Source organism: Balaenoptera acutorostrata, chromosome 6, assembly GCF_949987535.1.
Source record: "Balaenoptera acutorostrata chromosome 6, mBalAcu1.1, whole genome shotgun sequence".
Taxonomy (NCBI): Eukaryota; Metazoa; Chordata; class Mammalia; order Artiodactyla; family Balaenopteridae; genus Balaenoptera; species Balaenoptera acutorostrata.
Window position 1 is genome coordinate 41,874,422 of NC_080069.1, and position 110,390 is coordinate 41,984,811.

The window sequence follows — 110,390 nt, forward strand, 5'->3', positions numbered from 1 at the left end:
GAGCTTCCTCCATCTTTCTCATTCCTTCTCAAGAGCAGTCAAATAATTCTCCTGGTTCATATGCGCAACACCGTCTTCTTCTCTGAAGCCTGGGTACCTACCAAAGGTCAAACCCAGGAGACTTAACTTCCACCTGGGTGTAGGCTGGCAAAGCATCTTCTCAGCAAAAGAAGTCTCTCTCTCTACATGGATTTCTCATTCTAGCTGCTAAGTAGTAATATTCTCCACGACGTCACAGAAATGGTATAGGCAAAGGGCAGATTTGTGGTCAAGTTTGTGTCCTGCATAGATCACTATAGCAGGTGTGCAGGAAGGATTTGTGAGGGCAAGATGGGAAACAAAGGAAAATCACAGGTTCTTGCCCTGCCAAATGGTGGGAGTGCAGGCTGCTACACTCCAGCGCCTTCCCTGCACTGCTATCCAATTGCTCTGCTTCAGTCTAGAGAGGCACATGCAGCCGCTTCCCCTAGCCCTGTCCAACCAGAAGGCCAGTTTCCCCTTGGTGCCGCTCCCCCAGGCTCTCCAGGTCACTCTTAGAGCCTCCTTTGACTTAAGAGAGATGCCTCTTACTTGTGAACCCTCTATTCCCCACTCCACAAGGACCAAGACCCCATGACTCTCCTTCAACACCCCAAGTCCCTCTTTATAAGGGCTATAAAAGGAGATAGGATTGGAGTTGGAATGGAATTAGTTTTGTTCTGCTGTAAATCCTGGGGGTGAAGGGGGTGATAATGACTGGTGTCTACTTTACAATGTGGGGAACTTAAGTGACCCCTTCTCTTCAACTTTGGACTCAAGACACCAATTTGGGGGCAACAGGACATGTCCCATTCCAATCCTGTTAGGCATTTGCTGACCTCGTCTGCAGACATGTGGCCTCCTGAAACCTGCTGCCTAGTCTTCCCGGGATTTCCCAAACCTAAATTGTTACTGTTATTCATTGCAGTTTTGTCAGCAGACCAGTCATGATGGGCAACTTTTAAAAAAAAAATTCTAAAAGTGCAACATAATTAACAAATTCACATCTTTGGATTTTAAAAATTCAAAATAATTCAATTTAATAATTTAAGCAGCTTTTTTTCCCACTTTCACTTTTAAGTTTTATGAGAGAAGGACTGCTTTTTGAAGATGCTTAGATGGTGCTATTAAAAATGGGAGGCAAAAAAAAAAAAAAAAGGGAGGCATTGAGGCATTTAAAAGTAAATTGGAAAAGTTAAACATAGAATTACCATATGATCCAGCAATTTCATGCCTAGGTCTATACCCAGAAGAACTGAAAAAAACAAAACAAAACATTAAACAGATACTTGTACATGATGTTAATAGCAGCATTATTCATATTATCCCCAAAGTGGAAACAACCCACATATCCCTCAGCTGATGAATGGATAAATAAAATGTGGTATGTCCACATAACGTAATATTATTCATCCATAAAAAGGAATTAAAGTTCTGATATATGCTACAACATGGGTAAACCTGGGAAACGTTTAGCAAAAGAAGCCAGACACAAGGCCACAAATTGTATGATTCTATGACTATGAAATGCCCAGAACAGGTAAATCCATAGAAACAGAAAGCAGATTAGTGGTCGCCAGTGGCTGGGGAAGAGAGGAACGGGAGTGACTGCTAACTGGTATGAGGCTTTCCTTTTGGGGTGATTAAAATGTTTTGGAAAAAGACAGAGGTGCTGGTTGCACAACATTGTGAATGTCTAAAACGCCATTGAATTGTACACTTTAAAACGGTTCATGTTATGTTATGCGAACTTAACTTCAATGAAAATAAACGGAATTGGTAGCTAAAATATTGAAAGCAATGTGAATCTTTCTCATATTCATCTTACAAACTCCTGGAGAGTTCTCTGGCTCAGCACTATGAGGGGGGTCCCTGGGTAGTATTTACTTTGTCGCTAATATGGGAGGCGGGGCCTCCAGGTGGCCGGCTCTAGGCTCCTCCCCGACGGGGCGGGGGGCATGGGCGTGGCTTGGCTGGCTGGGGCGGGGTCTGGGGAGCTTCCGGCCGCCCTGAGGGGCGGAGGCGCGTCAGCGCGGATTTTGCTGGTTGCCGGGAGAACCCACGACAACAAAAGGCGCGGGCTGCGGCAGTAGCTGCGGCGCGGCGGTGCGAAGTGAAGGCGAAGAGTACTGCGCTGCGCTAGCCGCGGGAGACTGGGGTTTCTCGAACCGGTCAGTGAGTGGCAGGCGGGCCGGGCCGGGCTGGCGGGGTCGGGCCTGGTGCGGCGCTGGCCTGCTCTCTGAGCTGGTGTCCCCGGCCGGCCGTTGGGAGGAGAGGGGGCCGGCCGGGGGATTGGGAGCCGCCGCGGCTCGGCTGGCGGGGAGGGCGGTTGGGGCGCCCGCAAGGCGGAGCAGTGCCCCCGAGGGGCCTGGGCCTATGCTGGGACTCCCAGGCGAGCGGCCGGGGAAGTTGGGTGCCCCTTGAGGTAGAAGGGCTTGGGGAAGACGGACGCGCGGGAACCCCGGGAACCCCGGACCGAGCCTCACGGAATCGGATCCTGTGTATTTCTTGTTTTCATGCTTCCAGCTGCGGTATCTGAAGAGGGGTGGAAAGGCCCACCTTCCTTGGGGATTTCGTTTTGTCACAGGCGTCCTTTTTCCATTGCGGATGTTGAAACTTCGGTGCATTCTAAGCTCTGCGGAAGTCTGAAAGACCCCTCCCTTAGAGCAGGTGATAATTGAGAAAGAAAGGGTGCCCAGATTCTTTCTTTGAAACACTTTAAAAATAAAACTTCGCCCACTCCAACTTTAAAAATCTTTGTTGTTTCCCCTGTTCGCTTCCTGTCTTCTCCATCTGTTCTTTATGCATTTGGGGCCTTTTCTGAGATCCTTATGAGATTCACTATCCATTTGCCAGAAAGTTTCTTACGAAAATATTACTTACAAACTACAATTTTTAGACAGTCACTACTTCTGAAAAGCCAAGGGCACGGGGTGGCCACGGTGTTTGGAGACACTTTTCTGATCAACGACATGGCATCAGTGATCAAATATTTCTTCCTTTGCTCAGATTTCAAAACTCCATTGAGTATGCCAGCCAGTCGGATTTCACCTTTCTTTACATTGATTGGTGAGATTAATACGTACGCTTCTGATGGCTGTAATTGATCAGAATCTGAAGAAGTATAAGTGCTATGGATTTTTTTTTTTTTTTAAAGTTTTACTTGATTTTATTTATTTATTTATTTATTTATTTATTTATTTATTTTTGGCTGTGTTGGGTCTTCGGTTCGTGCGAGGGCTCTCTCCAGTTGCGGCAAGCGGGGGCCGCTCTTCATCGCGGTGCGGGGACCGCTCTTCATCGCGGTGCGCGGGGCTTTCTCCATCGCGGCCCCTCCCGTCGCGGGGCACAGGCTCCAGACGCGCAGGCTCAGCAATTGTGGCTCACGGGCCCAGCTGCTCCGTGGCATGTGGGATCCTCCCAGACCAGGGCTCGAACCCGTGTCCCCTGCATTAGCAGGCAGATTCCCAACCACTGCGCCACCAGGGAAGCCCCAGTGCTATGGATTTTTTAAAAGACATGTAAATTCTTTTTAAAATTTTTTAAATTTACTTTTTATTTATTTTTTGGCCGTGCCGCAGGGCTTGTGGGATATTAGTTCCCCCACCAGGGGTTGAATCCCCGCCCACAGCAGTGAAAACCCAGAGTCCTAACCACTGGACCGCCAGAGAACTCCCTAAATGTAAATTCTTGTATATTAATTTTTTGCAAGCTATATGTTTATGGGCCCTTATCGGTTTTTTACTGATTAGAGTAGGTGAATTTCTATTGCCTTTGTAGCCAGATTGTTTATAGATGTTTCTATTAAAAAAAAAACCAAGAAAGTGAAAACATCTCAATTACACTTGGCACCTTTTATTAACAATTTCACTGGAAGTAGTTAGGTTTAGCTTAACATAGACCATGACTTTTGTTTTAATGTGATGGTATAAAAAAAAAGAAATAGGGGCTTCCCTGATGGCGCAGTGGTTAGGAATCTGCCTGCCAATGCAGGGGACACGGGCTCAAGCCCTGGTCCAGGAAGATCCCACATGCCTGCAGATCAACTAAGCCCTTGCGCCACAACTATTGAGCCTGCACTCTAGAGCCCTTGAGCTGCAACTGCTGAGCCTGTGTGCCACAACTACTGAAGCCCACATGCCTAGAGCCCATGCTCCACAACAAGAGAAGCCACTGCGATGAGAAGCCCGTGTACTGCAACAAAGAGTAGCTCCCACTCGCTGCAACTAGAGAAAGCCCACGTGCAGCAACAAAGACCCAATGCAGCCAAAAATAAATAAATAAATAAAATTTATATATAAAAAAATAAACTAATTTGTATGATAAAAACTCCTAATATAGGTGTTCAGAGACATTTGGAAGAATCAAGTCATACTACATCCCTGTAGTTTCTTTGGAAAAGTTTGCAGTACCAAATGATTGTAGAGTCCTTTATTGTCCAGGAAAAGATTTATCATATTTATGAATATTTATTTTTTCAGTGCAGAATTTCACTAGAATGATTAAAACTGCCAAGGTTAGGTGCATCCCTTTGGCCATTAAAGATAGTTTGTTGACTCTGTTTTGGGATTTTACAGCACAGGGGAGCTGATATTTTTTTACTCTCTTTGGACTCTTAGTAGAGTGATGTAAATGTTTTTCTGTTATTGTGATCTTTTTCAGACTGTCCACTCACAAAATTATAAATGCACAGTATTGCTGCAGAGTTTTTTTAAAAGGCTAGTGAGTATTAGATATGTCTTAATTAACATTCCATTGCATGTAGTGCTGAAAATGTTATTTTAGTCCATTAGTCTGCTAGGTTACTTAATGATAGTGTTCAAGACTCTTCTCCAAAGAGCCCAGTCCTATCCTAAACTGATTATTTTTCATCTGCATTTAGATGTAGATTACATGTCACTTTTCAAAAAACTTTTATATGGTGTAAGCATAATGCTACCAAGACTGTGAGCATTCATGTACAGGTTTTTATGTGAACATATATTTTCATTTCTTTAGGGTATATACCTAAGAGCGGAGTTGCTGGGTCAAATGGTAACTCTGTGTTTAACTTTTTGAGGAATTGCCAGACTGTTCCAAAGTGGCTGCATCATTTTACATTCCCATCAGGTTTCCATATTCTCTACCTTCTTGCCAACACTTACTATGATCTGTCTTTTTTATTATAGTTGTGTTAGTGGGAGTGGAGTGGTATCTCATTGTGGTTTTGATTGCATTTCCCCCATAGCTAATGATGTTGAGCGTCTTTGCATTTGCTTATTGATCATTTTTATATCATCTTTGAAGAACTGTCTTTTCCGATCATTTGCCCACTTTTTTTTTTTTTTTAGTTTATTTATTTTATTTATTTATTTTTGGCTGCAATGGGTCTTCGTTGCGGTGCATGGGCTTCTCATTGCGGTGGCTTCTCTTCTTGTGGAGCATGGGCTCAGTAGCTGTGGCGCACGGGCTTAGTTACTCTGCGGCATGCAGGATCTTCCCGGACCAGGGCTCAAACCCATGTCCCCTGCATTGGTAGGCGGATTCTTAACCACTGCGCCACGAGGGAAGCCCACCTTTGCCCACTTTTAAATTTGGTTGTCTTTTTACTATTTAGTTGTAATAGTTCTTTGTATATTCTGGATACAAATCCTTATTAGATATATGACTTGCAAATATTTTGTCCTATTCAGTGAATAATCTTCATTTTCTTTTTTTTAATGTTACAATATTGTATTTCTTTTTAAAAAAATTTTATTGGAGTATAGTTGATTTACAATGTTGTGTTAATTTCTGCTCTACAGCAAATTCAGTTATTTATATATATATATACACACACACACACACACATTCTTTTTTATATTCTTTTCCATTATGGTTTATCACAGGATATTAAATATAGTTCCCTGTGCTATACGGTAATACCTTGTTGTTTATCCATCCTATACATAATAGTTTGCATCTACTAACCCCACACTCCCACTCTGTCCCTCCCCCACCCTCCCTCCACCTTGGCAATCACAGGTCTGTTCTCTATGTCTCTGAGTCTGTTTCTGTTTCATAGATAAGTTCATTTGTGTCATATTTTATTTTATTTTTAAAATTTATTTATTTATTTTTGGCTGTGTTGGGTCTTCGCTGCTGCATGCGGGCTTTCTCTAGTTGCGGCGAGTGGGGGCCACTCTTCCTTGAGGTGCGCGGGCTTCTCATTGCAGTGGCTTCTCTTGTTGTGGAGCACGGGCTCCAGGCACGCGGGCTTCAGTAGTTGTGGCACGTGGGCTCAGTAGTTGTGGCTCGTGGGCTCTAGAGTGCAGGCTCAGTAGTTGTGGCACATGGGCTTAATTGCTCCACGGCATGTGGGATCCTCCCGGGCCAGGGCTCGAACCCGTGTCTCCTGCATTGGCAGGTGGACTCTCAACCACTGTGCCACCAGGGAAGCCCTCATATTTTAGATTCCACATATAAGTGATATCATATGGTATTTGTTTTTCTCTGTGTGACTTACTTAGTATGATAATCTGTAGGTCCATCCATGTTGCTGCAAATGGCCTTATTTCATTCTTTTTTATGGCTGAGCAGTAGTCCATTGTGTATACGTACCACATCTTCTTTATCTATTCATCTGTTGATGGACATTTAGGTTGTTTCCATGTCTTGGCTATTGTGAATAGTGCTGCTATTCACAGCACTAGTCTTTTCACTTTCTTGGTGGTATCCTTTGAGGCACAAAACTTTTAAATTTGATTAAGTTCATTTTATCTACTTTTCCTTTTACTGCTCATTGCTATTGCTTTTGCTTTTGGTGTCATAAATGAGAAACCATTGCCAAATACAAGATTACAAAGAGTTACCCCTGTGTTTTCTTTTAAGACTTTTATAGTTTCAACTCTTACGTTTAGGTCTATGAACGATTTTTTTTTGTTTTGTTTTTTTAAACATTCTTGAGTATCTTTTTTTTAAAGTTTTATTTATTTTTTGGCTGCATTGGGTCTTCATTGCTGTGCGCGGGCTTTCTCTAGTTGCGGCAAGCGGGGGCTACTCTTCGTTGCAGTGAGAAGGCTTCTCATTGTGGTGGCTTCTCTTGTTGTGGAGCATGGGCTCTAGGCGAGTAGGCTTCAGTAGTTGCAGCACGCAGGCTCAGTAGTTGCGGCATGCGGGCCCTAGAGCATGTGGGCTTCGGTAGTTGCGGTGCACGGGCTCTGTAGTTGTGGCTTGCAGGCTCAGTAGTTGTGGTGCACGGGCTTAGTTGCTCTGCAGCATATGGGATCTTCCCAGACCAGGGATCAAACCCGCGTCCCCTGCATTGGCAGGCTGATTCTTAACCACTGCGCCACCAGGGAAGTCCTATGAACCGTTCTGAATTAACTTTTGTATACGATGTGAGGTAGAAGTCCAACTTCATTCTTATGCATGTGGATATCCAGTTGTCCCATGACCACTTGTTGAAAAGACTATCTTTTCCCCATTGAATTGTGTTGACACTGTTGTTGAAAATCAGTTGCCCATAAATGTGAGGATTTATTTCTGTATTCTCAGTTCTTTTCCATTGATCTTTAAGTCTGTCGTATGCCAGTACCACACTGTCTTGTTTACTGTTGCCTGGTTTTAAAATTGGGGAAGTATGTCCTCTAACTTTGTTCTTTTTCATTATTGTATTGGCTATTTTATGTCCCTTGAATTTCCATATGAATTTTAGGATCAGCTTGTCAGTTTCTACAAAGAAGTCAGCTGGGATTTTGGTAGGCATTCTGTTGACTCTTTAGATCAATTTGGGGAATATTGCCATTTTAATATGTTAAGTCTTCCAATCCATGAACATATGTTTTTCCATTTATTTAAATTTTCTTTACTTTCAACAATATTTTGTAGTTTTCAGAGTGTAAGTTTTACACATCTTTTGTTAAATTTATTCCTAAATTTATTTGATTCTTTGTAATGCTATTGTAAATGGAATTGTTTTCTTAATTTATTTTTCAGGTTGTTCATTGTAAGTATAGCTACCAATTTAATTTTTTTAAAACATTGTCCCTGCAATTTTTAAAAAATATTTATTTATTTTACTTTTGGCGGCACTGGTTCTTAATTGTGGCACATGGCATTGTTCGTTGGGACGCACAGGTTCAGTAGTTGTGACGCGCAGGCTCTAGAGTGCATGGGCTCTGTAGTTGTGGTGCACGGGCTTAGTTGCCCATGGTGTGTGGGATCTTAATTCCCCAACCAGGGATCGAACCCTCATCCCCTGCATTGGAAGGCGGATTCTTTTTTGCTTGTTTTTAAAAATAATTTATTTTATTTATTTATTTTTGGCTGTACTGGGTCTTTGTTGCTGCACACGGGCTTTCTCTAGTTATGGTGAGTGGGGGCTACTCTTTGTTGCCGTGTGCGGGCTTCTCATTGCAGTGGCTTCTCGTGTTTCAGAGCACGGACTCTAGGTTCACAGGCTCAGTAGTTGTGGCGCATGGGCTTAGTTACTCCGCGGCATGTGGGATCTTCATGGACCAGGGCTCAAACACGTGTCCCCTGCATTGGCAGGCGGATTCTTAACCACTGTGCCACCAGGGAAGCCCAGAAGGCGGATTCTTAACCACTGGACACCAGGGAAGTCCCCCAATATAATTTTTAATGTATTAATTCCACCAGAGATCTTCAGAAATAAGTACCATGTAATTTAGGAGTGGAACAGCAGTTTTTCTGTTAGTTTTGGTTATTTTTGAATAGAAAATTTAGTTTTAAATTTACATTGACTTATAGAAATCCGTAAAACTATTTTCATGGATTGATTTCTAACATTTGCGACGAAGAGGAGATGTTATTTTTCAGTACATAGCTGTAAAAATCTAAGGGTTTGCTTTGTACTACTTGTGTACGTGTACAATTACCCAGTTATTTCCTTGCCTTATGTTTCTTTTTAATTTATTTATTTATTTATGGCTGAGTTGGGTCTTCGTTGCTACATGGGCTTTCTATAGTTGCTGAGAGCGGGGGCTACTCTTCGTTGCGGTGCGCAGGCTTCTCATTGTGGTGGCTTCTCTTGTTGCAGAGCACAGGCTTTAGGCACACGAGCTTCAGTAGTTGTGACACATGGGCTCAATAGTTGTGGTGCACAGGCTTAGTTGCTCCGTGGCATGTAGAGTCTTCCCAGACCAGGGCTCAAACCCGTGTCCTCTCCATTGGCAGGCCGGTTCTTAACCACTGCGCCACCAGGGAAGTCCTTGCCTTATGTTTCTAATTCCCCAATTATTCAATATTTAGATTAATGAGCTGGGAAACATATTACCACTATAGAAAGAATAGCATAATGGAATCCCATGCACTTATCACTTTGCTTCATCATTTACCAACTCAAGGCTCCCATCCCCTAGATTATTTTGCAGCAAATCCAGACATCATATCATTTCATCTATAAATTATAGGTATACTTTTTCAAGACAGATTTACTCTTTGTAGCTATCTTATATTAGAACAAAACCTGCTTTAATTGACTTTGCTTTAGAAGTTGCTTAGTTTATTAGGATAGAGAAGTCAATAACTAAATTTTGTTTTTATTTTGATACACAGGGGTCCAGATCTTACGTAAAATGGATGTTTCTCACACTAGATACTGCATATTAAGTAGAAAATCTATTTAGTAAAATCTAAGCTGCCATGGAAGAAATACCAGTAAAAGTTGCTGTAAGAATTAGACCTCTGCTGTGCAAAGAAGTTCTTCATAATCATCAAGCTTGTGTGAGAGTTATTCCAAACACCCAACAAGTTATCATTGGGAAAGATAGAGTCTTTACTTTTGATTTTGTTTTTGGCAAAAATTCCACTCAAGATGAAGTTTATAATACCTGTATAAAGCCACTAGTGTTGTCACTCATTGAGGGCTATAACGCAACCATTTTTGCCTATGGACAGACTGGATCTGGGAAGACATACACCATTGGAGGAGGCCATGTTGGTAAGATTCTCATACTCTTTGACTTTTATTTGAGACAGTAGAAAGAAGCTGAAATACCACAGTGCCTGACACATAGTAGGTGCTCAGCATATTAACTGAATGAAATAATCAATAGGATAACAGATGTGTTCATAAGATCATCATCTTTGAAAGATTTGTTTTAAATATTGAAGTTTCATTAAACAATTTATGATTATATTTGCTTGAGGAAAGATGTTTAAGACAATGTTCAGTATTCAGCCCTTTGCTGTTTTTCCCCAGTTTTGAGATATAATTGACATGTAACTTGTATTAGTCCAAAGTATATAGCATAATAGTTTGATATATCTATATATTGCAAAATGATTACCACAGTAAGTTCAGTTAACATCAATCACCTCAGTTACATTTTTCTTCTTGTGATGAGAACTTTTAAGTTCTACTCCCTTAACAATTTTCACAGCTTGGTCACATACTTACAGCTATATGGTTTTTTTTTAAGAGGCCATGAATACAATTTTAATTCCTTAAGGGAAAAGGTTATTAAAGTTATCTATTGTCCTAAAATATTTTAGCTGCTCTAAAATACTTCATACCAAAAGAAATAGATCACCATTAGGAAGAGTTTTTGATGTTTTTTTCTGCTAGTTTAAAAAAAATTAATGTTCATTGTAAAAAGAATTGCAAGTGATGCTTAAGAAATCTAATTAAGCAAATGAAAGCTCCTCTCATTCCCAGGAAATAACAGTTTGATGTATACATTCAGAGTCCTCTAGACATTTTTCTAGGTATATTACAAGTACTCACACATGTAGTTTTTTGTTTTTTTTTGTTGTTAGTTTATTTGTTTGATGAGGTATTTCATACCTGTGATTCTGTAACTTTCTTTTTGCATTTAACGATATAAAATATCATTTCATTTCTTTCCATTTGGGTCATAGAGTTTCACCTCATTTTTTTGGGCTGTACATATAATGTTCCATAGTTTGAATGGATCATAGTTCATCCATTCCAGTATTAATGGACAGGATTAGTGGTTGGTTTTGATTTTTACTGTTATAAAAAGTTACAGTGTATATATCTTTATACATTTAACTTTGCATCCGTTTGTTAGTGTTTCTGTAGAATAGATTCCTAGAAGTAGATTTGTTGAGTAATGGGTATGCACATTTAAAATGTGGATAGATACTGACAAATTATCCAAAAGGGTGTACCAGTTTATATCCTGCCACCAATATGTGAAAGCCATTTATTTGCTCATATCCTTGCCAGTTACTGGAAATCATAAATCCAAAATTTTTTTTTCACTATCTGATAAGTGAAGAATTGCACTTTGTTGTTTGAAGTTACATTTCTTGGTGTATTTGTGAAAATAGCATTTTTGATTTCCCAGCCTATCTGTAAGACACCAATTCTGGGTCAGTCATCTGCTGTTTGATTATTGACCATGCAAATAATGTAGTTTTTTTCTCCAATAAATAATTTACTGAGCTTTTGCAGTGGCTAGAGTACCATGCTAGGCACTGTGGTAGATGAAAATCTCTTATTTTTCAATATGATGCTTATTTAAACTACTATTCATTTCCCTGCTTTTCAGAACCTTGGATTTACCAACTTTTACCAGGCGTAATCTTCTCTAAAAACTTTCATTTGCATACTCTTTAAATAGTGTATAAGAGCTAAATGATGGCTATTAAAGTATAAAACTTTACAGTTTTTCTCTCTGAAATAGTCTTTCAGGAATATAAGAGTGACAGTGAAAATGTGATCTTTAGGTTACCAGAATACATTTTGAAGCTTCATTTGTAAATATTATTTGTAATTCAGCTTTTTTTTTTTTTTTTTAAGTCTTTTGAGTTACTGTGCTTTGTTATCTGTTGAAGTGGGAAATGAATGAGCTATTTCTGATCAGCCTCATATTCTGGCTAATCTAGAATGCATATATTCAATATATGCTGGAGTTTATAGATAGTACTATTGGCTAGTTCCTGGAAGCTCTCCAAAAGGAATTTTCACTTTCCCTTGTACTGGAAAAACCTGCAGCTTCCCATATTTGCTACATGATGGCAATCAAAGGCGGTCCAAGTTAGTAAGGTTCAGATTTTCAGGATGTTTGTTGCCAAAAATCTGAACATTGGTAATCTTCAACTTGGAAGCAAGTTGTTTTTAAGGTTCATTTGTAAGCCACCTTTTTGTAGCTTGGAATATATTTTCCATGGAACAATGCTAAAAATGGTGGGCAGGTTTCTAAATTGGCCTACAGAAACTTATTTAACTTTAAGTCCAATTTATTCTTTTACTTATTCTAAATTTTATCTTGTACATTTTTTTACTATTTTAAAAATTGTGGTTAAAAAAATAAATGTAAAACAAAATTTACCATTTTAACCATTTTTAAGAGTACAGTTTTATGACATTAAGTATATTCACAGTGTTTTGTAACCATCACTGCTCTTTCCAAAATTTTTCATCTCCCCAAATAGAAGCTTTGTACCCATTAAGCAATAACTGTCCTCCCCCGCCATCCCCTGGTAACCTCGAATTTACTTTCTTTGACTGTAAGTTTGCCTCTTCTAGATATTTCATAGAAGTGGAATCATACAGTATTTGTCCTCCTATGTCTGGCTTCTGTACTTAGCATAATGTATCTAAGGATATCCTACATGTTGTAGCATGTATTGGAACTTCATTCCTTTTTATGACTGAATGATTTTCCGTTGTATGTATAAGTCATCTTTTGTTTATCCATTCATCTGTTGATGGACACTTGAATTGTGTTCCCCTTTAGGCTGTTGTGACTAATGCTGCTGTGAACATTGGTGTACAAATATCTGAGTCTCTTGTATGCATTTCTATTCATTCATGTTATTGTGTTAATCTGTGTTCTGCGTTGCGGAAGTGATGGAGGAGAAGAGGCAGTGATGGAGGAGAAGAGGTGTAGAGATGTTCCCTCCCTCATTCCTGGATTGAGGTCTTGGCTTGGGCAGAACTGGTCTTTCTGTACCTCTCTTCTGCATACGTCCTTTGTTGCCGTTAGACCCTGGCTTGCTCCCCTGTCCCTTTCTTATGCCTGTTTACCCTCAAACTACCTGTACCTTTCCATCCCAGAAATCTCAAAACATGCTTTTTGGCTAAATGTGAAGAAATATGACACAAATAATTTTTTTTAAAGGGTTCTTGCTAACATAAATGAGTTGCATTCCAATGATAGGGATTCTCCCCAGACCATAATAAATGATCTAAAGAGAGATATTTTAGATATTTTAGGTACTACCTGTACCTATTTTGAACTTCACTGGTGCCACTTATGCCTATTGCATTCCTGGGGTTTTCAATAAATATTTTCTTATTAAATCTTTTATTTTTGCCTTAAACTGTTATATAAATATCATTTAGTTTTTTTAATTGTCATGTCATTTGATTGTAAGCTTTTTTTTATGCTGCTTCCAATTCTATACAGTATATTTAGTTTATTTTTAAGTTATTTATATTTAAAACTTTTATTTTTAGACTATATATGTTTATTTCTTTTTTTTTTTTTTTTTTTTTTTAAATTTTATTTATTTATTTATTTATTTATTTATTTATTTATTTTTGGCTGTGCTGGGTCTTCGGTTCGTGCGAGGGCTTTCTCTAGTTGCGGCAAGTGGGGGCCACTCTTCATCGCGGTGCGGGGACCGCTCTTCATCGCGGTGCGCGGGCCTTTCACTATCGCGGCCCCTCCCGTTGCGGGGCACAGGCTCCAGACGCGCAGGCTCAGCAGCTGTGGCTCACGGGCCCAGCCGCTCCGCGGCATGTGGGATCCTCCCAGACCAGGGCTCGAACCCGTGTCTCCTGCATTAGCAGGCAGATTCTCAACCACTGCGCCACCAGGGAAGCCCCTATATGTTTATTTCTAAAGGTAAAAATTCAGATATTACAACCATAAGATAAAAGTAAAAGTTTTCCTTTCTTTTCTCTCCCTGTTCTAACTCCCCAGATGTAACCACCATTTTTTGTGAATTTTTTCAAAAATATTCTTTGCATAGATATGTATGTTTTCTTTTATGCAAATGAATTTGCTCTGCAGTTGCTTCTTTTAACTTTATGGATCTTAGACATCTGTTTAACAATAGGTGCATGGTATACCATTGTTAACCATTCTCCTACTAATGGATTTATTAGTGTTTGGAATTTTTTTATCAATTACAAGAAATTTTTACTGATCCTTATACAACACCTTTGGGTATGTGTACATGTATTTCTTTAAGACTATATCTGAGTCAAAGGGTGATCACGTTTCAACTTTTGATACTATTGATACTAATGTTTCTCCAAAAAAGCTGTGCTGGTTAACATTGTCATAGTATTCTAGAGGACCAATTTGCTCACCTTGAGGAAATGGGGCATTATCAAATTTAAAAATCATTGCTCACATGACATTTTAAACAGTGAATAATCATAAACAGTGATCACAGTTTTTCATTAATTACATTGATGTTCACAATTACATTGTGAATACAGTTTTTCATCAATTACAATGATGTGATTTTTAATAGTATTTTAGTGTTAATAATTGAGAGAATGCTGGGTAAATCAGTCTTTATTGTATCTTAAAATAATGGTTACATTTCTCACTTCCCCTCTGTTTTATCCACTCTCGCTGCCATCCACCACCCCACTTCTCTCTGCTCCTCTTTGCAGCAGAACCTTGAAGGTATTATCTGTGACTAGTGGTGTCAGTTCTCCTCTCGGTCTTTCTTACACTCACTCCATTCAGACTTTCATCTCCACTACCACTGACACTGCAATTGTCAGAATATCACAAATGACCTTCACTTTACTAAATTTAGTGGTCAATTCTCATCAAACCGGCCTTTCAGCAAATTTGATGCATGCTCTCCACTTGGTTTCCAGGCCACCACATTCTTGGTTTCCTCCTACTTAACTGGTCACTCCTCATGCTCTTTTGCTGGTTCCTGATAAGTGAACCAACAAATGATGAAGTGCCCAGGGCTCAATCTTTGGTGTTCTTCTCTTCTGACTCTCAGCTTTTCCCCTTGGTCTCATCCAGCCCTGTGACATTAAATACCATCTATATATACCTTCCAGTTTTTTACCTCCAGTCCAGACGACTGTCTTGTACTCTAGTCTCATATATCCAACTGCCTATTCAACCTTCCCAATTGTATCCCTAATAGATACCTCAAACTTAATAGGTCAAAAAATGAACTTCTGCCATTTTCCCCTTAAACCAACTCAACACACACTCTTCCCTATATCAGTTGATGGCAACTCCACTGGCTCAAGACAAAATCTTGGAGTCATCCTTGACTCATCACTTTCTGTCACATTCCATATCCAATCTGTCAGGGAATCTTAATGGCTCTCCCTTCAACATAAATCCAGAATCTGGTCACTTCTCACCTTTCTCTGCTGCCAACCTTATGCCACCGTCATGTCCACCTCTCCCCCGAACCCTCTAGACTCCTGGATTAGTGCACTGGTCTCCTAAGTGGTCTCCCCACTTCTGCCCCTACCCTTCTATGATTGAGGCAAAACGCAGCAGAGTGGTCTCTTTTAAATCCCAAGTTACTGCTCTGCTTCAGTGGCTCTCATCTCACCCAGAATAAGACCTAAAGTCTATCGTGGTCTACAAGGACCTACATGGTCTTGTTTCTGTCACCTCTCTGACCTCATGCCCTGCCACTCTCCCCTTGCTCCCTCTGCTCCAGCTACAATGGCCTCCTTGTTTATGGATCACACCATTTTAGCACCTTTGCGCTTGCTGTTCTGGGACATTCAGATACCTACATGGCTCCTCTGCCACCTCTTTCAAGTTTCTGCTCAAATGTCAGCTTCTCCGTGATGCCCACCCATCATGACTTTCCTATTGAAAGTTACAAGCACCTCCCATCAAAGGCACTTACACTTCCAGTCCCCCTTACCTTGCCCTATTTTCTTCTCCAGGCATACTTAATGCCTTTTAATATACTATATAATTCACTTATTCTTTTTTGCTGTTGTCAGTCTCTCCTAGTACAGTTCCTTAAGGGCAGGGATCTTTTCCTTGTTTTGTTCACTGATGGTTCCCAGGGTCCTAGAATACTGCCTGGCACATAGTAGGTACTATATAAATATTGAATGAATGCATGAATGAAGTTTGAGTAAGAGCATGCATGTGAAAACTTTCACTTCTGAACTTTATAGAAAAAAATGTTCTATTTTTCTATTTTAAAAATTTATAATAGAAATTTGAGAAAATAAATTTATTGATTGTAGCTTTTCTTATATCTTAAATTTCAGATGTGCTTTCTTTCTCTAAATTTTCAGCTTCAGTTGTGGAGGGTCAAAAAGGTATCATTCCTCGTGCTATCCAAGAAATATTTCAAAACATCTCTGAAAATCTTAGCATTGACTCTAAGATAAAAGTGTCTTATATAGAAGTATACAAGGAAGACCTAAGAGATCTTCTAGAATTGGAGACATCTATGAAGGATCTTCACATCAGAGAAGATGAAAAGGGAAACACAGGTAAAGTAGCCTACTTAAATGATAGTCTTCATTAAGAAATGAATATGATTTAATTCAGTTTCTGAATATTTTCCAAGGATTCTTTAAAAACAGACATAGAAACAAAATGCATTTGTTTTTGCTTTTAAATTGAATAACTTATTGATTACCAGTAGCAGTTAATGCACCCAGGTGAAAAGTAGAAGTTCAAGGTGGTTGGTAAGATGAAGTTATTAAGGTGTAATTCCAAATACAAATGACCCTTGAACAATGTGGCGGGGAGGGTGGCGATTAGGGGTGCCGACCCTCTGTGCAGTCAAAAACCCAAGTATAATTTACAGTCGTCCTTCTGTATCCATAGTACTGCCTCAGCGGATTCAACTAACCTCAGATTGCATAGTACTGTAGTATTTACTATTGAAAAAAATCCACATGTAAGTGGACCTGCACAGTTCAAACCTGTGTTGTTCAAGGATCAACTGTAATTATTTCCTATAATTGCCACCTCCCCCGCCCCTGGGCTGATCTTAAGAAAGTGTGACATAGGCTAAATTAATTTTTGTACTTTTTTTTCTCCCAGAGTTACCCTGAGCTTGGGGATGGCTTCTCCCTTTGGTGTTTTGGTGTTCATCCAAGTTGATCCAAGAACTCTCCTTTCTTCCTTTCTGATTTTTGTCCCAGCACTCCTATTGCTTCCTCTTTTTTTTAATTTTTTAATTTAGAGTTTATGTGTTTGCTCCTTCATATTTTTTTTTTTTTTTTTTTTTTTTTTTAAAGGATTTTCTTTTTTATTTATTTATTTATTTATTTATTTATTTTTGGCTGTGTTGGGTCTTCGGTTCGTGCGAGGGCTTTCTCCAGTTGCGGCAAGCGGGGGCCACTCTTCATCGCGGTGCGGGGACCGCTCTTCATCGCGGTGCGCGGGCCTTTCTCTATCGCGGCCCCTCCCGTTGAGGGGCACAGGCTCCAGACGCGCAGGCTCAGCAATTGTGGCTCACGGGCCCAGCTGCTCCGTGGCATGTGGGATCCTCCCAGACCAGGGCTCGAACCCGTGTCCCCTGCATTAGCAGGCAGATTCTCAACCACTGCGCCACCAGGGAAGCCTTGCTCCTTCATATTGACATTTACTTGTCCTTTGTTGTGCTTCTCAAGGTCTGACGTTCTGTGCTGTCAACCTGTTAATCTCGTTAAATATCTGTTTGTTTGGAAATGGGAGAACGTTAGAATGGGAAGGTCAAAATACAAGTATTTTAAAGAATAACACTTTCTGATTTTCTGACTTAACAAAAGGTAATATGTTCAACGTAGAACATTTTGAAAACATAGCAAAGTATAAGGAAGAAGGTTAAAGATCATCTTTAATCTCAGAACTCAGAAATAGCAACTTCCAACTTTGGTGTGTTTCCTTACAGATTTCTTTTTCTACACACATCTGATTAAAAAAAAAAAATACACTCACAACCCCACATATTGTATTGCATCTTATTTTTTCACTTAATATTTATATTGTAAGAATTTTCATGTCATTAAATATTTTTCAAATTTATGACTTCATGTGGTCATGTAATTTTGTCTTCTGAATATATTATAATAATCGATTTGACTAATAGTCCATTATTGGACATTTTGGTTGTTTCCAGATTTTCATGATTATTAATAACAATGACTGTTCTTAGATGTCTTCTTCTCCTAGAAAACACATTTAGTGGAACCTTCCTCCTTCCTGGAGATAAAGGATCCTGCCACGGGAGTGATTCCCTGGGGGAATTTCCTGGCAGTTAGGAAAATAAGATGGCTCGCTCCTTCAGCAGCAGCCTGCAGGGGGCAGTAAAGCTCGTCTCTGTAGGCCCTGTCCTGGCAGCTCTGGCATTGCTGGATGTTTGAAGAAATAGGTTATTGTTTTGTTTTTTAGAAAAAAAGCATACATAGTACTTTGTGACCTTATTAGATAATTTTGTATAGTTTATCTTTTCTGGATGAAATCCAGACTGATGTTTTGAGCTTCTGTAAAATGTAATTATTGAATGTTTTTATCTTTTATTAAAAGTTACAAAAAAAAATACATGTTTATTGTAAAATAGACAGTACGGAAGTATACACTATCACGCCTCATAAACTTAGTGATGGAAATACTCCACACCTGATAGCAATCCTGCAAAAATTTTGGTAGGATGTAACAGTCTTAAGACAAATAACCACATATCTTATAAAATGTCCCAATCACAACCAAAATGCATTTGTTTGACATATTTATAGAGTTTCTCTGTATCAGGTGGTAGTTGGTATCTAACCTGGATGCTGCACAATTAGCATCACCTTGGAAGCTTTTTAAGAAATACTGATTTCTGGGCCCCACTTTTCACAGATTCTGATGAATTAGTTAAAGATGGGGCATGGGTGTTGGTACTTTCCCTTTTATAAAGCTCCCAGGTGATTTTCAGCTGGGATTGAGGACCATAGATAGTGCTAAGCTATAGCCTAACATTAGAAAACTTTTAGAAAAGTTATACTATGCTTTATGGTTAAATTGTTATATTTTATATTCACTGATAGTTTAGCACTCCCTGTTGTAGTACAGGTACATTAGAACTTTAAATGAACTGGGCTGTTAAAAAAGGTGTCATGATGGAAACAATGCAAGAAAAATGAATATTTTTTAAAGAAACAGTGACATGACAAGATCTGATTAAAGAGGGAGCTTGGTGCTGTAATTCAAGCACAGACTTGGGAGGTTTACTGCTGTGATTCAAATCCCAAATCCACCTACTCCTTTTTGAAATATTTTTGGATATAAACAAATAACACATGTAGTAAGCTTAGGTTATTTTGGGTTCTATTCTGCCGTTAAAATAGAAACTTTTTTGCCTTTTTTGAATTGCCTTGCACTCTTATATTATGTAGGGGAAACCTGTTTTTAAAATGAATAAACAACTTTATTTATATTGAAATTTTCATTTATCATTGGTTATTTACCAAAAACTTTAAACCTTAGGATGGCTTGAATATTAATGAAACTCAAAAGAAACTAATTTAATTTAATTTTAATTAATCTACTACTGATTAATTCTTTTGAGTTATATATATAATTAATCTATTATCTTTCAATCAGTATATTAGACTCTACAAATCAAAATACTGGAATAAAAAATTTTTCTTTTGTCATGTGTTTTAAAGAATTGAGTGTGATGTGTGATTCCAAAAAAACCCCACAGATTGTTTAAAACATACATATATATATGACATCTTTTAGAATTTAAACATCAAAATGAATGCCATCTATTGAAATAGTCCTGTTAGAAGATTATCTAAAATTATTTAATGATGTTGCTGATGTTACTTTTATTTTGAAATGCTATGAATTTTTTTAAAGGGACTGTCTTAGCTGGGCAGTATAAGCAAACGATAATTGTTGTGTGGTTAATTTAACTCTACTGGATTTTTACTAAAACTTGCTGTTGCTATTTTAAGTGATTGTTGGGGCCAAGGAATGCCAGGTGGAAAGTGCAGATGAAGTGATGAGTCTCCTGGAGATGGGGAATGCAGCCAGGCATACGGGTACCACCCAAATGAACGAGCACTCCAGTAGGTCACACGCGATTTTCACAATCAGCCTTCGTCAAGTGGCGAAAAATAAAGAGACAGCTGAAGATGGATCGTGGTATTCCCATCAGCATATTGTCTCAAAGTTCCACTTTGTGGATTTGGCTGGATCAGAAAGAGTAACCAAAACAGGGAATACTGGTGAACGGTTCAAAGAATCCATTCAAATCAACAGTGGCTTGCTGGCTTTAGGAAACGTAATAAGCGCTCTTGGGGACCCACGCAGGAAGAGTTCACATATTCCATACAGGGATGCTAAAATTACCCGGCTTCTGAAAGATTCCCTGGGAGGCAGTGCCAAGACTGTCATGATCACCTGTGTCAGCCCATCCTCCTCGGATTTTGACGAGTCCTTAAATTCTCTCAAATATGCCAACAGAGCACACAACATTAGAAACAAACCCACCTTAAACTTCAGCCCAGAGTCAGACCGTATGGGCGAAATGGAATTTGAGATTAAGTTGCTTCGAGAAGCTTTGCAAAGCCAGCAGGCTAGTAGCAGCCAAACTAGCCAGATCCATCGGGAGGGGACTCCTGATAAAAATAGGATCCATTCTCTTGAGGAGCAAGTTGCTCAGCTACAGGGAGAATGTTTGGGTTACCAAAATTGTTTAGAGGAAGCCTTTACCTTCCTGGTGGACTTAAAAGATTCTGTCAGACTAAACCAAAATCAGCAACACAAACTGCAGGAGTGGTTTAACGTGACCCAGGAGGTCACCTCATTCAGAGGACACCAAGGCATTGGAAACCTGGAAGAAGGACCACAGCATATTACAGTTCTCCAGCTGAAGCGAGAGCTTAAGAAATGCCAGGTACTTAGACACTACCTTTGTAAGTAACTTGTTTAAAGACTAAATTTATCTGGGCAAGTAAGAGTCGTTCTGGAATTTCAGAAGTTTTTTTGGAAAGGATTATATATAAAATCTCATTTGCCTTTACTCTGTTTCTTTTTCCCTTTTCCTATTGCTTTCTCCTCATAATTCATCTCTTTCTTGGCTCCTCCTCCTTTCTCCTTCAAATGTATTCTAATTTGTTGTATTTATTAAGTAGGCTCTTGTGGGACTGGTCATTAATTTAGAGGATGAAAAGAAACACAGTTTCAGAACAAAATTAGGTTAAATTTTATTGAGTTTTTAATCCCTCTTTAGGTCAGTGCTTCTTAAAAGAAAAAAAGTACTTCATCCCTTGAGTTTGGTGTTTTGATTTTTTAGACAAACAAATAAATCATCATATTTGATAATATTTAAGGAATGTAGCTATGTACATGTATACATATTGTATATATGTATATTGAGTTGAAAATTACATTTTCCCACTTTTCATTTGAAAAACATTTGTTATTTAAAGATTATGTGTCACTGGGGAAATAATGGAGAATAGACATACCTAGTTCTGCTTATGTGGAGTTTGCAATCTGGTGGGCAAATGGATATTCCACCATTTTTTTAAAAATAGGAAAAAATACGTAATGACGGCTTTCTAGTTAGAAATCTTTCCTCAATATCTATTTGTATGTATTAGAAAGAAACCTCTATTACAGCAATTCTCAAACTTTTTGCTCACAAGGTTTCTTTACTTTCTTCAAATTGAGGTTCCCTAAAGAGCTTTTGTTTATGTGGGTTGTTATCTATTGATATTTACCATATTAGAATTAAAACAACAAATTTAAACTATTAATTCATTCAGAACTAACAATAATAACCCGATTACATGTTAATATAAAGAACATTTTTTCATTAAAAATAACTATTTTCCAAAACAAAAAAATTTAATAACAGTGGAATTGCTTTATATTTTTGCAAATCTCTTTTCGTGTCTGATTTAATAGAAGACAGGTGGATTTTCATATCTGTCAGCATGCAATTTGTTGCAATATGTTGTTTTAGTTGAAGTATATGAAGAAAATCCAGCCTCATCTAGATTTGTAGTTGGAAGAGAGGAATATTTTAATGACTTTTTCAGATAATTGTGGATATTGTTTCACATTACATCAAAACTCAACAAGCGGAAATTTCCTAAAGTTTACCTGCAATGTGGGATTTGAAACCATTTTGTTACATTAACATTCACTGATTTTTATCTTGTACTTTGAATGGATATTTTATCCACACATGATTTTGAATCAACATGCATTGGACACTTGAAAAATATTTGTTTACTAAGTTATGCAGATCTTTCAATGCTGACACATTTTGCTATACAGTATCAAAAAAAATCACATTCCTTAATATCACCACTGACCTCACCTGCAAAGTCTTTAATTACTGAAAGCTGTCAAGTTTACAGTAGCAGAAGTGTTTTCTAAAATTCTAATTTTTGCATGAAACTTGAATTTTATCATTTGCAACAAATACTATTAGTTGTTTTCCTTGAAATGATGGTTCTGTCACACATACAAGTGTGAATAGTTTGTCTGTTGTTCTTTAGAGTAAAAATAGCACCCTATGAAAAATGTGGCTAGTTCAGCTTGCAACTCAAACAATTGCACAAGATTTGTTGCCCCAGATAACTATCACCCTTCAGTATACAGCAGAACTACTTTATGCATACCTCCCATTTGACACATAGAATACTAAAAAAGTACTCATGTGTTGAGATTTAATAAAATCATGTTTATTTCTTCATCAAGATATTCTTAAGTGAAACTGACATTTGTTGGTTTGTTTGTATTGTTAGTGCACAGCAGTGAAGAATACAGTGACTACCACTACAGTTTGGTGACACTTTCTTTATTCATACTAGGAGCCAGCAGTTTTACATATCATTGTTTTTGCACCATCAGTACAAATGACAACATGGTGAAAAAGGCAAATATCATTTTAGTATAACTAGGAAAATGGTTTTAACCTCATGGATACCCTGAAAGGATCTAAGGTTAATGCTAAAAGATTCACTACTGAATACACTATGAGAACTGCTGCTCTTTTACAAAGCTTTGATCTTTAAATATAAGCATATAAAGTACTACTTTTTATTAAGGTTTTTTTTTTTTAAATAATTCTTTATTTATTATTTTATTTATTTATTTATTTATTTGGCTGTGTTGGGTCTTCGTTTCTGTGCGAAGGCTTTTTCCAGTTGCGGCAAGCGGGGGCCACTCTTCATCGCGGTGCGCCGGCCTCTCATTATCGCGGCCTCTCTTGTTGCGGAGCACAGGCTCCAGACGCGCAGGCTCAGTAGCTGTGGCTCACGGGCCTAGTTGCTCCGCGGCATGTGGGATCTTCCCGGTCCAGGGCTCGAACCCATGTCCCCTGCATTGGCAGGCAGACTCTCAACCACTGCGCCACCAGGGAAGCCCTAAAGTACTACTTTTAAAATCATGGATTTTTTTTTTTTTTAAGGCAGTAACTCTGCTCTGCCTTTTTCTTAAATAGAGCAGGCCTGGCCCTTCCTCTTTGGTGTAAGAAACTGGCAGAACATTAAGTACAGGTAATAGGAAGCTTGAACTTTGTGGTACACTATAGGAGTTGGTGGTAGAAAGCATGCTTCTAAGATGACTGATTTTGGAAGCCCACAAAACCCATCTGCTTGCGGGTGAGATGGGTAGTAACCTCCTCTCTCCATCTGTTGGAAACTCTAAATTTAAACTTGCTCTAGATTATGTACTCTAGATTATGATATTCCAAAGATATTAACAGTCTTGATGAAAAATGGTACCATGATCAGATTGTTTTGGGAAATGCTAGATTGCAAAAAACAAACAGGTTTCTTAATCCAAAGACTTCCCAGAACTTTGAAAAGTACAGATGTATATTATGAGTCTCCAGGTGAGAGATATAGCATTCAGTGTTTCCCAATTTAAAAAAATTGATTCCCTTTTTTGGTCTGCAATCTTCTAGGCGTAGTAATCTATGGATACCACTGAACAGCAAATAGACAAATGATTGGTGTCATTCCTTACCCCATATGTCTCTTTAAAAAATTGTTTTTTAAACTTCATTTTCTGTTCTTTTTTTTCTGTGAGAGAACATAGTAGTTAAGAACATGGGTAACAAACTTCCAAGGTTTGAATCCCAGCTCCTCTGTTTACTAGCTTTCTGACCTTGGACAAATACTTAACCCCTCTGTGCTTCAGTTTCCCTACCTGTAAAATGGAAACACTAATAATAAGCTCTGTTTAGGGTTGCTTTGAAAGCTATTAGAGCATTATTAGTTCCCATAAAGTGATGAGAAAGATGCCTGAGCTATAGTAAGGCTTAATACACATTAGCCTATTATGATCTCCTCTCATTTATTCTTCATCTACCTGGGCCTAGGTTATACATCTGTGGCAGCTAAGGGATTGAACTCAGTAGTTGTAGGTAGGGCCACGTGCCAGGGGTTCTGTGAAGGCAGCTCGTCCCCTCATAAATACCTCTTAAGGCTCTTTGTTACTTTTTTATTCCATAATTTGAACACAAGAACAGTATGTGAACACAAATATACTCAACAGATAAACACTTTTAAATAAATAATAAACAATAAAACTGTAGTTTATAAAGTATATGTAAAAATATTTAAATATGCAGCACTGGGAGAGCAGTTACATTTTAAGCTTCTCGGATGGGCAATTAATTGCCCATAGCAGAGGGTATTAACTAATGAGAATTATAGTTATATTTTATTTTAAAAAGAGAAAAGTCATAAAGGTCATATAAATATATAGGGTTATGAGGACCATCAGGGTCATGCGTCCCCTCCTTATTTGGTCATTCAAAGATCCCAAGCAGAGAAAAGAGGGGACTTGCCCGAAGTCCCAAGGGAAGGCTGTAGCAAATTCAAGGCTGGCCTCAGTCCGTGGGTTCCCAGTTCAGAGGCCCATCCACCTCCACGCCACCACCTGAGGGGTCACGCACATGCTCTGGTTTTGTGAATTAAATCTTGTTTGTAAAGAGAGCACCATTTTGTAAATAGCTACTCATTCTTCTCTTTTCCTGTGGCTTAGCGGAAAGAGCATAGGCTTTGGATCTAGAAAGGCCCTGGAGCTGACTGTCAGGAATTTGGTTTATCCAGTGTGTTGTCTTGGGAAGAGGTGTTAACTCACTGAGCTTTAGTTTCTTCATGAAAAAGGAATCATGTCTATTCAGTGAGATGTTTTTAAAATGCCAAGTTACAATCTAGCATAAAGTAGACCCTTGACCAATGTTAATTTTCTGTTTATTCAGTTCAAAATTTGTTTTAAAAGTATTATTTGCATATCCCGAGTTTATTTGGAGACAGGCAAACTAAGAAAACTATATGTTTAACCATATTTCCAGACATCTTCAAAATATATCTCTTTTTAGTGAAAGGGTGCAAAATTAGCAAATGTTCTTTATTTAAACATCCAAATGCATTGTTATACTCTATAGGCCAGTTTGGGAAATGTGACCTCTCTGATTTTTAAAAACCCACATTAAAATCTCATGGCAATTCTAGAAAACTTATAAGAATCTCATTGAATGTACTCTAGAACTTGAATAACTGGCTTCAATCTTAAAATGCAGGAAATAAAAATAAGGAAAATATTCCTATCTTTGTGGTGATTAATTCTTACATTATAGCAGTAATAGGTCCTCTCAGCTGTTTCGGCCTTTCTTATAAAGAAACCAGAAACAAAGGATAAGACAATTTTAAGAGACATCTTCAAGGTGTCATTAAACCACAGTTTTTGTGGTATTATGTGGGCTCTCTCGAGTATTTTCCACATTGAATCTCTCTTGTGCTTTCTTTCCCTCCTCCCAGTGTGCTCTTGCTGCTGATGAAGTAGTATTTAATCAGAAGGACCTGGAAGTGAAGGAACTAAAGAATCAAATGCAAATGATGATGCAGGAAAACAAAGGACATGTTATATCTTTGAAAGAAGCGCAGAAAGTGAATAGGTTGCAGGTAGAGTTTTTTAATGTACCTTGCTCTGTATATTTCATTGGAATAGTACATGACTAAATAAAATAGCATTGTAAATGATAAGTGGGAATGTTTGCAAAAATAGGTTTCAGATGAAGAGTTCTGAACACAAGCACCTGAAAAAGTTATTACAGTTTTCCTCCTAAATTGGTGTGAAGGGAAAACATTTTTATTGTTAGCTTGACTTGTATTTCAAAAATACAAAACCTTATACCCAGGAGCTTAAGTTGCAAATCATGTTATGGTTATCCTTTCTTTATACTTTCCCTTCCGTTGTTTGCCAAGTAATAGGCAATGTGATATTGTCAAGTGTTGGAAGGTAAACACATAATTTAAACTTTTTGATTTGTTAGATTATCGTTTTATCCATCAGTGATTTGCTCTTTAATTTTGGCTAAATCTTTCAATTTCTCTATCTTAGCTTTTCTGTATTAACATGGATGTGCCTGCAGAGTAACATGGTATGTCCCTAAATATTATACTCCCTGGCTATGAACTCTACCACCCCCCAAACAGTTAATTTCATTTAAAGCCTTTAGCTTCCTATCAAGGAGTAACTACTGCCCTGAGTAATAATCTGATTCAGGACAAATTAGACTTTGATTTTGACATTATTTTTGTTTTCTTTTTTAATCCTTCTAATTCTGTAATAATTTTTTTTTTTTTAAATATTTATTTATTTATTTTTTATCTATGGCTGTGTTGGGTCTTCGTTTCTGTGCGAGGGCTTTCTTTAGTTGCGGCGAGCGGGGTCCACTCTTCATCGCGGTGCGCGGGCCTCTCACCATCGCGGCCTCTCTTGTTGCAGAGCACAGGCTCCAGACGCACAGGCTCAGTGGTTGTGGCTCGCGGGCCTAGTTGCTCCGCGGCATGTGGGATCATTCCCAGACCCGGGCTCGAACCCGTGTGGCCTGCATTGGCAGGCAGATTCTCAACCACTGCGCCACCAGGGAAGCCCCTGTAATAATTTTAAAACATAAAACATATATAAAATACAATGTGTTGTTCAGTGATTTATGACAAAGAGAACAGCTGGGTAACCACCACCAGTTCGGGAAATAGCACACTGCCAGCCCCTCGGAAGCCCTTAGTCTCTCCTCCTCGGAGAGAGCTGCTCTCCTAATTTTCATAATGATAATTTCCTTGCTTTGCTTTGTGGTTTTACTATGTATCCTTGAACACTACAGTTTAGTTTTTGTAATTTTTATAAATTTAATCATTCAATATATATTCTTTAGTATGTGGTTGCTTTTATTGAACATTTTATCTGTTCTGATTCATCCACGTTGTTGTGTGTAGCTGTAGCTTGATTAGTTTATAGCTGTACAGGATTTCATTGTATGAATATACCACAATTTATTTTTCTGTTCTACTGTTGATAGACATTTTTTTCTATGAATTTTCTTAAACATGTCTCCTGGTGCACACGCACACACATTTCTTTTGGATTTGTGCCTAGTAGTTGAATTGCTAGGTCATAGGGTAGGCGAATCTTCAACTTTAGTAAATGATACCAAACTTGTTTTCCAGTTTAAACTTGCACCAGCACTGTATGAGCAATCCTGCTGCTCCACTTGCTTGCCAGCATTTGTTATTGTAAATTTTTAAATCTTAGGCAATCTGGTAGGTATGTAATATTATTTTATTGTGGTTTTAATTTGCACTTCCCCGATGACTAGTGAAGTTGAGCACTTCTTCATGTTTTTTTGCTATTTGGATACCTTCTTTTGTGAAATGCTCATTCAATTTCTTGCTTGCTTTCCTATTGGACTGAGTCTTTCTATATTATCTTCTAGGAGCTTTATTCTTTTGCCTTTTACATTTTGCTGTACAGTTCTCCTGAAATTGATTTTTGTGTATGGGGTAAAGTAAAGGTCAAATTTCAGTTTTTTTCCATATAGATATCCATTTGTTCCAGCGTCACTTTTTGAAAAGGCCATCTTTTCACCACTGTTCTGAGTACTGTCTTTGTCATAAGTCAAGGTTCATTCATGCATGCATCTATTGTATATTTCTGGGACTTCTGTTGTATCCCATTGGTTTTTCTGTCTTTGGACCAATGTCACATTTCTTATTTATTGCAGGTTCCTAATAAGTTTAGATATTCTGTAGAGCAAGGCCTCTGCTCTGTTTCCCTCCTCCCCAAGAATGTCTTGGTTGCTCCATATAAATTTTAGAATCAACTTTTCAAGGACCCCCCCAAAAAAACAAAACAAAACAAAAAACTTTTTTGTGATTTTGGCTGGGATTGCATTAAATCTATAAGATACATTTGGAAAGAGTTAACATCTTTTGATCATGAGTCTTTTCACTAACCCATGAACATGGTATATTCCTCCATTTACTCATGCTTTCTTTGGTTTTTCTCAATAATGACTCTTTTGTGTGTATGTAGAAGTATTGCACATCTTTTGTTAGGTTCATTCCCAGGTACTTAATTTTTTTATGTGATTATAAATGGAATCTTTTCAGATTTTCATTTTCTTAATTGTTTGTTGGTATGTGTAACTGTATTGATTTGTTTATGTTGATAGCTTATACCCAGCAACCTGATTGAATTCATTTTTTAATTCTGATATTTTATGTAAATTCTTTATGATTTTCATTTATAATTATGTCATCTGCAAATGATGACATTTTTATTTCTTCCTTTATGATCCTTATACCTTTTTTTTTTTTACTTCATTGACTGACATCTTTAATACAGTGTTGAATACAAGTGTTGATACCAAGCATCCTTGTCTTGTTTCCAACTGCAGAGGAAAAGCTTTCACTATTTCACTATTAAGTATCATGTTTGCTGTAGATTTTTTTTTTTTTTTTTTACTTTTTGGCTGCATTGTGCGGTACGCAGAACTTCCCCGACCAGGATCAACCCATGCCCCCTGCAGTGGAAGTGTGGAGTCTTAACTGCTGGACCACCAGGGAAGTCCCGATATATATATATTTTAATGTATCCTTTATCAAACCAAGGAAAATTTCTTTGCTGAGAATTTTTATTATGAATGGATATTAAATTTTATCAAATGATTTTTATCATGATTTCCTCCCTTTATTCTGTTAATGTGGTGAATTATATTGATTTTTCTAATTTTTAAACCAATCTTGTATTCCTGGAATAAACCTTTCTTTGGGTCATGATGTATTGTGTTGGGGGTCCCCAAGACCACCTCAGGTTGGATGATGCACCAGGAGGACTCAGCATATAGTTGTGCTCATGGCTAAGATTTATTACTGTGAAAGGAGAGCAAAGGGAACGGGGACATAGAGTGAAGTCCCGGAGAAACCAGGCACAAGCTTCCAAGAGTTGTCTCCCGGTGGAGTCACCCACATGTACTTAATTCCCCCAGCAAAGACTGTGACAACTCACGTGAAATGTTGTCTACCAAGGAAACTCAGTAGAGACTCAGGTTTTATTGAGGGCTGGTAATGAAAGCATTCTCTGCCCAGCATGTACCAAAATTCCAGACTACCAGAAGGAAAGCAGGTGTTCAACATAAACCACCTTGTCTGCACAAACACTTTGAGCACAGTGAGCCACTCTTACCAGTTAGGGTGTTGGGAACCCTCTTAAGATCCAAGTTCCCAGACACCAGCCAATGGACAACCTCTTAAGCAGGTCTTTCAAAGGATAGCAGTCAGGTCTGCTGTGTTAACTGTTTTCTACAAGTGTCCTTGATTTGGTTTGTGATTATTTTGTTTAGGATTTTAGCATCTCTATTCATGTGTGAGATTAGCCTATATTTTCCTTTCTCAAAATATTCTTGTTAGATATTGTAACAAATTAGGTTAGCCTAATAATATAGGTTAAGTAGCATTCCTTCTCTTTCTATACTTTGGAAGAGTGTGTGAAAAATTAGTGTTATTTCTTCCTTAAGTGTTTGGTTGAATTCACCTGAAAAACATTTGGGACTGGAACATTTCTTTGTGGAATGTTTTGTTATGAATTCAATCATATTTTCTTTTTGCCCTCCTTTTGATAAGGTATATTTGTCTAAGAATCTGACAACTGTGTCTAAGTTTTCATATTTATTGGCATAAGTTTATAATAGTCTCTTATCTCTTTAATGTTTTTAGACATGTGATGATATCCCCCTTTTCATTCCTGGTTATTTGTGCCTTCTCTCTTTTTTTTTTTCCTTGATCAGCTTCACCAGGGGTTTAATCAATTTTATTAGTCTCTTCAGAGAAGAAATTCTTGACTTTGTTGATCTTCTCTAGTATATGTTTATTTATTATTTAATTAATTTCTACCCTTATCTTTATTATTTAATTTTTTCTGCTTTTTTGGGGGATAGGATCCTATGCTATCTTTCTAAATTCTTTAGATGGATGCTTAGTTCCATTGATTTTTAGCCTTTCTATATATTTTTAGCCTTCTATAATATATGCATTTAAATTTATGTTTCCTCCTAAGCTTATTTTTACCTGCATTCCACATTTGCCTCAAAATATTTCCTAATTTTTATTGTGACTTTTTTCTTTGACCTATGGGTTATATAGTTATTTTATTTCCAACACATGGAGGATTTCTTTTTATTAAGTTTTAGCTTAGTTGCATTTAGTAATTTTTAGCTTAATTGTATGATTTCAGTTCTTTGTGTTGAAACTTGCTTTATGGCTTAGCATAAGGCCAGTTTTTGTAGATACTACAGAAGTGTTTGAAAAGAATGTGTATTCTGCAATCATTGGGTTCTCTTAATCCTGTTTATCCTGTTATTCAAATCTACATTTTTACTCACTTTTTTGGGGTCTTTTTGTCATATCAGTGATTTAGAGTGATGTTAAAATCTCCCACTATAATTTTGGATTTGTCTTGAGAATAGTGACCATTTTTGCATTATATATATTTAAGCTCGGTTATTAAGTACATAGAAATGTAGAATTGTTACATCATCCTGGTGAATTGACCTTTTTTTTTTAATCACTTTTTACTTCATTTTATCTCTTCTAATGTTTTTTGCCTTAAAGTCTATTTTATATTAATATAGCTATACCAGCTTTCTTTTGATTAATATTTTCATGGTATCTGTTTTTCCATCTTCTTTTTAATCTTTCTATGTCTATTTTAGTTGTGTTTCTTGTAACTAGCAGGTTAGATAATTTTACAATTCTTTCTGACAGTCCTTATCCTTTAATTGGATTACTTAGTTCATTTCTGAATTTAACATAATTACTATTACATTCTGGTCATAATCCCACCATTGTGATTTTTACTTATCCTATCTGCTCTATGTTCCTTTTTCTCTCCTTCTTACCTTCTTTTGGATTAATTGTGTATTTTTAAATTTACTTCATTACCTTAGAAGTTGTACTTTCACTTTTTTTAGTGGTTATTCTGGAGAGTATACCATGCACCCTTGACTTAGTACAGTCTAATATTAATTGGTATTTTTACCCTTTTCCTAGAGAGTATAAGGACTCCATTTAATATTCCCCATCAACTTATATGCTATTGATATTTTATATTTTAATTATCTGAATACATGACTTTTAAAATAAAGTTACATTTTATAGCTCAGCATTAACACAGTGAAAGTTTAGGGGGTTTTTTTCTCCTATTTAAACATTTTAATACATGTGAAATATTAAGATGAATGACATTTCTTGTTTACATAATTTTGTGCTTATAAAACAAAGATTGATGTTAGAGCTTTCTAGATTGGATATACTTCAAAATTTTTCTTTAGAGGATATGTAAGAAGCTAAACCACACACGGTGTCTCTCTCCCCACCCCCCACCCCATAATTTGTTCTGCCTTTGATTTCCAAGTTCTTTCTCCCACGACTCTCAATTGCCTATCTTCTATCTCTTTGTGTTTCTGGCTTTATTTTTCACTGAGTAAAGGCTTTCACTTCACTGCACCTGTTACCACTTTCTGTCACCTTTGCTGTCACCTCAGCTATTTGCAATTTTCTACACTTTTCAACTTTCTAGTCTCTTGTTACTTCTTGGATTTCACTCTGAAGGTTCAAACTTTTATAAAGATCAGCTAATCATAGTGCTTCAGGTTGGTAAGCTAGCCAATCACAGTGTGTGGGGCACTGTCTTGCACACTGTTTAGGCTGTATTTATTGGTGCTTACTATTCAAAAGTTTTTACCACTCAGGACAATCCTAAATTCTTGTGAACACCAGAAGGCTAGTCTTTGTCTTTTTGTTTTTTGGGTTTTTTTTTTTTTTTTTAGAAAAAACAATTTTTTTTTTTTTTTGGCTGCACCACGCACCCTGCAGGATCTTAGTTCCCCGGCCAGGGATGGAACCTGCGCCCCCTGCTGTGGAAGTGCGGAGTCTTAACCACTGGACCGCCAGGGAAGTCCCAGAAGGCTAGTCTTTGGATAAATGAGGTTTTACTGTTTTGTTAAGGTAGTTGTAATTTTGGTCGATGTACAGTTATTTTTAATCATTACACACATACTGAGGTTCTCTGTTTTTAAAATTCTTATCTCTCTTCTACGAAGAATGAAAAAATAATAGAACAACAACTTCTTGTGGATCAACTGAGTGAAGAACTAACAAAACTTAACCCGTCAGTGACTTCGTCAGTTAAGGAAACTTGTGGAGATGGGCCAGATGCCAGGATACCTGAAAAGAGACCATATACTGTACCATTTGATACCCGTTTGGGGCATTATATTTATATTCCAGCAAGATCAGATTCCAGGAAGGTAAAGTCTAAGCATTAATTTCTTTCTTATTATGAGATTTAAAAAATATTGTATATAATATAATATCACAGTGTATTTGTATAGTCTTAGCAGGGTTTTTTTCCATTTGGTTTCACACACTTTTGTTTATACTCTTCTTTTTTGTTTGTTATGTATACTCTTTTTTAAATCATGCTTCTTTTTAATAAAAAAATTAATAGGTAGGAGAATGTATAGATATATTTGGAAGGAATAGTTGAAGATAATGCTTACATTTATCAAGGAGAAAAAAGCTACCCTTTGCCATTGTAGTTTTAGACATGACTAAGTCTGATATCTTCATGAATTTTTTCTATCTTTAATTATACCAAGTTGATGAGGTTGGAGGTATTTATTTTGACTTATTTGGTCTAATTATTTTCAAAATGACATTTATGTGTTATTCAGTCTTGCCAAGTCTGACATAATCAAGACTATATAAAAGTGAGAATGAAGTTTCATCTTAATTTTTATTTATTTATAAAAATATGTGTGTGGGTGGTAAATATGTGCACACACTGATTTCTCTTGAAAAATCAAGGAATCTCCACCATGGAAAAGACTAATTAGCAGATTCATGAATTTTGGTTTCCATTTATTGATTTTAGGACTGGAAATGATTTGTTTGAGATCTATACATTGGTTACAGTCAAAGGGATAAGAAATATGAGAGGTGTCATAGACTTTGCAGTCAGGCTGGCTTGGGTGTAAATACCATCTCTACGGTGTAGGCCTGGATGGATGACTAAAACCGTGTGAACCCCAGGCTCCTTATCTGTCAGAATGGGGGACCTGTGGGAGTGTATGAGATTTACATGAGATGGTGACTCCAGAAGTGCCTGGCACACTGCATCCTAACACATGTTCATGGGGTGCCTCTACTGTGTCCCAGGCTCCATGCCTCAGAGCGAGTGGGAGAGATGCTACTGTTACCTCTATAGTTTTCAATTTTGAGTGGTTGGATTTAAAATTTAAACCATCGTTACTATTAATTTCAGTTAAACTTTTTAGAGTTATTGACATTTTCTTCTTGGTTGAATACATGATAAATTTTCATAGAACATTTGAGAAGAAAGATAAGATCTTTGTAGGATTCAAATTAGATATCTATTAATTCAACTTAATTATATATCAAGTCTTCTATATTAAAAAAAATTTTTTTTTACTATTGGCTAGTAATGTGAAAGAATTTCCTGTTTCTGTTCATTCTTTGTTTTTTAAAAAAAAATTTTTTTTGGCTACGTTGGGTCTTCATTGCTGCATGTGGGCTTTCTCTAGTTGCGGCGAGTGGGGGCTACTCTTCGTTGCAGTGCGCAGGCTTCTCATTGAAGTGGCTTCTCTTGTTGTGGAGCACGGGCTCCAGGCGCACGGGCTTCAGTAGTTGTGGCACATGGGCTCAGTAGTTGTGGCTTGTGGGCTCTAGAGCGCAGGCTGTGTAGTTGTGGCGCACGGGCTTAGTTGCTCCGCGGCATGTGGGATCTTCCCTGACTAGGGCTCAAACCTGTGTTCCCTGCATTGGCAGGCAGATTCTTAACTACTGCGCCACCAGGGAAGTCCCTCTGTTCATTCTTTTATTTTATAATAATAACAACATTTTTTTCTGATTATAAAAGTTAGACATATTTATTATCTCTCTCAGTCTCTGTTTCTTTCTCTTTTTACTAGACGTTCACACACACGCACACACACACATTCTTTGAGGAGACAGAGCTCCATGGTCTCTTGAGAAGGGGTTAGGCCCCTCTGTTCCTTTTTTTTTCCAAGATTTTTTTAAAAAAATAAATTTATTTATTTATTTATGGCTGTGTTGGGTCTTCGTTGCTGTGCACGGGCTTTCTCTAGTTGCAGTGAGTGGGGGCTACTGTTCGTTGCAGTGCACGGGCTTCTCATTGCGGTGGCTTCTCTTGTTGCGGAACATGGGCTCTAGGTGTGCAGGCTTTCGTAGCTGTGGCACGTGGGCTCAGTAGTTGTGGCTCCTGGGCTCTAGAGTGCAGGCTCAGCAGTTGTGGCGCATGGGTTTAGTTGCTCCGCGGCATGTGAGATCTTCCCAGACCAGGGCTCAAACCCATGTCCCCTGCACTGGCAGGTGGATTCTTAACCACTGTGCCACTAGGGAGGTCCCTAGGCCCCTCTGTTCTTATCTCTAGTTGTTTGCTTAGACCTGAAACAGCCATGACTGGAATAAAGACTAACACAGTTATTGTTTCAAATTAGCAAATTATTATTTTTTTAATTTTAATTAGTTTCATTGCCCCCTTTCACTTTCAGGGGTTTTGGTTTGGAAAACATATTGTGTGGTTACCATAGCTTAGGAGAGGGCAGATACACTATAAGACTTGTAGCTCCTCTGTGGTTACAGGTAATCTCAAAGTTCCCTTATGACCAAGTGGGATTAAGATGTAACAGAAAGAAAGAACCAGTGAGTTTGCCAAAAGATTGCTGTGACATGGAAGGAAAAGACCCAACCAGAGAGACTCTGCATTATGTTGAGGAATGGCAACACTTACTCCCAGTGCTGTTTCCTTCACCCTGGATGGACATATATTCAAATTAGCAAATTCTTAGTTTTGTTTTTAAAATTTTCCTTCTACCCCAAAAGAACCCTTCTAGCCACTAAAAGAAGGGGAAAAGGGAGAAAATGCAAAGGTAATATGATCAGCAGTTTTGAGAGTTCTCTTGCTCCTATTGTGTGTCCAGGAATCCTGGCCCCCACTCTTGCTTGGACTGGTTACTGCAGCAGACATGAAGGCTTGCATGGAAAGACACAAAGCCTGCCAAGCCTTGTTCAAGTCCTGTTTCCTGTTCCATTGTTCTAGAGTGAGCGGAACGTTTCATATTAAATACCAAAACTAGTTAAATTAAGCTAAAGAAGACGTCTGAAATGTCATTTCATATTTTCACCACTTCATTTTTTCCTGGATTTCTGTCTCCTTGGCAGAAGTTGAGCTAATATTTTCCAGCTCTAATATTTTCTTTTAGAATTTAGCTCAAATATTTTCTTGAAGTAAAAATAGTCTGACAGGGAAATATTTCCTTGACTTAAAATACTTTCAAAGGAAAAGGGGAACAATGGCTTAATTAGTTTTTAAATTGATTGCGTAAAGAGTTTGATTTTCTTATATGCTTGTTTATACATATTGGAGGGAAAGAGTGAAAAGATCTTATTTATTTTAAAGGTGTATTATATGTATATAAAACATATATATATACTTTTGTAGCTAGCTTTTGTCACTTAATGTATCACAAATGCTTGACAGTCATTAAATATTCTATATCATGATTTTGACAGGTAATAATATTTTATCCTAAGGACATACCATTGTATACTTTTTCCTATTGTTGCACATTTAAGTTGTTTGCAACCATCTCTTAATCTAAAAAGTTTAATTACAAAGTGGAATTTTACGATTTATCTACTTATGCAGAAATCCTAAAGAAATTGCCCCTCACAACTAAATAGTATAATTTACCAAATTATTAGGAAAAACGAGAAAGAAACTCATTTGTCTCAACAGATACCAGAAACTCATCTAATGTAAACTCATGTAAAATTGAATCTAGATTTAAATTTAAGGAAAAAAATGTAACAGAGGTTTCTATTTTCTTAACGTGGTAAATATGATATAATTAAAGCCAAACGCCAGTGTTATATCAGTACATACCAAAAAGGCACTTTGGAAGGAAAAAATTACAAAGTGGTACCAGTCTTTACTTAGGTTTAAAATAATACCACACATGCTGATGATGCTACCATTTTTCATGGATTATAAGACTCACATTTTTTTTTCACTTTATCATCTTTGGTGGTAGGATATGTTTTACAATTGATGGTATGTCATAGATGATAGCTTTTTTCTTTCTTGCTGGTATAAAAATAATGGTGTGTCTTACAGTTGATGACATTTTAGATTTGATAAAATATTGTATTATGAAAAGGAAATTAAAGCAATAGGTAAATAATATCACTTTCAGTACTTGACATAATTGTATAGTAAGAAAACCAACAAAAATGTTCTTAAGGGATTTTTTTTTCTTTCTTTTTTTTCTTTTGGCTGCCTCAAGTCTTAGTTGTGGCACGCGGGATCTTTTTTTTTCATTGCGGTGCATGGGCTCCTCGTTGCAGCACACAGGCTTCTCTCTAGTTGTGGCATGAGGGTTTTTCTCTCTCTAGTTGTGGTGCACGGGCTCCAGGGTGCATGGGCTCTGTAGTTTGTGGCATGTGGGCTCTCTCGTTGAGGTGCGAGAGCTCCGTAGTTGTGGCATGCGGGCTTAGTTGCCCTGTGGCATGTGGGATCTTAGTTCCCTGACCGGGGATCGAACCCGCGTCCCCTGCATTGGAAGGTGGATTCTTTACTACTGGATCACCGGGGAAGTCCCAAGGGATATATATTTTTTAAACCTTCTGGAATCTCCAAACTCACAAAAGTGGAAATATCTGTAAAATCTTTTCTGTTTTTCCTGAATGAATTACATTTTTATTGAGTCACAAAATTCTTATGCATTAAATCCCATACACTGAAGTCAACAGCCTTTTCAGTTTTCATTAAGATTTTATCTTTCACACAAAGGCCATTTTTTTTCTCACAAAATAATTAATTAGTTTTGCTTTTTAATCACTTCTTTGCATAGGTTGTTGCTCATGGTGAAGCAGAGCTGTGTGAGATGTGTCTGCTGAGCTTTGACCAGGTTCCCTTGCCAGCCCAGCACTCATTCCTGCAAAACATACCAACTTCACAGTAGCAAAATGACAAGTTACATCTTATGAACCTTTATGGAACTCTCAAATTCAACTATAAAATTAAATATGTGAAAGCCACAATCTGTGGTAAATGAGTTGCAACACATCTCATGAAACAAAATCAAATGCATCACTAGTGAGAAGAGATTATCTTATTGTATGATGATTGAGAATATTACGCTCAGGTCTGGGTGCAACACCTAAGTCAAATTAGATTATTTTTGGAGAACAACCAAGTTGCTGAAGGACCTTGGAGAAAATCTGAAGTAACTCTAGATTTAGTCTGATTCAGAGGAGACATGATAAGTGCTTTCAAATATTTGAAGGCTTCATTACTGTTAGACTTTGTCTCTAGAACTAGGACCAATGAGAAGCAGTGCTAAGGCAATATAAAGAGGGATTTATTAGTGAGAACTGTCAAAGTAATATGAGAGGTCTCAGGGCTTGTGCAGGTCCCCACAGTGAATTTGTTTAAGCAGAGGTTAAATGATAATCTGCAGTATTACAGAGGAGAGTCAAACATGGGATGAGTTGAACTCTAATCTTTAAAGTTCTGTCCAGTCCTGTTGCTATGTAATTCTTGGAAAAAATGGCTAGAATAAAAAAATTGCCTTCTAGTTGGATACACTTCAGTTATCTGAATTATTACTCAGCTTACTGAGTACTTACATTGTGATCAGTGTTGCTTGGGGTATGGTTGAAAATGCAAAAATATTCTTTGTTGGGAGCAGGGAGTGCAGAAGCAACTGAAAGAAGCAGGACCCAACACTTAGGTAGGAAGGGGCCAGATTATAGAAGGCTTGGTGAGCCAGAAGGGGCTAAGAACCATTCTTTTGGGTGGAATGACTGTTAAGGAATTAATTTACTGAATGTTACTCATTGTGGCAGAACCCATTTGGTGTTCATTATTAAGCTGGGTCATTTGCTTTTCTTTGTAAAAAGAAAATTTTAAAGCAAGTTACAATCCCAGAGAACAAAGTTTGATTCTGAACAAAAAGTTTTATTTGCTCCTGAAATAAAGCCCTCCTCCCAGCCCCCAACCCCACCCCCAACAAAGAGAAACCTTGAATCCTGTTGGTTATGGTGCAGACGGCCATGCTAGGTACAATGTGCTTGTTAGATAAATACTTCTTGAGTTGGTTCTTCTGTAAATAATCTCCGTACCCCAGAACTGGGAGGCCACCTAGAAAACTTTACCCCCCATCCATCATGGTGCTGATGTGACGGATGGTCTTATTAGGTGACCAACAGTGGAGGCACAAAAATCAAGTATCAAGGAATATCCAGTATCAGGTTGGCTTTCCTGGGAGGCGGTGTGTAAAGGACCTACGTCGATTGAATCTTCACACCATGTGATATACACATTCTACTGTATGTAGTAATTTTAATAGGTTATAATGATTTATATTAATAAATTGAATGTCTCCTCTAAGATCTTATTATTTACCTTTTTTGAGAAACTACCCTGAGGTTTGGTTATAGAGAAGTGGTTAAAAAGGAAATATTTGGTAACAGAAACTAGAATAAAAGTATAAAGGCAGTATCTAATTCATTGTTTTCCAAGGTGAATTTTTGAGAACTTAAGGCCAATAGAATAATATCTAGAAAGTTTCCAGGCTAGTCCATGAAAATCTATTTATCCCATGATACATATTAAATGTCACTTAGAGCATTAATTCAGCTCTCCCTGACTACTACATGTAAAGTCTGAATAGATACATTCAAATTTCCAAGTCGGGAATATTTTGCCCTGGCAGAAGGAGTGGTAGTGACTCTGGATTTCTTCATGTGGTGGGATTTGGATTAGAGGGGAATTGCAGATCCTTAGCAGCACTGCAATTCTCCAAGTGTTCAGAACTGGGAAGATTGCAGTGGGGTGGGTAACAGTTGTCTCCTATTACACTGTGTATGGGCTTCACATTTGCTGGGGAGTGCCTGAGCTATGTTTAAGAGCTGTGATGTTGGAACTTCCCTGGTGGTCCAGTGGTAAAGAATCCGCTTTACAGTGCAGGGCCTGGTCAGGGAACTAAGATCCCACATGCCGAGGGACAACTAAGCCTGTGTGCCACAACTATTGAGCTCACGTCTCAACTAGAGCCGGCGCACCACAACTACAGAGCCCATGTGCCCTGGAGCCTGCGCACCACAACTAGAGAAGAGAAAACCCGCAGGCCGCAACTAGAGAGAAGTACACACGCCGCAATGAAAGATCCCGCGTGCCTCAACGAAGATCCCGCATGCCGCGACTAAGACCCGACACAGCCAAAAATAAATAAATAAATAAATAATAAATCTTTAAAAAAATATATTAAAAAAAAAAAGAGCTGTGATGTTTTCACTCATGCCTCTTTTTGCTTTCATCTTTGAGTGCTATTTTCCCTGAAGCTATACGAGCTTTCTAGAAGAGGAAGAGCTGTGTATAGATTCTGAAAGAAGTGTGTGTCCATGAGGCACAATAGTATTGTGAAATGAATTTTGACTTTTTTTGTGGGCGGGGGGGGGAATGTATATTTTCAGTGATTGGCTATTTTAAGAGTACCTGTCTAACCTCTTTAAAAAACATTTTGAGTGATAGGATAAAAACAGACACTTTAAAAATCACGTTTTTTGTTGTTGCGTGGGGGAATCACTTGTAAGGTCTACACAAGTCCTTCTGTATACTCTCTGGATCGACTAGTTGCCGGATTTCGAACACGAAGTCAGATGCTGCTGGGTCACTTAGAAGAGCAGGATGAAGTCCTCCACTGCCAGTTTTCTGATAACAGTGATGATGAAGAGTCAGAAGGCCAAGAGAAATCTGAAATTAGGTATGTTAATATAGACTGATTTAATAAACATAATTACATGATGCAATTAATATATACAGATGTAGGTTTTTTTCATTATATCTTTTTCCATTTAGTAGGAGAGTAAGTGGTTTTTGCTACATGCACTGTCAACTAATGTGTTATGAAACCAGTGTTTGAACACAAGTCGTCAGTCTAACAACTGTAAAATAATTTTGCTTTAAAGCATTTATGGTGGTTGAATTTTAATTTTCAGAGAGAATGATTTTGGATTTCCTAATTCTGCTGCCACAGTGGCAACAAGCATGATGAATTTTCCACTGGGTCCAACATGGTGGGGGATATCTTTTTATTTTGTGCAATATTAGTAAGTTCCATTTATTTTATATTAATCATAATTTAAAGAATAATTTTGGGGGAAACATTTGAGGGCAGATTAGAAACCACTAACAGACAAGTTACCTTTGATCCTGATTTTTTTTTTTTAGACATAAAGGTTGCTCGTGGATTCAAAAGCCAGGCTCTGTTTGTTCTCTTGTTGAATTGAATGATATTCAGGATCAAACACAAAAGTCAAGATTGGAGAATGAAGGTACACAGACTTTCTCAAGTACTTTAGATCTAATATTTATGACACCTCTCTTTTTCCTCAGGCAATAATTTAAGAAGCATCTGGGAATTCTCCAAGACGGGAACTTGATTAGGAGTGCTTTCCTGGCTTTTCCTCTCTACCTCTGATTTTTCGTCCTTTTTTACTCCTTAATGAAAACAGTTTTTCCACCAATCAATTCAAGCTAGAGTTATAGGCTAAATCTCTCAGAATGGGGATTTTATGTTCAAACGTGAGTTGATATGCATTGTACTCTTTACTTCTTTAAGATGCAACTTAAGTAATTTACTAGCTGTCTACTGCTTCACTGGCACCCATGCCTACCATTAGTGATATATTTGGCATTAGAGCCAATTTAGTCTAGTGGGTGCTTGTAATGTTCACAATTGACGAGAATTTTTATGCATCAAAAAACAGCATAAAAGACATTCATGTTGCAAAAAGTATACGCGGAGATTTTAGCTCATTTCTCTTAGCCTGTGTGTGGTCACAACACCAAGAGTAAAAGGACAGAGAATATAAATAACATGATAAGTCCTACACTGTGAAAATAGCATCTTTTTAAGAGCCTATGGGGGACTTCCCTGGTGGCGCAGTGGTTAAGAATCCACCTGCCAATGCAGGGGACACGGGTTCGAGCCCTGGTCCGGGAAGATCCCACATGCTGCAGAGCAAGTAAGCCCACACACCACAACTACTGAGCCTGCGCTCTAGAGCCCGTGAGCCACAACTACTGAGCCCACCTGCCACAACTACTGAAGGCCACGCGCCTAGAGCCCGTGGTCCACAAGAGAAGCCACCGCAATGAGAAGCCTGCTCACCTCAACGAAGAGTAGCCCCCGCTCGCAGCAACTAGAGAAAGCCTGCGTGCAGCAACGAAGACCCAATGCAGCCAAAGATAAATAAATAAATAATAAATAAATTTAAGAGCTTATGCGTGTAATATTAAAAAATGAAATTGAGATAAATTTTAAAAATGTATAAATAGTGTAGAGAAGTGCCACCCAAGTAGCCATCCTTGCACTGTTTGTTACTGGTCTACAACCAGGTAAGAAACTTAATGTCAGGATGTAAATCAGTGCACCAGCTCCTTCATTGAGGAAGTCTCACTGTGAAAAAAATGTCAGCTGAGCTAAAAGAGTGAGGTAGTTGATTTACGTTCTGGTAAAAGACAGAAACAAACAGTGTGAGGCCACACTCTTATTAGCCTGGGGTAGAGGGAGACTACATTCTCTGATTACCGTAAAACTATGAGTTAATAGGAAAAAAATTAAAACCTCTAACTATCTGGAGATTTTATACCTTTCTTAAATAACTCGGGTTAAAGAAAAGTCAAATTGCAGAATATCTAAGGGTAATGAAAAACTGTATCAGAACCTACAGGATATGACTAGAGCATATACATATGTTTTAAGGAAAGGAAAACTCACTGTGAGCTGGGAAACTAAAGTCCCAATTGCCATGTATTTTTTCCTTTTTTTTTTTTCTCTTTCTGTCTGTCCCTTCCTCTGTTACCTCTAGACTGCTTGTGTGTCTGCCTTTTGTTTTTTTTAACTCTACTTCTGTCAAATATTTCTGAGCAGATAGTTTTATTTCTCAGTTTTGTTTCTTTTATTTTGAAGATTTAAAGATTGAATGTCTCCAGGAGAGTCAAGAGTTGAATTTGCAAAAATTAAGGAATTCAGAACTCATACTTACTGAAGCCAAACAAAAAATGAGGGAACTTACTATCAACATCAAGATGAAGGAAGATCTGATTAAAGAATTAATTAAAACAGGTAATAGTATCCTGTGAACCTGCTTATATGAGAAAGAAAAGCTTCTAAAGTTGCTTCTGATGTTGTAACATTTACTTTAATTTTTGATGCTCAGGACTATCCACGTTAGCTTGGAATTCAGTCTAACAGGGTGTGCTCTAGAGCCAGTGTGTGGAGGTTAATTATCAAAAGAACTTTGTTATATTTGATTTCATCTATGAATTTTTCTAACCAGTGTGAACTCTGTGTTGTGCAGAAACTCTATGGCACTTAATGTTTTTTGCCACTTTTTAGAAACATTATACTAGGCATCTGGGATAAGTCTGAGATGTTTTCCTAGTTCATTTTTAGTAAATACTTATTTTAAATTATTAGTCTTTATTTTCTTGGATAGTTCATTTTTAACCTTAATTATAAACTTTATATTTTAAATGTAGCTAATTTTTGTTTTTCTGAAGATATAAGGATTTGTCCTGGAGAGCTGTCCTCTTGAGTGAGCCAGGCTTTCATCTCCTCCCCTTAATCTACCAGGTTGGGCATATGTACCACATCCTCTCCTCACCCTCCAACTCCATTAGGCTTGCCCTAAAATGCACATCTCAAGCTTTTTGGGTTCCCCTCACTAATACACTCAAAGTGTAAGCCTTGACTACTCTGAAATTCAGTAAAGAACTGAAGGAATAAGACACACTAGCGTTTCTTTCCCCCAATTTCAATGCAAAACAACTCTGGTCACATTTGGGGAAACTGAAGGAAATACTATCCTCCTCTTCTTCAAGCCCAAGACTATAATCACACTCAAACTACACGAATTGTGGGTCCCAAATCCTCTGCCAGCAAGGAGAAACCTGCCTGGCCTCTCCCTCCTCTTTCCTGCAAGCTTGCTTTCTGGCTGTCGGTCCTCCTTTCTCAACTTCCTCTCCTCTAGCTGCTGTCCAAAGCGTTTTCCTTTCTCATTCCTAGTGGTGTATGGGCTATGCATCGTCCCAGCTCCAGTTATCCCAGATGTTTGATTTTGACCATTCTCCTTCCTCATAGGCAGGATCAATGCCAGTAAACCTCTCTTAGGAGTATCTAGGAAATGGTTTAGGGGTTTAAATAGCTTCTCCATCCCCATGATTTTAGGATAGTGAGTGTAGAAATTGAGGATATTTACCACTCTGAAATAAACGATTTTCTTTCATATAGGTTATCCCACCATGGGATATCTAACTAAACAAGCACACTTTTGTAGCCTGGTATACCCATCCTGGTTGCCTTAAAATAGAGGATACCTGACCTTAAACAGAGAAGGTCCTCTTCTTGTTCATTAGAACGAAGGGCAGTTTGGAGCTTTCCTAAAGACCCTTAGAAATGGTGATTAGCAAAAGGGTCAATGTGTACTTACTTTTCAAAGTCCTCTCACTGAAGACTTCCCCAAACAGTAGCTACTTCAGCCAAAATTAATAACAATGACAATTATACTGTATTCCATCAATTTTAATACACACTTTTTTCACATTTTAATATCTCTGAAATCAGGATGCATCTTAAAAATCAGTGACATTTTTGCATTTTGTCATGGTGTAATTGGTACTGTATTTTTTTTTCCTTAGTGGTTCATAAAATATTGGCGTGTTAAACAATTTATGGGGTCATAGATTCATTAAAACATTGTTGTCATAGGTATTTTGAAGTTAGTTGAAATCATAGAATTGTAGAGCCAGAAGACAACTTACAGTGCATTTAGTTCAATAACTCCCTTTATTAAAAAATTAAGAGCTTTACAGTATACTAGTATAACAACATGTCCTGGTGATTATTCACCCCATGACCTCTAGACTCTTACTTCCCACCACCACTAGTTTGCCAGTCTGGTTCAGGACAGTTGACTATTCAGAATAAATCAGAACAAAATTCTTAGGGTCAGTAGCTGGGCTTAGAATGAAAAGAGATATAGAAATATCTATATTCTATTTTTCTCTATGTTCTAAATATTCGTAAGAAAAGCATTTTAAAAAAATTTATCTTTAACAAGTTCAAATGAAATGAAAAAGGAGAGGGGGCCAGCTCTATATTAAAGGATTCTTAAGAAACATAACAATAAGATGTACTGTGACCTTGTTTGGATTGTGATTAAAATAGACTAATTGTAAAAGACATTTTGAGACAGTTGGGGAAGTCTGAATAGGAACTGGTGGGTATTAGCATTGTTAGGTGTGATAATGACTTTTTGGTTATTTCCATATTCTGTTTAGATGCTTATTGAAGTATACATAGGTGATGACATTATATCTGGGATTGCTTTAAAGTTTTTAAGTAAATTAAAGAAGAAAAAAGGTATAGATGAAGTAGCTGTGGCAAAATCTTGATAACTTTTGAATCTGGGTGATGGACTTTCATTATATTATTTCTCTACTTTTGATATGTTGAAAAATTTTCATAATAGTAAAAGAAAAGAATTCGGAGACAGATTATGGGTGGTAGGAAGACGAAGTGTAGTAAGCAAGAGGCCAATGAGTCACCCCAAATACCTTTTAACTGAAGTTTGATGCCAGCAAAGGTAAACTGCAAATTCAGAACAAAAGATGAACCAGGGAGAAGATAGAATGGCACCAGATGGGGACAGTCATTAAGGAACTAATTATTAAAAGGACAGGTGGCAAGTTGTGTTTGATGGGGATGGGAGGGACAGCTGGATTTTTAATGCTATGCCTTAAATAGTTACTGCCCATCTTTTTAAGAGTAGGGAAATTTTATGTTTTTGGTGTTTTACTTAGTTTTTAAACATAATTTATAATTGTTATTACTATTATTATTATTATGAAGGTAATGATGTCAAGTCCGTAAGCAAACAGTATTCTCTGAAAGTAACAAAACTTGAACATGAAGCAGAACAGGCGAAAGTGGAATTAACTGAAACGCAAAAACAGCTAGAGGAACTGGAAAACAAAGATCTTTCTGATGTTGCTTTGAAGGTAAAATTACAGAAGGAATTTCGTAAGAAGATGGATGCTGCGAAGCTAAGAGTCCAGGTAATTTAAAAAATATAATTGAGAAAACTTATTTAAGGCTTCCTGATTTTGAGGATTCTTGTACCTAGTTAGGAAAGAAGGAGGATTCAGTTTTTACTAGCGGGAGGAACTGGACGGCAAGTTTTCTTTTCCAGTATGCTGGTGGGTTTACATAATTTTAGTCTGGGTAGTATATTTCTTCATTCAGGAAGTGTATTATTTTAATCTTTTTATCAAAAACCACATGGTGAGAAATAAAGATAACCACAGAAATAGTGTCCTTTTCTGAAGGATAAAAGATTAACTAATGATTAAATAATATATATAAAACATCTGGTATGTATATAGCACTTTCTTGACACTCAACAAATATGATAACTGTTTCAGACAGTTTTCTGAAATCATAACTGATTGGTTTAAGAAAGGTTAATAACTTTGAGTACTACATCTTATTCTTAATTTCCTAATGCTGGACTTTGCTATAACCTCAAATATAGCTACAGTTAAAAAATTCTATTCTTTGAGAAATATTCCATTATAGAGAGATTTTGTGTATGAAGCTGTTCCCAGATGCTTTTGGTATAGTCAGAGTGCTTTGTTAGTTTGCTTATAATGAATTTACTAAAATGCCTTTTCCAGTTCTTTTGATTCATAATCTATTTTTAAAAATATTTTATTTATTTATTTATTTATTTTTTCACTGTGTCGGGTCTTAGCTGCAGCATGTGAGATCTTTCGTTGTGACATGCGGGCTCTTCACTGTGGTGCGCAGGCTTCTCTCCAGCTCACAGGCTCATTAGTTGCGGTGTGCAGGCTCTCTAGTTGTGGCGTGTGGGCTCCAGAATGTGCAGGCTCAGTAGTTGTGGTGTGAGGGCTCCAGAGTGCATAGGTTCTGTAGTTGTGGCATGCAGGGTTAGTTGCCCCACGGCATGTGGGTTCTTAGTTCCCTGACCAGGGATCGAACCAGCGTCCCCTGCATTGCAATATGGATTCTCAACCACTGGAGCACCAGGGAAGTCCCTGATTCATAATCTATTGCTTTCATATTGTTTCCACTGTACATAGAATGGAATTGTAGTTAACCTAGTTAGAGCATTAGTTATCTATTTTTGAAACTGCCACAGTTATTTTCTTTCAACAAGATAAGTGTTCACCGCACACCTCCTGTGTGCCAGGTCCTATTCTAGGTGGGGATGTAGAAGTGAACAGAGCAAAAAAGTCCCTTCTTCAAGGGTTTTTAATGCCATCTCAAACATCTGCACATCGCCATTAAAATTTTTTTTTACTTAAGTAGCTTCTCAAGTCAACACCAAGTTAAAATAACATGACTTGACACTTTGCACTTTCCTTCAGAATACATATTTTCCCTTAGCAATTCACCTCAGAGAGTCTTGCGATCAGTTTTTTTTATTTCTTGACCGTTAAATTAAGGCTGCGACGTCTAACAAAATACTCATTTTGGGCTTCCCTGGTGGCGCAGTGGTTAAGAGTCTGCCTGCCAATGCAGGGGACACAGGTTTGAGCCCTGCTCTGGGAAAATCCCACATGCCGCGGAGCGTATAGGCCCGTGAGCCACAACTACTGAGCCTGCGTGTCTGGAGCCTGTGCTCCGCAACGGGAGAGGCCGCGACAGTGAGAGGCCTGCGCACCACGATGAAGAGTGGCCCCCGCTCTCCACAACTGGAGAAAGCCCTTGCACAGAAACGAAGACCCAACACAGCCAAAAATAAATAAAATAAATTAAAAAAAAAATACTCATTTTAACAAAACGTTAGTAGAACAAAACAATTAAGAGCTTTCCTTTATGATTATTTTGAAATTTATTTATAATTTCATAGGTTTATATCCTACCTTCAGTCCTTTTTTTTGTTTTTAAAGACATTTATTCAGCGTCATGATCAGACTATTACATTTAGTAATCAACAGCATGAGTGCAAAAAAAAAAATCTACATTAAAACCCTTTGTTGGAATGCTTTACACTTTCCGCAGAACAGAAACTAAAATAACCTGTTATACAATTAGTCACAAATACAGCCCTTGAGTTTTTTTTGCCCATACACATGAGTATTGTCTAAAACATGTCTTATTTGTAGCAGCTGGGCCCTGCCACCACTGTGCTTAGCCGAGTTCACAAATCTGTTGTAACCTGTAGCTTCCCTGTCACTTCCCTGGCTCTCCTCTCCTGCTAAGCTTTGTTTCCTGGCAGTAATTAAAACCTTCTGCCACTGCCATAGCTACTGCTGCTGCTGGAACTACCATAGTCACCTTGGTTTCACAGTTTGGCAAAGTATTGGCCTCCACCACCATAGGGGCCAGAACTTCTGCCTCCAAAGTTTCCTCCTTTCATGGGTCCAAAATTTGAAGATTGTTGTAATTGCCAAAATCATTGTAGCTTCCACCACCTCCAAAATGGCTTCCGTCATTACCAAATCCATTACTGCCATCCCCACTGCCACCATATCCCCCACCACCACGGCTGCCACCAAAGGCATCTCGACCACTGAAATTTCCTCCGCGACCAGAGTTGTCATTCCCACCAAAACCACCTCCACGACCACCACCAAAGTTTCCAGAACCACTTCGACCTCTTTGGCTGGATGAAGCACTAGCCATCTGTTGCTTAGGTAGGGCTTTCCTTACTTCACAGTTGTGGCCATTCACAGTGTGGCATTTCTGAATGACAGTCTTGTATGCGGAGTCATGGTCATCAAAGGTTACGAAAGCAAAGCCTCTGTTTTTGCCACTGCCTCATTCATAATTTCAATCACTTCAGTTTTCCCACACTGTTCAAAATAATCTCGTAGGTGATGTTCTTCAGTGTCTTCTTTAATGCCACCAACAAAAATCTTTTTCACGGTTAAGTGGGCGCCAGGTCTTTGAGAATCTTCTCTTGAGACGGCCCTCTTTGGTTCCCCAACTCTTCCATCCACCTCGTGTGGCCCTGCATCCATGGCCGCATCCACCTCCTCCACAGTGGCATACGTGACAAACCTGAAACCTCTGGAGCGCCTGGTGTTTGGATCCCTCATTACCATAGAGTCTGTGAGCGTTCCCCATTGCTCAGAGTGGCTCCTCAGACTCTCATCGGTTGTTTCAAAGTCAAACGTCTGATGAAGAGCTTCAGCAGCTGTTCGGGCTCTTTGGGAGACTGACTTAGACACGACAGCAGTAGAGGGGGGAGACTTCAATGGTGCTTACTCGGCGGCGTCCATGGGCAGAAAGGTTATCCTACCTTCAGTTCTGATTGTAATTCTTATACTCAATATTAATAAGTAAGAACCGATCTTTTACTGGTAATCTGTCTATTCAGATTTTCTATTTCTTCATGATTCAGTCTTGGAAGACTGTGTATATCTAGGAATTTATCCATTTCTTCTAGGTTATCCAATTTTTTGGTATATAATTGTTGATCATACTCTTTTTTTTTTTTTTTTTTTGGCTGCGTTGGGTCTTCATTGCTGCACACGGGCTTTCTCTAGTTGCAGTGAGTGGGGGCTACTCTTCGTTGTGGTGCACAGATTTCTCATTGCGGTGGCTTCTCTTGTTGTGGAGCATGGGCTCTAGGCGCGCGGGCTTCAGTAGGTGTGGCACGTGGGCTCAGTAGTTGTAGCTCGCAGGCTAGAGCTCAGGCTCAGTAGTTGTGGCACATGGGTTTAGTTGCTCCGCAGCATGTGGGATCTTCCCAGACCAGGGCTCGAATCCGTGTCCCCTGCATTGGCAGGTGGATGCTTAACCACTGTGCCACCAGGGAAGCCCCTGATCATACTCTTTTATGATCCTTTGTATTTCTGTGGTATCAGTAGTGACTTCTCTTTCATTTCTGATTTTATTCATTTGAGCCCTCTCTTTTTTTCTTGCTGAGTCTGGCTAAATTGTCAATTTTATTTATCTTTTCAGAAAACCAGCTCTTAGTATCACTGATCTTTTCTATTGTTTTTTTTAGTCTCTATTTCATTTATTTCTTCTCTGATCTTTTTTATTTCCTTTCTTCTACTAACTTTGGGCTTTGCTTGTTCTTCTTTTTCTAGTTCCTTTAGGTGTAATGTTAGATTGTTTATTTGAGATTTTTCTTGTTTCTTGAGGAAGGCCTGTATCACTGTACACTTCCCTCTTAAAACTGCTTTTTTTGTGTCCCATAGATTTTGGACAGTTGTGGTTCCATTTTCATTTGTCTCAAGGTATTTTTTGATTCCCCTTTGATTTCTTTGTTGACCCATTGGCTGTTTAGTAGCACATTGTTTAATCTTCACGTGTTTGTGTTTTTTCCAGTTTTCTTGAAATAGCCAAAATTATTATTTTTCTAAGAAGGTTATTATATTTACCATATAAATCTATAGCTTAAGCCTTGTGTGTGGATTTAGCAAAGATTATTTTTATGGTTGTGATTAAAAGATTAAATGAAAGATTATTAATAGGGTTTGAATTATCATGTTCTTTTTGTTTTCCATGTTTCTTGTTGTGTATCTTTTTCTGCTGAGGGTACTGATGAGGAAAGGAAAGAACTTAATTAAATTCAAAAGAAACGTCTCATAGACGGAGGACTGAAAGAAGTGTCCCACATAGTTTTAGAGATTTCTGTGCCTTTGCCGTATGCATGCACGACTGATAGGGATGGGGATGCTAAAGATGATAAGGTGGTGGGGATGAGAAGAAGTGTGATAGTTAAGTGTCTACCAAGTGCTATATACATATTAGATGTTTTGTATGTATTATTTAATCCTTTGAAGTGGGTATTTTTACACTCTTACAAATGAGGAAGCTAAGGTTTACAAAGGTAAAATAACTCAGAGTCACATAATTGTGATGATAATAATGGTTTTCAGTACTCTAACATTTCATACCATTTTAACATATTGAAATACTAGTGGTTTTATTGGTATAATGAAGTTATTTTAGTTTTTAAAACTTAAAAAATTTGTTTTAATTTAAAAAAATCTAAAATCTGTATTCTTTGTCTTTAGATATATATAGCATTATATGCTGCATTATATGCTCTGTTTAATGCTAACAGAGGTGCACGTTTGAGCATCTGTGGAATAAGTGCAAATGACAACCTGTCTCACTTTTAAATAAGATTATCAGTACTTATACTGATATTTTCAATATCATGTGGAAAAGACACTAAAATTCTAGTATTAACATTTTTTGCTCCAGTATTGCAATACTGTCAAAAATAAGTGACAAAGCCAGGGTCCAAATCCAGGCATGGGAAACTGCAGAGTCCTGTGGCCTCCAAGCTAGTAGTACTCAAAGTAGTCCATCTGCAGATTGTTCATTATTGGTCTGCAGTGAGATAAAGGTAAATGGGAGCACAGCGTCTCTCATCAACAGAGTCTTGCATGAAAACATCATCAGCTGAATCTAATATTGTGCTTCATGGTGCAGGCTGACAACAGTCTGTGAGTGGTACCGGTCCACAGACCACATTTTGAGTAGCGCTGCTCTAAGCTACAATGCCTCTGTGAATACTTAGTTTAATTAAAACAAAATGTGTTTATGTCAACAATTTATCACCAAGATAAAGGAAATAATTGTAGTCTGCATAATTTACAAATGACTTCACCTTAACTTTTTTATGTCACGTAAGAGGTACTTACTTAGTGCAGTGCTAAAGTACAGCATACAAATCTAATATATGTTTGCTTGTTTGATCAGGATTAAATTGAAACACTCTGGTATTTTATATTAGTAAACTCTTCAAAAAATTTTAATGCTGTCTATGGATAACTTTACCTAGAGAGGAAAAGCCTTATTTAAGGTAATTAAAATAGTAATTACAATGGTTGGTCACTCAGGGAAAATGGTATCATTTCTGATCATCTTAACTCAGGGATTAATGATTTAGGCTGCAGCTGGATATTAAAGATGAGCACAGTGGAATACTATGCAGTCATATAGAAAGAACAAATCTATGAGAAAACACCTCCAAGATACGTTAAACAGAGAAAAAGGGGAGGTGGAGAATAGTCTACCTAGAATATAAAGTTACTTATGTGCATATAAATTATTTCTCAAGGAATATTTAAGAAATTGGTAATTTTATTTCAGGAAACAGGACAGGTAGATTAGGCGTCTGAGAGAAGAGTCTTTTTAATTATAAGTTTAGTTTTGTATCGTTTTAATTTTTATTATGTACATAAAATATTTTAAAATTAAAACAATAAAAAAAGCAACAATGTCAATTTTGTTCTGTTTGGCTGTCGGCACCAGGAAGTCTCATTATTCTTTATATCTGGTGAAAATTATGATATTTGCCTGACTGTAAAAGTAGAAATGTAGAAAACAGTTGTGAAACTATCAAGAATAAATTAAAATCTAGGCAAAAATGCCCACCTGCATCATTAAATGAAAAGTTTAAGTTTACTGGAGGGATATGAGAGGTGCAGTTTTTCATTTTGAAATATTCCATATGATCCCAGGTCTTACAGAAGAAGCAACAAAATAGTAAGAAATTGGCATCACTGTCGATCCAAAATGAGAAACGTGCTAATGAACTAGAGCAGAATGTAGATCACATGAAACATCAAAAGGTACAGCTGCAAAAAAGACTTCAAGAAGAAAATGAGAAAAGGAAGCAACTGGATGCAGAAATTAAGCGGGATCAACAAAAAATCAAAGTAATATTGTCATACTTACCTGCTAATCATAATATGAAATGTTCAATGTCTCAGAGCTAATGTAACCAAGGTCTTGATTCAGTTGGCTTGTGAGGTATCTCACCTTGGCCTGTCCTTGGCTGCTGTCCTCATTCACTTTAAAACTTTGTTGATCTACATAGTAAAAGCTATTTATTGAATTCTGAGTACTGTCTTGAAGGCTTTGACTTCCCAAAAGAAAGTGCCGTGATAATTTCTCTAACTAGGATCTTAACTTCAGTTGAGGCTGTCAAAAACACAAATTTATAAAGCTGACTTTCTAAAAAAATATCTAACATTTGAATAGGATTTGCCATTTTCAAAGTGCTTTGACATGCATTGTCCATGCGGCAGCATAGAAAAAAGTACAAGGTAAAATGGTACCATTTCATTCATGGTGTGCAGAAAAGTGATCAGACCTGTATGCCCAGCTGTTCTATAGAATGGATTGGGGCGGGGAGGAACTAGTGGTGTCAGCCTGGGCTCTGGAGCCAGGCTTGCATGTATTCAATCCCAACTCTCTCTGTTCCTGGCTAGATCATTTACTGAGAAAATCACTTACCCTCTCTGTGTCTGTTTATTCTTATCTAAGATGGCCTTATCATACTTGCCTCAGTAGGGCTCTTTTGAAGAAGAGAAGGATGATAATTATCATAATAACAACAAACACTTATCTAGCACTGTGTACCAGGCTCTGTTCTGTTCAAATGTTAAGCCAGACCCAAGGTTTGGAACATAATTGGAGATTTCCTAGATTTTAAACTTTGGAAAATAATATATTCTCAGACCTTAAAAAAAAAAAATGACAGAATTTAGTGATGGAAGGGAACTTAAAAGAGCATTTAAGCCAAATTACTGATTCTTTTTTTTTTTTTAATCAGCTTTATTGAGATATACTTCACATATCATACAGTTCACCCATGTAAAGCATACAGTGAGTTTTGGTATATTACATTATTGATTTTTATAAAATAATATAACATGAAATTGACCATTTTACCTTTGTTTAAGCATATAGCTCAGTGCCATTAATTACATTCGGTGTTGTGCAACCATCACCACTGTCTTTTTCCAAAACTTTTTCATCACCCTTAATAGACACTTGGTAGGGGGCTTCCCTTCCCTGGTGACGCAGTGGTTGAGAATCTGCCTGCTAATGCAGGGGACACGAGTTCGAGCCCTGGTCTGGGAAGATCCCACATGCCGCGGAGCAACTAGGCCCGTGAGCCACAACTACTGAGCCTGCGCGTCTGGAGCCTGTGCTCCGCAACAAGAGACGCCACGATGGTGAGAGACCCGCGCATCGCGATGAAGAGTGGCCCCCGCTTGCCGCAACTAGAGAAAGCCCTCACACAGAAACGAAGACCCAACACAGCCAAAAATAAATAAATAAAAATAGACACTTGGTAACCATTAAGCAATAATTCCCTTTCCCCTCTTCCCCCCCAAGCCCCTGGTAACCCTAATCTACTTCTCTCTTTATGAATTTGCCTATCCTAGATATTTCATAAAAGTGAAATCATACAATATTTGCCCTGTATCTGGCTTTTTTCCTTTAGCATCATGTTTTCAAGGTTCAGCCATGTTGTAGTATATATCAGAACTTCATTCCTTCTTATGGCTGGGTAATATTCCATTGCATGCATACACAACATTTTGTTTCTGCATTTATCTTATAGACACTTGGATTGTTTCCACATTTTGGCTATTGAATAATGCTGTGATAAACATTGGCATGGAAGTAACTGTTCAAGTGCCTGCTTTCAATTTGGAATTGAAATACCTAGGTGTGGAATTGCTGGGTCATATGCTAATTCTATGCTTAGCTTTTTGAGGAACCACCAACTGTTTCTGATAGTGGCAGCACCATTTTACATTCCCACCAGCAATGTATGAGGGGTCTGATTTCTCTGCGTCTTCATCAACACTTGTCATTTTCTGTTTCTTTTTTATTGTAGTCATCCAAGTACATGTGAAGTGGAACCTCATTGTGGTTTTGATTTTCATTTCCATAATGACTAGTGGTATTGAACATCTTTTCATGTGCTTATTGTCCATTTGTATATCTTCTTTGGAGAAATGTCTTTTCAAGTTCTTTGTCTACTTTTTAATTGGGTTGTCTCTTTGTTGTTGAGTTGTGGGAATTCATTATGTATTCTGGACATTAAACTTTATCAGATACATGACTTCCAAATATTTTTTTCCATTCTGTAGATTATCTTTACATTTTCTTTTCTTTTTTTAAAATTTTATTTATTTATTTTTGGCTGTGTTAGGTCTTCGTTTCTGTGTGAGGGCTTTCTCTGGTTGCGGCGAGCGGGGGCCACTCTTCATTGTGGTGCGCGGGCCTCTCACTATCGCGGCCTCTCTTGTTGCGGAGCACAGGCTCCAGACGCGCAGGCTCAGTAGTTGTGGCTCACGGGCCCAGTTGCTCCACGGCATGTGGGATCTTCCCAGACCAGGGCTCGAACCCGTGTCCCCTGCATTGGCAGGCAGATTCTCAACCACTGAGCCACCAGGGAAGCCCTTTACATTTTCTTGATAATATTCTTTGATGTGGCAGGCAGATTCTCAACCACTGGGCCACCAGGGAAGCCCTTTACATTTTCTTGATAATATTCTTTGATGCACCAAAGTTTTACATTTTTTATGAAGTTCCAACTTATCTATTTTTCCTTTTGTTGCTTGTGCTTTTAGTATCATATCTAAGAATCCGTTGCCAAATCTAAGGTCATAAGGATTTACCCCTACGTTTTCTTCTGGAGTTTTATGGTTTTAGCTCTTATATTTAGGTTCCTGGTCCATTTTGAGTTAATTTTTGTATATGGTGTGAGGTAGGGGTCCATCTTCATTCTTTTGCATTTGGAAATCCAGTTGTTCCAGCACCATCTATTGAAAAGACTATTCTTTCCCTGTTGAATGGACTTGGTACCCTTGTCAAAAACCAATTGGCTGTAGATTTATGGATTTATTTCTAAACTTTCAGTTCTATTCCATTTGTCTATATGTCTATCCTTGTGCAAGTACACACTGTTTTGATTATAGTAGCTTTGCAGTAGATTTTGGGAAGTAAGTCCTCCAACTTTGTACTTTTTCAGGATTGTTTTGGCTATTTGAGGACTCTTGAAATTCCACATGAATTTAAGGGTCAGCTTTTCCGTTTCTGCAATAAAGGCCATTGCAATTTCTTTTTTAATGCTTTAATTGTGTTTAATGCATGGTTCTTTTTTTTTTTTTTTTTTACAGCAGCACTCAACAAATTTTTATTTTCAAATTATTCCTTTTACGACGATCTGTTCTTGGCTTTTTCTCTGTAGATCCACTTTTTAAAAATTTATTTATTTTCTTTATTTTTTTGGCTGCATCTGGTCTTAGTTGAGGCATGCAGGATCTTTCATTGTGGTGCAGGCTCTTTGTTGTGGCGCAATGGCTTCTCTCTAGTTGTGGTATGTGGGCTTCTCTCTAGTTGTGGCATGCAGGTTTTCTCTCTCTAGTTGTGGCGCATGGGCTCCAGGGTGCGTGGACTCTGTAGTATGCAGCACACAGGCTCTCTCATTGAGGCGCGCAAGCTCAGTAGTTGTGGCACGTGGGCTTAGTTGCCCTGCGGCATGTGGGATCTTAGTTCCCTGACCACGGATTGAACGCAAGTCCCCTGCATTGGAAGGCGGATTCTTTACCACTGGACCACCAGGGAAGTCCCAGCCATTGGAATTTTGATATGGATTGTGTTGACTATGTAGATCTCTTAAGTGTAGTATTGGCATCATGACAATATTAAGTTTTCCTATCCATGAGCATGGGGCGTCTTTTCATTTATTTAAATCTTCTTTAATTTCTTTCAGAATGTTTTATAATTTTTAGTGTACTAGTCTTTTACCTCCTTGGTTAAATTTATTCCCAGATATTTTATTATTTTAGATGTTATTATAAATGGAATTGCTTTCTTAATTTCCTTGAGTTACTCATTCTTAGTAATAATGGTAATAATCATTATTATAGCAGTAAATAACATTTATTATTTGTCTTCAGTCAGTACTGTGCTAAGCGCTTACGTGCTTTATCTCATTTGTCTTTTTCTCTTCCTGTATTTTCAGCTTTTCCTCTTCTCCTAGATTCTTTCTTTAAACATCTTAGACTTTTCTTATCCTAAAATTATTCTCCTTCAACTTTATATTTCTCTCTCTCACTTCTCCCCTTTATAACCAAACTTCTTGGGAAAGTTTACTGTATTTGATTCTGTTTCCTTTCCTTTCATTTGTTCTCTTCTCCTCTCCAGTCTGGTTTCTGGGTCTTGGCTGTACCGTTCACTTCAAAGCTCTTGAGCAGTTCACTAGTGCTCTCTCTGTCACACCTCAGCTGCATCCACCATAGTTCACCACTCCCTCCATCTTGAAATATTTCCCCCTTTGCCTTTGTGAAATTATACTCACCTTGTTTTTTCTTCTCTTATTGCTTGTTCTTTGTCTTTGCTAGCTTATCCTACACTATCATTTCCTTACCTATGGGAATTACTCAGGGCTCTAGCCTATGCCCTCTTATCTTCCATACTCGGTCCTGGGTGACCTCTCACCTTGTCTTTTTCCATGACTGCAGTTTAACTCTGACAACTCCCAGATTTAATCCTTAATACCAGATTTGCCATTTGAGCTCTGGATTCATATATCCAACCATTGACATCTTTATTAGGTTGTCTTATAGATGAATTCCCTTACTTATCTCCCCACTATTCCTCCTCCCTGCTCCCTTCATGGGGGAGAAAATATAGTTTTCCAGTGTACTTTACATGACATTTCAATGCATTCAGTTGGGTAAGCTAGAAATTTAGCAGTCATCCTTGACTCTGTCCTCTTCCTCATTACCCATATCCAATGAACCACAAAGTCCTATAAATTGAGTCTTCTAAATATCTTGAATCTGTTCAATTCTCATTTCACTGCCAACAGCCTCGTCTGTTCGTTGCTGTCCTTCCTCCAGTGTGAGGATCAGGCCTGCCTGTCAGTCCTGTGGTCTTTGGGTCTCAGCTTCTCATCTCTCATGAACCCTGGCTTAAACCAACAAGACATAGCACTCTCTAAATCTATGTTTAGGGAAAAGAAAAAAACTTTTGAGCAGAATGCATAGTCTGCTGAACTGCAACTCTGCCTGTAACTTAAACTTTTTACATTCTTATCTAGGGTAATTTTGTTCCTTCTTTCATTCTAGGGAAATATGACCCATTTAAGGGGGAGAATGAGTATTCCAGAAAAAGGAACAGTCTGCCCCAAAGATATATTGAAGTTTCTACTACTTCATGCAAAAACAAAACCTGCTCAGAGTCCTAAGGGATATCTTGTCTTCTGTTTGGAGCTAACTCTCTAACATTCCATTTTTCACTTGACTAAACCATTTCCAGAGAATACTATGACTTCTGCATAGGTTCTCCGTAGAGCAGCAGTTCTTAACTGAAGACTATGGATGAGCTATAAAGGAAAGGTATGGGAACCCCTGAAATGTGACCTGGGCTTTTTACTTCTCTAAGCACCAATTTCCTCATCTATAAAATGGGATTTATTATGGTATCTGTTTCACAGGATTATTGTGAGGATTAAATGGGATAATTAAATAGATGTAAAAAGTGTAGCACAGTACCTGGTAGACAGTTATTTTACTGTTATAATAGAGATTACAATATAAGGTAAAGGTAATAATGTCTAGAGCAACATGCAAAAGAGGGGATTAGACCACCTGCAGTACACTTTTAAAGCATTTGTAGAAGAATAAGAATAGTAGGTAGTCAGCTCCAGTATAAGGTGCCTTTATTTCAGCATCCTGAAGTTGCTGTGACTGTGACAGGGGCTAAATTATAACTGTGAACTAGAGCTAGGGAAGCATGAAAATTTAATGGGTAGTAAATATAACAGGGTCCAAATGCACTCATAATTCAACTCAAGTGGGCATAGAAAATTTCTTTAGTCTATAGCAGACCTGTGTTCCTTATGACACCCCTCCCACCCTGCCCTGCCCAAACCATGTCACAAGAATTTCTGGAAATATCATGGGAACTAACCAAATAACCAGTCTGTTCAAACCTTATTCTGATAGTTTAAACATTTCCTTCAAATAATTCTCAGTTCTCTTGAATAAGAATATTCAGTCTCTTGGCCTCTTCCTCCCCATGATTCTCAAAGATAGAGTCTGGTATATGTGGTGTTCGGGTGTGTAGCTTTATTGCATCACATGGTGTTGAGGGGGAAGGGACTTTCTGAGTTTCATTTGGTCCTTGGATGTGACTGGCTGGAATCTGCTCTCTCTTGTTCACCTTTCCCTGCTGGCACTTGATGTGAAGCCAGTATAGTTCATAGATTGGTCTCACTTTCAGCTTAGAGCCTGGAGGTGCTTTGGCTTCATCTCATCTCCTAATGGCATTATAAATCCCTGCTAGACTATCTTCCATCTAGCTTGCTAGCCCAGTGGCCTGTCCTCACCTTCAGTTTTGGGGTCAATTCCCCACAATAACTGACCCCTATTTGTTCTCAACTCAGGATCCTCGTCATCTGAGGCCAAGGAGTCCAATTAGTCTCTGTTTCCTGATCGTACTTCTCTGTTCTTTCAGCAAGACTGGGCAGAACCATGTGGGTGTGAGGCCTCTGCGCTGCAGTCCTCATTTTCTCCGTCTGCTCTCAGTGATACCTTTATTTATCATCCCCTTTCTGGGCCAAAACTCAGAGAGAAGAAAATTGGGACACACATCTTTTTTACTGTCTCTTTTCTCCTTTCTTCCATTTCCAGGGCTGGAAAAAGGTAGACTTCCCTTTTACTTCCTTTTTATCAGTACTTCTGAAATTACCTATGGAAAAGATACAATTTTCATTTTATTATTAATTTGTCACAGCCCAATACCTTTGTAAACAAGAACTAGTAGAAAAATGAAATAAAAACTAAAATATACAAGTCTATCTTTTAATTATTAGATTCAACAGACATAAAATTATTCTGTTAAATTGTTGTAAAAGGTTCTAAACACTTACTTTTAATTTCTGTACTTATCCATCATGGACCAGTAAGAAATAGCAGTGCAGACCAGTTCACTTTGAGTTCATGGCCTCCTTCCTGATTCCTGCTAAGCTTTGGTGGTGGATGGCAACATCGCCTCTAAACCCCAGCAGAACACAAGGGCCCTCTTGACTTGACTCTTAAGATGTGAATGGAAACTAAAGGAATTTGGAAAATACTCTTCGGAGGACCATGATCAGTCTTGAAAGACTATTTTCATGCTGCAAAATCTGATTTTTTTTTTAATTTTTATTATTTATTTATTATGTTTATTTTTGGCTGTGTTGGGTCTTCGTTTCTGTGTGAGGGCTTTCTCCAGTTGCGGCGAGTGGGGGCCACTCTTCATCGCGGTGCGCGGGCCTGTCACTATCGCGGCCTCTCTTGTTGCGGAGCAGAGGCTCCAGACGCTCAGGCTCAGTAGTTGTGGCTCACGGGCCCAGTTGCTCCACGGCATGTGGGATCTTCCCAGACCAGGGCTCGAACCCGTGTCCCCTGCATTGGCAGGCAGATTCTCAACCACTGCGCCACCAGGGAAGCCCAAAATCTGATTTTTGAATGCTGGAAACTGAATATAACTTTTCTTTTTACATTTCTCCTGTGATAAATTCTAATATCCCCATTGCAGATGGGTGCGTTGGGTGGACTAACTGAAGGTAGTGAACTCAGAAAGGCAGAAGAGAAGAGCAGATTTATAATTTTCATACTCTTATCCCTGTTATGCAAATTTGTAACACTGGCAAAGAATGAAAAAAAATACCTAGTTTTTCTAGTAAATCCTGATTTTTACTGTGAGATTTTATTGCTTGAATGAGGGGCTAACATTATTTTCTTCTTAAATGGCCCCAACCTTCATCTACTCGTTTTCTTTCTTTTTGCACCTAAGAAAGTAAATGTTAAAATGATTATCTGCATAAATATTTAATGATGACCATGTAGTAAAAGCAATGAGGTATTTTCAATTCCTGTTTTCTGTAGGAACTACAGTTAAAAACAGAACAGGAAGAAGGTCTAAAACTGAAAGCTGAGGACCTTGATGCATTTAAGATGAAAAGGAGAAAAGGTTCATTTGGAAGTATAGACCAACTCCAGGTTTGTCGATTCTATTTAGTGTTTCCTGGTTTCTCTGCAATTTGATGATTGTCTAAGTAGGGGTAAAAAGTGGTGGACTCTGAATAAAATCTTCAAACACTAGACTTTGCCACTCGAGTACAAAATTTCTAATATTTCTTGTGAATTTTTTGTGTTATTAAAAAATTAATTTCCCATCTGGAAATGTGCTATATTCTTATTTCAGTAGAAATGGGTTTATTTGAATGTTGTGGAATATAAACATGAAAACTAGATTGTATTTATTCCCATGTCAAGACTGGTTTATTCACCTGGAAACATATATTTCTAAAGATAAGAGCTCTCTACTCAAGCACAACCAAATTGTATATGCACCATATATAATATATTAAAAAGCTATTGTTTTAGTGCCACATTTAAAAAATGAAATCCATAGATTAATATCAAAGTTCAAAGAAACAAAATTTTAATTTTATGAAATTAGAAATGGCAGTTCTAAAAGTCTTAAGATTACTGTGCTTAAAACTGTAATTACCCTCAAATGCAAATACATCACCTTAATTCTGAAAAATTTATTTGCTCTCTCTTCTTAAATCTTATATATTTTAATAGTAAAATTTAGGACATGAATGTATTCTCAGTTATTTTACTAGTGTATTTTAGAAATTAGTTGAAGAGCTCTCTCTCTGACGTGCTTGGTAATATTTCTGGGTGGAAGGGTATGTGGGGGAGTAGGTGAGGTAGGAATGCATAGAATAGTTAGACCTGCTTTTCAAAATGTTAAGGATCTAAATTTTAAATGAATACAATAATAGATTCCCACAGCTTGCACTGATTATGTCAGGTTAAAAATAATAATAAAACAAACAAACAAAAACCTTCATGCTTTTTAATGTTGTAAAACAACATTTTCCAGAATTTGACTCTAAACAAGAACAAGATTATAAATTAATCAATATGACTATCCAAAGAGCTTTTACTAGGACATTGATTTGATATGAAGCTCTCTTATAAGAAGAGAGTATTTAAAATTGGAACTGTGTGGTAGGAATATTTATTTTAAGAAAAGACAAAATAAGAAATTTTCAGAAAAGTTACTAAGATACAGTGAATTGCACAAATCATAACCTTTATTATATCAAATGCAGAAAAATCCATTCATTTATTATTATTTCCCTAAAAAAACCTGTATTATGTTAGCAGACTCCTACCCATTCTTCAAAGCACAGCTAAAATATTGCCTACTCTGTGAGGCTGGCACTGACATTTCTTCCCGTTTCTCAGACAGAACCGATCTCTCCTTCCATTTTTGCATACATAGTACCTAGGAGTTAGCTGTATACAACATTTATTATCAACCGTCATAATTTTTTGGTTTCTTTCCTGTTGTAATGGAGCTTACAGAATATCTGTTATTCATCTTTCAAACCCCACTCACAGTCAAGAAATGTTTGTAGAATATGTTTTAAGTTAATTGCTAGTCTTCATAGGGTCTCATATATGGAGTTTCTAAGGTATAGCTGGATATAACAAAACTAAAGTATTTCTGTAGTTGCTGTGGGATATGCTTCCTGTTCCTAATAATTGTAGAGCTGCTATTTTAGGCCTCAATATTATTTGGATGTGCTGTTGCTTATAGGACCATACTATCTAGGTCTGGATGGAAAACTACATAGCTCTGGACCTGCTTTGCCTTGGCCACTTTGCTCTCTTTTTCTCATGCATATTCACTTCTTATTGTCTTAATATAGATTTCTAGGGACAGTTTTTATCAAGTTTGAGAAGAACTGGAAAATAGTACTATATTGCTTTGTTTTCTTATTATTTGTTATTTAGGTGGCATTGTTTCATTACTATGTCCCAGTGCAGATGGGCACTTGGTAGAGTTCATCTTGGACAGTCATTCCATTCACATTTTTGTTTGTACTTATTTCTGGGTATCCTTAACTCAAGAGAATACTGAGATGTTTGTTTTGGAAATCTTTATAGCTCAATTTATTTTTTTTGTAATTATTTGATGTTGACAGGCTACAATGCGGAGTGGATTTCCATGCGCCATCATCTATGTCTTCCACAATGTGTATTCATTTATTCACCTCATTAGTTGATTGATTGAATCAAGAATTCATTTAACATTTTATTGAAAGCCAATCATGGGCCAGGCAGTAGAGCAGGCACTGGGGCTAGAGAGGCAAAAAGTACTGTCCCTGCAATCAGTCAAGGAGCTCAAGTAGGGGAGAAAGACCGTAGAACAATCAGTAGTATTAGTGCTGTGATAGAGGTGTGCACCTTTGTAACAGAGAAGATTTCCAGCATGTTCTCAGAACTAACTCTCAATATAAAGAAAACTGTCAGCCTGAAAAATCTCAGACTCAAACATATTTGTGGAATAAATTTTAATTCCTTATAAAACAACACAGAAAGATGTTAACTTAGAACCACTTATTTCTTGACAGTTTTGGACAGACACTATTTTATTATTCTCACTGTTCATTTAAGGTATTTCAGATAGTTTTTAAATGTTCATTTAAGGTGTTTTAGTCAATCTGAAGTTATATTATTACCATATAAATTTTATGGTGAAGAAAAACAAATTATAACATTTCTTTGGAATTTTAATGTAGAAATTGGATGAGCAAAAGAAATGGTTAGATGAAGAAGTAGAGAAAGTTCTGAACCAACGCCAAGAATTAGAGGAGCTGGAAGAAGACTTAAAGAAACGGGAGGCCATAGTTTGTAAGAAGGAGGCCCTGTTACAGGAGAAGAGCCATCTGGAAAATAAGAAGTTACGATCTAGTCAGGTATTCTATTTAATATGCTCTTTGATTCTGGTTGTAAGCCATATAAACTAGGATTTATTTTTCTCTATGAAGTAAATCATACCACTGTAAAGTTAGAAACCAAAAGAAAACTTTTCTGGTTTTCAGTGTATTTCGCTTATTGGTGCTTATTTAATGACTATCACTAAAATCTATCTTGAAGTAAAATGTTCAATGTTCTACCAAGTATGATTTACTTATTATTAACTTTTTTGGGGTATTTAAAAAATTGTAGTATATTATACATAACATAAAATTTATCATTTTGACCATTTTAAAGTGTACAATTCAGCGGCATTAATTACATTTACAGTGTGGTACAACCATCACTGTTGTCTATTTCCAAACTTTTTATTGCCTCAAATAGAAACTCTGTAACCATTAAGCAATAATTCACCATTTCCCCTGGCAGCCTCTATTATTAACCTTAGTGGATATTTTAAAAATAAATTGTACCATTTGATGCTGTAGAGTGAACATTGATAATTTGGAAGAATAGACTTGAAAACGTTCTATCACTACTCACAGGGGTTTGCAGGTTTCCTATAAAAGAAAGAAGAGTTTGTATAATGAAGATTTGTTTATTTTTCTAATTATAAAGACAAGGGGGACTTCCCTGGTGGCACAGTGGTTAAGAATCCGCCTGCCAATGCAGGGGACATGGGTTCAATCCCTGGTCTGGGAAGATCCCACATGCCTCGAGCAGCTAAGCCCGTGTACCACAACTACTGAGCCTGTGCTCTAGAGCCCACAAGCCACAACTACTGAGCCCACGTGCCACAACTACTGAAGCCCGCGCATCTAGAGCCCGTGCTCCGCAACAAGAGAAGCCACCGCAATGAGAATCCCACTCACCGCAACGAAGAGTAGCCTCCACTCGCTGCAACTAAAGAAAGCCCATGCGCAGCAATGAAGACCCAATGCAGCCAAAAAAATTTTTTTTTAATAAATAAAGTTAAAAAAAAAAAGACAAGGGTATCTTTACAAAAAATTTTGTTGTAGGACTTGGGTTCTCTGAGCCAGTCAAAGAAGTGGTTTTATGAAGGACTTCACCTCAGTTTCAGGTTTTGAAAAAGGAATGATTGTGGAGGGAGTAGAAGGACCAGGAGAAGCTTTTTTAGATATATGTATGTATATATTAGATATATACATACTTTCAATAATAGCAGTAGCAACAGTAGCATCTAAAAATGAAGCTAGCTTGCCCCAGACTTGACTAAGACTGTCTGCACAAACCTTTGCCTCCAGCTGGCCTTGAGTCTGGGGTCAGTCTATAATATTGAGTCATGGAACAGAGAGATCAGTGACCTGCCCTTTATTAAACCTGCCTGTCATCCAGCATCTAGACCACTGGGATCTGAGGTGATGGTGACATGTTCTTAACTTCTCCACCTCAGTATAACAGGTGGACAGGCATGGGGACCTGCACTTAACCTCTGCTCTGTCCTCTGTTCCCCAAACATGTTGAAATAGCTTTTAGCAGCAGGCTGTTGGACATTGGGGTAGGGGCAGCCCCTCCAACCAGCCTAGTTGCTGGTGCTACCTCCAGGTAGCTTGTTTACATTGGCTGTCAGGGTCAGGTTTTAAAAGCTGTGACCCCCGAAAAAGGCCCACGTAAATGACAGCAAAGGAGGTTAACAAATTAACGTATCAAGTGAATAAATAGAAGAAAATACCTGGCACCTTTATGATATGTTCTGTATCACAAAAGAAAAAAGAGGAAAAAATAAAAAAGGAATAAGAAGGAGACTTATTTCTGAAATACATTTACTTCATGATACAGGGGAAAGAAAGAAAAGAAAATAGCGGTTTTCTAGTTTCAACAAGATGTAATATTTAGGAAGTCAGAACATACTAAGGTAAGCAGAGAGTGCAAATAAAGGAAACCCACAGGAAATCATAGCAAAATTGATTCTTTGAAGATTGTTTTAATAAAACAGAACAGAAACTTGAGACATATTTCTGGGTCCTTTTTAAAACAAAAGTCATAAGAATAATACATATTTTTTCAGTATTTAAGAAATACCATAAGATGCGATCATATGCATTTCAGACAAGAAACATGATATAAAAAAGCCTATATTCATAACATATACAGATTTAAGTCAAAATGAATCAAAGACCTAGATGTAAGTGCTAAAACTATAAAAGTCTTAGAAGAAAACATAGGTATAACTCTTTGTGACCTTGGGTTAAGCAATGGTTTCTTGGATGTTACACCTAAAGCACAAGCAACAAAAAAAAAACATTAGATAAATTGGACTTCATCAAAATTAAAAATGTTTGTGATGCAAAGGACGTTATCCAGAAAGTGAAAAGATAACCCACAGAATGGGAGAAGATATTTGCAAATCATATGTCTGATAAAGAACTTGTATCTAGAATAGATAAAGAACTCTAACAACTCAATAATAAAAAGACAACCCAATTAAAAAATGGGCAAAGGATATAATAGAAATTTCTTCAAAGAAGATATACAAATGGCCAATAAGTACATGAAAAGGTGCTCAACACCATTAGCCGTCAGGTAAATGCAAACCAAAATTTAAATGAGATACTGCTTCACACCCACTAGGATGGCTATAATCAGAAAAATAGATAGTAAGTGTTAATGAGGATATGAAGGAATTGGAACTCTCATACACTGCTGGTGGGATTGTAAAATGGTGCAGTTGCTTTGGATAACTATCTTGTAGTTCCTCCAAAGGTTAAACATAGAATTACCAAATGACATAGCAATTCCACTCCTAGGTGTATATCCAAGACAAGTGAAGACATACGTGCACAGAAAAACTTGTACATGAATGTTCATAACAGCATTATTCATAATAGTCAAAAAATGAAAACAACCCAAATGTCCTTCAACTGATAATATATAAATGAAATAATGGGATATTATTCAGCAATAGAAAGGAGTGAAGCACTGATACATTCTACAACATGGATGAACCCTGAAAACGTTATGTTAAGTGAAAGAAGCCAGTCACAGTAGGCCGTTCCATAGAGACAGAAAGTAGAATACTGGTTACTTAAGACTGGGGGGGGCTTGGTGAGGAAATGGAATGACTGCTAGTGGGCATGGGGTTTCTTTTTTGGGGCTGACGAAATGTTCTAATATTGATTCTGGTGATGGTTGCACAACTTGGCGAATATACTAAAAACCATCTAATTATACACTTTAAATAGGTGAATTGTATGGTATGTGAACTGTATTTTAGTAAAGCTATTACTCAAAAAAACTATAAACCCATAAAGGGAAAAAACAGTAGGGGAGACAACAGAGGACAAAAGGTTACCAAAAAAATGTAAGATGGAAAGCAGATAGATAAGTGGTTACTGACTTAGCAGAACAGAAGAAGCTGAAATCCAAATGTCTAGAAGAGGGACATCAATGAGAGCCAAGCCTTTAACTTTAGCTTTTTTTTTTTTTTTTATAACAGCTTTATGAGATATAATTCACATAAACATGAAAAAGACTCAGAAGTGAAGGGACCATGATTTTTAGACGGCAGGAGTGAGGCCTAAGGATGAAAACAGGGCATAGTCAGGAAAGCATCCTTTTCTGATTCTGGGACTAGATGATTTATTTTCTGAAGATTGAACCAGGTACAGCAGAGGGCTGGGGTAAGTCAAAATAAACAGGGAATGAATGAAAGTCTGAATCCTGAGATATCCATTTCCTGACCCCTACTTGAATCCCAAAATGCTGGCAGCCAGACTTATACTTCCCAGCAGGAGATTGGTGGATTTTTCTGAAACAGTCCCAGAAAAAAAGACCTTAAAAAAATTTACATTTGGGAGCCCCCAACTAAGTGGCCATATCCCAGATATATCCTATTGTGACACATCTTACCCACCACAGTTTATCAGGATTTTAATACCTGACTCTTAAGTATGATGGATATTTCAGGAATGCTACTAACATTAAAGACAGAGGCCAAAACAAAAGGAAAAAAAAAAAAAGAAGCTCAGATAAATTAGAGATAGAGCAAGGAGCTGAAAAAACTTCTTAAAAAACCTTATTATCTTCAAGGTGGTAAAAGATGATACTCTATCCATAAAACAAGAATTGCAGGCTATAAAAAACATGAAAGAACTTTTGGAAATTAAAAGGATTGGAGAATAATGTTAAGGAAGTATTTCAGAGAGTAAATAAAAAGATAAATAGAAATTAGGAGGAATAAAATTTAATCGGCAGGTAAACCCACAAAGTCCATCATCCAAGTAACAGGAATTCCAGAAAGATACAACAGAGGAAACAGGAGAAGAGGAAATTATCAAAGACATAATACAAAAAATTTGCCAGCACTGAAGATATAAGACTGGGTTGAAATAGCTTATCAAAGGCACAGCAAAGAGTACTAAAAGCATATAATTGTGAAGTTTTGAGTACACTCGGGGAAAAAATATATCCTGAAAGCTTCCAGATAGAAGACTAGTCACTTGAAAATCTTGAGAGTCAGAATGGCATTAGACTTCTCAACCTTCTTCATTAGAAGTTAAAAGACCTGAAGCAGTCTTAAAACTCATAAGGAAAATGGTTTCCAAACAAGGATTCTCTTTTTAGCCTAACTATCAATCAAATGGGAAGGTAGAATAAGGATATTTTCTGGTGAAAAAATTATCTACTACCTAGCCTGTCTCAGGAAACTACTAGAGGATGTGCTCCTTAAAAATGAGGGTGCAAGCTATGATAAAGGAAGACTCAGGATCCTGCAAATGTGATCTAACTGGAAATTTTCAGGATAATACCAGAGGAAGTCCAGGAACAACTAGTCCAGTTTGGAGCAGGAGGATGGCGGCTCCAGGCAAAATGTTCATGTATTCACAAAATCATGTAAACTGACCATTGGTTTATCTAAAAACTGTAATACAACTTATGTTGGGAGAATAGAGGGAGGGGAAGTACAGAAGAGGAGGCATAGGAGTGCTAAATCCTTGTCTTCCGTAATAGATAATCAGCAGACAGTATCTAAAATTGGTAATGTTATTTAGAAACATGGACATAAACACCAGAAGAAATAGCTTAAAAGGTTAAAGATGGTTGTTTCTAGGGAGCAGGACTCAGGGGAAAGTGTTGGGTAGGGGACTGCTTTTTTAAAAAATTATTAAACTTTATACATATACATATACACATAATTATAATTATACATATAATTACTTTGATGAAAAACTCTTTTTAAGATTATCTTAAATTGGTCATAATGAAGATCACCGTAAATCTAACTGGCCATAATTTTGACCGGAATGAAATAAGAGTAGAAACAAATTGTATGTTTAAATAACAACAAACCAAATGTCAACCTCTGGGAAATGTTAACATAATTAATTCTACTATGTAACAGGCCAAGAAAGAAAAGTTTAATTTGGAAAATAATACAAAAGAAAAATACTGCCTCTCAAACCTGTGTTGTATAGTCTGGTTTGGCCAAACAATACTTAGTAAAAAATCCATTGTTTCAAAAATCTCCACTTTTTAAAAAAAGGCATTCAACTTAAGATTTTAGAAAATGAAGCTCCCCAGCCCCCCAAAAAAATCCATGGGAGAAAACAATAATGTAAAAGCTAAAAATATGTTCACTTAGTAATTTTCTCTGTTTTTCCTAATTTATTTACAGTCTGGATTTCTAATAACTGATCTTGGGGTGTCTGGTTGATTGTCTTTTTAGGCTTTAAACACAGATATTTTGAAAATATCAACTCGCCTCATCTTGTTGGACCAAGAGTTGTCTGAAAAGAATGTGCAGCTCCAGAGCAGCACAGCTGAGGAGAAAATAAAGATTTCAGAACAAGTTCAAGCCCTCCAGAAAGAAAAGGATCAGCTACAGAGACGAAGAAACAGCGTGGATGAGAAACTTAAAAATGGTAGTGTGTTATCACCTGAAGTAAGTCAGTATGCTTTGGAACTAGAAGTGCTGTATGATGGATCACTTGGATGATTTCCTCCATCTTTGTTACTTAAACATAAAAATGATAAATCTGGTCAACTTTGTTTCCTTGAGACTTTTGTCAGATGTAATGAGTCTACCTGTCACCTGTTTGGCGCCTTGAGGCATGCTTGACTAGAGACTGTGATGTCCTCTCGTAGAGGTCCATGAACGTGGCCCCTTCCAGGCATTGCCAGGGACTGGGAGACTAACGTTTCTTTTGAGTATGGTCTTTCTCAGCTGGGGTTTCTCATCTGAAATCACAGAACACAGAAAAAGATTTGAGGGACACTTTTTTTCATTTCTTCCAAAGAGGGCACCTGTCTTCTCTCTATGTATCTTTCTTGAATGATACTTGGTAATTCATCACATATAACAGATGTCTAGGGCATTAAGGGTTAATTCTTTCAGAAAGTATGGGAGCATGTTCCACTCTAAGTCCTAGCCAAGTAGATGCATAAAACTCAAACCCCAATAAAAATACCTTTTAGGATTTTTCATTTAGGGGAGGATATGGCTTCTCTCACCTTTATTTTTTTTAACTATGTAAAAGATGTTTCATTTGTTGGCTAGCAAACTGTCCCAGACTTTGTCTTCTCAAAATTTTACTTCAGTTGGTAGTGGTATCCATACCTTATTACTTTATCAGACAAAGATGAACTTTTTTTTTCTTTTTTAAATTTATTTTATTTATTTATTTTTGGCTGCATTGGGTCTTTGTTGCTGTGTGCGGGCTTTCTCTAGTTGCAGCGAGCGGGGGCTCCTCTTCATTGCAGTGCTTGGGCTTCTCATTGCAGTGGCTTCTCTTGTTGCGGAGCACGGGCTCTAGGTTCACGGGCTCAGTAGTTGTGGTGCACAGGCTCAGCTGCTCCGCGGCATGTGGGATCTTCCTGGACCAGGGCTTGAACCTGTGTCCCCTGCATTGGCAGGCGGATTCTTAACCACTGCGCCACCAGGGAAGTCCCAAAGATGAACTTTTGAGCCTGGATTTTCTCTGCAAATATTTATAGTTGATGTCCAAAGTAAGGGAAAGCTGCTAAGAGAAAGTAAGTGGCTGGGAATCATCTATCTTGTAGTGTTTTAGATTGGAGCAAGTGTGACAAGAAGTGAAAGGGGCTGGTTAAGAAGGAACAGGGGAAAGGATTTCATGACATTATTGTTCATTGAGTTGATGAAAGAAATTGAAGACAACCTTGACTGGGGGCTATGTGACATTATAAGCTTCTGCTGCCCTATTTTATAACTTAATTGGGGTAGCTTTGACAAGGATCACAGAATGAGGTTGTCCTCCTGAGGCTGTTAAATTGGAGCCCCAAGCCTACAGATTTGAAGGTCTGAGAGCCTTAGATTCAGCAAAACATATGAGGATTTAAGGAATTCTTGCCTGCCCAGGACAGTTACTGGGCCCTATGGGAGAAAAAAAAAGAAGGAGTAAACATTATGCTTCTCTTGAGGAATTCATACTATATCTGAGGAGACAGACAGAAAGATGAGAAAACTCTAAACCCTGAAGAACATAAAAAAGCAAGTTATAGATAATGTAATAAAGCTATACTTATTACATTATTTATATAAAACAATGCAGTGATCATTTGGGGGAAGATTCAATTAAGGCAGCCTTGGTGGATCAGAATCTTGAGCTGGATTATGAAAAACATGGTATATATTGATAGATATAAGAAAGAAGGCCATTTTAGATAGAACACTGTTAAATAAGGCATAGAGATGGGAATGAACAAATTATGTTTGCAGAGGGGTAGAGTGTCCATTCTTTTTTTAATTTTTATTTTTTTGTACAATTTTTAAGGTTACACTCCATTTACAATTATTACAAAATATTGTCTGTATTCCCTGTGTCATACAGTACATCCTTGTAGCCTATCTTACTCCCAATAGTTTGTACCTCCCATACTCCCACCCCTATAATGCCCCTCCCCCCACACTGGTAACCACTATTTTTTTCTCTATATCTGTGAGTCTGCTTCTTTTTTGTTATATTCACTAGTCTGTTGTAATTTTTAGATTCTGCCTATAAGTGATATAGTATTTGTTTTTCTCTGACTTATTTCACTTAGCATAATGCCCTCCAAGTCCATCCATGTTGCTGCAAATTGCAAAATTTTGTTCTTTTTTATGGCTGAGTAGTATTCCATTGTATATATATACCAATTCTTCTTTTTTTTTTTTTTTAATTAATTTATTTATGGCTGTGTTTGGTCTTCGTTTCTGTGCGAGGGCTTTTCTCTAGTTGCGGCAAGTGGGGGCCACTCTTCATCGCGGTGCGCAGGCCTCTCATTATCGCGGCCTCTCTTGTTGCAGAGCACAAGCTCCAGACGCGCAGGCTCAGTAATTGTGGCTCACGGGCTAGTTGCTCCGCAGCATGTGGGATCTTCCCAGACCAGGGATCGAACCCGTGTCCCCTGAATTGGCAGGCAGATTCTCAACCACTGCGCCACCAGGGAAGCCCCCAATTCTTCTTTATCCATTCGTCTGTTGATGGACACTTAGGTTGCTTCTATGTCTTGGCAGTTGTAAATAATGCTGCTGTGAACAATGGGGTGCATGTGTCTTTTCTAATTAGTGTTTTTTTTTTTCTGGATATGTACCCAGGAGTGGAATTGCTGGGTCATATAGTAGTTCTATTTTTAGTTTTTTGAGAAATCTCCATACTGTTTTCCACTGTGCACCAATTTACATTCCAACCAACAGTGTATGAGGGTTCCCTTTTCTCCACATCCTCACCAACATTTGTTATTTGTGTTCTTTTTGATGATAGCCATTCTGACAGGTGTGAGGTGGTATCACATTGTGGTTTTGATTTGCATTTCCCTGATGATTAGCAGTGTTGAGTATCTTCTCATTTGCCTGTTGGCCATCTGCATTTCTAGAGGGTCAATTCTTATCTTCAAGAAACATTTAAGTTTCTATTTCATGAGGAATTCTGTAACTAAAAACATTATGTAGTGTTTTGTGGTGAAAATGCAGCACAATGCATGATACCTGTTTGGCAGCCACCCTGGATTTGTTTGAGGGAAGGGTGAGCCTCCTACAGTTGGTGGGGTTCCATTTAGTCCTGTGAGCGTCTGTGCACCCTGCTTCCACATGGTTGGTTCTTCTTAGTGTAGCTTTGAAATGGGCTCTGCTCTCACCACTGTTTTCACGCCAAGATTGATAGTACTAAATAGATCTCCAGTAGCAGGCGATCGGGAACATGAGATTCTGCTGTGACACAAGACATCAGTAACATCTAGGTGGAATGGTTTGCTGTTTTGATGTCTTTAAACTTGCTCAGAATTATTTTTTCTTTCCACAATAAATCACAATATTTTTTCTAATTGTATTACTTCATGGGAAATGATAGAAAGATTTTAGATCACTATACTAGTACAGGATTACCCAACAATTTAATATAGACAAATCACCTCCTTTTTTGGGGGGTAAAATCCAGAAACTAAAATTTAGAAAAAATAAAATATTTGAACTCTATTTTTCTAATAATGCAGAACAGTTACCTAATAAGTGGAGTATAGGAAGAATACATATGAATATCTATGTTTATTTCATCTTTTACATTTTCAATTTCATGTTTTATCATTAGAAAATGCATATAATTTATAGAGAAATACATGCAGTGCTTGCTCAAAAGGTTTCGTTTGTCGTGTTTGTTTTTTACTAATGGGAAATTTGTGATCTAAAATGTTTGGAGACCACTGCTTTAGATCCTTGTTACTCTCAGTGTGATCTCTGTACCAGCAGCAATAGTATCACCTGGGAGCCTGTTAGAAACGCAGAGCCTCAGGCACCACCGAGACCTGCTGAATTAGAAGTCTGCATTTTTACAAGCTCCCTGGTACACGTTTGGAAAGCAGTGCTCTGTGACAAAGCATAGTCAACTCTTGATAATCTAAGCTTTGAGTTGTGGCAAATTCTTCATCCTGGGACAGCTTCCCATTGCCCCTCTTCTTCTCAACCTACAACGTTTTGCTGGGTTAGAGGGAACCACAAATATTTATATACTGGAGCCTCACTAGAGCGGGCTATCCTCAGGGTTCTATAGATATGCTGCCTTACATTATCTCAGTGCTTCCCTAACTTAGATCCAAAACTATAGAAACTAAATTTGTACCAAATTGTTCTCAGCCATTACATAAAGGCAAACTCTTTCCACATTTATTTTTTTGGGGTTTTTTTTTTTTGTGACCTTTCTAAACTGTTTTAACTTACAGGTCTTATAAAATGTCAGTTTTATGGCAATAAATATTAGCTCCTGTGCTTGCAGAAAACATGAACTTACTACTTTGCAGGAGAAAGAGTTATCAGCAGAACTATGTCTTTTTCACAAATAATGGGGCTCACTGTGCTCAGGTGTACTAGGTAATCCTTTCTCTTTTTTTTTTTGAATTTTTGAATTTTATTTTATTTATTTTTTTATGCAGCAGGTTCTTATTAGTTATCCATTTTATACATATTAGTGTATATATATCAATCCCAATCTCCCAATTCATCACACCACCACCACCCGCCACCGCTTCCCCCCCTTGGTGTCCATACATTTGTTCTCTACATCTGTGTCTCAATTTCTGCCCTGCAAACTGGTTCATCTGTACCATTTTTCTAGGTTCCACATACATGCATTAATATACGATATTTGTTTTTCTCTTTCTGACTTACTTCACTCTGTATGACAGTCTCTAGATCCATCCACTTCTCAACAAATGACTCAATTTCGTTCCTTTTTATGGGTGAGTAATATTCCATTGTATATATGTACCCCATCTTCTTTATCCATTCGTCTGTCGATGGGCATTTAGGTTGCTTCCATGACCTGGCTACTGTAAATAGTGCTGCAGTGAACATTGGGGTGCACGTGTCTTTTTGAATTATGGTTTTCTCTGGGTATATGTCCAGTAGTGGGATTACTGGGTCATATGGTAATTCTATTTTTAGTTTTTTAAGGAACCTCCATACTGTTCTCCATAGTGGCTGTATCAATTTACATTCCCACCAACAGCGCAAGAGGGTTCCCTTTTCTCCATACCCTCTCCAGCATTTGTTGTTTGTAGATTTTCTGATGATGCCCATTCTAACTGGTGTGAGGTGATACCTCATTGTAGTTTTGATTTGCATTTCTCTAATAATTAGTGATGTTGAGCAGCTTTTCATTTGCTTCTTGGACATCTGTAAGTCTTCTTTGGAGAAATGTCTATTTAGGTCTTCGGCCCATTTTTAGATTGGGTTGTTTGTTTTTTTAATATTGAGCTGCATGAGCTGTTTATATATTTTGGAGATTAATCCTTTGTCCGTTGATTCCTTTGCAAATATTTTCTCCCATTCTGAGGGTTGTCTTTTTGTCTTGTTTGTAGTTTCCTTTGCTTTGCAAAAGCTTTTAAGTTTCATTAGGTCCCATTTGTTTATTTTGTTTTTATTTCCATTACTCTAGGAGGTGCATCAAAAAAGATCCTGCTGTGATTTATGTCAAAGAGTGTTCTTCCTATGTTCTCCTCTAAGAGTTTCCTCTAATAGTGTCCGGTCTTACATTTAGGTCTCTAATCCATTTTGAGTTTATTTTTGTGTACGGTGTTAGGGAGTGTTCTAATTTCATTCTTTTACATGTAGCTGTCCAGTTTTCCCAGCACCACTTATTGAAGAGACTGTCTCTTCTGCACTGTATATCCTTGCCTCCTTTGTCAGAGATTAGTTGACCATAGGTGTGTGGGTTTATCACTGGGCTTTCTATCCTGTTCCATTGATCTATAGTTCTGTTTTTGTGCCAGTACCATATGGTCTTGATTACTGTAGCTTTGTAGTATAGTCTGAAGTCAGGGAGTCTGATTCCTCCAGCTCTGTTTTTTTCCCTCAAGACTGCTTTGGCTATTCAGGGTCTTTTGTGTCTCCATACAAATTTTAGGATTTTTTTGTTCTAGTTCAGGGTCTTTTGTGTCTCCATACAAATTTTAGGATTTTTTTGTTCTAGTTCTGTAAAAAATGTCATTGGTAATTTGATAGGGATTGCATTGAATCTGTAGATTGCTTTGGGTAGTATAGTCATTTTCACAATATTGATTCTTCCAATCCAAGAACATGGTATATCTCTCCATCTGTTTATATCATCTTTAATTTCTGTCATCAGTGTCTTATAGTTTTCTGCATATTAACAAATTGAAGAATAAAAACCATATGATCATCTCAATAGATGCAGAAAAAGCTTTTGACAAAATTCAACACCATTTATGATAAAAACTCTCCAGAAAGTGGGCATAGAGAGAACCTACCTCAACATAATAAAGGCCATATATGACAAACCCACAGCAAACATCATTCTCAATGGTGAGAAACTGAAACCGTTTCCTCTAAGATCAGGAACAAGACAAGGATGTCCACTCTCACCACTGTTATTCAACACAGTTTTGGAAGTCCTAGCCACGGCAATCAGAGAAGAAAAAGAAATAAAAGGAATACAAATTGGAAAAGAAGAAGTAAAGCTGTCACTGTTTGCAGATGACATGATACTATACATAGAGAATCCTAAAGATGCCACCAGAAAACTACTAGAGCTAATCAATGAATTTGGTAAAGTTGCAGGATACAAAATTAATGCACAGAAATCCCTTGCATTCCTATACACTAATGATGAAAAATCTGAAAGAAATTAAGGAAACACTCCTATTTACCATTGCAACAAAAAGAATTAAATACCTAGGAATAAACCTACCTAGGGAGACAAATGACCTGTATGCAGAAAACTATCCACATTTGTTTTTGGTAGAATATAATCATAGTGTGCATTCTAAAGTCAAATATTTTCTTGGGTTATTCACTTTTTTTCTTTTTAATTAATTAATTAATTTATGGTTGTGTTGGATCTTCGTTTCTGTGCGAGGGCTTTCTCTGGTTGCGGCGAGTGGGGGCCACTCTTCATCGTGGTGCGCGGGCCTGTCACTATCGTGGCCTCTCTTGTTGCGGAGCACAGGCTCCAGACGCGCAGGCTCAGTAATTGTGGCTCACGGGCCCAGTTGCTCCGCAGCATGTGGGATCTTCCCAGACCAGGGCTCGAACCCGTGTCCCCTGCATTGGCAGGCAGACTCTCAACCACTGAGCCACCAGGGAAGCCCGGTTATTCACTTTTATTTTCTGGTTCTTCTTATTCACCTAAGTACCTTTCAGAATTTAAGTTTGTTTTTCTTAAAAAGGTGAATATTATTTTCTTCCTTATGGAGTGATTATCAAATCTTCAAATTCTTGACGGTTAGTAATTGCACAAAGAAATAAAATGGCTGCTGAACATTTTTTTTTCCAAAATGGCTCTTTCAGGAGATTTTATAAAATGGCTTTAAAAAAATAAGTATTATGCAACCTCCCATTGGAATAGGTTATTACCTACCTTTTCCCTGAATTCCAGAAAAGGAGTTCCAGAAGTCATTCTAACTATTCTTTGGGGAGATCAGAAATAGTAACATTATTTTTCTTTGACATGCTATGGGGAGGAGTGGAGAGAAATACTTGGGTCATGTACCCAAGACATATGAAAATGTTTTTTTCTCCTCTCCCTTCATTAAGTTGTTCAGCAGGTACTTACTGAGTTTAAACTATGTAATATGTACTGTGCTAGGCAATAAGGATTTGAGTATGGACAAGACCATCTGCCCTCAGGGAACTTAAAGTTGAGGTGGCCTCCACCACAAGTACGGGAATACAAAAATATATATCCAAGTCTTACCACGTCCAAAATAATTTCTTACCAGAGATTTAGATCCCCCAAATAAGATGTTATTTGGATAATTCAGAGAACTGCTAGGTTTTCTGACAGGAATTCATCAGATTTTTTTTCCTACAGAGGAAATCTTCTTTGGCACATGAAAAAAAAGGTTTTGCTGCCACCATTTTTAGTGCCTACATTTTCCCTCTAATGACATCTCCTAGGAATCTTATGAAATATTTCATGTCCTTAAATCCTCACTACTTTTTCTTATGCTATACTGTGTTTTTTTCCTAGAGACTCTCCTCTGATTACTAGTTCTTAATAACTTATTTTAATATATTTCTTCTTTCCTTCCTAGCAGTATATTGTTTTGATAGATCCTTGAAGGGACCCCCGAGGTCTCCAGATCTCACAGACACATAATATGCACTTTAGGAGCCATGGAGGGAGATAACATGATAACACTGTCAAACCTGTGGGCTGAGGCTTTGTTCAAGTGTATTCCTCCGTGATCAGCATTTGCTTATGACCTTGGGATGTTTCATAACTCACCTAACCTTCTTCCTCTTCCATTTTACTACCCAAGGTTTACTATGAGGATTCAATGATTATTTGTTATATATATGTGTGTGTGTTTGTGTGTGTGTGTGTACACACAGTGTATTGTGTAGCATAGCAAGCACTCAATAAACATTTTTTTTAATTTAGTAGAAGAATGGTACTGTCCATTAGACTCAAATAGCATAATAAGATCTTAGTATATGACAAAGTCCGAGTTATACTGTTTCATTTAAAATGAGTGATTTCTATTGTATTATATCTAGGAAGAACATGTTCTTTTCCAACTTGAAGAAGGGATTGAAGCTTTGGAAGCTGCAATTGAATACAAGAACGAACGTATCCAGAGTCGCCAGAACTCGCTCAGAGCTTCATTTCAAAATCTCTCTCATAGTGAAGCAAATGTCTTAGAAAAACTAATCTGCCTGAGTCCTGTTGAGATTAGAGCTATTCTTTTCAGATATTTCAATAAGGTTTGTTTTTCAGGGACGGAGGATTTTCTTATAAAGAGGGGTCGAGATGCTTATACAGCTCACACTTATGTAGAATTTACAGTACTGAATGTTGTCATCTGAAATCTTTGCACTTATCCAAGTATGTAGGCCTAACTTTGTGAAGTTCTTAAAGTTGAAGGGCCTTTTGAAAGAAGGGCTTTCGGGAATAGTTTTAAAAACCAAAGAATTTAAGTTATATTCCTCAGTCACTATTTCTTGGTTGTATGTTTTCTAGATTTGATTGTTCCTACTCAGCATTCGTGAAAAATCAAGGGCCCTCCAGGTCTGGGTTCCCTTTCCTTCATTGCTGTAGGGTAGGGGTAACCTGTACTTTCTTATTATACCCTATGAATTGAAATGGAGGTGAAATGGTGCATCAGTGACAAAGATAGTAATAGATTGTAGCATTAACCTGGATGGGCTTAATATAAATTAAAATATTTTATACAGATTTGACAGCTTACTGATAGAGATGTTTCACAGCATTGAAAACTATATCTGTCTTTTCTCTAATGTTTTCTCTTAAGATATATATTATGAAGTGTTAAACAAGTAGATGACTCTTTTCTCTGAAAAATATATTCAGTTTAAGGGAATAGCAGACAGTTAATGAAAAATGAAACACAGAAGTTTTAAAATAAAGTTCTAATTCTGTTAGACAATTGAAATAAAGATGACTAAGTTAATGGAAATGTGATACACAGCCCTCCTGTTGGATAATTACCATCAGTAGTAAGCTTCTATTATTGATGCAAGTGCATCCCATCACTGGGTGTGTGGAGGGCAGAAATATGGTGCATATTGTCTTAGGCTTTGATACAGATAACTCTTCTGTGGTGTTCTTAGAGCAAGGGTTCTTAACCCAGAGCACCCAGGTGAAGGTCAGTGGATTTTCTGGTCTTAAGAACTCTTTGGAGAAATGAGTATTTTTCTGGAGAGAATGTCATTACATTATTAACAAGTTCTGTGACACAGATATTGTCTGAAGTGTTTTTACTTTATATCAGTGCAGAGAGGAACCCACTGGACTAAATGTACAATCTGAGACCGAACTCTATAGCTTAAAAATTCTGTCACTTATTTATAACATTCATTTTGGAGTTAAAAATGAGAATTATCTAGATGTTACAGAAGTCTTTAGATTCTTGATATCTTTTTAGACTGGAGAAATAGAGTTGTAGGATTATAAATATAAACTACAAATATCATGTCTAAGAAATGATGGAGGGGTGATTGTTAGAGTAGAGCAACATTATATTTAAAATGAAGTTGTTACCAATTCAGAATCTCAACAAATTAAAAAGGCTGTTAGCTTATCTTGTGGGTATATTACAAAGCATTTGCCTAGTTATACCATGGGGATTAAGGGAGTTCATCTTTATGAAGTCTAAGAGAAATAAATTAGTCTATTATATTAGGCTGTCTAAAACACACTTAAAAGATCAAAAAAATGTCTTTGCTAGGTGGTTAATTTGCGAGAAGCTGAACGGAAACTACAGTTACAGAATGAAGAAATTAAAATGAAAGTTCTGGAACGGGATAATGTGGTTCGTGAGTTGGAATCTACACTGGAACATCTGAAATTGCAGTGTGACCGGAGACTGACCCTTCAGCAAAAGGAACATGAGCAAAAAATGCAGCTTCTGTTACATCATTTCAAAGGTAACTGCCCCTTCTCATCAGTTGTGTAAAGGTGACGTGTAGGAGGGGGATTGGGAAAGGAAGGTAGGACAGAATTGAATCACTTAAAGCCCAACATGCATAAATAGTTACTACTTATATGTGTTTTGTGCTTTACATGTTTTGGTCCACATGTTGGGATAGTTGACTTTGATGTAGGGCTATTCATGCTTGAAATGCCATCTCCTCTGCCTGTCCCCAGTGCCACACAGAGAACTGCTGCAATCCTGTTACTTTGTTGTGGTCTACTTTTTATGTAGGAATGTGGGATGACTTCTGGCTTGGTGGTGTACAATTGAAAATTCCCCATCTCTAGGATATAGAACCTTGATATTTAAATCACTTTCCCTTCATAAAATTAAAGTGATAGGTTCTGTCAGATTTCTGGTTATATTGTTACAGTTTTCAGTAAATTATAAATTTTATGCATTAAGGTTATAGCTTAGGTCAAAATCAGTCTACCATTGATGGGCACATAGTGTTATCAGTGCACAGTAGTTCAACCATCAACTGTGGTATGGAGTTGTCATAGCAATTGGTCTTCACAATACCTGGACTTATGGCTGGTACACACAGTTGCTATGGCAACAAAATCACTGCCTGGCAATACTTCAACGCCTGGAATGCTTCAATCCAGGTGGCTTGGCTGCTCAGTCTTGATTCTCATGAATCTATAGCTGGAAATGTGCTAAAAAGGATCTGGAAGAAGCAACCTGAGTAAGCAGAAAATTGGAAAATATATGCATTTGAGCGTTGAGGCAGTTTGCCTCTAAGTTAATTCTATAACGAATTAATTAGCAACCAGTTGCCTGATGACAGGATTTCCTTGACTGGATTCCATATGTTATTTCATTCAAACATGCTTTCCTTACCTTATGTTAATTCTGTCCTAAGTCTCTAAAAGTGATATTTTAATAGAATTTTTAATATGTTTTTCAAGTGGTTGGCATTTTACCACAAAAGTTCATGCTTTAGCCGAATGAGAACATTTTAAAAATCATTCGTTTCTATAGCTGGGACAAGTTTTTCATAACAAAGTTATAACTGAAAATGTTAACAACTTATGAATTTTCTAATTTCAACTGAATATAGGCCATAAAATTAAGTTCATTTTTATGATATCCTTCATGGGGATTCTGATTTGTGATGTTATTAATCTAAAATGTTTTTTAAACAAGATGATGGGTTAATATAAAATATACAGATATACTTAGATCAATTTTTACAAAACAACCAATTATAACAAAAGAAAATTACAAACCAGTAGGACCATTTTATAGATTTACCAATAGGAAAGAGTAGGTCTGAAAGTGTGTATTTCTGAAGGTCAGTAAACTGCGTTTTACTGGTTCTAGAACCTAACCCAAAGCGGACAGTTTTAGACATTCCTAAACGTTAATTAGAAGCTTTAAAATTATATTGTGTCATAAACTAGAACTTTACTTATGCTTCCCCCCCCCCCTTCTCCTTTTTTGGTGGTGTTTTCCTTTGTAATTTAATCTTTCTAGACTCTTTTGACAGGTTTCTGGTTTTTGAGGGGTTTTTTGGTTATATATTTCTTGGGCCTATAAACTTTAGGCTTATGACTTTCCATACATCCATGGTTCCTGATATAAACTTTAAGACATTGATGCAGCTGGACAGAGTTCCAAATGTGAAACTTACTTCTGCTCTTCTGAGGATAAATTTAGTTAGTAGCTACTCAAAAAGTGCTTATGAATCATGAAAAATGTGGTAGTTGGTAGGGATTAGGGTGGAGAAGGGCTCATCTTACTTTGAAAAATTTTACAGGCAGAAGACTCCAAATTGTAGCTGAAAACAAATCCAGCCAAGTAATAGATACATGTAACATACTTCTGACCCTACAATAGAGTCTGGGAGCTCTGTTAGAATTTTCAATCATTTACTTTAAACTGATTTTAAATGTAAATTTCTGTTTTATAGAGCAAGACGGGGAAGGCATTGTGGAAACTTTAAAAAATTATGGAGATAAAATCCAGCAGCTGGAAAGAGAGCTTTATTTCTATAAGAAAACCAGCAGAGATCTTAAGAAGAAACTTAAGGAATTGGTAGGGGAAGCAATTCGACGACAACTAGTACCATCAGAAAGTAAGAGATTTAGTGTTACTTGTCACTCCAGCACTGTAGCATGGTTTGTAGTGGAGCCTTTCCCACTTGATTGGATTATTTAGGATTAGATATTTAACTTCTCTTTGTCTCTGTAAACAAAAATAGTTGTCTAGTCTATGTGTAAGACAGAACCACTGGAGAAAAGAATAAATGAACAAATGTATATGTGTGAAGGAAATGATCATTTATTGGATTGCCTGCCATGTACCAGGGGCTCTTGTATTCTCTAACTCACTTAATTCTTAAAATAACCCTAATTATAGGATAGCTGTTGTTTTCCTGTTTTATAGTAAATTAAGCCTTCTGATTATCATAAAAAATAAAATAGAGAATAATAAAAGTAAAGGTAAAATAATATTTATGTATTTCTAAGATCAGTCAGGTTTTTTCATATCATGACCTCTAGAAATTCAAACATATAATAAAACCCATCATTGAGACAAGGATGTTTTCTTGCATAATTATATATAGATATGTAGGAATACCATCTTCCTCAATGAAATGATAAAACATGACAAAGAACTTTGCAAAAGCAAGAAGTGCCATGAAGGTGATATACTGTTATGATTAAAACATATTGTCTTACTACCATGTGTAAAATACATAGCTAGTGGGAAGTTGCTGTATAGGACAGGGAGCTCAGCTCAGTGCTTTGTGATGACCTAGAGGGGTGGGATGGGGGTGGGGTGGCAGGGAGGCTCAAGAGGGAGGGGATACAGGTATACGTATAGCTGATTCACTTTGTTCTACAGCAGAAACTAACACACCATTGTAAAGCAGTTATACTCCAATAAAAAGAAAAAAGAAAAAAACATATTGGACTTCCCTGGTGGTGCAGTGGTTAAGAATCCGCCTGCCAATGCAGGAGACACGGGTTCAAGCCCTGGTCCAGGAAGATCCCACATGCTGCGGAGCAACTAAGCCTGTGCTCCAGAGCCTGCGAGCCACAACTACTGAAGCCCACGTGCCACAACTACTGAAGCCCGTGCGCCTAGAGCCTAGAGCCCAGAGCCCTTGCTCCACAACAAGAGAAGCCAGCGAGATGAGAAGCCCGCGCATCGCAACAAAGAGTAGCCCCCGCTCACCGCAACTAGAGAAAGCCTGCGCGAAGCAACAAAGACTCAACGCAGCCAAAAGTAAATAAATAAATTAAAAAAAAAAACATATTGTCTTTAAGCCACCAATAGAGGAATCAATATCTCTAAAATAATGTATACTCATTTTATAAAAGAATTAGCCTTCCTTTAGAGAAAGTATTCTTCTAATAAGTTAAGAATGGCTATTGAAAGTTGACTTTACAGCTCTTTTTAGCTCTTTTTTGTACCTGTAAAGAAAACTAAAGATGGGTACAACAAGATATAAAGAGTACCCCTGAAACTAATATAATGTTATATATCAATTATATCTCAACTTAAAAATATAATTATAAAAATGAAACCATAAAAAATATAGAAACCAGTGGAAAATGATATATATGTACAATGAAAAGATATATACTGAATATATAATATAAGCAGAATTAACATAGTTTTAAATCTTAAAACTTAGTAATATTTTAGAAAAGTAGTTCTAATACTACCTTATATTTATTGTATTTATCATTTACAGGCATTTTCCCAAATAGTCCAATTTAGCCCTCAAACTCAGGGTGGGCCGGTATATGCTAACCTCATTTTTAGATGAGGAAATTAAAGCTTAGAGCAGTCCAGTGACTCATGAACCGACCAGTAATTAGAGCATGGTCTAAGGTCCCTGGTCTTCTGATTCCTGGTTCCGTGTTCTAGTATAAAAGTCGCTTTAGGATAGAGATGTGATACAAACATACTAATTCTGCCAAAGAGACTAACCTTTCTGATTTTCAATGTAGTAATGCAGAGGTATTTACTCATATAATTAAAACATTTACTTGAAATACTGCCTGCAACATATAGCTGAACCTTTTACTTGAAACGCTATCTGCAAAAAATTAAAATGTAAACAGGTATTAAGTAGGAAACAGAGCAATTAGCACAAAACCATTTTTGCTTTAAAAAATTCACTTTCAAATTTGAGATATCTGAAATTAGATGTTTACTGTTTGAATGGCCCATGTTTATACTGCTGAGTCTACTAGATATCTCTTAAAATGACAGTGTGGTATATGGTGGTAAACAGGTTTAAGAAACCTGGATCTGGGACTTCCCTGGTGGTCCAGTGGATAAGACTCCACGTTCCCAATGCAGGGGGCCAGGGTTCAACTAGATCCAGCATGCCGCAACTAAAGATCCCACATGCAGCAACGAAGATCCCACGTGCCACAACTAAGACCCGGCGCGGCCAAGATAAAATAAATAAATATTAAAAAAAAAAAAAAAGAAAGAAAGAAAGAAACCTGGATCCTAATCATGCTCTTTAATGAAACAAATACAAAAAGCTTTAAAAAAGCTAAATAATCTTGGAGATGTGTAAAGTGAGGGTAACTCCTGTTTTACCAACTCACCTGGAAAGTCTAGTCTTTTTTTAAATTTTTTCGTCTGCACCACGTGACTTGCGGAATCCTAGTTCCCCGACCAGGGATCAAACCCCGGCCCCCAGCACTGGAAGCTCAAGAGTCCTAACCACTGGACCACCAGGGAATTCCTGGAAGTCTAGTCTTAGTAATAATAATGTTGAAGATGTTATCTCAGCTAATTTGCTATATCCCCTAGAACCATCTTAAATATCTTTATTTTTTGGCTAAAAAAGTAATACATAGTCATTATAGAAAACTTTGAAAATATAGAAAAAAATCAGAAAAAAAAACACCCATAATCCTACCCACAACTATTAACATTTCAGCATAATAATTCTTTTCAGTGTTTTCCTCATGCTTTAAAAAAAAATTCATTTGGAATCATACTGGTGATATAGCTTGTACTGTATCCTACCTCAAAATGCAGCTCCAATAAAATGACATTAAATAAGACTTGTTTGAATTATAAAATATAGCAGTTTAAATATATCAAATTTTGAGTTCCCTAAACTGTATTATATGCTTAATAATCAGTATCCTAATTAATATATAACTGTCTTGGTATTCAGTCAATTGGGTTTTGTTAGTAGTCTTTTCATTGTCTGCCTACCAGACTTTATCTGCTTTGAATATTTTTAGCATTTTCAAATAGCAAAAGAATTAATCTTTTGACTAAAATATCTTGGTCACTTCTAAAAAGTGGCCAAAAAGACTAAAAGCGCTTGGTCATGCTTCTGTTACAGTGCATCTGTTTTCTAACATTTTGTGAGGATAAAATCAGTATATATGGACATGCACTCTATGTACTTGTTTAAGTATTTAAAACTTTATACTTTTATTTTTATTGAATAATATTTTATTTTATCCCAAAACAAAACATAAAAGTCTTGAAAGATACACAATTTAAGACATAAATTCTTATTTGGTTAAATCCAAGCAACTCTTTAAATTCAGCTTTAGCCATAATTAGAAGAGTTTAATTATTGTTTCTTTTCTTTGGAGAGGATTGTTGTTTGAATATAAAAATACTTATATATCATTCATTTCAGAGCTTACACTGAATTTCACTGAGAAAGGAAATTCTTTTTTAGCAAAAGTTATGAGCTTAATTATAAAAAATATAATATTTTGAAGACATTACACTGGAGGTACAAGTTTATGACACAATAAAAATTTGATGAATGTATATGATACTAAGTGCATTAATTAGATTTGTGTGTTATACCATATATTTGTAAATATATAATTTACAATGTGGTCAATTACATTAGTAAAACCATTCATCTTTTTTTTTTTTTTTACTTTTTATTTTAACATCCTTATTGGAGTGTAATTGCTTTACAATGGTGTGTTAGTTTCTGCTTCATACAAAGTGAATCAGCTATACATATACATATATCCGGATGTCTCCTCCCTCTGGAGTCTCCCTCCCACCCTCCGTATCCCACCTCTCTAGGTGGTCGCATCGAGCTGATCCAGCTGTGCCATACAGCTGCTTCGCACTATCTGTTTTACATTTGGTAGGGTATATATGTCCATGCCACTATCTCACTTTGTCCCAGCTTACCCTTCCCCCTCCCCGTGTCCTCAAGTCCATTCTCTACATCTGCGTCTTTATTCCTGTCCTACCGCTAAGTTCTTCAGAACCTGTTTTTTTTTGGATTCCACATACATGTGTTAGCATAGGGTATTTGTTTTTCTCTTTCTCACTTCCTTCACTCTGTATCACAGTCTCTAGATCCATCTACCTCGCTACAAATAACTCAATTTCGTTTCTTTTTATGGCTGAGTAATATTCCATTGCATATATGTGCCACATCTTCTTTATCCATTCATCTGTCGATGGACACTTAGGTTGCTTCCATGTCCTGACTATTGTAAATACAGCTGCAGTGAACATTGTGGTACATGACTCTTTTTTTTTTTTTAAAGACACCAATTGTACTTGAACATTTGTTACTTTTTTAAAATAATTAATTAATTAATTAATTAATTATTGGCTGTGTTGGGTCTTCGTTTCTGTGCAAGGGCTTTCTCCAGTTGCGGCAAGCGGGGGCCACTCTTCATCACGGCGCGTGGGCCTCTCACTATCGCGGCCTCTCTTGTTGCAGAGCAGAGGCTCCAGACACGCAGGCTCAGAAGTTGTAGCTTACGGGCCCAGTTGCTCCGCGGCATGTGGGATCTTCCCAGACCAGGGCTCGAACCCGTGTCCCCTGCATTAGCAGGCAGATTCTCAACCACTGCACCACCAGGGAAACCCCATGACTCTTTTTGAATTATGGTTTTCTCAGGGTATATGCCCAGTAGTAGGATTGCTGGGTCGTATGGTAGTTCTATTTTTAGCTTTTTAAGGAACGTCCATACTGTTCTCCATAGTGACTGTATCAATTTACATTCCAACCAACAGTGCAAGAGGGTTCCCTTTTCTCCACACCCTCTCCAGCATTTATTGTTTGTAGATTTTTTGATGATGGCCATTCTGACTGGTGTGAGGTGATACCTCATTGTAGTTTTGATTTGCCTTTCTCTAATGATTAGTGATGTTGAGCATTCTTTCATGTGTTTGTTGGCAATCTGTATATCTTCTTTGGAGAAATGTCTATTTAGGTCTTCTGCCCATTTTTGGATTGGGTTGTTTGTTTTTTTTGATATTGAGCTGCATGAGCTGCTTGTAAATTTTGGAGGTTGATCCTTTGTCAGTTGCTCCATTAGCAAATATTTTCTCCCATTCTGAGGGTTGTCTTTTCCTCTTGTTTATGTTTTCCTTTGCTGTGCAAAAGCTTTTAAGTTTCATTAGGTCCCATTTGTTTATTTTTGTTTTTATTTTCATTTCTCTAGGAGGTGGGTCAAAAAGGATCTTGCTGTGATTTATGTCGTAGAGTGTTCTGCCTATGTTTTCCTCTAAGAGTTTTATAATGTCTGGCTTTACATTTAGGTCTTTAATCCATTTTGAGTTTATTTTTGTGTATGGTGTTAGGGAGTATTCTAATTTCATTCTTTCACATGTAGCTGTCCAGTTTTCCCAGCACCACTTATTGAAGAGGCTGTGTTTTCTCCATTGTATCTTCTTGCCTCCTTGATCAAAAATAAGGTGACCATATGTGCGTGGGTTTATCTCTGGGCCTTCTATCCTGTACCATTGGTCTATATTTCTGGTTTTGTGCCCGTACCATACTGTCTTGATTACTGTAGCTTTGTAGTATAGTCTGAAGTCCGGGAGCCTGATTCCTCCAGCTCTGTTTTTCTTTCTCAAGATTGCTTTGGCTATTCGGGGTCTTTTGTGTTTCCATACAAATTGTGAAATTTTTTGTTCTAGTTCTGTGAAAAATGCCATTGGTTGTTTGATAGGGATTGCATTGAATCTGTAGATTGCTTTGGGTAGTATAGTCATTTTCACAATGTTGATTCTTCCAATCCAAGAACATGGTCTATCTCTCCATCTGTTTGTGTCATCTTTAATTTCTTTCATCAGTGTCTTATAGTTTTCTGCATACAGGTCTTTTGTCTCCTTAAGTAGGTTTATTCCTAGATATTTTATTCTTTTTGTTGCAGTGATAAATGGGAGTGTTTCCTTAATTTCTCTTTCAGATTTTTCATCATGAGTGTATAGGAATGCAAGAGATTTCTTAGCATTAATTTTGTATCCTGCTACTTTACCAAATTCGTTGATTAGCTCTAGTAGTTTTCTGGTAGCATCTTTAGGATACTCTATGTATAGTATCATGTCATCTGCAAACAGTGACAGCTTTACTTCTTCTTTTCCAATTTGGATTCCTTTTATTTCTTCTTCTTCTCTGATTGCTGTGGCTAAAACTTCCAAAACTATGTTGAATAATAGTGGTTAGAGTGGACAACCTTGTCTTGTTCCTGATCTTAGTTGAAAGGGTTTCAGTTTTTCACCATTGAGAACGATGTTGGCTGTGGGTTTGTCATATATGGCCTTTATTATGTTGAGGTAAGTGCCCTGTATGCCTACTTGCTGGAGGGTTTTTATCATAAATGGATGTTGAATTGTGTCGAAAGCTTTTTCTGCACCTATTGAGATGATCATATGGTTTTTCTCCTTCAATTTGTTAATATGGTTTATCACATTGATTGATTTACATATACTGTAGAATCCTTGCAGTTTGGGGATAAACCCCAGTTGGTCATGGTGTATGATCCTTTTAATGTGCTGTTGGATTCTGTTTGCTAGTATTTTGTTGAGGATTTTTGCATCTATGTTCATCAGTGATATTGGCCTGTAGTTTTCTTTCTTTGTGACATCTTTGTCTGGTTTTGGTATCAGGGTGATGGTGGCCTCATAGAATGAGTTTGGGAGTGTTCCTCCCTCTGCTATATTTTGGAAGAAGGATAAGTGTTAGCTCTTCTTTAAATGTTTGATAGAATTTGCCTGTGAAGGCATCTGGTCCTGGACTTCTGTTTGTTGGAAGATTTTTAATCACAGTTTCAATTTCAGTGCTTGTGATTGGTCTGTTTATATTTTCTTTTTCTTCCTGGTTCAGTCTCAGAAGTTTGTGCTTTTCTAAGAATTTGTCCATTTCTTCCAGGTTGTCCATTTTATTGGCGTAGAGTTGCTTTTAGAAATCTCTCATGATCCTTTGTATTTCTGCAGTGTCAGTTGTTACTTCTCCTTTTCCATTTCTAATTCTATTGATTTGAGTCTTCTCCCTTTTTTTCTTGATGAATCTGGCTAATGGTTTATCAATTTTGTTTATCTTCTCAAAGAACCAGCTTTTATTTTTATTGATCTTTGCTATTGTTTCCTTCATTTATTTCTTTTTTTTTTTTTTTAATTTTTATTTATTTATATTTATTTTTGGCTGTGTTGGGTCTTCGTTTCTGTGCAAGGGCTTTCTCTAGTTGCGGCAAGCGGGGGCCGCTCTTCATCGCGGTGCGCGGGCCTCTCACTATCGTGGCCTCTCTTGTTGCGGAGCGCAGGCTCAGTAGTTGTGGCTCACTGGCCTAGTTGCTCCGTGGCATGTGGGATCTTCCCAGACCAGGGCTCGAACCCGTGTCCCCTGCATTGGCAGGCAGATTCTCAACCGCTGCGCCACCAGGGAAGCCCTCCTTCATTTATTTCTGATCTGATCTTTATGATTTCTTTCCTTCTGCTCACTTCGGGGTTTTTTTGTTCTTCTTTCTCAAATTGCTTTAGGTGTAAGGTTATGTTGTTTATTTGAGATGTTTCTTGTTTCTTGTGGTAGAATTGTATTGGTATAAACTTCCCTCTTAGAAGTGCTTTTGCTGCATCCTGTAGGTTTTGGGTCGTCGTGTTTTCATTGTCATTTGTTTCTAGGTATTTTTTGATTTCCTCTTTGATTTCTTCTGTGATCTCTTGGTTGTTAAGTAGTGTATTGTTTAGCCTCCATGTGTTTGTATTTTTTACAGATTTTTTTCCTGTAATTGATATCTAGTCTCATGGCGTTGTGGTCGGAAAACATACTAGATACGATTTCAATTTTCTTAAATTTACCAAGGCTTGATTTGTGACCCAAGATATGATCTATCCTGGAGAATGTTCCATGAGCACTTGAGAAGAAAGTGTATTCTGTTGTTTTTGGATGGAATGTCCTATAAATATCAATTAAGTCCATCTTTTTAAATGTATCATTTAAAGCTTGTGTTTTCTTATTTATTTTCATTTTGGACGACCTGTCCATTGGTGAAAGTGGGGTGTTGAAGTTCTGTACAATGATTGTGTTACTGTCGATTTCCCCTTTTATGGCTCTTAGCATTTGCCTTATGTATTGAGGTGCTCCTATGTTGGGTGCATAGATATTTACAATTGTTATATCTTCTTCTTGGATCGATCCCTTTATCACTATGTAGTGTCCTTCTTTGTCTCTTGTAATAGTCTTTATTTTAAAGTCTATTTTTTCTGATATGAGAATTGCTACTCCAGCTTTCTTCTGATCTCCATTTACATGGAATATCTTTATCCATCCCCTCACTTTCAGTCTGTATGTGTCCATAGGTATGAAGTGGGTCTCTTGTAGACAGCATATATATGTGTCTTGTTTTTGTATCCATTCATCCAGTCTATGTCTTTTGGTTAGAGTATTTAATCCATTTACATTTAAGGTAATTATCGATATGTATGTTCTTATTACCGTTTTCTTAATTATTTTGGGTTTGTTTTTGCAGGTCTTTTCCTTGTCTGTGTTTCCTGCCTAGAGAAGTTCCTTTAGCATTTGTTTTAAAGCTGGTTTGGTGGTGCTGAACTCTCTCAGCTTTTGCTTGTCTGTAAAAGTTTTAATTTCTACATCATCGTCGTCGCATCTGAATGAGATCCTTGCTGGGTAGAGTAATCTTGTTTGTAGGTTTTTCCCTTTCATCACTTTAAATATGTCCTGCCACTCCCTTCTGGCTTGCAGGGTTTCTGCTGAAAGATCAGCTGTTAACCTTATGGGGATTCCCTTGTATGTTATTTGTTGCTTTTCCCTTGATGCTTTTAATATTTTTTCTTTGTATTTAATTTTTGATAGTTTGATTAATATGTGTCTTGGCATGTTTCTCCTTGGTTTTATCCTGTATGGGACTCTCTGTGTTTCTTGGACTTGATTGACTATTTCCTTTCCCATATTAGGGAAGTTTTCAACTGTAATCTCTTCAAATATTTTCTCAGTCCCTTTCTTTTTCTCTTCTTCTTCTGGGACCCCTATAATTCAAATGTTTGTGCATTTAATGTTGCCCCAGAGGTCTCCAAGACTGTCCTAAATTCTTTTCATTCTTTTTTCTTTATTATTCTCTGCAGTAGTTATTTCCACTATTTTATTTTCCAGGTCACTTATCCGTTCTTCTGCCTCAGTTACTCTGCTATTGATTCCTTCTAGAGAATTTTAAATTTCATTTATTGTGTTGTTCTTCATTGTTTGTTTGCTCTTTAATTCTTCTAGGTCCTTGTTAAACGTGTCTTGTATTTTCTCCATTTTGTTTGCAAGATATTGGATCATGTTTACTATCATTACTCTGAATTCTTTTTGAGGTAGACTGCCTATTTCCTCTTCATTTGTTTGGTCTGGTGGGTTTTCACCTTGGTCCTTCATCTGCTGTGTGTTTCTCTGTCTTCTCATTTTGCTTAACTTACTGTGTTTGGGGTCTCCTTTTCGCAGGCTGCAGGTTTGTAGTTCCTCTTGTTTTTGATGTCTGCCCCCAGTGTCTAAGGTTGATACAGTGGGTTGTGTAGGCTTCCTGGTGGAGGGGATTAGTGCCTGTGTTCTGGTGGATGAGGCTGGATCTTGTCTTTCTGGTGGGCAGGACTGCATCCGGTGGTGTGTTTTGGGGTGTCTGTGACCTTATTATGATTTTAGGCAGCCTCTCTGCTAATGAGTGGGGTTGTGTTCCTGTCTTGCTAGTTGTTTGGCATAGGGTGTCCAGCACTGTAGCTTGCTGGTCGTTGAATGAAGCTGGGTCTTAGCGTTGAGATGGAGATCTCTGGGAGAGCTTTCGCCATTTGATATTATTGGAGCTGGGAGGTCTCTGGTGGACCAATGTCCTGAACTCAGCTCTCCCACCTCAGAGACATCGGCCTGACACCCGGCCAGAGCACCAAGACCCTGTCAGCCACACGACTCAGAAGAAAAGGGAGAAGAAAAGAAAGAAAGAAAGAAAAGTAAAATAAAATAGGGCTTCCCTGGTGGCGCAGTGGTTGAGAATCTGCCTGCTAATGCAGGAGACACGGGTTCGAGCCCTGGTCTGGGAAGATCCCACATGCCGCGGAGCAGCTGGGCCCGTGAGCCACAATTACTGAGCCTGCGCGTCTGGAGCCTGTGCTCTGCAACAGGAGAGGCCGCGATAGTGAGAGGCCCGTGCACCGCGATGAAGAGTGGCCCCTGCTCGCCGCAACTAGAGAAAGTCCTCGCACAGAAACGAAGACCCAACACAGCCATAAATAAAATTTAAAAAAAAAAAAAAAAAAAAAAAAAGTAAAATAAAATAAAAAATAATTAGTAAAAATTTAAAAATTAAAAAGTAATAAAAAAAAGAAAGAAACAAAGAAGAGAGCAACCAAACCAAAAAACAAATTCACCAGTGATAACAAGTACTAAAAACTATAGTAAAAAAAAAATAAATAAATAAACCAGACAGACAGAACCCTAGAACAAATGGTAAAAGCAAAGCTATATAGACAAAATCACACAAAGAAGCATACACATACACACTCACAAAAAGAGAAAGAGGAAAAATACATACATAGCTATATATTTAAAAAAAAAGGAAGAGAGCAAATCAATAAACAAATCTACCAATGATAATAAACTCTAAATACTAAACTAAGATAATCATAAAGCCAGGAACAAATTAGATGCAGAAAGCAACCCCAAGTCTACAGTTTCTCCCAAAGTCCACTGCCTCAATTTTGGGATGATTCGTTGTCTATTCAGGCATTCCACAGATGCAGGGTACATCAAGTTGATTGTGGAGATTTAATCCGCTGCTCCTAAGGCTGCTGGGAGAGATTTCCCTTTCTCTTCTTTGTTCGCAGAGCTCCCAGGGTTCAGCTTTGGACTTGGACCCGCCTCTGCGTGTAGGTCGCATAAGGGCATCTGTTCCCGCCCAGACAGGATGGGGTTAAAGTAGCAGCTGATTAGGGGGCTCTGGCTCACTCAGGCTGGGGGGAGGGATGGGTACGGATGTGGGGCGAGCCTGTGGCGGCAGAGGCTGACATGACGTTGCACCAGCCTGAGGTGCGCTGTGTGTTCTCCCGGGGAAGTTGTCCCTGGATCACGGGACCCTGGCAGTGGTGGGCTGCACAGGCTCCCGGGAGGGGCAGTGTGGATAGTGCCCTGTGCTTGCACAGAGGCTTCTCGGTGGCTGCAGCAGCAGCCTTAGTGTTTCATGCCTGTCTCTGGGGTCCGCGCTGATAGCCGCGGCTCTTGCCCGTCTCAGGAGCTCGTTTAGGCGGTGCTCTGAATCCCCTCTCCTCGTGCACCCTGAAACAATGGTCTCTTGCCTCTTAGGCAGTTCCAGACTTTTTCCCAGACCCCCTCCTGGCTACCTGTGGCGCACTAGCCCCCTTCAGGCTGTGTTCACGCTGCCAACCCCAGTCCTCTCCCTGGGATCCGACCGAAGCCGGAGCCTTGGCTCCCAGCCCCCGCCCACCCCGGCGGGTGAGCAGACAAGTCTCTCGGGCTGGTGAGTGCTGGTCAGCACCGATCCTCCGTGCGGAAATCTCTCCGCTTTGCCCTCTGCACCCCAGTTGCTGCGCTCTCCTCCATGGCTCCGAAGCTTCCCCCCTGCCCACCGCCCCGTCTCTGCCAGTGAAGGGGCTTCCTAGTGTGTGGAAACTTTTCCTCCTTCACAGCTCCCTCCCCGAGGTGCAGGTCCGTCCCTATTCTTTTGTCTCTGTTTTTTCTTTTTTCTTTTGCCCTACCCAGGTACGTGGGGAGTTTCTTGCCTTTTGGGAGGTCTGAGGTCTTCTGCCAGCGTTCAGTAGGTGTTCTGTAGGAGTTATTCCACATGTAGATGTATTTCTGATGTATTTGTGGGGAGGAAGGTGATCTCCATGTCTTACTCCTCTACCATCTTGAAGGTCTCCCCCCAAACTCTATTCTTCTATCAATTTAAACCACTATAAAACTCTACATGTCAGGATACTAGAGTCAGAAGATCTGGTTGGGATCCTAATTTCTTTTATTGGCTGTGTGACTATGGGTGAATAAATCTTTCTTTAGTTTGTTCCTTCAGTGTTGAAATTCTGGAAGGGGGAAACTTTATATTGTGAGGAATGTAAGTGGGCTTGGGAGTGAGCCTTTCCAATGAGCCCATCTCTGCTCTTTCTCATATGATCTTTAAAAATTAAGATGGCTGGCTCCCTCCCCCGACACTGTGACCTGGGCGTCAGGATTTTTTGTTTTTTCATTGAAATATAGTTGATTTACAACATTCTGTTAGTTTCAGGTGTACAGCAAAGTGATTCATATATATATATACACACACACTCTTTTTCAGATTCTTTTCCATTATAGGTTATTAGGCCAAAGGATTTTTAAAAGCTTCCAGGTGACACTAATGTGCAGCAAAGTTTGGGAGCCACTGTGATCACTATGATCAACTTTGTACCTGCTAATTCCACATGAGGATCTATGTCATTTGCTAGTTCAGGTTTTTTGTTTGTGAGAAGAATTTTAAAAACTAGAAAATCAATCCTTTTTTTCTTTTTTTTATTGAGTAGAGTTGATGTATGATATTATGTAAGTTTCAGGTGTACAACAGAGTTATTCACAATTTTTAAAGGTTATATAGAAAATCAATTATGTTTTAAACCAGGGTCACAAACTAAAATGCCTGCAGGAGCCAGGAAGCCAAAGTGAGTGGTGGGACTGCAGCACTTGTCTAAATTGGCAGGGGCAGCTCTGCTCCAGCTGCTGTTGCCAGGCAGAAATTGTCAGTTTTTCTCATTTTTCTACAAAATCGGGAAATCTATATCTTTATATGAAACTTTCCACTTTTTAAATTTTGCATCATATATTATTTTATACGCTAAGTAAAACATGTCTGTGGGCAGATTTGGCTTGGGAGCTGCCAGTGTGCAACTTCTGTTTTTAAACTTGGTTCTCGCAGGACCAGAAGTGTACTAATTGCATCATCAACATATGTTAAAGTTGGCATTTTTTCTTTGCACTAGGTCTAGTAGGTATATGGACTTCCCTTAAGTAAGTTTTGTCTTTCATATTAGATTATTCTATGATTTGAGGGCCTCAAGCTTTGATAACTTCACTCACTCCTATCACTCATTCCAGCAGGGTGGTCCCCACTGAGGGGTATGCTGTCATTTCCATTTTGATGGTGAAAGCAGTGGCATGTACCCCAGAGTACATTCAGACGGAAGAACCCTGCTCTCATGCTTGGAGTGCCAATCAAGACTAGATTTTCACACATATAATGCCAAGTTCCAGAAGATTCCCTGGAGATATGACCAGGATTTGAAATGTGATTCACCAGTGGCAAGCCGAGCAGAGGCAGGTGTGGAAGGGCACCAGAGAGGCCTAAAGCACCTCTGTGTTTCCAGGGGTACCAAAATCTCTAGAAGACTACTTCTCAGTTTTGTTCCATTAATTGAAAGTTCTCAGTTATTCACGTGCAAGAGGCCTCTAAGTGAAATAAGAATAATTCATGTTCACACTTCTGTTCATCTCAAAGAAGTCACTTAACAAAAAAAGCTGGAAGACATAATTTATATTGCATGATAATAATGTAGTTATGTTAGGATATCATGATTAAAATACCTGTTTTGGAGGAAACCTCTAATTTTTTTTCTGCTTTTTGGATTATTTTTAGATCATGATGCTGGAAATGGAGTACAGAACCCAGAAGAAGCAGGCATGGTTTCAGAAGAATTCAAATGGGCATCCAGAACTGAAAGTATAAAATTAAGTGGAAGGGAAAGACAATTAGACAGTTCCACAAGCAGTTTAAGAACACAACCAAATCCTCAGCTCTGGGAAGGCCCAGAATTACCACCAATTTATAGCTCTTTAGCACCCACTAGTGGGCATTTGTTAAGCAATGAGGACAAAATGGAAAGGAATGACAATCAGTTTACAAACTCTCACAGTCGACCAACACCCCAAATTCAGCCAGTAGGAAATGTGGCACAGTTGCATAGTGTCACGCCTGTAAAGTTGTGTCGCAAAGAGTTACATCAGATTTCTGCCTTGGAACTGTCGTTACGAAGTTCCAGTCTTGGACTTGGGATTGGATCTATGACTGCTGATTCCATTGAAGTAGCTAGGAAAACGAGTGACTTAAAAACTTAGGCATTTAATAAGAAAAATTTTAATTTAGTAGGTGGGTAAGATTCCTTTTTCTAATCTGTTAAAAATTAAAGCTTAAGCTCACTAGCTGTTCCCTCAGGATAAAAGAAGGGGAGGAAGTAATCCCTAATCTTTTTGTATACCGTGGATATGTATATCTTCTATAGTATATTTGAGGACTTTTAATTTTTATTTCTATAATAACCAAACACATGCTTTATCAAGTAATGGAACATTTAAATGTTTCCACTTCTAAATTTGCTTAAAATTTTTTCCAGGCATATTTGAAGAATAAAACTAAGAGTAGAATAATAAACTAAAATATCCATCAAATGTATATTATTATATAATATAAAAGTATATTATTAAGTGTATTATTATATAATATAAAAGTATATTATTAAGTGTATTATTATATTATAAAAGTATGTTATAATACAATAATTATAATATAAATTTATATTGTTATTCTCAAATACAAGGATATTTTGTTATTTTTTTAAAAAACAGTTAAATATTATATCAGAGAGAGAGTCACCTGCTGTGTATGTTTTGGCTGAAACAGCTGAAAATTTGTGCCAGAATGCACTCTGTGGGGTAAGGCAACTGGCTAGGTTTAGGGATTAAGGTTAATTTAGGGTCCTCAGAGGCTGAGTGATCATTCTTGACTTTTTTTTTTTTTTTTATAAATTTATTTATTTATTTTTGGCTGCGTTGTGTCTTCATTGCTGCACGCGGGCTCTCTCTAGTTGCGTCCAGCGGGGGCTACTCTTCGTTGCGGTGCGTGGGCTTCTCATTGTGGTGTCTTCTTTTGTTGTCGAGCAGGGGCTCTAGGCACATGGGCTTCAGTAGTTGTGGCTCACGGGCTCTAGAGCGCAGGCTCAGTAGTTGTGCATGGGCTTAGTTGGTCTGTGGCATGTGGGATCTTCACAGACCAGGGCTCGAACCCGTGTCCCCTGCATTGGCAGGCAGATTCTTAACCACTGCACCACCGGGGAAGCCCCCCATTCTTGACTTTTTAAACACGGTCTCTGCTCTTTTTTCTGGAATTGCTTTTAGAGTATTATATTATTGGTTTGCTAATATTATGGAATATAGGTTTATCATCTCTCTCCTGCCCTATCTATTCAGCATATCTCTCATTATGCTACTAAAATTGGGAGAAATGAATACAGTTCCATGGAATAGGGAAACAAGGATAGAATAACACTAAAGTATTCTAACATATCAAGGAAAAGGTATCTGGTCATATGGAGTACACCTGTAAAGCTTGACATCTAGCCAGAGGATCTTTAGCTAGTAAGTTGATGGGCTTAATCTGAGATTTTTTTCCTCTACAACCTGGTTACTCAGGCCTGTACACAGGCCACCCAGATTGCACGGGGGTTGTAAATATGTAAATGAAATTTTTTCTTCAAGATATTTTTGGTCTAAATCTTATTATATAATGTAAACCTCAGTTTGGAATTAAGAACTCAACATTGCTTTGCCCAACAAATTTTTCATCATATTTTTCAATCACAGAAAACATTTCATTATAATGACCAGAGGTATGATTTTGTTACTTATGTTATTATTTTTGTTACTTTTCCAAACTTTTACTTGTAAAATAAAGTTTTTTCTTAAACCAATTAATGTTTGGGGTGGGCAGTAGCAAAATCACCCTGATTTATGGAATCTTACTCCATGAGAGTAACCCACTTTATTACTGACTCCAACTTTTCCTACCTGATGCTAAGTTTTTTCTTTTGTTCTTTCCTTTGTTGCTATTGACCCTGACCATCTTACCTAAGACCCAGACTGTTGCCCTGTGCTCAAAGACTGTTTTCCTTTTCTAGTTTCTAGCCCCTAGGAAGTAGGGTTCCTTGGTCTTACTGGTAAAAAAAAGTTTCCTATAGGAGAAGAAAACCAAACCAAAACAAACTTCTAAGTTGGTGAATAGTTTCTAGATCTCTTAAGTATGGTATTAAAACTCATTTGAATTATGGGTTAAATAGACTTCTGTGGACTTAACCTGGAAACGGAACCACAAATTATAACTTCGGCCCAAAGAGAAACTGTTTCAACCAACAAATTTACAAACCAACTTAGAGATTTTATTTTTAACAGGGACTATTTGAAGTCAGATTCCTGTTTTCAGCTAGTTTTCTCTTTTTGCCTTTGGTTTATATGATATGTATTTAATATATATCCTATATAATGTGTGTTTTAGATAGATAGACAATGGCAAAAGGCCAGTGCCTTAGCAAAGCACAGCAATCATATATTTATTAATATGTACATATTTATTAATGAAGCCCCTAATTTTAAGTTCCTTATAAAATTAAGTAATAATTTAGAAATAATTCATATAAGAATGTATTTTGACATTGGAATTCTGCTTGCCCAAGAAATGGACACATATTTGCTTTACCTGTGGAAAATATAAACACATTTTCTAAAAGCCAGCTCACTAACAAAGCAAAAAAATTTATATTAAACCAACAATGAGTAGATTTGATAATGCAAATGTGAACTGACATCTAAATAACAAAGGTACAATTTTTTTTCTTCCTTTTGGTTAAACATACATCTTTTATATGCTATGATAGATTTCAGATAAATACTCAAACAAACACATATAAATAATGTCCTGGATAATATATTCTGGGAGTGAACCTCTTGTCTTTCTAGTTTAGTCAGTGCACTCACAAAGGAAAGAAAAATTGTCATCTCCCCCAAGGCAAGTTCAATTTTTTTACATTAATAATAAATTTACCCTCTGTTTCACATGCTCTCCTTAATCTAAACATTTTGTCATTGTTTGCCTTTTTGCGTGTATATGAAATATGTCTGTGGGGTTTTTTTTGTTCATTATTTTTTTTCCACCTATAACAGAGCATTTGGAAAGAAACATATTTGCCTCCATAAAGTACTAGTTCTTTCCCTAACTCCAGAGTGTTGTAGATAACAGAGTCGGAGACTTCTATGAGTATGGGAACTATGGGTGGTAAGAACATCAGTGAAGGTGCTTTTGTGCTTCAATGTTTGCTTTCTTTTGCTAATGTTTCCCCCCCGCCTTAGTTCTTCGTATCTTCATGAACTCAGTGTCCAAGGAGTCAGCAAAAATATACATATGATCTTCAGTAATGTGGACTTTTTTGCCATTGGCTTGTTTGTAATAATCCAGGTCAATAAAGTGATAAATGCTTATTTAAGAATGGGCGTCTTATATTTTAAAACAAAGTGTCATACTAAGTCTTAGAATGAATTGCTAAGAAGTCAAGTCCTTAGTGGGAGTTTGGTTCTATAGTCAACACAAATTCTCATGCATTAAATGCAAGTGTGGGGCTTCCCTGGTGGCGCAGTGGTTGGGAATCTGTCTGCCAATGCAGGGGACACGGGTTCGAGCCCTGGTCTGGGAGGATCCCACATGCCGCGGAGCGACTGGGCCCGTGAGCCACAACTACTGAGCCTGCGCGTCTGGAGCCTGTGCTCCGCAACAAGAGAGGCCGCGATAGTGAGAGGCCCGCGCACAGCGATGAAGAGTGGCCCCCACTTGCTGCAACTGGAGAGAGCCCTCGCACAGAAACGAAGACCCAACACAGCCATAAATAAATAAATAAACAAATTAAAAAAAAATGCAAGTGTGACATGTTTTGCTCTTTCATTTATTTCCTTAGGCACATACTCGTGATTTTATAAAACACTGGAGTATGAATAATGAAAGCTCAGTGTCCACTCATGTCTACAATTCCTCTCTCAACTTCACTGGAATTTTTTAAAGTATTCATTATGTATATTTTACATTTAAAGATATAACAGGCTGCAGGCTGCCTTGATAAGTATTGATAACATATTTCTTCTATGTTTATATTTTCAAAAATTGAAAATAAAGTTGAGAGATCTTGTCACAATAAATTTCTCAAATGCATTGGGTATGTAGTATTTTGAGCTCATCCGGGCAGTAGTGTTCAAAGGGTGGTTATGGGAGCATCTTTCTAATGGGGAGGAGTATTTTATCACTGTCATTGTTTACCTTGATGCTGATAATAAGAAGTAGACTGACTTTTCATAAGTTTCATTGTTTTAAAATTCTCTACAAACAATGCACCCCTTAATGCCTGCATCAGGGGTGACTGCTTCCATTCCTTGCTTTTGGAATGCAGTGCATACGTGGCACCGGATACTAGAGTGGTGTTTGATTTTCATAATGGCCTTCATGTTGACACCAACAATACCTCAATGTGGTGGTAGTTAGAACAAGAGAAATTATAAAAAGAAAGCTCAGAAAAACTTGATGTTATAATGTTGGCTTTTGATATTTTGCATAGTTCTTATTTGTCCCTTTTTATATCTTTTTTCCTAGGAATGTCCACAATGAATCAACAGAATTGTCACTATTGTAATTTAACTGAACCCAAATATATTGACTTAGATTTAGGTATTAGGTTCTCCTGGTAAATTATTACACAAAACTCTACTGAGTTATCTCTGCAGTACTCAAAGAGAAAAACAGAACAATCTCACAGACTTTGTTATAATGAGCAAGATCCTTATATGCCCAAGGAACAGAACCATTCACAACAGAAGAGTAGAAAACTGAACATCTAAAAACTTGTATACTTACGATTTTTGGAAATTTAAAACTCCATTTATTAGTAAATACTTGTGTAATTAAAGTAGAACAAAAGAAATGCATCTTGAAACAATATTTGCATACTGTATTGTGTTTTCAAGCTTATTACAGTATATACAAAGCAAGGTATGATTTTTCAAGTCCAAAGTGGTAAATATTGTTAGAATTTATTTGATTTGAGGGGTCTCTTAAAAGAACCACTTCTTGAACCCTGCCCCAAGTAACAACAACAAATTATAGGCAGATGATAGCTTACTTACCCCTCACTCCCCACAGTGTTCCAGGATTCAAATAGCTCTGATAAAAACAGAAGAAAAAGAGGTTTATTTTAAAGCATTCCATAGGCCAGCAAGGAATTTTCAAAAATGTTTTGAGAGAATATATTTTATTTCTCTTGAAATAACATAAATTTAACTTCGCTCTTTGGCTATCTCTATACCCTAAAGAATACTCCCAGTTAGTATTGAATTTGCCATTTGAAAATATACATCCCAGTTTTTAATACTGATCTCTCTTCCTATGATTACTATTAATTCAGGATTGTATGAAAAAAAGCCACCCTAGACAGAATTTGAATGGAAATTGTGGAGCCATTCAATAGAGAGTTACAAGAAACATTAGTTTTAAATAAATTTCATCAGTTGTAACATAAACTGAAGAATTTAAGTGAAGGACTTAAGTGATTTTACCGGTGAAGAACCGTGGAGAGTATGCAAAAACAAACACTGTAGGCAGAATTGACAGGATTTATCTTTATAAAACAATACTTAACCATTTCGTTTAATTTTTCTCTCTGCTAAAATATCCCTGAATTTGTCTCCTGAAAAATCTTTGGCTAAAAGACTTCCATTCATAATTACAAACCAGCAGCTCTTAGACTGCCTTGAGAGGCTGAACTGATGTTATTCATTTTTGTTTGTGGCCTGCGTTGGTATTTCATTGTTCGCCATGAAAACGAGTAAGGAGTTAATCTGAATTGAACTGATTTATAATTTTGATAATTTATAAGTATTATCAAAGTTTTGTTGTTACTTTCTAGCATGATTATTTTTTCCTAGATCGGGAAAAGGGCAAGGTATTTGTATACTGAGGTGCCGGTCTTCTTTTGAAATTCTACCCATCACCTGGGGGTTGGGCCACATTTAAATTGTTCCATTGGAGCCTGGAAGTAAGCCTGTCTGTTTCACTGGACATTTTCCCTAGGTGTCACTAGCTGTAAGACAACCAGAACATGATCAGAATGACCCAGGTTATAATCTTATTAATGGAGTACCTTAAATAATTATATTTTCTAAAACACCAAACAGCCATTTTTTTAAAAAAAAACAATTTATGAATCACTCCCTTGCATTTAAAATCAAAATCTTATTTTTCAAATGCAACTCTAATTATTTAATAAATTATTTGGTAGTGAAACTACTGTTTTTACTACATGTAAATAGTTTGTTGCTTTATCAAATAAATATATAAAAGCACTTTGAAAACTAAAGCATCATACATGTTTATGATAGAATTACAAGTAGGTTTTCCATAGGGTTGGTTGTCAAAATGTGATAACTTTTTAGCACAAATGTGGTTGCTTACTTTATATATATATCAAAAAACATTTTCAAACAAATTCTCAGAGTTTTCATTATATATGTTAGCAACAGTAGAAATAACTAGTCTCTGGAAAGTTTCATGTGAATTCAATTCTCACAAGAAAATATTTTAAAGACTTGGCTGAGTCTATTTTTATAGGCCTCAGAAGTGCTTCATGACTATTTCTTTGATTTATAAACAAAAAATATGTTTTTACTGGGTTTTTAACCGCCAGTTTTTGGCCATTTGTTACTTATTTCTTTAGTAACAATTACATTTTTTTGTTATTGATGAATTCTGGCTAGAAATAACTTTTCTGGGACTTCCCTGGTGGTGCAGTGGTTAAGAATCTGCCTGCCAATGCAGGGGACACGGGTTCAAGCCCTGGTCCGGAAAGATCCCACATGCCGCAGAGCGACTGAGCCTGTGCGCCACAACTACTGAGCCCGTGTGGCACAACTGCTGAGCCCATGCGCCGCAACTACTGAAGCTGGCACGCCTAGAGCCCGTGCTCCGCAACAAGAGAAGTCACCGCAATGAGAAGCCTGCGCACCGCAACGAAGAGTGGCCCCCGCTCGCCACAACTAGAGAAACCCTGAGCGCAGCAACAAAGACCCAACGCAGCCAAAAATTAAAAAGAAAAAAAAAAGAAAATAACTTTTCTTAAAACTGAAAAGTCTAGTTTCTATTTGGTAAATATTTTAAGCTCAATTTTTCCCTCAGGGAAACTGTAAAAGTTAATTTTTTGGTACATGTATAGGTATGTGATCAAATTAACAGCAAAGTCAGTCTTTGGCCTTTCATACTCTTAGCTACTATATACAAGAAGTATATTAGAATTAAATCTAACAATACCATGGCAGTCTCCTTTGTAAGTATTCTGAGGGAAGCTCATTTCCCTTAGTTTGCAAGTATCTGCCAATGTTAAGGAATATTTTGTCTCTATTTAGATCAAAGCATCCATGACCTGTGCAGCCAAATAATCAAAGAGAAGGCCAAGACTTTAAGTGTAATGGAACCTATAATCAGAAGTATTCTAGTGGATTGTGAACAAATAGAGAGGAAGAATACTAACATGCACTTTTCCTGGGAGAGTTACTTTCATTGGTCCTCTTATAAGGTTTATTACAAAGTTCACTATCTCACTAATCACTGAGAAGGGAAACTAGATGTAAGGACCTGATTATGTGTGTTTAATTGGCCAGGCTACAGCAAACCAAAACACCCTTCAGAACCAGGCCAGTACCCCGGGGTTTAGTTCTTGTATGGGGAAAAATCTGTGCCTCTTTCAAAGGGTGAGCTGATAATTAAAGTTACTTGTATTCTGAAGACATCACAAAAATGGCATCTATAGACAACTGATGGAAATTTTCTTTAGATATTTAATTTATAGGCATTTTTCTGCTTTATGTTTTCTATTAACCTTTTATCATTGAGGCTAGAGCTGAGAACTAAAAGCCCTATCACTCAAGGAACTTAATTGATTGCAGTGATGAGTACTATGGAGAAAATAAAGCAGGGTAAGGGAAAAGAGAATCAAGGATGCTTTTTTTTTAGTTAGAAATTGTTTCTGAGTTAGGCAAACACACAAAGCTGTAAAAACCAGATGTAAGCTCACCAACTTAAAAATTGCTTTTCAATTGACCCAGTGCATGCATGCTCAAAAGGGGCAATTATCATAAATTGCATGTGAACACAGAAATCACATCCAGCCAGTTTTTATGGGAGGGGAAGAGCACTGACTAATTTTGCTGAGCCATTGGAAACTGCTCTAGATCTACTGTTTTGATCTATACAGTTGCTTAGGACTTATTTCAAGTTTAGGATCACATTTCACTTAAAAATTTTTTGAGATATAATTCACATAACAAAAAATTTACCATCTTAAAGTGCACAATTCAGTAGTTTTTAGTATATTCACTGTGTTGTGCAATCTTACTAATTCCAGAACATTTTCATCATGCCAAAAAAACCTCTGTTCTTATTAGTAATCAGTCCCAATTTTCGTTTTCTCCCATCCCCTGGCAACCACTAATCTCTCTGTCTCTGTGGAATTGCCTATTTTTGCCATTTCATACATCCTTTAGTGTATGGCTTCTTTTCCTTAGGATAATGTTTCCAAGATTCATTCATGTAGCCTGTAAGAATATTTCATTCCTTTTTATGGCTGAATAATAATCCATTATGTGGATATACCACACTTTGTTTATCCATTCATGAGTTGATAGACATTTGGATTATTTCTATTTTTTGGCTCTTATGAATAACCATGCTATGGAATGCTATAAACGTCTGTGTACAAGCTTTTGTGTGAATATGTTTTCAGTTATCTTGGGTATACGCCTAAGAGTGGAATTTCTGATTCATATGGTAAATCTACATTTAACTTTTGGAGAGATTGCCGAACTGTTTTCCATAGCAGCTGCACCATTTTACATTCCCACCAGCAGTGTATGAGGGTTCCAATTACTTTACATCCTTGCCAACACTTGTTATTGTCTTTTTTATTATACCCATCCTAGTGGATGTGAAGTGGTCTCTCATTGTGGTTTTGAGTTACATTTTCCTAATGACTAATGATACTGAATATTTTTTTCATGTGTTTATTGGCCATTTGTTTATCTTCTCTGGAGAAATGTCTGTTCAAATCCTTTGCCCCTTTAAAATTGAGTTATTTGTGTTTTCAATGTTGAATTGTAAGAGTTCTTTATATTTGCTAGATACAAGTCCCTTATCAGGTATGATTTGCAAATATTTTCTCCCATTCTGTGTTGTCTTTTTACTTTTTTAATGGTGTCCTCTGCATTGCAGAAGTTTTTGCTTTTGATGAAATCCAATTTATCTTTTTTTCTTTCGGTTGTTTGTGCTTTAGTTGTCATATCTAAGAAACCATTGCCTACTCCAATATCATACATACAGATTTACACCTGTCTTTCCTTCTAAGAGTTTTATTGTTGGGACTTCCCTGGTGGTGCAGTGGTTAAGAATCCACCTGCCAATGCAGGGGACACGGGTTCGAGCCCTGGTCCAGCAAGATCCTACATGCCACGGAGCAACTAAGCCCATGCGCCAGAACTACTGAGCCTGCAAGCCACAACTACTGGGCCCGCGTGCTGCAACTACTGAAGCCCATGTGCCTAGAGCCCATGCTCTGCAACAAGAGAAGCCACCACAATGAGAAGCCCGCGCACCACAACGAAGAGTAGCCCCCGCTTGCCGCAACTAGAGAAAGCCTGTGCGTAGCAACGAAGACCCAAGCAGCTAAAAATAAATAAATAAATAAAAAGAGTTTTATTATTTTAGTTCTTGCATTTATGTCTAGGGTCCATTTTGAATTAATTTTTGTATATGGTGTGAGGTAGAGGTTCAACTTCATTCTTTTGCATGTGGATATCAAGTTGTCTCAGCACCATTTATTGAAAAAAACTATCTTTTCCTTATTGAGTTGTTTTGGCACCCTTGTTGAAAGCTAATTGACCATAGATGTTTGAGTTTGTTTATGGACTCTTGATTCTATTCCATTGGCTTATATCTTATGCTAGTGCCACACTTGATTACTGTAGCTATGTAGTAAATTTTGAAGTTGGGAAGTGTCAGTTTACCAGCTTTATCCTTTTCCTTATTGTTTTGGCTATTTGGGGTCCCTTGAGTTTGAATATGAATGTTAGGAACAGCTTATCCATTTCTGCAAAAAAGTCTGTTGGAATTTTGATAGGAATTACACTGAATATGTAGCTATATTTGGGGAGTATTGCCATCTTAACAATATTAAGTTTTCCAGTCCATAAACATGGGTTGTCTTTTATTTATTTATATGTTTAATTTCTTTTAACCATCTTTTGTAGTTTTCAGTGTACAAGTCTTATGCTGCTTTGGCTAAATTTATTCCTGAATATTTCTTTTCTTTTGATGCTATTGTAAATGGACTTGTTCTATTAATTTCATTTTCAGATTGTTCATTGCTAGTGTATAGAAATACAACTGATTTTTGTATATTGATCACAATTTGTGGTGGACAGTAAATTTGGGTTAGAAACACACCACACCATGAATCAAGGAACTTAGGTAATGTTTACCCATAGAAACTGACTGAACGAGCAGAAATCCACCTTTTTTTTTTTTTTAAATTGGCCGCGCTGCACGGCTTGCAGGATCTTAGTTCCCTAACCAGGGATTGAACCCGTGCCCCGCTGCAGTGGAAGCTTGGAGTCCTAACCACTGGACTGCTAAGGACTTCCCAGAAATCCAACTTTTTGTTGTTGATGATGATGATGATCACTTTTTAGCTGATTATTTTAAGATTATTCCTTCAGGAATTATTTCTGTTTTTCTTATTGCTAGGTGAAGGATGGTAAGAGCATAGAGCACCGCTAGGTAATTTGGCTTTTGTAGTCTATAGTCTCAGGTCTTTCAAATGTATTTTTTCTATTTAAGTAAAACACAAAAGGAACAATCCTCAGCACCCTGTCTCTCTGTATCATGAGGATACTTTCTGCATATTCCTCAATGCTATATATTTTAAAGATTAATGGTGATGCAGAGAAAGCTAATTTATTCAACCAATTTCTATGTGCTAGGTGTTATGCTAAATGCTAAATGCTAAAAAAAACCCAGTTTAATAAATCACAGACCCATCCACCAAGAAGCACTCAGTCTGTTGAACAAAGACAGACAGTAACATTTTGACCATTTGAACGCGTACAAGGAGCCTGGCACTCTAGTGACATACAAGTGAGTAAAAGGCCAGGTTTCTGTTTTAATGGGACTCACAATATAAAGGAGAATAAAATGGCTCTGGTAAAAATACAGAGGTCACTATGGGAATATGGAGGAATGGCTTTTAACGTTCAAGGGTAAGGGAAGGCTTCCCTAAGAAGGTGCCCCTTGTGTCTTAATGGACAAGTTGGGTTTTAGAAGGTATAAGAATAAGAGGAATGGCATTTTAGATCAGGAAACCCCATTACAAAGGCTAAGAAAGAGGAGACAACACCATATACTCAGGGAACTGCGAGCAGTTTAGTAATGGTCCTAGTACACTGGGGACTCCAAATAAGGATCTGCTGAGTGACTGAATTAGTGCTGGGTGTAAGGGATGGCTGAAGCTGAGGATAGGAAGGTAGCTTAGATCACAAAAGGACCACACTAAAGAATCAAAAGGCTATGGAAAGCCTGCTGCATTTATTCTGTACAATTTACACAGCAATTGGACTGGTTTACTTTTGCTACCTGAAATCCTTTTTCTTTAGACATAGTACAGATGATGTACAAAATACCAGAAGAGAATTTAAAACCCATTAGGTAGAACTAATTATTTACAAATAATTTATAGGTGATATCTATGTCTATATCTATGCATAACATTGATTTTATTCACTGCAAGGCTCCTGAGGAAAATCCTTTTTTTTTTTTTTTTTTGGTTTAGTGTGAGAGGGTATTTTAAAAATTAATTATTTTTGAAAGTATAAAATAGCCTTTCATAAAACAATTCCATATTCATGTAGGTCATTTTTCAAATTCAAGTTAGTGATGTTTGACTTCATATAAACAGTACACTATAAATAACACCATAGTAAGGGCAAGGGAAGGAGGTAGCTGAGTCAAAATATTAGCAAAGCCATATTGACATTTCTATTTTGTAGTGGGCAGTGTGAAGGTAGAATGAAAAAGTTCAGCTTATTTGATTTATCCAACTCTCTTGAAAAAGATTTTTTAAATTAATTATTAATCAGGAATAGTTCTACTTACAATCTTAATATTACTGTGGGATGATTAATGATCAGTCTATTAAATTGACTGAATTAAAAACAATAATACTACAACATTTCCCTCTTCTCACTTGGCATTAATTTTTTCTTAAGTGTAAGAAAAAATTTTTTTCTTACATTTTTTCTTGTCATTTCTTTCAAAGTGACAGCATATATGGTTTGAGTCAAATAATTACAAGGCTCATAACAATAAACAGAAGGCCCTGCTCCATTGGTCGTCACTCTGATGCCTGCTTCTCAAAGGAAAACTGCTGTTCTACTATTTGACTCCACGTTTCTCAAGAGCACATTTCTACTGCCATGGCTTAGTTATTCCGTTTTAGCCATTTTATGCCATTTACTAATTTCCCAATATGCTTATATCCCATTGTTCAATGTTTATATATCTTAATCCCTATTTTATATATTGTCCACAGCATCCCATGTTATGTCAGTCAGGAGAGGTTAATTATGCTGCATTAACAAATTACCACAAAAACCTCAGTGGCCTACAACAATAAAGGGTTACTTCTCATTTACACAGCATGTCGGTGGCAGGCCAGCTGCAGTTCGCTCTACGGTGTCTGCATTCAGGACTCAGATGGCCAGAGGCAGCCTCTAACAAGCGCCCACCTTGTGGCAGGGCCAGAGACATGGCTCTAAAGCTTCTGCCTGTGCCTCTATTTCCCTGGCCACTGTAATTCACCCTGCCAGGTCTGACATCAATGGGGCAGGGAAGTATAATTCTCCTCCAGGAAAGTAACATCAAGTATTAAACAATCATATAGTCCACCACAATTATTTTGTTTTCCCTGGAATTTATAGCCCCCTCTTTCTTGGGTTGCTTAGTTTTCTCTATACCCTATTCACCATTTCATCTCTATATGTTCCACCAGAGCTGTGAAATTTCTCTCATAAGGTTCAAACACAGTAGGTAATCGATTAATTCTGTGGTTTTTATAGTTGTTGTTGTTTTGTTTTTTCCTTGGAGACATCCCTTCTGGAGCCCTCCATCCTCCTGTGTCAGAGTAGACTGTTTGCTCTCCAGGCCTGCCACACAGTCATCATCCTGGAACTTCCCTTAACCTTTATCTCAGGAATTCTCCCTATTTTCTCCTTTGTTGGAGCTCCTGTTTACCAGGTAGGTCCTATGTGTTTCTGTTTCTTGGTTTACACCCTTATTTTGATGAGGCATCTCCCTCTAGTAGATTCCTGAGCATATGTGAGTTAAAATTTTTTACTTTGACATCTTTTTCTGCTCCCTCCATTGTCTCTGTTTCCTGTTTCTTTTCTTTTTTTCTTCTTCTTCTTCTTTCTTTCCTTCCTTCCTTCTTTCCCTCCCTCTCTCTCTGCCTTTTTCTTTTTTTCTTTTTTTCTCCTGTTTGTTCATTTCAGGCTCTTTCATGTAAGGAGGTTTCTTCAAATATCTGCAGATCCTGGACTATTCACTATTGACTAACAGTGGATGAGAGCTTCTGTTGGTAGGAACAGGACTTGTCTACTGTTGGGCTTCATTGTAAAGAGATAGGTGACAAGCCACATTCTCCATTACAGAACCCCCAATTGTCAATATTTGTAGGCCTTTACTCTTGGACCAGCTGGTTTTCCACCCAGAGGAAGCTTCTAATTCCCTGACAGGATCCCAGCATTCTAGAATCTGAATTCGGGAATGAAGCTGGGGTTGGGGGGGATATGTCTCATAACTCAACATGCACAACTTCATTTAATTCTGCTTTTCTACGAAGTGAGTCATCCCTGTCCTTAGCTCTGCCTGGGGTCCAGAGGAGCTCTGAGTCAAACTCTCCAGAAAGTAAACTTCCTATCTGCTGAGTTAAGGCAGCAGGGAATGGGTTAGGGACTGGGGGAAGGAAGGATCCCACTGTTCATCATAAAATCTTCATAATAAATTCTCATTCTCAGTTCCACTCTACTTCTGCTTTCAGAGGTGCGGCAGCTCTAGCTTCAGACCCTTTCCAGGGTCTGGGATGTGAAAAGGTTCACTCTGGCTGGCTCAACCTCCTCCCAGAAGCTTAGATATTAAATTCCTAGTTTGGGTAAGTTATTTGTCACTCATCCATCTCCTTCCATGTTCCTAAGTTTGTTGACATCCTTCTTCAGCAGGGATCTTTTATCCTGTTTGCATTGTCTTTATGGGTTTATACCTTTTTTATCCCTTCACTCTCATTTTAATGAGGTATCTGGAGTGAGTAGAGAAAAACATGTGATCAATGCACCGTGTTTAACCAGAAGTCTCCTTACCGTTAACATGAATAGATGTAACGAACATGTTTTCTAAGTGGGAAAAGTCCAAGTATAGTTATAGGCAATTCTATAAGAATTAGATATAGATTAGTACAATAATATACCTAAATTTTACTGAGTGCTTATATGTGCTAAAAAGTCTTTTAAATGCTTATATGTATTATATATATTAATATTTTATCCTCACAATAACCCCATGAGATGGATGCTGTGATTCAACACCTAGCAGTCTGACTCCAGACCACCTATGCTATATAATGGGGTACTTCATGTTTTAAACTACAGGTAATCTTGTTATTTTCAACTTGTCAGGCCTCTAATCAATCCCTATTTATTGTTAGCTTAAGCTATAGCTGAGGTTTTTCACATAGAATTTTAACATTTACAGCACGTTATTTGATGTGGCAAGGCTAGCGTCACTTTTGATGTGTCTAGTTGAAGATACA

General features: G+C 37.6%; 1 protein-coding gene across 11 annotated transcripts; it reads left to right on the forward strand.

Moving 5' to 3' along the window:
* Positions 1-2,039: 2,039 nt before the first annotated feature.
* On the forward strand, positions 2,040-101,717 carry KIF27 (kinesin family member 27). Of its 11 annotated transcripts, none has more exons than XM_057548773.1 (19): positions 2,040-2,189; positions 9,556-9,940; positions 16,232-16,432; positions 19,880-20,823; positions 25,715-25,858; positions 32,338-32,544; positions 39,938-40,107; positions 40,575-40,678; positions 42,319-42,474; positions 45,262-45,467; positions 51,867-52,064; positions 60,090-60,203; positions 62,807-62,983; positions 68,671-68,886; positions 77,452-77,658; positions 79,143-79,341; positions 81,304-81,468; positions 95,264-95,773; positions 100,088-101,717. In XM_057548773.1, the coding sequence occupies exons 2-18, from the start codon at positions 9,643-9,645 to the stop codon at positions 95,740-95,742; spliced, it is 4,185 nt and encodes a 1,394-aa protein (XP_057404756.1). In that variant the 5' UTR covers positions 2,040-2,189; positions 9,556-9,642; the 3' UTR covers positions 95,743-95,773; positions 100,088-101,717. The 11 variants fall into 11 exon arrangements, with proteins under 11 accessions (XP_057404756.1, XP_057404757.1, XP_057404755.1 ...); XM_057548774.1 differs by lacking the exon at positions 100,088-101,717 and adding an exon at positions 99,402-99,421; XM_057548772.1 differs by lacking the exon at positions 100,088-101,717 and adding an exon at positions 2,545-2,688 and having other exon boundaries at positions 95,264-96,071.
* The last annotated feature ends 8,673 nt before the right edge of the window (positions 101,718-110,390 follow it).

Coding starts and splice junctions, on each gene's coding strand:
- KIF27 (XM_057548773.1), top strand. CDS start 9,643: ATGGAAGAAATACCAGTAAAAGTTGCTGTAAGAATTAGACCTCTGCTG. Junction 32,545..39,937: donor CAAGATCAGATTCCAGGAAG/GTAAAGTCTAAG, acceptor ATCACTTGTAAG/GTCTACACAAGTCCTTCTGT. Junction 68,887..77,451: donor GTAGTGTGTTATCACCTGAA/GTAAGTCAGTAT, acceptor TATTATATCTAG/GAAGAACATGTTCTTTTCCA.